This window comes from Cyprinodon tularosa, unplaced genomic scaffold, assembly GCF_016077235.1.
Source record: "Cyprinodon tularosa strain WSP-4 unplaced genomic scaffold, ASM1607723v1 ctg416, whole genome shotgun sequence".
In the NCBI taxonomy this organism is placed as follows: domain Eukaryota; kingdom Metazoa; phylum Chordata; class Actinopteri; order Cyprinodontiformes; family Cyprinodontidae; genus Cyprinodon; species Cyprinodon tularosa.
In genome coordinates this window covers 813,580-957,758 of record NW_024039137.1, presented here as the reverse complement: position 1 = coordinate 957,758, position 144,179 = coordinate 813,580, and the positions used below count along the sequence as shown (strand labels likewise).

The following is a 144,179-nucleotide window of genomic DNA, read 5'->3' as shown; positions in this document are numbered from 1 at the left end:
TTCAATGAAATGGTGTCCCAAATGGAACCGATGTTTTCCTAACATACTCGGAATTATCTCTTTGACCCTTAGGCATCTGTTGCTCCTGTCAGTCTTCGATTTATTTCTTTTAAAGTCTTATCTTTTCATTTTTGACACTACTTAAAAAAAAAAATCTTGGTAAACTATTCTGAAGACATTGAAGGCAGACAGTTTAATTTACTTTTTTATGAACTCACTTGTCAAGATAATTTGTCTCAAAGATTTTCGTGGCATAAATATTAAGTTTAAAAGGTATAAGAAAGAAAAAGAAGTGAAGAAAAAACACAAGAACAGAACTAAATGATTTTACCGAGTGGTTCTAGGTACATCGTTTTGTTAAAAAATACATTTTCCAGGTATTGCCTCAGTTTTGTTGTAAGAAACATTGCTAACATTAACTCAGAGTAAACCAACAAGAAACGTACTTAAACTTCCACATAGTTGTTAAGATGCTGTGTACATTTTCTCTGTAGAAGCAATTCAGAACTGTAAACAAAGGTAGACTTAGAGCACAAGATTGCTATGGCTGCTTGAATAATGGGACTGAGTGATGAGTTTTGGAAGGCAGAACTCCCTGTGGCCACAGTCCAAGACAATATTTGTTTTTTTCCCTCAGAATATAAGTGAGTAGAATGGAAAGTTGTATAGCTGCTTTACTAAATAAAGCCCCCAAATGCCAATAGATTATTTTCCATGGTTACAAATGATAAATAGGTTAACTACCAACCTATCATGAGTTGTTTTTTTATTCTGGGGGAGCTGCAAAGATCTGCAGTTAAGATGTGAGAATCTAAAACTGACTGGACCATATGCAAACATGCAAGCTTCAAATATCTCTCCTTTAAGTGACACGCAAGCTAAAGTATGCTTTTAGTATTTACATTCAACTTTATCAGTATTATGAAAGAGAAAACCTATTTTAAGACAGGAATTTTTTTTATGTATTATTGTTAAAATCTCAAATGTACAGAGATTGTGTAAGCTCCCCAAGTGATTTGCAATAAAGGTATGGAATATGAACGGATGCTCTTCAGACAGGGAGTTTTTTTTTTTTTGTTAGGAGAAAGCTTTGTTGTAGCCCAGTTTGATTCAGTTACACACAGATAAATAAAAGACCCAAATGCAATTAAAGTCTTACATGCTGGGACGAACAATGTTAACAAAAGAAAATGTCTGATAGAAAACTAACAGACTTTTCTAGACAAATGCCCTTTGCTGTGTCTTCTGCCAACATTTTGAGAGTTTCACTGGACCCTTTCCAACCTGGCCTCAGCTAAATCGAAGAAATTATAAAGATCCACACAATCAAAGTGTGTCTGTTCCCCATTTTAGTCTCATATCTTTACAGGAAAAGAAGACAGCAAAAGCATGAGGTAGACAAAGATGTGAGCTGAAAGGAAAAGAGGTGAGGTAAAGCTATGGGTTTCTCTTAAAGTTTCTCTTGCCATTATGATCAGGTCAACATTTTGATCCTGCTCTATCATCTATCAGAGTTAGCCACCAAGCCATTGAAAAACGTACTTTTATATATAATGGATTCAAGCTATAAGTGTTCTGCTAAAGCTATATCCATCAAAGTCAATTAATTTATAGTATCTATAAATAATTTTTGTTTCAGACTTGAGAGGGGACTATACAGGGGTATGCAGCACATTCAAATGTGTATGAATAGATTTGAAATATACTCTCTATCCAGTTTGGTAAACTCTATCATGGTCCTATGAGTGCTTGACTATGATAGAATAATCCTCCGGTCAGAAACAACTTTTAGTTTAACTTGTCAGGCTCCTGGTGTCCTGGCAGCACACCTGGGTGCAGATTCCTAATCTTGGCACTGTTTTTAAAAGGCTGTTGGACAACCCATTGTTGCCTGATTATCCTAGTTGGTAATCCAGCCCCTTATGTTCCAAGACCTTTATTTAACTTAGCTCCTAGTATTTCTTGTCCTTGTGAGGTTTTGCTCTGCTGACCTTCCTAATTTCTCTATGCCAAACCAGCTTTATTTCTCTCCTTAATTTTCTGAATGAAACTGGCAAACAAAACCCTGACAAAAAAAAAAAAAACGTTGATTCCACACTGCCAAGAAACTTTGTTTCTGGAACCAGCTGCACAAGCTGATCATTTAGATCTAGCCTGGTTGCTGACTTCAATGCATTTTTCTCTAAGAAAAGATCAAATATTTTAACATTTTCTTTTGTGTCCTGCTTGTGGTTCTGCAAATGGGTCAAATTAATACGGCACAATATTATTTCTAAGCCACTGAGAAGATCAAAGTAGCATCTCAATGTCTTTGATAAAAAAAAAGTGTTCAATAGAACCCAAGAACCATATTGAACTTATCCGTGGGCATGGATAAGTGCTTTTATTTCCAATATTAAAACAACTGGACAATTCCTTTGTTCAGGGGCTATACTGACAAAAACAATCATGTTTTCAGATGAAGATATTCAATTATTTCCAACAATGAAATATTCTTTGATGGGTTATTTATCCAAGCAGTATTGCAGGTTTACGTGAAAATTCATACTTGTCTTTCCCCTATGGGCAACCTGTTCGCACAGCCTGAAGCTAAGAACCTTCACAAGCAAGACATCTCATCAGAATGAGTGATAAGTAAGACGTTGTAGAACAAGCACCTGCCTATGAGGCAAGATTTGTTTATTTGAACTTTTTTTCCCTGTTTACCATATGCCAGTCTTGACATTTTCTGAAAGTCAAAAAGTGAACCCTCTGACATGTGCTTGACACCTTAATAGAGTTGGGGGGAAAAAAGAAAGAGTTAAAGTCAATACTCAAACATCTGCACAAGTTAACACCCCACATATTTTGATTGTTTTTTCTCAGGAAATATGATGCTGATACTTTAGACATCACTTTCAGTCCTCGATTCAAACTAACACTTGCTATGCAATGCAGTCAAATTATAACAAAGTTATATTTTGTTCCAAGGGCAGTGGGAAACATTATTTATATAGACTGAATCACGTCTCCTAACCATATTTCCAGCAATGGAGCATACCTGATTTGATAACTATGAATCTTGTCTTGTACAGAGAAAATTCCAGCATGTGTGCACCACTACTACGGAATAAATTTGCAAATTCCTGCTACCTATAGGAATTTATATGAGACACAGAAGGTGAAGAAAAACTAAGACAAGTTGGAAAATAATGTTTAGATTGGGAGCCAACAAAACTGAAAGACAAAAGTCAGCAAAGAGAAAAAGAGACTCTGAGGCTGTTGCTCATTCATCCAACCTCCCAAACAGCAGAGTTGCAGAGAAAGGCGAGGCAGATGTAAAGGAAAAAGAGAAAACAGAGAGGATCTCATTCGGCAGAGAGATCACAGCTATCTATTTACAGATTACCAGTGGCACTGGCTATGTGTGTAGCGTGTAGAACCGTAATGCAGGAAGCAGTTCTAACAATGACACAGAAATAATCATTCTCACATACTCCAACATATCCTTGCTTCGTTATATCCCCTGGACAAAAGAGCAACAAATTATCACATTACAGTGTGGGGTTGATTATTAACTGTAGGAGCTTCAGTGTTGTCTAAAGGGTTGCATTTGTGAAAAAGGTTTTAATTTCATCATAATTCAGGCTTCAGTTATCTGTAACACATAATAGGCATGAATGTCTTGCTGAAAAACACCAAGAGTTTTCTTCAAAGATTTCTCTTTTACACCTCTTATTTGCCTTTTATTTTCTTAATGACTGAACTGCAATAAAAAAAAAATCTTCTTTCTATCTTCTTTCTTGTAAACATCAATCAGACTATATGAGAAATGCTGCAAGGGAAGAATAAACCTAAAAACAATTCTAGAATGTACAGGGGGCCACCAAGAATGGCTCATTTGGGTCAAAAAACACTGTGGGCCGGATTTATCAAAGGTTTACGTGTATTAAAACGTGAGCTATTTCACTGCGCACGCTAAAAAATGTACAAACTGATCTATCAACAGCGTGCTAAAAGGATTTGGTCTTTAAAACGTGCTAAATAGCGCCTCTTATCCATTTAGTACTTTTTCTGCAATGAATATGTAATATGGGGCGTTTACACGCAAAAGTGCGTCTTGTGGGAGGAGAACATGTAAATATATTAATTAAGCACTCGCAAAGTGATTTATCAAACCTGAAAGCAATTTTGCTAACGGTATCTGACTCTATATTTAACACGTTTCAAAAGAAGGTGCAAATGGTCTGTATGCGTAATTGCGCACACATGGCAGCGGTTATTGCCGCAAGAAGGAGACATTGAAATGAAGCAAGGAGACGCAGAGAACGCATTTTTTCACTCCGTGTGAATATTTTTGGAATGAACGAGGACACGATCATCAAAACATTTCGTTTATCCAGCATTGCCATTTTAGAGCTGCAATTCCAGTGATTTGCTCCTCACAGTGCGTCAGCTGTACTTGTTCCTCAATGCTGGTCAGAGGCATCTCATCTACTGTGCCCCCTCCTGCTTTGTTCGCAGATGTTTTGTTATATGCCAGTTTTTCTTTGGTTCGCCTTCTAATATCCATGTATCTTCTTTTTACTTCATCCACTGTTCGAAAGGTTTCACCAACAGCGTTTACTTTATTACAGATTTGTTCACATATAGCGTTCCTCTGTGTGACAGGCACACTTCTTTGCTGTAGCTCACTTAAATGTTTGTTGGATTCATCCACCAACACCTCCATTTCCATGGGGTCGAATTTCCTTTTGCGCTTTCTGCTGTCCAAACTCGCCATGCCGCAAACCACCAAACGCGCAAAACCGTCATTTAAATAGGGCGTCTCCAACAGTTTTGCACCTGCCACCAGTTACTCAATCACTCTTGTTAAATCACCCGCAAACCATGGTTCAGGCCCTCGCGCAAAATTCCAGTTTGCGAGCGCAAATTACTGCACGCAAAATTGGATCTTGATAAATCCGGCCCTATGTGTACACATTGTGTACTGATTTGGAATACCCATCACTGAATTAAAAGCCTTCAGCTGATCCAAAATGCTGCAGCCAGAGTTCTGATGAAAATTAAAAAGAGAGATCATATCTCTCCTATCCTAGCTTCTCTTCATTGGCTTCCCCTTAAATCAAGAATAGAATTTGAAATCCTCCTTCTCACATATAAAGCCTTAAATGGCCAAGCTCCATCTTATATCAGAGATATGGTTGTTCTTTATGTTCCTTAAAGAGCACTTTACTCTCAATCTGCAGGTTTACTAGTGGTTCCTAAAATTTCTAAAAGTAGAATGGGAGGCAGATCTTTTAGTTTTCAGGCTCCTCTCCTGTGGAACCAACTACCACTTTTAGTGCGTGAAGCAGACACCCGGTCTACTTTTAAGGCTAGGCTTAAAACTTTCCTTTTGATAAACCTTAAAGTTAGAGTGGCTTGGGTTATCCTAGGCTATTGCTATAGTTATGCTGCTACTATAGGCTTAGACTTCTGGAGGACATAGGGACCCCTTTTTCATCATTCTGCTTCATTCTATATATATATATATTCTTCCACTCTGCAGAATCTTTTAGTTTAATCTCTAACATTATGCTCTCTCTGCTATTTACAGATTACCAGTGGCGCTATGACTATGGCGCTATGAGAAAATCATAGTAGCTTCGCCTCTTCTTTTCCTGTATGGCTGTGACTCCATCCTGAAGAGAAATATCAGCTGTGCTGCTGCCATCAACACCTTTATTTATAAATGATGGAGATTGGCCTGTTTTTCCAGTGTAGTTCTGTTTCTCTGACTGTGAGAGGCTGGATATGCTCTCTTCATCCTCTGACATGGGAGTTGGCTCAGAGCTCGTCTGCCTGGCTGTGTGTATCCTGGACCGGGCCCCCTTTTACAGTTGCTTTTTGTGTCTCTGCTTCTGTCTCCTTAAACCCTAGTCGGCCTCGGCAGATGGCCGCTCACACTGAGCCTGGTTCTGCTGGAGGTTTCTTCCTGTTAAAAGGGAGTTTTTCCTCTCCACTGCCGTTACAAGCATGCTTAGTGTGAGGGATTGCAATTGAGTCGATGCAATCAACTGGTTTTCCTTAGATAGAAAACTTTTAATCAATTTGAGCGTATGATCTGGTGAACTGTAAAGTGCCTTGAGATGACATGTGTTGAGAATTGGTGCTATATAAATAAACTGAATTGAATTGAATTTCAATATCTAACCTGCCAATGCCGACAACCACAACTTACAAACCGTTACGGTCCATTTTGGTTTTTTGTACCACCAATAAATTAAAAATTTTTAGAGGTGATTTTAGAATCATATGAATACATTCATCCATCCATCCATTTTCTGCCATGCTTATCCCAAGCGGGGTTGCGAGAGGTGCTGGTGCCTATCTCCAGATGTCTACGGGCGAGAGGAAGGGTACACCCTGGAAAGGTCGCCAGTCCATCGCAGGGCAACACAGAAACACACAAGTCAAATGACCATTCACACACACTCACACCTAAGGACAATGTAGAGAAACCTATGAATATATCCTCTTGTGTTATCTTATCTCACAGTCTTCTGCTTATCCAAGACTGGGTCACGGGGGTAGCACTCAGCAAAGACTACCAGTCTTCCCTCTCTTAAGACACCTGAGGTGTTGCCAGATCATCAAAAAGACATTGTATCTCCACCGTAACCTGGGTCGTCCCCTGGCCCTCCTACCGCTGGGCCATCTCTGGCACACCTCCTGAGGGGGGCATTCAGGGGACATCAAAAAACATGTCCCTCTTCACCACATTTGACCGTTGTCAATCTCCCTGCTTCATTCTCCTCTCACTCATGAGCAAAACCCAAGATACTTTAGGTCCTTTGCTTGAGACAGGACCAATCCTCTGTCATGAAGGGGGAAATGCACCTTCTTCCTGTTGGACCATGGCCTGGGACCATGAGGAGCTGATCCTAATCCCTGCGGCTTTACACTTGGCTGTGAAACACCCCTGTGCATGCTGTAGGTGTTAGCAGGAGGAAGACAGTCAGAGCCTAAAACCCTAAAACTATTTTTCAGGCTTACATGAAGTGGCAAAAGAAGCCCAATGGGACATACTAATGAGCCTCTGTGCATGACTCCACTATTTCCTGAACTTAAGGCAGCTTCTTTCTTCCACGTCTTTCTCTATAAACTGTTTAATCCAGGAGTGCCTGACCTCAGCAACCATGACGACAATGGCCAGACACACCTGGATTATTCAGTCCATCCAGTAATGAATGACAGGAAATAAAGGAGCTGCTTTAAGTTCAGCAGGTAGTGGAGTTGTGCATAGAGCCCATTTGAGTTTCGGGTCGGTTCTTCTCCTTCATAAACAATGTGATGTCAAACTACTTCACAATTTAAGGTTCAGACAGGAACTCAATCTTAAAGTGTTTATCCTTGTATCAAATGCTTATATTAGTTACATTTGCTTCACCATCAGGTTGACAAAGCAATGAGACAGCCTTTAGTGACAGTGGAAACAGCTACGTGTCATACGACTTAGCAAGCAGCCCAAGTTAAAATTGCCTCGGGTCTCTCATTCGCTGCTCTTAGGTGCTGTGTATTACAAACATTCTACTGTACTTGCAACACTTACTGGATTAGCACCTCCAGGTTAAAAACTGAAACTCTCATACCACCCACTCAACATAAAGCTGTTTCTGCTCTCATGTGCTTAACCATTCATACACTCACCCATGCACAAACATAGATGCTTCAAGTGTATGGAGGTCGTACTAACTGGAGAACTAAATCAATATGGATTCAAAAAAATTAGTCATGCAATTAAAAAAATTATTTCATACATACTTTTTGATGAGCAAAAATGCCTTGGCACACGTAGACAACTATTAATAACATGCTGCTGTCATTTATGCACATCTCTGATGTTGCTGCTATTTTTTCCACATATCCATTACTGTATAAAATGTTCACAGCTGTATATTATTTATTCTCCAGATGCACAGAATTTATATACTGTATAGTACAGTATTTAATTTGCTTGTTTTCTTCACTCTGTCACTAATTCTGTTATTTTTATATACTTTTTTAGGGTCCACATTTGTTTTGCTGCTGGTGTAACACCACAATTTCCCCATTGTGGGACAATAAAGGGATTTTCTATTCTATGTGCATTTGTGTAAGTTACGCCTAAAACACAATGACAGGACATGTTTAACATTTTATGGAAAAAAAACTAAATTTCTGTCAGTTATATTTCAGATTCACTCTTTTTTAATCTGGAATATGTTTTATCATCTTAGGGATAGATAGATTCTCTGACGAGCCACGAGAAATTAATGAAGTTAGTGTAATTCGAGGGAAAACCCAAAAAATAGCATTTCAATCTGAAAAACTCACACAGAGAGAAAAGATAATTAGAATAATTTATTGATAAGAAAGTATAGTCTTTGGCGCTCAGACCTCGGCAGGAACATTCATGCTGAATTATGCTTTAACATGCATGAGTAGATGAATGTGAATAGGGATGATCCCCCCGGGCCTGAAACTGGTGGTGGTTTAATCCGAGCTGGTTGACAAGGTGATCTGCTGGGCAGAATTGTGGGACTAGAAGACTGAGGGAGCTGACGCCTGGGCTTCACTCAGACTCGGGATATAGAGGTCCTGCTCGGTGATGCAGGTACCGTGAAGTGTCCATGATGAGCAAGCATGAAGCGACAGTGGAGAGGAAAAACTCCCCTTTGGGAAGAAACCTCTGGCAGAACCGGGCTCAACATGGTGGTCTTCTGCCGGACCAATGCGATGAGACGAGGGATGGTGACAACTGGGATTAATACTCTCTGATGAGGTTGAGGTGAAGTCGTGTCATGGAGGACGATTCGGCTGCGATGGCGGAGAAGGGGATGGAGGTGGGTGAATTGTCGTCTGGATCGAAATCCGACATTGTGATTGCAGGATAGCGGCTGTGGTGAGATTTGAGGGAGTTTATAAAGTGGAAGCAGGACGCTGATTGGGCTTCGTGGTGGAGTAGTTCAAAGTTGATTGGCTCGCTTCGGAGACGGATCGGCTTCTGATGATGTGAGGTAAGTCAGAGTTTCTTCAATTGAACTTTCGCTAGAGCTTCATTTCAATCTGAAAAACTCACACAGAGAGAAAAGATAATTAGAAGAATTTATTGATAAGAAAGTATAGTCTTTGGCGCTCAGACCTCGGCAGGAACATTCATGCTGAATTATGCTTTAACATGCATGAGTAGATGAATGTGAATAGGGATGATCCCCCAAAAAGCCGAGGTCGAGGCCGGAGAGTCCGTATGCTCGTAGGGCATACACTAGGGACAGAATAAAGAATGCGTAATGAAATGCTGAGAAGGTTTGCGAACAACTTACCGAGCCAGGTTGTTGATGAGGATGGCGACCACGGTTGACGCCGAGAACTTACCGATGATGATGAACCCATGATGATGATGATGAACCCATGATGATGATGATGAACCCATGATGATGATGATGATGATGATCCCATGATGATGATGATGATGATGATGATGATGAACCCATGATGATGATGATGATGATGATGATGAACCCATGATGATGATGATGATGATGAACCCATGATGATGATGATGATGATGATGAACCCATGATGATGATGATGATGATCCCATGATGATGATGATGATGATGATGATGATGAACCCATGATGATGATGATGATGATGAACCCATGATGATGATGAACCCATGATGATGATGATGATGATCCCATGATGATGATGATGATGATCCCATGATGATGAAGATGATGATGATGATGATCCCATGATGATGATGATGATCCCATGATGGTGATGATGATCCCATGATGATGATGAAGATGATGATCCCATGATGATGATGACGATGATGATCCCATGATGATGATGACGATGATGATGAATCTTGCGGATGAGTCTGATAATGAATCTTGCGGATGAGTCCATATAGAACATATAACATGACGGGATACAGACATGACGAGACGCAGACATGGTGCATATTGATGCATTGGAAATGCAAGCAAAATGGCGTAGGGATGCATGACGAGACACGACGAGACACAGATAGGGAGCATGTGATGCATGGGGAATGAATCTTGCGGATGAGTCTGATAATGAATCTTGCGGATGAGTCTGATAATGAATCTTGCGGATGAGTCCATATAGAACATATAACATGACGGGATACAGACATGACGAGACGCAGACATGGTGCATATTGATGCATTGAAAATGCAAGCAAAATGGCGTAAGGGATGCATGACGGGACACGACGAGACACAGATAGGGAGCATGTGATGCATGGGGAATGAATCTTGCGGATGAGTCTGATAATGAATCTTGCGGATGAGTCTGATAATGAATCTTGCGGATGAGTCCATATAGAACATATAACATGACGGGTAACAGACATGACGAGACGCAGACATGGTGCATATTGATGCATTGGAAATGCAAGCAAAATGGCGTAAGGGATGCATGACGAGACACGACGAGACACAGATAGGGAGCATGTGATGCATGGGGAATGAATCTTGCGGATGAGTCTGATAATGAATCTTGCGGATGAGTCTGATAATGAATCTTGCGGATGAGTCCATATAGAACATATAACATGACGGGATACAGACATGACGAGACGCAGATATGGTGCATATTGATGCATTGAAAATGCAAGCAAACATGACGAGACACAGACCAGACGTAACGTGACACAGGAGAATGCATATAAATGCCTGTCATAAAGGTGAGATTGCATGAATGCGAGCCAGAATGAAGATAGCATGAATAGCAAGGAGACAGCATGGAAGACTGCATGAAGCAGGGAATAATGAAGATAACTGATAAGGAGTGGGAGTAGAAAATGAGTTAGAGGATAATCGTGATTAGGTCAGAAAATTATGAAAATGAGTTGAACCACCACCAGTATTTGTAATAGAGTTACCTAGAGGCAGAGAGAGCACTGAGCTGAGATAATGGTGAGAGTTCTGGGCGGATGAATGAGGTATAGGCTGGTAAGCCATCAGCCCAGAGCTGAGGGAAGCCTCAGAACCCCGCGAGTAGCTGCAATGCAGCTGCTCGGTCCAGAACGAATGCCCAGATTACCTACTAGAGGGAAGGCCACGTGATTCTAAGAGTATCCTGAGGTGGTGAAGAACCATGAGTGGACGTAGGGTAACGCTTGGGCGAATAAAAGTGCTGAATGCCTGAACATAACGTGCCGAGATGATGAAACGTTCGTGACTGCTGCCAGTGATGCTTCTGATGAAGGCATGAGAGACTGGGAGGAGGAGTGACTTATTAGTGGCTTCAACTACTACGAAGTTATCGCAGTGGGCGGACGCGATTCCTTCCCAAAGCCCCACGATGCAAGCTAGCTAGGGTTAGACCTCACACAAGCATAATGGGTGTGAATAAAAGAGGCCATGAACCCGTGAACCACCTGTCCTGAAGAACCCCCCAAAACCTACGGATGCGGCATCCGTAAAATTTTGAAGCATGGCAGGAGATAGATAATGTCGACATAGAAAAGAAATTTGTTCCAATTAGAAGCAGTCAGACCAGGAGATCCGAACGGCAGCCTACGTTCAGTAATCTGACCAAGGAGAGGGACGGAAATTGCCGGATCAAGCAACTGGAAATGAAAGCGCGGCCTTGAGAAATAAGTGCATGGCAAATTAGCTGACCTAGCAAGAGCGCAATTGCATTAGAAATGACTGATGGAGAACATCAGTTTTGTGTGGGTTTTTTTTTTTTTTTGAAGAAGAAGAAGAAGACAGAACGATAATCAGAAGTAATAATAAGGGGTGGTAAGATGACGGGCTGCTAAGACTGAGGTACGATATATATGAAGCGTGCACGGCGGGGACAGACTGATCGATGGCCCTCCTGCAGAAGCTCTGAGTAATCACGATAGATGCTGAATGCGGCCAAAAAAATATTGGCCAATAGAAAGATCTCTGGTAGACGGAGATCGGATGATTTAAGAAAAACTGTGACGTCACCTGCTGATGCGACCTGCTGATCGACTTCAGGGGAGGGAAGAATAGGAGACTAAATAAAATATTCCCCTGAATAATTTAGAACGAGGCTAGTGAAAATATCAGCATGTGTGTTAATATAAGTATGCCTGATAGAGGCAGACGAAGCATGAGAGCAAACTCAAATAGATAGAAAATTATGAATGAAAACATGGTTGAATACGTCTTACCCTAAGGCTGGCCCAGGGCGGGCGTTCCCTAATGTGAATGAGGGGAGGGGGAGGTCCGTCTAAGCAGACAGCGGCAGGGATGACGTGGCAGTGCAGGGATTCCCACGTTTGGAGCGAGCGGACAGCGTCGAAGGATTGAGTGAGAGAGTCCGGTGGAGCGGAGGGAGGCTGAGAGCTGTTAAACGCCAGAAGGACTAGACGGGGGAGCTGCTATGAATCAGGAAGCTGAAGAACGTCCAAGGCTGCATCGAAACGATGAGAAGGAGCGGGCGTAGCGTGACTGCTGCTGGGACAGATCCGGGAGGCCTTCTGCGCCTGGCGAGGGGAGCGGAGGACTTGCATGACTTTTGCGGCCAGGAATCGGAGCGGTTGAAGCGGAAGGCGAGGGAGATGAATCACGAGGAGGTAGGAGGGAGGCTCGTTAAGACATCTGAGCAGAGTCTAGGTCGGAGCCTGGCAATATACCCTTGGAGTGTAACGCGGAAGAAGGAGATGAGAGCGGCTAGACGGGAGTTTCTCCGAGCGGGGAAAATTGAATTGTCGTCTGGATCGAAATCCGACATTGTGATTGCAGGATAGCGGCTGTGGTGAGATTTGAGGGAGTTTATAAAGTGGAAGCAGGACGCTGATTGGGCTTCGTGGTGGAGTAGTTCAAAGTTGATTGGCTCGCTTCGGAGACGGATCGGCTTCTGATGATGTGAGATAAGTCAGAGTTTCTTCAATTGAACTTTCGCTAGAGCTTCATTAAGACAAACATAGTCTGAGACAGTAATAAAAGCTGAAATATACAGACTGGTCAAACTTGTAATCAATCTGTTTTCACTTTCTTTCACTAAAATGTCATTAAAATAAAGTTTGCTAAATCTTACATCATAAAATTCTTATGAATGTAGTATTGTATATTCTCATAGCATATAACTAATTTACTTGTTTATAACTTTACTGCTCATGCAGTTTAATATGCTCACATTCAGCACTGAGATTTTTAGCCAATGTGGAGCAAAATATGAATTACTGTTGTGTTCTTTTAAGACAGAAGAGCTAAAGCTTTTTTTTTTCATGTAGGAATTTGAAACAAGCTGTACAAGCCATGAGCACTTTTCTAACTGAAGCATCGTGAACTTTAACATTTAACATGCTAACTGAGTTTTGTAGAGTCTGAATTGTAGCTCATGGGTATTTTGCAATTTCTTTTCGTATTGCATGCTCTGACCTCGATGTGATCGTGCTGGGACATCCAGTCCAGGGGAAGAGTGGAATCTACCTTGAATGTTTTAGGCTTCTGAAAAATCTTTCTCACTTTAAAAAAATCCAAGGGCTCATCATAATCCTTCCCAGGCTGATTGCCAGCAGCATCTTCTCTTCAAGATCACTGTTGATGTATTTTAATGCTCTTCTGTTTAGTTCTATATTACACCAGTTCACAAGAAAAGACATCTATAAAAAATAAACGTCAAACTTCAGTCAAAGCTAGCCCCAGGTGCACACATACTGCTAAATGGTGTTTTTATAAAAGTGAACACCCTGTTGAGTTGAAGTAATCTGTCTTTGCAACATTAGCTTTTAACTAAATATGTTCATTTCAACAAAAGAGGTTACTGTGAACCAAGTTTTTACACATTGCCTCTGTAAGTAGCATATAGTACTGGGGTAAAATTATGATTTATTTGGCTATGGATCCAAACAGGTCCATCTTTCGCCGGCATTCACCGCCCTTACACTCTGTCGCCTAGCAACCATAACAGCTATCAGACAAAACAGGCAAAGAATGGATGCCGAACTTCACACAACTGTCCATGGTACTAATTACATTTTCGAGGAGCTTCATCAGCAGCACAGTCATCACGTATATCATATTAATAGTCCCCCACACTGCAGAGATTCTGTCTAACATTTTAAAACACTAATCATACTCTGCAGGCATATGATTGCATTTCATCCAAAATTCTGAGAAACAATTGGCACTATTATCTGACAGCTTTAAGTGTCTTAAATCTAGAGACTTTCAAACAACTCTGTCCTTTTGACCACTCTTGGTTGCGTTCCTTAAAGTGCCCTAGCATACCTCTTAAAGTGAAGGAAGAGCTTTTGCAATGCTTTTTTGGTTTTAGCTACAGCTTTCATAGAAAGTTTACACACCCTCCCATTACAATTATAAATTCACACTATTAATTCAAATAACACAAAACTGAAAAAATTATAATAAATACCACAATATATTATATATATGTATGATAATATTGATTTTCAATTTTTGTTAAAGAAAATAATTCTAATAGACTTCCCTATCTGTACTTCTTTTAAGCTTCTTTTTGGGTTTTCAGTTACAATGTGATTTTGTGTTTCTTGGTCATTGGTTTCTTTCCTATTTTGTTTCTTTGTAGTTGTTTTCTAGCCATGTTGTGTTGTTTGTGTTGCTCTCTGATGCCTCTTTGTGCCAGTCTCCTTTCCCTTAGCTTCTAGTTCATTCTATCCACACCTGCTCCCTATCAGCTGATTAGCGCAGTCTTTGTTCTGTCTACCATATATACTCCTCCTGTGCAGTTCCTCAGTGCAGGTTTCTCCTCTTTACCTTACTCCTCATGTGTGTTTCTCCCTGACCTCTCCTGGTTTTTGGTTTTCCGTGTATTGTTTTTTTGGATTTCTGCTTCTTTTGCAATTTGTTTCTAAATTACATGTGCAAATTCATCTCTGCCTCCTCATCCCTGCATTTGGGTCCTCCACCAAACCTTAGCAGACAAACAGTTGTAGACAAATTAAAGTACCTTGCTCAGAAGTCTGAATATTTCCTTAACATCACAGAAAACACCTGATTTTAGGAATTTCCTCAAACTGTTGCTCAGCTTTATTTATTAATATATTTACATATTTTATTTTATAATTATATATATATATATATATATATATATATATATATATATATATATATATATATATTCAAATTAAATATCATGATTACATTACTTTTGTCAGTTTACATTTATTTTACTGGCAGCCAAGGGCGTAGGAATATGTTTACTATTGGGGGGGACACATGTCGGAAATCTGAGATTCGTAAATATTCAACAGAAACATATCTTAAGTACACTACTTAAAAAAAAGGCTATTTAATCTTTTACTTTATTCCTTTATAAATGCGTTTGCAAAAATAATGCATTTAAAATGTACATAATGCATTTGTTCATAAGATGTGAGCATATCACCAAACAAAATGACTGGAGTCTTTTATTAAGCAAAGGGAGATGTCTTTCAAGGGCTTCAGCCCTTGGCATATTTAGTGTCCGCATACGCACTAGAAAATCAAAACAATTCAGTAGGCCACACAAGTGCAAAGTTTGATATGTTTTATTTTGTCAAACTTGCAATAATGGTCAAAAATGAATTTATATAGGTTGACTGACAGAGGGAGCTGACAGTGTGTTGAAGAATTATGGACAGGGCGCTTTGAAGCATCTGGTTCAAAAACGCATTCTAAATCTTTGGTAGAAATCCATCCATCCTTCCATTTTCTCTACACCCTTTTCCTTAGTGGGGTCGGGAGGTGCTGGTGCGGGGTCCACCCTAGACAGGTGGCCAGTCTGTCCAGACCTTTGGTAGAAATGGCGCCTTTAATTCCAATTTGCAGTACAGAACAGAGAAAACTACAGAGTTGTCAATGTTGTGTTAATCTGTTTATAGTCTAAAAAGAGGAGCCAGCAGTTTGAGGAAATAAAGGTGCAGAAGTTAATTAGTTGGTTAATTAGTGGTTGCACAACCAATGCGACCGCCGCTGCTAAGAATTAAAATTAATTCTCCCTGTGGTTAACTAACGATCAGGAGCGCGGCAGGTATAACATCTGTCCATTTCGGCGAATCAAAACCATGCAAAAAATAAAAAATCCTCGTAAAACGCACGCCCAGACCAGGCTAATTTCAACACAAGTTGTGTTAGGTGACTGTAACTCACACTGACGTTTCTCTTTTAAAAAAAATCTGAGTAAGTCCTACTGCTGTTTCAGCCTTTTAGTTGGTGGTGGCAATGTACTGAAATGAGATATAAAAAAATATATATAAAAAAAACATTTTGGCTAGCGTGGCAAACGTCTAGAGAAGTTAGCAGTTAAATATTGGATGAGTGATCAGACCAAGACTACGGAAGAGGATTAGGGCCACTGGAAAAAAAAAAAGTTAAGTGATTTTTACATTTTATTTCAGTTTAATACGGGAAAAAAGTCAGAATTCTGACTTTTATTTTCAGAATTAAGACTTTTTTTCTCAGAATTCTGACTTTAATCTCAGAATTCTGACTTTTATTTTCAGAATTAAGACTTTTTTTCTCAGAATTTTGGATCTTAATGTAGATGGGCACCATGAAGGCAGAGATGTGGAGCACTCAGCTTCACTGACAAAGATGTGAGTTGTTTGAGAGAGCCAGTGACACATTGGTGGAAAATGACAGAATTAGGCAACTTTTGATGTGCCCGGGGGGTCCCCCTCATTAATGGAGGAGCAGAAGGTCATTAAAACAAGAGAGCTAGTCTCTAAAACAGACATGGCTATGGCTTGATGCTAACATGTTTGTTGTTAAACATACTTTTGTTATATTACATTTGTGTTGTGTTTTCCAAATAGTGTAGAAAATTAATGGTGGGTTTATAATGTTTACCTTTTATGAGCAGGACAGGAAGCAGAGAAGTGTAGCATTACCTCCAACTAGTTAAACTCATAATTATGAAGTTATTCAACAAATTCCTCAAGTAAAAAAGTGCAACTTTTTTATTTATTTATTTATTTATTTTACCAGATTTGTGGATTAATTTCAAAATTATGTATTCCTTCCAAATTTCCAAATCTGAAGAATTTTTTAAACCAATATCTACATTATTTAACATTTAGTTTATGTTTTAGCAGTACTTCCTGTTATATTTCTTTATATGTATATTTTACATTTTCTTGCACAGCAAGCTCAGCAGATTTGAAATTGTGTGCTTGTGTAAACACAAGTAGTCAATCTTTACTCTAAACATATATTCTGGTTATTGTTTAGGTAGACCTTCTTGTTTTTATATATCTGTATAGTCCCCCCTCCCCCCACCAAAAAAAACTGTAAACTGATTAGAAATATTAATCATCTGTCAGATATCTGAGAAAAAAGTCACAATTCTGAGATTAAAGTCAGAAATCTGGGGAAAAAAAGTCAGAAAAAAAAGTCAGAATTCTAAGATTAAAGTCAGAATTCTGAGAAAAGTCAGAATTCTGACTTTTCCCCCAATGTTAAACTACAAAAACATTTAAAAATCAGTTAACGTTTTTCAGTGGCCCTAATCCTCTTCCTACAAGACTAAGATGCCTAAACCAAAAAGATTCAGTTTCTATATATGAAAGTGAACTGACAACAAGACGTTATAAATAAGCAATATTCATAGCAGCATTCCCGACAGACCATTTTACCTCATTAACAAGTTTCTGACTTTCTGTATCGCTGTTTCCCTCTGAGTGCTCAAACACTCAACAGTTCACAGAGGGGAGGGGGAGTACAGTGACGTAACGCTATGCTGCGCCTTCAAAATAAAAGCACGATAGTTAAAAAATTGTCAAAATCTAATATTTTGCGGTACAATTTTTGGGGGGGACATATCCACCTGGCTTTTATATTGGGGGGGACATGTCCCCCCCGTCCCCCCCGCTTCCTACGCCGCTGCTGGCAGCTGATTTTTTTCTGTCTTTAATGGAGGGGTATATACATTTTTTTAAGCACAACTGCATATTGTTTTTTCCTCAAAAAGAAAGTACTTCCAGCTCAGTGCTTTCTGAGTACAGCAATGATTTATTCCTGGACAAATCCATACTTTGCTTTTTGTTTCCCTTTCTGTTCTCTCTCATCCCAGGTGGTTGTGGCAGATGTAGGCTCATACTAAGCCACATTCTGTTTGAGGTCCCTGTAGAAAAGGGAGTCACTTCTTTTAACTGTCACTAAATGCTTTCTATTGCTAAGGGATTACTAAAAAGCTGACAGCTTGAGCCCCCAAATTAATCTTATTTGATAGCTGAGGTTGACTTTTAATTTGAATTAAGAAGACTTTAGCAGCCAAAGGCAATGGCAGGAGCAATGGGGGAGCTGACAAGATTTACATCTTAGATGAAAAAGTATGTGTGGATGTTTTTTCAAAACTCTTGCCTGTATGGAAAAGCGATACAATCAAGGATAGTTTTCTGAACAATTGTTAAAGAAAACAATGTGTGATTAAAAACTAAATCTGTCCATCATGACTGACATGACCACCATGTTTACATATGGTGGTGGCGACAGGAGCATCGCCAGGAATTTTGGGCCCCATGGCAAACCACACCAAACCAAATCAAATTTGGCCCCTCAGTCCCTGGCTGAGCAGCTGCTGTCAACACATCTCAAGAATCTAACTGATTCATCATAAGATTTACATAACAAAGTCTGGACACAGTTTTCCTTCCTATAGCTTAATACTAGTTATAAGACAATACTACTGGTCTCATACTGTACATGTAGTATACAAATTACTATTTTATGCAAGATTAAAAACAGACATAAAAATTGTGCTGAAGCCATATTTTACAGTTTCTTATTATTATCTGTTTTCTGTAAATATTCAAATCTCTACAACTACTATAAATTATTATAAATTTGTATAACTTTTTCATTTAGAAATTAATAAAAAAATATCAAAATCATAATTTCGACGAGAAAACTGTGTTGAAACAAGATAGAAACTAAAATATTCTCTTAAATATGCTATTTAATAGTTGTTACTGGCCTTTTGCCCAGCCTGACTCATTAAGATCCTGGAACTGAGCCTTCTGGCCAGCAAATTCATTAATCAAGTAAAAACAAATAAAAACATCAAAATAGATTATTTTTATATCATCTTTAATTTTAATACAGGCCAAGTTAGTCTAATAATTGATAGAAACAGTTCAAATTTCAGTCTAGACAGTAGGCTTTCATCATTAGGCTAGACAAGTTTATTTTTATCACACAATTTAGTACAAGGGCAATTCAAAGTGCTTTAGAATAATTAAATGATACAGAAGAATATAGAAGAAAAATAAAAGAAGAATAAAAGCAAATGAATATGAAAGCATGATAAAAGCTGGAAGTAAAAAAAACAAAATAGTTGGACCACAACCTTAAACTAATAACTCAGTTAACTGTTTAACTTTAACAGTCAAAGACAGCACTAAACAAATGGGTGTTTACCTTTGACTTAGAACAATTCAGGCTTTCTGCACTTTTGCAGTCTTCTAAAGGTTTGTTCCAGATAAATAGAGCATAGAAGTTAAATGCTGCTTCTCCATGTTTGGTTATAGTTCGGGGTGCACATAGTGGGTTTGAACGGCGTTTTGGATCAGCTGCAGCTGTCTGACGGACTTTTTAGGCCAAGATACTGTTGCAGTGATCAATTCTACTAAAGATAAATGCATGAATGAGTTTTTCTATTTTCTGCTTGGGAAATTAGTCCTTTAATTCTGGAAATGTTTTTTCTGCTGAAAAAAAGGTTTACATGGTAAGTGCCTTCATGTGCCTCTGAAATTGTAGGTCTAAGTCTATCATCACACCAAGATTATTTCATAAAGGCAATTATGGAAGAGAATAGTATGGAAATTTGTGTCGTATATGCTTTTCCTTTTTTGTTTTGGCAAAAAAAATGAAACTGATGAATAAATCCACACAAATTCCCTGTAATGATTATATTAAATTTCTGGAACAGAGAGGAGGAGTGCAATAAAGCTAGAGTAGTGTGTATGTGTTGTAAAAAAATATTTTATTTATTATTATTTTGCTAATAATTTCTCTTCACTGAATAACTGTTGGTGAAATGAAGACATTTTATCCCTCACACTGCAGTCAAATAACCTGATTTGGAAAAATCAAGGTTACAAAGTGACTTACTTCCGTGTCTCTCTTTCCTTTTCAAAAAACCTGATTTTATATTTTTTCTAGACAGCATGGTTATTACTGCCTTTCTTCCCTTCTGCCACATCTACTGAGTGGTGATAAACATGTCACCAGGTGTACTGAGGCGGGGGGGGGGGGAAGAAAACATTTCATATACATACAGATGGGTGTTGAGTTATTATGGATATTTAAGTTTAGTCTGAGAATTAGGACATTTAACTTTACAAAAATAAATAAAAGAAATATATAATATTCAGTTATTCCATTTGATATGTTTACTGGATATATATTAATGAATGTTTTATTAATTTTAATCTATTTTCTTGAGCTCCTGTCAGTCAGGGGCCTTCGGCATCTTCCTGGGTGGCAACATCATGCTGCTTGTTGGCATTTACCAGAAGATGAAAGATGGATCAATCATGGCTAAACACATATAACTAATATACTTTTTTAGATTTCTATTTGTAAATAAAAAAAAAGAAAATAAAAATCCACTATAAAATTCAGGATTTCTTATTAGGGCTATCACATAAAATTAAAATAACATGCTACTGTTCTGGCTAAGGAGGAACAACAAAAAGAGGGGAGGTGATGCGATATTTAACGATAAAAAAAAAATAGATTTAAAGAAATGTGTGTAGAAAAATAAATGTTTTGAGCTGCCTGGAGCACCGTCCATCACCAGTAGAAGCAAGTTCTGGAAGAGAAGTTCTCTGGAACAGGGAGCTGAGTCTGGAGCAGAGTCTGCCTGGAACCAAGGCTGCATTTGGAACTAAAGCTCTCTGGAGCAGGAACTGAGACTGGAACCGAATTTGCCACACCTCTGCATGCCACCCAGGAGAGGGAGGAAAGAACAAGTTTGTGCAAAACCAACAAATGGGCAGAAACGTCATGGTGTGAAGCAACTCAAGGGGTAAAAATATGTGTGCAGGGCCTGCAGTTGACCATACGCTGTTTATATTTCTAATACATATAACAGATCATGATTAATAATCAGTTTGACTTAATATATCTTTCTACTCTTGATAAATTGTTTTGCTCCGACAAGTTGAAAACTGAATGATGAAAATGATGCTACAGTGAAAACTCAGAGCCTTTGGCCGATCATGGTTAATGTAATTAAATCTTTTAGGATTTTATGTACCCTATAATCATTAAAACACCATGTGCAGCTGAGCAGACGCTGCATTTGTGAGCCCATCATCCTCACAGCTGATGAAATACCATGGTTTACGCGGTACATAAAGCTGTCCTCATTTAAGCCACAGCCAGGTAGAAAATCTGATGTCAAAAATTATAGCACATGACAGGCAGCAATATAAGCAGCCTCAAATCGCGTCTGTGTTCACACAGCAAAATAAAAAGGGGTGGAAAAAAAGAAGATATTTTTTACACAAGAACAAACTCCTCCGTATTCTTTTAGTGGTCTGTGCACAATCATTCCTGCGGCAAATTAAATTGTTTTCACATTTAACTGAAAACTGGATGATTTTAGAGAAAAATACAGAATAGATGTTGCAGGGACTCAAAATTCACATGCACAGACCTTAAGGATTTGTATTTCTACTCCCAGTGTCACCAGTTTGTGTTAAAACAAAGTTCCCTTTTATGCAAGAACTATGTGAATGTAACCCGATTATGTAGGCCCCAATTTGTAAATGTAGTCTGTTTTCTGTTAAGAGAACCTGAACTACATAATGAACATGCTTGTGTGCTTTCTCTTGCCCTCTACCTCTTTGTTGTTCAATCAGCAGTTGTTTATCCACTTCTCTCAAGCTCCTCTGCCTCGCCCTGAATGATGGCAGGTGTCAGTAGCATCCTTCTCCTCGTGGCATTTAGCTTTGAGTGGCAGGATAATGAGACAGAGGCGTGAAGCATGGACAAAAATAGCTTCAGGCTGCACTTTTAAAAGATGAAAAACATGCAGGCTGTGTCTGTTTCACATGCATATTTTAGTTTAAAGCGCTTGGATCAAAGCCTGGTGGGTTGTTTAAGCACAAATGGTTATACGGATGAAGTGAGCTCGATGCTTGTGACGGCGCACACCAGACAAATCCAAGCAGCAAGGAACGGAGTCAACAGGGAAAACACTTAACATCCCTGGGGGTGAACAGAGAGATCGTTCATCATGTATGATGTCACAGCACTTGTTTTCAGAAGGGCTATGAATAATCAGCAGGGGGAGAGGATTTTTTTTTATGGTCTAACTATTTTTATTTTTTTTTATTAGGTTGTTCTATAGTACTTAACCCCTTGAACAGCTGATAAACGCAGATTTCTAAATGTACGTAAGGTGTTTCTCACTGAAAGCACAAGGATTTTGTAAAACCAGATGTTTGCTTAAAATGCAAAAAATAAACTAATAAAATATTTTTATCTAAAAAAACAGGTTTAACTCGGTAGGTGAACAAATAGACTAATGAAATATGATGCCTAATCAGGCGTAAAAAGAATATTTAATAATCAGGACCCTTCTAGGCTGACCTCATGATGTGCAGTAAAAGTCATTTAAAGCTGCAACGTGACTTTGTCGTACATTTTAGCAGTTCCACAAGCTTAATTTTGTTCTTGAAATTTAAAAGCTCAAGCATGAGGATGAGGATGAAACTAAATAGTTCAGTAGAACAAGAGTAAAACAATTGCATAAAAATGGATTTCAGCTGTTTCCGCTGATGAGCCTTTCTAACAGTGTGACTCATGGGCTTCACAGGTCAGTCTTTCGTCAAGGATAGTCGCCAGGTTTTTATAAAGGTTCACAATCTCAGCTGTTTTACCAGAGATGATCACAAATAAGGCTTTACTTTTTCTTTTTTTTTTTTTGTTAGCATTAGCCATTTATTAAAAATTTAACTTTAAAAAGGAGAACTAAAATCTAAGAGCGAAATCTGAACACTGGCTCGTGCTAACGATCCTGGCAGAATCATTAGCCGACTTTGAAATGTGACTCAGTGAATGCTGACATCGACATTCACTGGACCATAACATAAAAAAAAGGGAACACACCCCAGAGGGAACCCAAAAAAAAAAATAGAGAACATCACAGAGAACCAACTTAACTTTCGCCTACTGAGACAGTTAAAAGAAAAATCCGTCTACCAGCATATAAGAACAAGGTCAATGCCATAAGATTAGTGCAGCTTCTCTGTTGAAATATGGTGCTGGATACAGTTAAAAGCTGATGAGAAATCAATACGAAGTAATCTAACAAAAGTGCTGGAGCTCTATATGCATTTAAATCATGTAGAGTGCTCTCTTTAACTATCACTATAGTTTCTGGAAAAATTATGCCCTAACAAGAACATAGGTTAATCTCTTCTAAATCTATTCACATCTTTTTATTGTCCTAATATGTTGGACTTTGATCTTCCATTTTTTCCCCCCTAAATTTACTGATTTCTTACTGGGTTTTTTTTTTTATGTTTATCTATTTACTTTGTTAAGGTATTGCCTTACTTTAGCTCCCCATTCAACCTACATCAGGGGTCTGCAACCTTTAAAACCCAAGGAGCTCAGCTAAGTAGCTAAGATTCATTTAGAGATGCATATATTGTAAAATATTTTAATAAAACACAACTTTTTTGGGGTTAAATATCTGCTATAAAACATATTTTGCAATTTTTTAACAAAGTATATTTTATTTGGATTTTAGAATAAGGTCAATCGTAAATCCTTTTTATAAAGATGAAGCAGGGATTTTCTTCTATATGTTATTGTTTGGTGTAAAAGAAAAAAACTACGTATAATTTCCAAGATAATGACAATGAAAATTGATCTTAAAAACATATTTCTGTTACTTTTAATGTCATTTTCCCATTAGAAATAAATTTTAGATTTTTTAAAAAGCCCACTAAAGCATCCTAAGGTTGCTATTTGTTATTATACTTCTTTAGCCGGTTCATTATATCATTTCAAGACACTATTAAGAGCCAATGTGGAGGGTCCAAAGAGACACTTGCGGCCCCAGAGCCACAGGTTGCAGACCCCAGACCTACATAATACACAATTCTGCCTGCTTCATGCCTGCCTTTGAGTCCTACAAAACCCTTATTATCACACCTATGTTTAATCAGAGGAAAATGTTTTATAAAGAAAGGTAACATTTTTGGCTACCATTAGCACTGCTCCACAGCTGTGATCATTTAATGCTTAACAGCCATTTTTACAGGACATGACACATTTTTTAGGTTTCTATATTTTAAATAAAAGACCATATGGGACCCAGATACTCAGCAATAACTTATATCTGATAACGTATTCTTTTTTTTCCTCCACAGAATCTAATAAACATATAAAATTTGAGACAGTACATGATTGGTCAGTACTCCTCTTCTATCAGTCAGCAGGGTGTGAGATGGGTTGAGTATTCCAGCCAGCGAGTCTCCTCCCTCACTGCTTTTAAAGATAAGGGTGAAGCAACTGCAAATACGTTAAAAATAAAAGCAGCCTCAAGGTCCACAGCCTCGAGGAGCTATTTTCTTAAACAATGACTGACTCAAAATATTTGTAAGTACAAAACCCTTGGCTTGTAGTTTAATTTACTTTAATGAATGCAATGAATATGCAGGAATTTTAATGTTTCTCAGAGATAAGAATCTGACGGATGGTGCAGGTGGTGGTCTTGCAAAGAGCAAAAAGAAGCAAAAGAGAGAAAATGCTTGGAAACCAGAAGGACCAAAAGACCCGTTTGCTATGGTTAGTGTATTAATTTATATATATAAGTACAGCTTTTTACACTTAGTCAACTATTTCCCTTTTAAAGAAATAATTGGTTTGCTTATCTGCAATAAATGAAACAGTGTTTTATGGTCAAATAGTCATGTTTACCTGTTAAGCTTCTCTCATACTGACACATTTTGCAGCTAAACTGTATTTGCTTATTCGTGCTCTTGGCCAGCTTGACTCGCTGCCAGAGAAGAAACAGCAAGAGATCCAGAAAGCCCTTCATCTCTTCTCTCTGGGCTCCAGCCTGCCCAAGACCCTACAACAGGCCAAAAAACACACCTACCGCTTCTGGGACCCGCAGCCTGTTCCCAAACTGGGTGAGCAGAGAGTTGTCCTCCCATGATTGTTATGTAGATAAGAACTTGTAATCAGATTAAGGATTAAATTATAGGAGTCTCTGTTTGACACCTGTTAAATTGGTTCAGTCAAAGACAGAAGGTCAGGTAAAAGAAGAAATGTAATTTATATTACACAGAATAAGGCAGAATAAGAGTTTTTTTTTCTTATTTTGGATTTAAGATAAGCTGTCACTTTAATATAGTGGGGATGTAGTTTTGTATAATCGAGCACATGGGATCTTTAAATAGAGTACAACCTCAAAAAGTAATAATGGAATAGTTTTGAAAGGTATCAATATATAATTTTCATTTATAAAAACTACATTTTATGAGATTTTTAAAACAAACCTATAATGAAGACTTTAATATTTTGTAGAGCATATTATGTTTTTAATATTCTCCAATTCAACGAGTATCTGATTATTACATAACTAAATACATGCTTTGAATTACATTTTTTAGACATAGGTATTATGTGTTTACTGAACAATACTGTGCTTCTGATTGCGTAACACTGGTTTGAAGGGTAAAAAAAACAAAACATGCCAAATCCCTGGAGTCAAATAATCAACACACTAATCTCAAAGTAAGCATCATCACATTCCGCTTCCTTTACTGTTGTGCTGTGAATAGAGAACCTTACATATCTACATCTCTGCTCCACGTTGTTTGTGTTAGCACCGTAAACATGTATTCACTACGGGAATAAAAGCTCGGTTGTGTCATGATTAATGAACTTGCCATTCGTTTTGAAATAAAACGAAAATGAGGTTTAACAGACAGAATCATTTATGATTTTTTTTTTTTTATGGAAGTGTACTGTAGAGATAAAAGACAGACAGCTTCACGTTGGATCTGAAGGAGTTCAATGCTTTAGAGATTTAGCAAGAGGTGTAATGAATAACTTAAATGGTGTTGTGACTAATTAGGCACCTAACTACTATGCCACACATTGAGAGGTGGCTTTGAGTGTCACAAAACTTCACAAAACTCGTGCTGTCTAGGAAATGATCGAAACTAGACAGCTACCAAGGCCATAATACTCATTACCTTTAAAAACAGCTTCCTACCCCTGGAATCAGACATGAAAACGGGGAGGTTGTCTGCACAGAAGTCATAGCAGACAGCAAATTAAGAAACAGAGATGCTTTCAGGTCTTGTAAGCCAGTGTTTCCCAATCAGGGGTGTGTTACCCTAGTGGTCCATAAGTGTATTGCAAGGGGTTCATGAAAATATTTCATATATTCGGTAGTAAAACAGAATACGGCTGGGATCTGTTTTTCTTTATGAGGACCCAATTCAAAAATTAAACAAGATTTTTTTCAACAAGTAAGTTTTTCTTATATTTTTTAGTTCACCTTCAGCTTTGACACACATCAGATCCAAGCAGAGGAACAGACCAGCTGATCAGTTGTTTTTCACACTGAGCTGTCGGAGCTCATTAGAGCAAGGTCAGGTGTCATGATGAAAGCAAAGTAAAACTAGGAAAGTCAGTCTGACTATAATTTTGTTCTGTGTTTTGTTCCGAATTCATCTAGTTTAAATAAGATTAAAGGGGGGAATACTCAGAGGAGCTCCAGTTTTATAAATACAGGTTTATGATATGACATATATTGTATTTATTTAGATTATTTACTAACTTCGAGGAAACATATCTATGTTTTTTTTTATTTGAGATGGAAAGCATAAAATTTAGGAATGAAATAAATAAAAAGATTAAGTAAAATAGACTTTTATAATCAGTTATTGTACATTCGATTTTTGGACAATCAGTACTTTTGACTGAGGGGTACTCATGGTACGAAAAAAGGCCCAAAGGGCAGCTAGTTGTAAAAGAAAAAAAAAAAGAGGGGGGATGGTGGAATTATTATTATTTTTTTGGAACCATACATTGCTCTATTAACTTAGTTTATTAACCTAAAGCAACATGCATGGTATGGTTGTTACATGTCAGGTTGGCCGGTCATTGACCTTGACCGATGCACCTTACAGTAGAACTGCAGTCAGTCCCTGGACTGGCATGGCTATCACTGCCCCTATATAGTTAGGAACACATGCAGTTGACAAATTTCTCACTGGGATCAGCTTCATAGTCATAGTAGGCCATTTGTTCGATTTATTTATTTTGCTCTGGCTACTCGTAAGCCCACAGAACGCCGAATGTTGTAAGGGCAATATCATTGCTATTACTGTTAATATATAGTAAAAATTTTACACATTCAGTAATAAAATGTCACAGGGGATGGTATAGGGGGGTGGTCATTTAAGAAGGGGAATGATTTTTAAGATTTTTTTTTTTAAGAAGGGGGATGCTATCCCCACTCATCCCCCCTCAACTCAAGTACTGCCAAAGTTTTACTCAAGTCAAAAAAGGTTGGGAAACACCGGTGTAAACCACAGCCCACAGGGAGCTCACAGAACCAACCGTGGATCGGGTCCAGTACAGCTGAGAGGAGAACCCTCCAAAAATTTTACATTTCAGATCTTCAGTGTTGTGGCGTCATAAACTTCATATCTTCACATGTATTTATCATCCATTATCGGCAGTAGAAACTTTATACATTCTTGTCAATTTACTGTTCATTTTCTGTTCATGTTAGGTATAAAATGTAAAATAACTTAATTTGTTATCTTTTTGCTTTTACTCAGGTGACGTTATTACATCACACGGCCCAATAGAGGAGAGGGGCACCTGTATCCAAAGTGAGCCTTACTTGCTTCCTCAGGGATTCTCATGGGATACTCTGGATTTGAGCAACACTTCTGTGGTAAATCAAGCTTTCTATTTATCCATGTCAGTCATTGCAAACCTGTAGAAAAAAAAAAATTATCATGAAGAAAACGCTCAGTCTTTACTCTCATATTTTGAGCATTTGTGTGTGGTTATCTCTGTCATGCAGGTCCAGGTGCATACATGCAGGTTTTTTAATCAAAAAATAGAATAGATTTGGGCAACGGTATTTTATTTTTTAATGAGGCTTTGGGGCCTTGGGAATGCCAAACAAAAGCTGACACTCAATGTCTTTCTTTCATAAAAATCATCCAAAGAAATAGTTGTTAAAGGGCCTTGCTGAGGTATTCACACACCTTGAGCTTTCTCACATTATGTCAAATTGCTCAAATATAATTGATTTTGTTGTAATAATGTGCACCAACTCAGAGAATAAGATCATTGTTAAGTGGAAGAATAAAATCACATGGTTCTCTTCTTTAAATCAATAAGAAATTTGGATAGGGGTTTATATTCCGTTAATTTGGAATCATCTTTTACTCCAATTAGAGGGCAGACTCAGTAAAATAGCTCAAATACATTCAGACCGTACTGAATGGACGATGGGAGTGAATAGCTTTTTTTAGGTTTTTCCATAAATTCTGGGTAGAACTTAAATCTAAGCTTTGACTATGCCATTTTAACACATGGATAAGCTTTTGCTGAAACCGTTTACTTGTAGTCGTGGCTAATGAAAGAGGAACCTGTACCTAGTCCCAGGTCTTCTGCAGGGTTTTTTCCAGGATTGTTCTGTCTTTAGCCCTAAACACCTTTCGATCAACCCCTTACAGCTTCCATGTCCCTGCTGAAATTAAATAAAATATAAAGTAAAATATAAAAAAAAAAAATAATAAAAAACACAACTGGATGTTACCCCCATAATAGAAGTCAGAGATGGTGTATTCGGGATAATGTGTAATGTTTTTCAGCTAAATCTGCAAAAAATAAATGTTACATACGCAATTATTGGGTGAGTTGCAGGTTATCTACAAATACTGTTCATGTGCAATTAACGCTTTATAGGGCACTCAGTGAAATAATTTGAAAACCCAAATTTCAAGCCAGTAGTGTTATTGGAATCCAGGACAAGAAATTATTACCTTTGTAACATTCAAAAAATATGTATTTTTGATAGCAAAAATTTAATGTAGTGTAATAACAAGAACTTCCCCGAATATATTAATAAAAATAACAAAAGTGCCTCTATAAGATATTCATGAAAAACACTCTGAGAGGGAAAAAAACTAATTTTCTTTTGGTACAACATAACCTTAGATGCATTAATGCTGATACTGGCACTTACATTTATTAGTTTATAAACCTAAATATAATTGTTCACTAGGTTTATTAACTTTTTTACTTTACTTTTTAACTTTTCGATTAGCTTTTTACCTTTTTTTCCTAACTTTTTTTTTTTTCAACTTAACTTAAAAATCGAGATCTAGTGAAGACATTTTTTCTTTAAATAAGTGCATTTGTTCTTGAATGGAGGAGATAAGAGACATTTTGGCAATGGAACAAGACAATTTAGATTTAAAATAAGAAAACACAACTGGATTGTCTTATTTAGAGTGCATATTATGAAATTATCTTATCAGAAGAGTAAAAACACTAATTCTATTGGCAAACTATCTCATTTACGAATTCAAATCAAGGGTAAATACACCTAATTTTACTTGCAGTATCTTTGCTGAATGGCTGGATATAGAGCTTCTGTTTCTAGACCTCACTGAGGGACGGGGGGGGGGGGGGGGGGGGTAATGCAAATGACAAAAGGGTTAATAATAGATTTAAAAATATAATTGACCACCCTATTTAAATAAGGACATTGCATGTGCTGGTGGTCATCATTGATTGTTTGAAAGAGAAGAATGGATTTAACATTGCTGAGTAGCTTCTGGCATCCGGATCACTGAACCAGTCAAGTTTATTGCTTCAATTTCCGAAAACAGTGTCATTTAGACACAATCGCTCTAGCAGGTGGATACTGAAGTATCACCCACAGGCGTTAATAAAACATAGTTATGTTTAATTTGTGCTTTTCTTTGGTTACAGTTAAGAGAGCTGTGCCATCTGTTAAATGATAACTACATGGAAGAAGATGACAACACAATCAGATCTGACTTCTCTACAGAATATCTTCTGTGGTAAAATGATCTCTTTATTAAGATTAAGTTTTCAAATATTGACACATTTAAGGACTATGTTAATAATCCAGAGGGTATATTTGCTTTAATGAACCCCATGCTAAAAAGTTTAACCGGTTTTACTTATTATTGTCTCAGCCGATATAACTCAGCTTCTTTTTTTTTTTCTCAAATAAACCAAACTGTTAATTCTAATCTATTCTGAATTGATCATATTTAAATCTTTGGCTCCAAAGTGTAAAACCATATAATACTTACTTTGAATGCAATATTTGCCATCAGTTTTGAAGGAGCAATAGCTAATTGTTGGTCACTAAGCATAAGGAAATATGCATTTCGTATAAATATATAAAAAAAAGTTTAATACATATCACTGATTTCCTCCTAAGGACTTTACAGCCTCCAAACTGGCTGCTCCAATGGCACCTGGGCGTTAGAGTAGACTCTAACAAGAAGTTAGTGGGTTTCATTGCCGCTGTACCAGCTGATGTTAAGATTTATGAGATGTGAGTAGCTCATAAATTCTTGCTAAGATATGTGTCGTGTAAAATCTTATGACCAGCATTAGTGCATAAAGGTTCAAGCCAAGGGCCTGAAATCTGTTTTGCAGCAAGAAGCAGTTGGTGCAGGTCAAATTCCTGTGTGTCCACAAGAAACTGCGCCTCAAGCGAATGACACCGGTTCTCATTCGAGAACTTACCAGAAGGGTGAACCAGCAAGGTCTCTTTCAGGCTGTCTACGCAGCTGGAACAGTGCTGCCAACACCAATAGGCTCCTGCAGGTAGTAGCTGCTGCACATGACTGACTCACATAAAAAAGTGATGAGCTACTTATTTTTAGCAAGACATAAAACAATGATTTAAAAATCAATTTTTTTATCTTACCTTTTGAAAGATGTTTTACAAATACAAACATCAACATTTTTTTTTGGGGGGGGGGGGGGGGGGGGAATCTTATGTTATGTCATTAAAAGTATTGTATAATTGCGAAAGAGAGGGAAGAGAAACACACTCCCATGGTGTTTGCTCACAAATAAATCTGGCAGCCATTTGAATTTCGTTTAATTTATTAAGATAAACCTCAACATAATCATGCGCACGTGCTTTCAGTAGTTTCGTTTAAAAGATGTCCACTTGTTTATAATTCAAATTCAGCATAAATAGAGCTTTTGTAAAGATCTCAGATGTTTGTTAGAGAAAATCAATAAAGAAACAGCAACATTAAGACAAAGTAACACTGTAGAAGGTACAGGGACATAAGTTTAGATAAGTTCAAATGTATGACCAATGTCCCATGTTTTAAACATCTTGCAGAGCTCTTCTACTGTACACGTACATCAATCATCTGAAAGTGAAAAGATAACAACATAACTGCAATCCAAGACATGGCCTTCCTCCTAAACTGACAGACAGCAAATAGGGAATTAATCAGGGATGCAGCCAAAGGGTCGACGGTAATTCTGCAGGAGCTCCTGAGACTCAGAGCTCCAGTGAAAACTGACAGGACAACTTTGAACCGCTCAGTCCATAAATATGGATAAGCGGGAATAAAAAATAAAAAGAGTCATCTTAAAATTTGGCATGGATGAAGGATCATATGAGACAAAGTCTATGTTTAATGGTAAACTTAACACAGTAAGGTCTATCGTAGCAGCAAGTAAAACCCTATATGGGGAGAGAGTAACAATCACATTGTTTTAGTTTTTAAACAAACTTAACGTGTTAGTGTTTGACTTAAAGTCAAAAGTCAAAACTTTTGCAAGGTCATATTTGTCATTTATAATAGACTCCTGTAGACCATACATTTGATTCTTTTTTTTCCTCTAATGAAACATCTGTCTTTTTCATCCATGTTATGAAATAATGAATCCCTTTAGCCAATGGCATCGCCCTTTGAATCCTCGTAAGCTAATGGAGGTCAACTACCCCGGTCTGAAGCAGAGCATGAATCTACAGCGAGCCATTAGGTTGAACCACTTACCTGAGGTTAGTGTGTACTGCCATCTAAAGACAAAGCTACAGCACTGCTGCTGAAAGTGCAGAGATGTTAGACTGAAAAAGAAGTTTTTGAATAACATATTGAATAAAACATTAAAGTTTTGCCTTGTTTGTTTTTTTCAAGGTGACAAAGATTAAAGGTCTGCGTCCTATGACCAAAGAAGATTCCTCAGGGATCCACTTGTTACTGGAGAAAAACTTCAACAACTTCCACCTCAGCCCCCTTTTATCGCTGCAGGAAATAGAGCACTGGTTCTTACCAAAGGAGAATGTGAATGACACCTATGTGGTTGAGGTCTGACCTCCCTGTATCTCTACTTTAAATTCCTTTGAACTTAGAGAACACTTTTTGTGAAGAATTTATGCTGCTCTGCAGTGGGTAAAAAAATTTATTGACCTTCCTTTCCTTGCACACAGGCAGACGATGGTACTCTGACCGACATGGTGAGTTTCTATACCGTCTGCTCCAGGGTGTTAAACCATCCTATTCACACCAATCTCAAAGCAGCGTTTCTTTTTTACGCTGCCTGTAATGCAACAGGGATGGATGAACTCATGCAGGACATTCTGATCCTGGCTAAAAGTGTAAGTCAATTTGAAAGTAAACATCTCTGATTTAACAACCAGGCCCATTGTTGCAAAAAATAAATATACACTTATTTTGTTCCCACAAACAGAAGGGCTTTGACATATTCTGTGCCCTTGATGTGATGGATAACCTGAGTTTTTTGGAAAAACTAAAGTTCACCATCAGTGACAAGAGTCTCCATTACTACCTATACAACTGGATGTGTCCACCCATGAGCCCAAACAAGGTACTCACTGCTCTGAAAAACAGCTCTTGCAAAGAGGCTCTTTTTGTCTTTCAGTGTATGTTAAAGTTTTCTGAGCTGGGATCATCTTGGAACTTTTTTTAAATCTTTCTCTAAACAATAATCCGCCGTAGTTTTTATTTAATCTGAGTGATTTCATACTTAAACTATTGCACATGTTTTAAGTTCAGTAGTAAAGTTTTTTTTTTCTTTTTAAGTTTTATGCCATAAACTAACATAAAAAGGTCATAATTGTGAAGTGGAAAGAAAAGCTTGCTGTCTTTTATTGTATCTTTATTACACATAGAAACCTGAAAAATTAAAATTTGTCATACACAGCTTACAGAAGGTGCTGCCAAAGCATTTAATTTGGGCTTCTTTGTTTTTGTTTGCTCATTCTTGTGTAGATTTGGTTGCTGTGGGATCACTGTCCTTATGACAAATCTTTTTTTTTTCTTTGGACAGTTACCCTCAAATGTGAGTCTAGGGACATTTGGTGAACCACCATGTTAGATTTGCTATGGGCTGTTTGTTGATATAGTACTTTGTTTCCTCCAAACATTTTTCTGTACTTTGACCAGACATCTCTACTTTACACTCATCTGTCCAAATGATATTTTGCAACAGTTTTGTGACTCATTTAATTGCTCGGTCACAATCTGAACCTTTTTAAAGGAAAAATAGACAAGCTTCTAAAACATCCAATTCTTGATCAGACTTCTTCTATCTGTTTTATTTTGAACATTAACATTCTAACTCAGAGCTGTAAAATCATACAAAACTGGGGTTCTTTGCAATATTTGTGAGCATTGCGCCACTGATTTTGGGCGAATTTGCTAAAGATACTCTCTAGTAAGCTGAGCAACTTTATCAAATATGTACCACATGTGTATAACATAATTTATTATAAATTGACAAACTTAACATATTTAGAAATTTGTCCTTCATGTTTTCCTGGACTGACCACCAACCATAATTGATTGTCTATCATTAATATTTACTTATCATGATAGTGAATATTTTCCCCTTGAAATGGCGATAAAACAAACCTCTATATGTGCCAGTTTTCTATCTTGGAGTCATTCCAGTGTATTTTAGGTAAATTTTCATTGCAAAAACAAGAAGCTTCCATTTTTCTTCACTTTCCACTCTCTTTATTTGGTTTACCAGACCACCCTTTGAAGACATTGTGGCTGCAGCAATGGTAGCTTGCAGCCATCCATATTTCTAACTATCAGATTTTTCATTTTATTTTATTCTATTTTTTTTCAGGTTGGCCTGGTGTTACCCAACTAATCTGAAGCTTTAAAGATGGAAAGATCTGCACCACTGCTAGTGCTTTTAGCATTATTTACAGTGTTGAAAAATAGCAGAGAAATGGACCCATGAAAAGCTGCAGCCTTACTCCCAGCAAACAACAAAACGTAGTCAAAAATAATGTTTGGTACAATGTGTTCCTTGCTTGAATGACAGTCATGCATAGTGTTCAGAGTTTTCAGGGTATCCAAGTATAAACAGATCAGCAGCATGGATAGACCTTTTACATTGTTTGTGTGTATACATGTGTGTGCAGGTCAGCAGAAAATGCATAAACACTGCAGCGATGAGGTTACCGTGATCGATCCAAAACCTAATTTAATTTTGTCACAGACTTGCCGTGATTAATGTTTTGTGTGCCCTACTGAAGTTTTATAATGTCAAACATAAAAGCAATCTGAATAAATGCATCATTTCAACCAGACAGCATGTTAGGCCAAAGTAACATAAAATAAACTCCCTCATGCCCAAATGTCTGAATCCTTCTGTTGTTTTATTTCTGCGGAAAAGTCAAACATTTTGTGTTAGAACTTTTAACAATGATTACAACAACAATAAAGTTTGTCACTGGGTAATTTTTTGGCTGTGTAAACTGACTTTAACCCTTTATAGGGCAAGTTACTGTTTTTCATCACTTGCATACACCTTAGAAATGGACCCCGTCCGTCAGTGAGATCTAGAAGCACAAGATCTATATCCAGCCATTCAGCAAAGATACTGCTACTTGGCTGTACATCTTATTTTGCCGTTTGACCAATTAGATGAGCCCTTGAATGATTACCTACACTGGAAAAATTATCTAGAAACAAGTAAAAATTTCTTAAATTAAGTGAATTTACCCTTGAGTTGAACTGGTAAATGAGTATTTCTACTCTTGAAATAAGATAATTTGACAATATGCACTCGAAATAAGACAATCCAATTGTGTATACGTATTTTAAATCTAAACTGTCTTGTTCCATTTGAAAAAATTTCTCTTTTATCTCCTCAATATAAGAACGAATGCACTTATTTCAAAGAAAAAAGGACTTATCTACAGTAGATTTTATTTTTTTTCCAGTGTAGTGTAAATTAAGTTGAAAAAAAAGGTAAAAAGCTATTTGAAAAGTGAAGTAAAAAAGTTAATAAACCTAGTTAAGAACTATATTTAGGTTTATAAACTAAAAAATGTAGGTGCCAGTATCAGCATTAATGCCTCTAAGGTTGTACAAAAAAAATTTTTATTTTTTTTTTCACTCTCAGAGTGTTTTTCATGAATGTCTTATAGATGCACTTTTGTTATTTTATCTTAATATTTTCGGGGAAGTTATAGTTATTACACTGACATTAATTTTCCCCATCAAAATATCATTTTTTTATGTTACAACGGTAATAAGTTCTTGTATTGTATTCCAGTAACAGTATTGGCTTGAAATTTGGATTTTCAAATTATTTCACTGAGTGCCCTATGAAGGGTTAAACAAAAAGCCGCATGGTTTATTGTTTGACTTTGAGCGGTAGGGTGCGCTATAATATAAAGTTTTTGGCAGGTCCTGCATCGGACATAAGAAGCGACTTGTAAGAAAAATAAATTATAGTTTGGATTTGTTATTGACTGGCAGAATAAAAAAGTGTCTCTAGAGGTGGAAAATGCATTCCTGTTGCAGAGAAGGCATTTTTGATTGATATACTTTTAATAAATTGGATTATACCGAAATAAGCAACGGATGTTTATGGAAGTCATTCTTTTTATTTGACGTTTCTATATTTAGTAGAATATATTGTATATATTTAAGCTGTAAAATGTTTTCGCTTTTTGTACGTAAGAAAACTTGTAAATGCAGCCTAATGAAAAAAATGGGCGTTTACCAGCAGCACGTGAACGCAACGCAATGGTGAGGTTTGACCAATGAGGAAGCAGAAAGCATTTTAAGTTTGAACAGACAGCCGGACTTGGCAGCAGCTCTGTTTGCAAGCTTTGCAGAAACAGCGTGGAGCTGAAGGTCGATAACTGCCAGCAACCAGCCTTCAAAGCGGGACTGCTTTTCCTATAGATAAAAACGGCAAGTTTTGATATATTTCTGGTTTCTTTCGTTTCAATAGCGGAATCGCTTTCACTAGCGGAACATAAAGTGCCGCCTGGGGCGACTTACTCAGGTTAGTGCGCACAGGAACTTTAAAAAAAAAGAAAAAAAACACGCACACAAAAAACAGCTGATGTGCGTTTAAACTGTGCTGCGGTTTCCTTACACTGTATAGTGCTGCTTTCTTTTAAAACTCTTTATGGGTGCACCAATTATTTAGAGTAACTCAATGTTACAATGTGAGAGGTGGGACTTTTTCTTAGGTTTTCGCAACTTTTTCTGTTGTAGCTACGGACGCTTGCAAAAAATAATAAAACAGTGCTTCCTGTGTTGCGATTGCAAATCATTTAACCCTTTATAGGGCACTGAAATAGTTTGAAAATCAAAATTTCAAGCCAATAGTGTTATGGGTATCCAGGACAAGACCTTGTTTCCTTTGTAACATAAAAAAAATATGGATATTTTGATGGCAAAAAATCTATGTCAATATATATAATATCTTAAGAAAATAACAATATATAAGACTCTATTTGTAAGGGGTATGCAAGTGATGTAACTTGCCCTATAAATGGTTAAGTGGTTAGGAGGAAATTTTAAACCCCAACTGTTATCATTGTATGGCAAAGTTGCCTTAATCAGAAATTAAACAGCTGTCACTGCATTAACAACAACAAAAAAAGCCCTTCAAGCTGGTCTCGGTCTTTCCCCCTTGTTTGGTTTACTGGGTTGTTCACTTTGCTACAGTTTAATGGGGTTTACTGTTAGACTCCTGCTGTCCTCCCATCAGCTTCCCCTTTACTGTCTCTCTGCACACAGTCACAGAAAGAGGTCATCTGGGACAGGGCTGTGCAAACCCAGCTGTGAAAACAAAGTGAGTATAAAAAAAAAAGTGTTAGGAAAGTTAAAGTACCCACAGCCACTAAAACATTTTCCTTCAGTTATGTGGAACTATTCTTGTATTTCACCACAGCTTACATTTTGTCTGCTTAGATCAGCCCTATGTTTATGTGTCACTCTACCAATAGTATGACTTATTGGGGCTATCTGCAATGTAAGGTGAGGGCTAGTATGATGTTCCTACATTGCAATAACCTTTCAGAATAGAATAAAGTAGAATAGAAAATCCATTTGTTGTCCCACAGTAGGGAAATTCTGGTGTTTACAGCAGCAAGAAGATTATAGAAGAATAGTCACACAAATGTGAACCTTAGAAAAAAGGGGATAAGTGGGTAACATAATAGTAAAGAGTTAAAAAATATACAAATAACTTACTTTATTGTAAAATGTTTTAACAATATAAATACTGTGCACCTGGAGAATAAATAAGCAATGTACAGCTATGGATATTTTAACTGTAATGGATATTTGAAAATAGCAGCAACAAAAGAGATGTGCAAAATGACAGCAGCATGTTATTTAATTGATGACGATAAAAACTGCAAAATCAGCATGAATGTAACAACTTATTGAGGTTGTTGTGAACAGTGAGTCTTACAGCTGCTGGGAGGAAGGATCTGTGATGATGCTCCCTGGTGCATTTAGGGTGCAGCAGTCTGTCACTGCAGGTGCTCTCCGACTGCAACAGCTTCATGCATGGGGTAGGAAACATTGTCCAACAGATAGGTTAATTTAGTTACGGTCCTTTTGTTTCCAACCTCCTGCACCTCCTGTCCAGAGGGCATCCAATCAGAGCTGGCCTTCCTGAACAGCTTATCCAGCCACTTTCTCTCAGCTACATAGAGAAATTTATCAGCTTTTCGTCACTGAAATCACATGAAGGCATAACGAAAACATGAAGCACTACATTTCCTTTTCATAAAGGAGAACCAATAGGTAATAAAAAATCTAGAAATATATTCCATTTCCTCACAAACTGCTCATTTGTCTTTTAGCAGTCATTCATGGTGCTAGTAAACCAAGCATGAGAAGTAAATGTCAGTAAAAGCATGGAAATCAATAATAATGCAGAAATTAAGAGTTTTGCCATTTGTTGGATAATTATCTTAATTATTTCAATATTTAGTAATTTATTAAAGTTTATGGCGTTGCCTGCAGAGACCAGAATGCTCTTTATAGAATTACTCAGATATAATACACCTTTAATAACCAGTTGGTCTGGTTAAATGCAAAGGAGGCCTTCCAGTTGCTACCATTCATACCTTAATCTAATAATGGCACAGCGCCACCTTAACAAGGGTGAAGGGTGAGACCCATTTAGTTTGCAGACCAGAGATTTTTCCACACATGTTGTTTTGTCTTTGTTGTAAAGAAGACAAAACATAATTTACATATTTCAGCTGGCTGACTGGCCATTCCTTACAACAAGTGGGGGAGGGGAAACTCACATTCTTCTCACTTTAGTCAGAGAAAATTCCTGACAGTCATTTGCATTTTATGAAAAAGATAAATTACTGTATTTTCATGATGGGATTGGTTTAGTAGTTCTCAATTCATAAAACATTAAACTTTGAAGATTAATAGTGGAAATAAGGCAGGTATCAGATCTTGTTAACTAGCTGTTCTCTCCTATATGTATTTTAGTTCTCTTTGATCTCTTGAAATTCCATTTAAATGTGCACATTCATTTTTTTTTTTATGCATTCAGAAAGACTGATGACAATTCGCCTTTGACGGGTTAACTATCATTTTACCTCCCTTTACATGATTTACAGAATGAGCCTCACTGAGCCCTCGTATATAGGCCTTATGGTATTTGAGGCTTTCCAAGCTGTACTTTTCTTGCTGCGAGGCATCCCGGCTGCTTGTGTCACAACAGGCCTCCTGAAACCTTCCTGCTTCATAGTGTTGTGCAGAATGGCATGAAAAAACTGATGCATGAGCTGGTAAACCTGAGCAAGATGCTGCATGTTAAAAATGTCTTAGTATTAATGCTGTGATTTAGTTAAGAATAAAAAGTTCATTATGTGCAGCCTGTGCCTGTAAATTATGGGAAACAGCTGGAGCAGTAGGGGCTCATGCAGGGTTTAGTGACTCTTTTCCTTTCAATAATCTGGAAACGCCTAAGAAAAGGATGGTTGATGTTGTTTCTTATGAGCAGAGGTGAATGTTATCTTTTTTGGTACCTAGTATTGACTGCTTGAACTGTTTTTGTTAGTCAGGAAAATGTGGGTGTTATATTGCTCTTGCTGGAATCTTCATTTTTTTTTTATTTTTTTTTTTTACAAAGGCGAGAGTTTCTCGCAATGGTTCAGAAGTGTGTCCCAGATTCGGGCCCATGCTGCAGAGACATGTTTTGTTCTGTGCTGGAATTTTTTTCCCCTTTGGTTCAACTTATCATAACCAGGAAATGGTTGGGTTTCAAAACCTGAGCCACTGATATTATTGAAGTAAGGAAAGACAAGGTATGCAAGGCTCTTATACAGCCCTGTATCTGTGACAGCTGTGCAAAGTGAAGGAAACTGAAAACAGAAGTGTTGGTCAAAGGGTTAAGCTTAGTTTGGTAAAACCTTCAGGTATTTTGATTTTATTTTTTTACAAATTCATGCCGCTTTTCATTTTGCTTTGTTTGGTCAAACTTGAACGCATTACAGTCAATTCTTCAAAGGTCATGTCCTTCTAATTATGTCATGTCCCTCAGATTACACTTCTCAATTTCTATGAAATAAAAGAATCTCTCAGCCATTTATTTAGCAGGAAATAATTTTTAAGCATGTATTTAACAGCTTCCTGAAAGCTTTTATGTTCTGGAATCTGCTATGTGTTATATGGTGCTTTCAAATGACCTGTCATCAACGTAAAGAATAAATTAAAATGTAAAACACCCTAAAATCCACTTGTTTTGCATTTTAACAGTATAAATGGGTCTATGAGATGCCATTTTATCCTTACAGTGGAGTTTCTTTTTTCAAAATATTTTCAAGTTTGTCAATATTTGTCTCAAAAGCACCTCAGTGCTGTCAGAGATGTTTAATGGTGGCTTTTGGAGTTATATTTTCCTATTGCAGAACTACGTTACTGTCTCAGTACTCTAAAGTTTGTTATGGTAAATACAAAAAGTAGTGTTTTTTCACTGTTTAGTGTTGCATCTCCAGTAACTCTGAGTATACATCAGGTGCTGCAGCTGTCTGCTGCTTAGACTTTACATTGTTTGCAATTTATAAGTTAGCGAAACCTTTTTTGTAATTGTTTATTAAGCGCTGAAATTAGGGCTGCAACTAACAATTATATTTCAAATCGTTTAATCAGTGGATTATTTATCAATTAATCAATTAATAAGCGGTCAGAAAATGGTTCCTTCGAGAAGAATTAAACCATGTGAACCTAAAACTATTCCACTTGAGGGGTTCTAGAGAATAATGGTGGATTACATAGTTTTTTATCTTAAATGCATATCATAAACGTTTTATTTCTAAATCTTTTTACAGTTTTGGTATAATTGCTGCTCTAATTGGGTCTCTCTGTCAGCTAAAGGCATGTTTTACAGTCGCTATACTCCATTTAAGGATTAATCAATTACTAAATTAGTTAATGATCATTCCAATATTTGATTAATCGGAGTAAATTTCAGCCCTAACTGAAATATTTTAGGGAAAAAACAAATGATAAAATCATACTCTGTAGTATGATTATGTGTTTATTGAAAACTGCGGAAACAAATGACACATACAGTATCTGTTGTCAAAACATTGTGATTTTTACCCTGCAGTACACCAAGTTTCTTTTGTTGTGGTATCGTAGTGAGACACAACATAAACGGGGTCTAATCTTAACTTTTTCATTGTAGTATTGCCTTACAGGCATATTTTAGTTGCTTTAAATGTTTTACATTTGAGAAATCACTGTAAAGTCAGAAATATATCTTACTGATTTGAAATATTTGAATGATCTCTAAGGTGAACATACTACTCCACCCTCTCATTGAGGTTTACGGTGTGCTTGGCTGTTACTTAACAGTTAACTAAAATTCGTCATCTGAACTGTAAAAGTTGGCTGCTGTAATGTCGACAGTTACCACCCACACACTACCATCCCTCTCTCTTTTTGCTGGGTCTGTCTTTTCTCTCATTTGTTATAGCTGGACTCATCCAAGCAGTAAAAATATTTACTTAATGCTGTCGGGAAATGATAGAGGGACAAATCAAGATATCCACAGGCAAGAGTATGGGGTGGGAGGGTGGGGGCATTTATTGACAAAGCTAATTCTTGGCCACTGGACCCCGTCCAGCCTCTAAATCAAAATTCTAACTCTGTTTGGTAAACACCTCTACAGCCAAAGGCGTTTATGTTTTTCCTGCACTTCTGTTTAAAGTCGTAGGGAAGTCGTATTTAAATGTCAAATCATTCTGGCTTAAACATGTATGTAAATGTACTATTTATCAGACCATATTGTCCCAAAAGTAAGGAAATTTCTATAAAAAAAAAACAAAAAAACAAAATCCGGTCTTAAAATCTTTTGGGGTTTCTGTTGTTTTATGCAGGCCACTTAGTTATACTTCAGCTTGTACACCTTCATTCGGCCAATCATATATCAACGGTCATCTGTCAATCAAATTTTTTTGGTCAAAGCATCTTGATTCGTATGCCGCAGCTAATATACGCAACGGTTGAAATAAGAAATAAGAATCATTTATTTACCATTGAATTCCCTCCCAGTGTTCACGGGGATGGATGTCTTTGTCTTCAGCAGGCGTAGAGCTAACAGAGCTGGCAGCTTTGCGAGACAAGAGCTCAAACATGTACGGCTGTAAGCCTTCTACACCAAACCAAGCTTCTGCCACCCTGGAGTCGTCTTCCACAACAACTTTGTCTCAACTTTCCTCATCTAAATTTAAAAAAAGTATGAAGAAGGAGACTCTTCCATGACATCCGACACAAAACTCTCCTCCTCTTGCATGTTTCCGCTGTTCATAGCGTTCCTTGACAGTGTCGTTTCTAAGTCACCGATTTAGTGCTACTTGGTCCCAATGGAATTTCCCATTAGGAACCTACTAGCACTAAGTTGCTAACTGGTTAGCAAAATGCTTCCGAGACACCGGCCACAACCAAACATGCTTGCGAATCTTCCGCCACAGCAATCCCGCCCCCTTGATAAACAACCAATCACATTCACTTTATTCACTGGTGTAAAGTTGGGCACAACTCGGGAGAATCTGGAAATGCAGCCATAGGAATGGCAGCTTCCCTACGACTTTAATTGACACATATCGTTGAGCTTCATAAAGGTAGTTCATGCAGAAGTTGCGTTTTGTGCTACATTAGAATTTCAGTTAACAATAGTGATGACTAAAAACGAAGCATAGGAATAAAAGATGCAATTAAAACAAGTGGAATAATGGCCACCTCTTTGCTTTTATGTCTTCCATTTGTCCATTGTCTTATTGTCCATGTGAGTCACAGATGGTGCCTTTTAGGAGTCACTGAATAATACATGCATGCTGAAATGTATAACAGCTAAACCATATGTAGGAATCAACACAATGCTTTCAAAGCAAATTGCAAAGAGGGATTAATAAATTGGGTGACTAGACACCACTGAGCCAAAGTTTTAAGTTTAAAATCTGATTTTAACTTAAATTCTGCATTTTTAATCTAGTTTTTGCTTTAGAGTTTTTAAAAATAATATTCAAATTAAGTATACTTATTATTAAAGCAACAATAAACTAGTTATATCCGTTTGATTTTGGAATATGCAACAAATTTTGCTTTTTTTTCCAAGTATAATGTGTTATTATGTTGGGTTTTCAAACGGTTTAATTTTTTTCATGTGATGCAGGCAATAACATCTACTGTTAGTTCATTCTTTTAGGCTTTACGCTCAGGCTTTAGAGATTCCTCTTTTTGCTTGCTGGCTGTTGTTTTGAGGTAAACTTGAGGAAGTGTTGTAGCCTTTTTATTCAGGTAGAAAGGACAACTAGCTGTCATTAAATTGTTAGTACATCTACTGTTAATGCTCTATCTTTGTTAACCCATCCCCCTGCATTATAGCAGACTCCTTTAGCCCCCTGCTCTGCTGCATTCCAGCTGGCCAGATGGTGTCTGCTCTGCACAGTGGACACCAGAGGGGCAGGAGGGAGGAAACCCCACTAACAGGACAAGACATTCCACCCCACTGATTTTCACCCCTCTTCATCTCGCCTATTTTCTTTTTTCTAGTTTTAGTTAGTCCTGCTCTTATTTTACGGACAGACATTCTGGGAATAGAGTCCACAATGAAGTGTTTGTCGGGGCGTGGAAAAATGTCATTATGGTTTCTTTGGGATGACAGCTCTGCTTTTACTCAGCAGGGTTTTCTGAGTGGTGGTGACAGCAGAAAAGGCCTACTTTTTACTCACAGTCCATACAGCAGCCAAAAATCTGGTTCATGTGGACATAGTTAGCCAGAGTTATTGTCAGAAGTGTGGTTATTGTTGGCTGCATTGACTTTAATTGGAAAATAGGTTGTTGTCATTCATTTTCTTACCATTGAGATTTTTTTTTTTGCTTGAACTTGTCAGAAATGCTTTTGTCATCTTTTAAATCTAAACCTTTACACGGCCGCAGAGAATAAGGATATCCAAAATTAATAGTAAGGAGTGTCAGGAAGTAGGCGGAAAGGGAATACAGTAAGCACTGAACATGCAGGACCAGTGCCATTGTCCATTTGTGCTTTTTCCACTAGGAGTAAAATAAATAAATAAAAGCAAATTAAGTTTGAAGAGGATGTGGCTCTAATTTTATACAAAAATCTAGCAATGGAGAAGATTTAGGTCGTTAAACTCCCAAGAACCAATGTGGGGTTTGTTTCTGGCCTGCTTGACACATCTGACAGGCATCCTGCTTACATCTGTTGTTCATACGTGTGTGTGTGATCTCGTTTTGGCGTCAGAGTGAGGACCGTTTTTCTGATTTCACCACCAAAGGGAGGACATTTTGCTGGTCCTCACTTCCTATTTTGCAAATATTAGGTTCAGGACTACAGTGTAAATTGAGTTTATGTTAGGATGGGAGGGGGGCTGTCAGGGTTAGGGCATAGAAAGGAAGTTGGTGTAAGTTAATAGGAGTCAACTCATGGTCCTCACTACATTTAGCAAGATGGGAATATATATGTGTGTGTGTGTGTGTGTGTGTGTGTTTCCCCTCTATTTACAGTCTAACTCTTTGTCCCAGTCTTCCGGCTTTCCATTTGCTGCTTTCACAGGAACCCTTAAATGTGATGTAGGGGAAAGCAAACAACACACAGACAGAATGTGGCACAAACTGACAGATATGCAACCAAACCATGATACAAAACAGGATATGATGCAAATACTCGAACACTGCAATCATGGAAGCCTGAGGGATGAGAAGGAAGTGTGAGGTTTATGGCACTTTATCAGGCTAGGGGATCATATGCATGCAAACAAACAAATACACACAAACACAGACTTTGCATTGATTTCCATTCATGTCCCTTTTATATGTATGGCTTAACCCAGCCCCTTTACCTAGTCCTGAGAATACCAAAACATATATAACTCTAAACCTAATGTAAACGTAATTCACACATTAGTCTTCACCCTAAACCCTTAACCCAACAAGTCTCCACAATGTAGCATCTTCCTGGGAAATTGGCCTTACACTGTCCCAACAAGGTAGCAATTATTTGAACACACACACCTGCACACTGCTCTGTGTTTAATGCAGAAGGCAAGCAGCACTCTTTGTCTCCGTGGTGACTGAGACGGCTCCGACCTGAGCCGGTCAGTAGGTTTTTACAGTGTCAGTTACTCAGGCAAAGCTGAAAGCAAGCATGAGTACCCCCGGGGGGTTATTATGTCAACTGCCTTTCGGGTGACTGGCTGCAGTCAGCAGGACTTCTGGTAAAAGGGATTTAGGCGTGTTCGTGTCCTCGTGAGGCAAACAGGGGCCAGAGGGAGGTAGGGATTACTCAGGCCTTGTTTTTGTGCCATCCTCCTTCTCCTTTGCAGCACCCCCTGCTTATCCTGAGGACTCGGCTAGAGGCCTTTGACATCCTGGAAACACATGCAAAACAAAAGCCTGTACTGTTCAGCATTTCTTTTTCTCCTTCACATCTTTGCCCTCTGATCTCTTCGTCCTAATCTACATGCTTTACTATTTCCTCTGAGCTCTTTGTATCCTCTTGCTCTTTTTACATCCGTTTCTCCATCTAGGCATCCTTTCCTATTGCTGCTTTTCCTTCCTCTGCCACTTAATCCACATCACTCCCTCTTTCCTGCTTGTCATTATGGCTTAAAGGTCGAGTGGAGTCCAGTCTCGTGAATGCAGACTTGTGCTGTAGTAGATAAACATGCCCTCCTGTCAGGATCGTCCTTCAAACCTCTCTTTTAATGGAAGCTCTTTAGGTGTAAGCCTCTGAAATTTCAATTAAAACTTTTTTTTCACCATTTGTGCCTAAAGCGCCTTTAGTGCACCAAGATTAGTTTTTAATGAGAAACATGTTGGCCACTCTGCATGTGGCTGATTGCTGTATAAGGATGGCTTTAAAACCGCCTCTCTCCCCCTCCTGTGCCTAGTTTGTCAGTTTAATTCATTGAAGTCAGCGTTTAACATTCACTTATACGGAGATTTTAATGGGTCAAAATCTTTCTAACCTTTCAGTTAGAAAGGAAAAGGCTAAAATCCTAATTTTGTATGCCATTATTAATCTCTAAATACATTATCGCAAAACGTCAAAGATTATTATTATTATAGCATGGGTGCGGTTATGGTGCTGTCACACCTTGACAATTAAGCAAGTGTATTTTTGCTGGTGTATATTGGACACACGTTAATTGTAAGTTATGCATATAGTGAAGAATAGAATACAATTAAACTTTATTGTCATTCTACTGTCACAAGTACAGAGCAACCATATTAATTCTCTGCATTTAACCCATCCCCTTGGGGAGCAGTGGGCTGCCATCGTGCGGCGCCCAGGGAGCAGTGTGGGGTTAAAGGTCTTACTCAGGGACCCAGAGTGGCAGTCTGTGGGAGTGGGGGATCGAACTCAGGATTCCAAGCTCTATGCCCTAACCACTAGGCCACCACTCCCTTATGTTGTGGTGTCTACCTTATCCAACCTGTATAATCCCCTTTATAGGGTGAGGGTGAAAGTGAGTGTGATGCATCCTGCCTGCATTCATGCCCACGGCCAGGACCAACAGACTTCCTTGCAGACATGACGCTGAATATGCTGCAACTGCAAGCTTGTATGTCTGTCTGTCTTTCTTTTGGGTTAACAGTAGCTACGGTGAATTTAGAGAAATCTTCTTGTGATTTATATGAAGGCCAGGCGCCTCTGGGTGCATTGCTGCCCCCCTCAGGAAACTGGCTTGTACATTTCATGGGTTAATTACACTGCTGTGTGTGATGCATAAGTTAGGCTGTTGTTGGACATAAGTTACGGACTCATTATGAATACGTTATGTATACGCCCAAAATTGAAAAAATACATAGTAAGTTCAGCGTATGCCAGCATTTTAGGAGCTTCTGGCACGTCTGCATACGCTGGCTTAATGGTGAAAGTGTTACAGCACCCATAGCATTACCAAACGAGCTGTTTCCCTGTGTGCGTTACAGAATGTTAACCCACACGTTAGCTGTGAGATTTCTAAAAGGCTCCATGCACTAATCAAATCCAGCACCCTTCTTGTCAGAGATTTAAGGTATAAAGCAAAGCAACTTGCAATCACACTTTCTTCAGCCTCCATTTGCTGAAAGTCGTTCTGCCCTCAGAATGGAAATCCTGCAGAAATGTCTCTAATATTTATTGGGAAATTATGAAACCATGAATGTCAAATTCAAAACATGCTTTGAACTTCTTAACAATAAAGCTGGTAATAATTCTCTTTAGAAAATTTGAACTTTTTTCATGATCCTAGCAAAGAGCGGTAAATGTCTAAATCTACAATCTACTTTCTGTTTTGTTGTAGAGGCACCTGGTTTTCTCAGTGAAGCAAATTTTCCGCTCCACCTTTTTCCCTCAGGAAGAAAGTGGATCAGCCTCTGGCCTTCTTTATAGTGTTTCCTCTCATTTTGTCCATGGCTCCAACGCAGTGTTCTAATGGGTCTCTGCTGTCTGTGGTAATTTTAGGTGGATTCCTAAACGTTAACAGTGCCAGCATGTTGTACACAAAGCAATACCAAACCCTCTCCAAAAGCTATTTCAGGTGTTTATGCAGTGTTGTACATTTTAAACCAGGAATATGGAGATGGGTAGATCTCTTGAAAATAACCTTCAAGGTTTTGAGCTGAGATTATTAAACAATCATTAAACAAGATTTACTTAATGGAACCCTTTTTAGATTAATTTGATGCTTTATTTTAAGGTAAACATCCCTCTGTCTTGCTCTGGCTGTTGTCATTTAATGACATGTAGAAAGCTGGGGGCTCGATAGTTAAAGAGGAAATGTTTGCCATCCAATTGCTTTCATGCTTCCCTGTTTGAGTTGTCTCTTTGCTTCCAGGCTGCAGGTTATTCTGTCTAGAAAATAAAAAGGGTTTTATTTTTTGTTTTACGTTTGAGCCATGCAGCCTTTTTCTATGCAAATGAACTATTCCTAAGGAGGGCTGTGGCTGCATTCCTGTCCTGTCATTCTTGCATGAACATGTGGTTTCTGCAGGAATAACAGACTGTTGGGCAACAGGTCAGTGTTTGCTCTCAGGCGGGTTTCTGCCTAGTCTTTATCTTTGACCTAAAATATGCATTTTGTAAGCTCAGTTTTGCCCTTTTAGGTATTGATAAGAAGCATCCATTTTGATGTGTCAAGTTTCTATCGCTAATTACATAAATAACTTTTAGAAATAAAATATTTAGCTTGATGCATTTTCAATTTCTTTCTTTATGGATGTGAGGGAACAAGGGATCATTTCAAATTGTAAGGTAGTATACACTCACTGGCCACTTTATTAGGTACCCCATGCTAGTAACTGGTTGGACCCCCTTTTGCCTTCAGAACTGCCTCATTCTTCGTGGCATAGATTCAACAAGGTGCTGGAAGCATTCCTCAGGGAGTTTGGTCCATATTGACATGATGGCATCACACAGTTGCCGCAGATTTGTCGGCTGCACATCCATGATCTCCCGTTCCACCACATCCCAAAGATGCTCTATTGGATTGAGATCTGTTGACTGTGGAGGCCATTTGAGTACAGTGAACTCATTGTCATGTTCAAGAAACCAGTCTGAGATTATTCCAGCTTTATGACATGGCGCATTATCCTGCTGAAAGTAGCCATCAGAAGTTGGGTACATTGTGGTCATAAAGGGATGGACATGGTCAGCAACAATACTCAGGTAGGCTGTGGCGTTGCAACGATGCTCAATTGGTACCAAGGGGCCCAAAGTGTGCCAAGAAAATATTCCCCACACCATGACACCACCACCACCAGCCTGAACCGTTGATAGAAGGCAGGATGGATCCATGCTTTCATGTTGTAGACTCCAAATTCTGACCCTACCATCCGAATGTTGCAGCAGAAATCGAGACTCATCAGACCAGGCAACGTTTTTCCAATCTTCTATTGTCCAATTTCGATGAGCTTGTGCAAATTGTAGCCTCAGTTTCCTGTTCTTAGTTGAAAGGAGTGGCACCCTGTGTGGTCTTCTGCTGCTGTAGCCCATCTGCCTCAAAGTTCGACGTACTGTGCGTTCAGAGATGCTCTTCTGCCCACCTTGGTTGTAACGGGTGGTTATTTGAGTCACTGTTGCCCTCCTATCAGCTCGAACCAGTCTGGCCATTCTCCTCTGACCTCTGGCATCAACAAGGCATTTCCGCCCACAGAACTGCCGCTCCCTGGATGTTTTTTCTTTTTCTGACCATTCTCTGTAAACCCTAGAGATGGTTGTGCGTGAAAATCCCAGTAGATCAGCAGTTTCTGAAATACTCAGACCAGCCCTTCTGGCACCAACAATCATGCCACGTTAAAAGTCACTCAAATCCCCTTTCTTCCCCACACTGATGCTCGGTTTGAACTGCAGGAGATTGTCTTGACCATGTCTACATGCCTAAATGCACTGAGTTTCCGCCATGTGATTGGCTGCTTAGAAATTAAGTGTTAACGAGCAGTTGGACAGGTGTACCTAATAAAGTCGCCGGTGAGTGTATGTATGCCATTAGAACAGCACCTCCAAAAACAAAATATCCTTGAATAAAGACGATAACTGATCTCTGTAATGCAACAATCAGTGCTGGAATCGACTTTTTGCTTTAGGTTAGCTTTAAAACAGGAGGTTCTGGTTGCTCTGAGGAATTTTAAAACTTGGCTTAATGAAGTGTAATGACTTAAAAAAGCCTTTTTGCTTGTATGTCTGTATCATTTTACAAATGTTATACTTAATTCCCTTGTCGTTAAAATCAGTGCTTTCACGAGACATTTGAGGAATTGCTGCTGCCGCGTCACGCAACCTAGATAAATAAGCGATGCTTAAGTAAGAATTAAGGAGTTTATTCATTATTTATATTTACCAACGGCATCATTTTTGGCATAAAACAGTTTAAATTAATGCAGACCCTCTGGATCGATTCAAATTTTTGTTCTAGCATGCCCTATACTTTTCTAGTTAATATCAGCGAGGCTTTGCTTAAGAGTGAACAGCCATGCCCTCTACTGGTAGGCTGCAACACTAAAACATTAAAAGAAAATCCTTGTAAATGGACGTTATTAGTTGGATGGAATAATTGACAATTAATTGCAAGTTGATTGTTTACATCTCTAGTTCCTCACAATTATAGGGAAGACTACAGCATTGATAATTGTTCAGCAGGCACCAATAAGAGTCTTGTATTCAAATGTCCCAATAGAAAGTTAAGTGGAAGAAAAAAGGTTTGTTGAAAAAGGTCTACATGAAACAAGACTACAACTCCTCTAAAAGGAGGCAATGACAATTCCAAAGCTTAGGGTGGATTTAGATCAGTAGAGTCCAGTCAGAACCAGGATTTATGTGGCTTAGCCGCACTTCTTGTGTTAATCCATTCAGTAATGAGAGACAAACTGAGCAGCTCGATGGTCCGAAATCTTCTAATCACATAAAATTAATTTAGTGTTTAATTTGAAAGACTCTCTAAAGCTATAGAGAGCCACAGAATCCAAACTGCCTTAATTGGGAATTTTTTACCAATCAATAAGGGCTTGACAGTATGGCCAAATCTTGTTCTTTCAGTTTAAACATATATTTGTTTACATAGCTGTTGTGTTGCGTTGTTGTTTATGTGGATCTATATAAACAATTTAAAATCTTCAGAAAGACTAAGAGGGGTGACCCCAACAGATGCCTGTTTAAAATCGTGAAGACAATTTGCCACGTCTATGAAGCTCGTCCAATATAAAGTTTTAGAAATAACTGTTAGAACACATCTAACTATTCTTATTTTTAACGACAAGCTTGACAGATTAAATTAACGTATAACTAGGTGATAATTATCCTCTCCTCGTAATTCAGTCCTGGTGGTCTTCCCTCTTTCACAGTTTCTGTTATTGCCTCCTTTATTTTTTTGATTGGCGTTAATGTTCAAAAAGACAAATGTATCTAAGCCAATAAGCCTGTGTTCACAAATCCCTATAATGAATCAGCAAAACAATTCAACTCTAAAATCGGAGACCTTTACCAGGACGTCACCTTATCATAGCCACTAATTTTGTTGCTAAAATGTGACCTGTTGGAGATTTTACTTGTAATCATCAAAATGAACTATTTCTTAAATATTTTACTCTATAATTCACTCTTTAGGTTGATAATAAGAACAACCTATTTGTCTCCTGAATGCTGTAGTGTTTTTTTTTTTTTTTTTTTTTATAAGTAAACCACATTAATTAAGTTTTAAAGTCCTTTAGTTTTCTTTCTAAAATGGTTCAACAAAGTGTAATAAACTGATAATTAATGCTTACACTGATCCTCAAGTTGCAGTGCTTCTTTTTTTCGAAACTGCAGATTCGTGAGTATTTTTACAATTACTTCTTCCTTCTCATGAGATCTGCGGCGCTGAATTACTTTTTTTTTCTGCAGCTGGTGAAACTGTAACAAAGCTGACTGAGTTTAAAGTTATTAGTAACAACACTAATTTTGTGCACAAGTAGGATATGAAAATGCATTCAGAAAAAAACAGGAAAAAATTTGAACCCTAAATTGTTACTTTTTACTGAAAAGGTTTATTCATCTGGTTGGATCTAAACAGCTTGATTTATCATGTTTGAGCTGCATTTCAACTTCTGCATTGGGGATGAATTACGGCTGGTAAGTTTAAGACATTCATTATGTAATAGCCTCTAATTACTGCGCTCTTTCGTGTGAGGTAAAATTTATATTGTTGTACTAAAAGAGGAAATTTAAACACATTAGTGCTTCTGGCTGTTACTTTCTTCATACATTTTTTGTTATGGCCAAGTTTATGAGTAATTTCCTTTATGAAACAATCATTTGTTCTCATAGCTATTGACGAATAAGCCAGATGACTGGAAACGGAAGGTTTTTTATATGCTCAGTAGTCGCAGAAGTAAAATTTTCCACGTAAATCGATAGGTACTAGTGTGAGCCAAACGACAGGAACGCCATCAACAAATACCTTCATAAATTTCACTTTTCATTCTCAGAACCTATTAAATGTAAAGTAATCCTCCTACTTTCCTGTTAAATGCAGATGGGAGCACGATGACTGCGTTTTTTCCCCCCCACAGTGTATGATTTTTTGTAACTTTTTTTTCCCAATCAGGCTCTACACATCTGCATGTTCCTGCAGGTTCCTGCTGTATGTTTGCAGAAATAACCCTACATAAGTCAGTTCAGCACCAGAGCACCATGTAAGCGCTGCTGTTAATTTCCTAAGAAAACAAACATTTTGGATGCATCCACTTTTGCTGAAGGGAATGAGATATGACTCACCAGTATGTTTCAGTCCCCTCTTTGTTTCTTAAAATAACTGTGGCAGCTTCCAAACAAAGCACCCTAAATGTACTGGGTCTAAATGGCCCAACCTAAGTAGACTGTGTAGCACTCCTTTTATAGGTAGGCGTCTAGGTGATTATGTAAGTGTGTTCGTGGTCCTGAAATCATCATCCAAACTCGGGAGCTCTTGCCTTCATAAGGCAGTTCATACGCTTTGTTTTGGAGTAAGGTTGAACTTAGAAGATGCCTTAAGCCTGTACCAACAGCTTAGTGCAGAGACTTTATCGTGTTGTTTTATTAAGCAGTTTGTTGCAGCTTGTTTCCTGCTTTGCTCATCCAGCTTGTTGATAGGTCTTTCTTTCTTAATATGTGAATGTTACAGGTTTCTGCCATTCTTAATGTTAGTTGTACAGCTAAAATGTTTAAGAAGCATAATTTTCCACTTTTTCATAAGTTGAGTTTATTTATAATAAGGAAAAAAAGTATAATTGCATATGCTTTTATACAATATTAAGCATCCACATTGCCAGTCTTCACTTGGTGGTAATTCTCGGGGAAAAAAATTCTTTAAACTTTTGCTGCTTCCCCTTCCTTTTCTTTTCATCCATCCATATCTGTATGAACATTTTCAGATGAGCATTGACAAATCCTTTCACTTTAGGTGTTTCTTTTCCTTTTATTCTTCAATGTCACCATAGTAAGTGAGGATGTGGTCATTTCTTACTTCTGCATTTATTGCACTCTTACTTAACGTTTTCAGGTGCCAAAAGGAGACCTTTGCAGGCGATATTTTGCAGCTATCTCTGCATCAGAGATATTTTATACTGTTTGACAGCCAGTGATTTGGCCACAAAGGCTCTACAGCAATGCTTCCTAACGCTGGTCCTCAGGGGACACAGTCCTTCATGTTGAAGATGTGTCTGCTCCAGAACTGATTAAAATAATTGCATTACATCTCCAACATGCCCTCAAGTGCTGCAGAAGCCTGTTAATCATGCTTTCATTCATTTAAGTCAGCTTTTTAGCATCGGGGAGACGCCCAAAACATGCAGGACAGGGGCCCCCGAGGACTAGAGTTAAGAAACTTCCTTAACGATTCAATTCAGTTTTCTATTTAGCATTTTTTTTTATAGGGCCCAACCTTTTTGCTTATAGGTCAGTGTTTGCAGACTAGATGGGGACTATGGGGTTATAAAGGCTGAGCTCCAGATTTGCTGAAGATTGTCAGCAGTCTAGAATAGATTTTGAATCAGCTAATTTATTCCCTTATTCTATTTTTTGACGTTCCTTTTTTCACTTTGAGTCTCTCATTACTAACATTGTCCAGACGCAGCACTCTGAATTATGTTTCCTATATCCCATAAAAGTGAGAACTTATATGTGGAATCAGGTTAGGCCCTGTCATTTGAAGGAGACCTGGGGGCTCTATTAAATCAGTGCCCCTCTTTATAAGTATTTTCTCTTTCTACTCCTTGAATGTTCTAAGGCATCATAAGCATACTTGAGCTATGAGAAATGTCTGTGGAAAAGCCCCTGTGCTTGATGTGTGGAGTGGTCAGACACAGCACATAATCATTATTGCTCTTGTCAGCTGGCTTGTATTTATGTGTGTGTAGTTTTATGCCTCTACTTCCATGCAATTTGTGGTTTTCTGTCCCAGGATTACTTAATGGAACTGAGTGACTTCAAGCCAACCTGCAGATTTGTTTTCTTTCTTTACCTTTCCACTGACAGCCGTTAGTTTTTCTCAGGGCAATTGATTTAATTAACATTTTTATTGTGTTAGAACTTGTAGAAAGAGATATTTAACAAGTCTAATAAATAGATTTTGCAGAATGAGAGCCAGGTTGTCGGTGATAGTTTTGTTAAAGGTTCTTTTGAAAATGTACATACTGTTTTAATTTGATACAGCGACAAACTGTTTTGCCTCTAATTTCCATTTTATATGACCAAAGTTGCACATAACTGTGAGGTAAAGGAAAAAAACAGATGTTTTTCTCACCTTTTTTAACTAATAAAAATCTTAGAAGTGTGTTCTGCCTGTGTATTCTTACCTCTTTTTATTCAAACTCCCTTAAATAAGCCTGGTTGAAATTGCTACTAATTGCAATAAAGTGTTTGATTTAATTTGAGGCCCTCAGAGTTGAACACATGTCTAACAAATGGCATCATGTAAAAGAAACAAAACAGACAGATAAGGAATAAAGTTCTGAAGCATTTTAAAGTAATTTTAGGATAATAAATCTAACCTAAAATCCTAAAAATATGATCCAACTATGATTCACAGAAGCAAGAGGGCCATAAAACCTCCAGAAGTTCACATCTTGTGTGAGTGAATCTTTGACCGGACAACTGTTCAGGCACAGTCTGTCCTGTAATAAAGAGTGGCAAAGAGAAAGAAGATAGTTTCCATAAAGAAAGCTATATGTCCTATCCGTTTGCCTAAGAAATGTGGAGACAGAAAACATGAGGAAGATGTTTTCTTTTTGAACAGATGGGAAAGAATATGAACATTTTGGCAGGTATGCTGAATGCTTTGTGTGATTACCTTTAGGCATTATCCTTAACATGCGATGGGAGCTGTATCATAATGGATGTTTATTTTAGCAAGAGAAGGAAAGTTAATTAGCTGCAATCCAATTGAGCCAAATATTGGAAGAAAACCTGCCAGAATTTCACTTTCCAGCAGGAGAACAACCCCAAACAAGCCAGAGTTAAATGTTTTGATCAATGTTTTAGATTGGCCCAAAGACCTCACATACTCTGTGGGATGACTTGATCTCTGCCGTTATTTTCTAAGTCACTTGGCCGAGCTTGAACTGTTTTTGAAAATGTGCAGCTATATTAAATATTATGGTATGACCAATAACCGATAATTACAGATTTCATATCTCATGTATTTTCTTGCCATTTAGACACCATGAAAACCAACCACGCTGTGGACATTGTTTCTTTGCTTCATTTAAACATCCGCAACGCTGAGCTGGGGGCTGCATGGTGTTGCAGGGGGTAGCACTGTTGCCTTGCAGCAAGAATGTTCACATTACGGTTCCTATCTCAGGGTCTTTCTGCATGGTGTTTGCATGTTCTCCCTGTGCAGTTTGGGTTCTCTCCCGGTACTCCAGCTTCCTCACACAGTCCAATAACATGATTGTTAGGTTAATTAGCTTCTTTAAATTGTCCTTAGGTGTGAGTGTGCATGGTGGTCTGTCGTTGTGTGTCTCTGTGTTGCCCAGCGACAGACGAGCGACTTGTCCAGGGTGTACCCCGCCGGAGGTGGGCACCGGCCCCACTGCAACCCTGACAAGGACTAAGCGGGAATAGATGGATATATGGAACCCTGAGCTGCATCACAATCACTGACACATAACCTTACAAATACCACATTGCTTATTCCTTCCCCTTTTCCTGATCAAAAACCGAAACTAGGTGAAAATAAATATCAAATACCGTCCCACTTTTACTTATGTGACCAAAATTGATATACTTAAAAATTAACAGCTGATATTAATTTTATAATTAATATTATTGAGCATCCCTACTTTTTTTTGCAAAGTAGAATTTCCAAATATTTTGTAAATGTACAAAGATTGGCCCTTTTTCAGATTTCCATTTGTGAAAAATGTTGAAAGCAGTGAATATTTTTCTTTTTTATCACTGTTGTTTACTACTTGGCAAGTTATAAAAAAAAAGTTCAATAATTTTGAATAATTTAGAAAGGCACTGTGTTTATTTATTAAAGAATGCACATACAGTATTTCTCAGGCTCTGGTTCTGTTTTGGATGTTGAGTCATTGTGAGTTGCGTTTGTCCAATGCTATTATAAGTTCCAAATCAAGCAAGCAATAAACTTGGCTTATAAGGTTATTTTTATGTCTGCCTCTCACTCTTTTTTTCTCTTCCATTCTCACCCAGCAACATTTATTGGAATAAATGTTAAATCAGAATCTTGTGTGGTTTCATGAATTTTTGGAGTTTGCTCACTTTTTGAAAAGAGAAAATGTCAAAGTTCCACAATTGTTAAGTCAATCATCTTAAATTAAGCAGTTGAGTAAGATGACCTAATGCTGTTTTCTTTCTTTGTTTGCAGCATTGTCATGGTTTTTGGGTGACCACTTGCTGTCCAGGGAGCATCGACTGAAAGCCAAAAACCAGATTAGTTGAACAACTTGGCTTGAATCTCATCACCTAAACAGATCTGAGCTACATAATGGAGGCAATAGACACCTTGCAGAGCTCTGCCCCAGAGACGAAGGCTGAGCGGATTGCTCGCTACAAGGCAGAGAGAAGGAGGGAGTTGGCGGAGCGCTATGGCAACACAGAGGAATTCACCTCTAAATATGTCCGTAGGGACCGGAAAATTGGTGAGACATCTGAAACAGCGTCCTCTGGAATTAAGGAAAGAGACAAACACGAGGATAATGGGTCAGAGGCGACGTACTCCAGGAGGGGATTGAGAAGTAAAACTGCAGACTCCAGTGATGAGGTCACCCAGGAATTGGAGACAAAATCGGAGGCCTTGTCCTCTATAAAGGTGTCTTCTAACTTTAGGTGAGTGCAGAGCAAACACATATCTCTTTAATGTTTGTGCTGTGCAATCAGTGAAACAAAGTTTAATAGCTATGGTTAACAAAGCTACAGATGGAGCAGTCCTTTAGAAGGCAGATCCACTCCAAAATAAATTGTAGCACGTTCTTTATTTGAACTTGTGTCCTAAGTTAGAGTTGATTTCTTTTTGCATGTGGTTAAGATGTTATTGAGTTATGTATAATGGCTTCCTTTTGAGGTATCCCCCTAGCATGGTGGAGGAAGTCTTTCTATAAACCTAAAACATGTTGCTATTTTCAGGGAAGTGAAGTTCCAATCTGACCCATTAAGGGAGCACTTAGTGCTGTGTGTTGTTTGAAGTAAACACAAAAGTGAAGCTCTTCCAAAAATGGTGATGTGTGCAAACTAGAAGTTTAAGAAAATAATTCCTTTATTACTGAAATTACACACTTACTGTTTTAATTGAATTGCACAATTCACATGCTGATGGAAGCTGGGGATTAAAAAACTGTCATGTGGAAGACTGAAAGTCTGCTCATTGCTTACTTGAAATGTTCCTGTGGGGTTTGCACATACACAGAGAAAGAGCATGTCCGGTCACAGGTCTGAGGATGTTGCAACTGTAATCAAGCTGTTGACTGTGCTGTATGCACATATCCCAACTTGTCTGATCCTGAAATACTGCCTTAGGAAAAGAGAAGAAGAGATGCTTTGAGAAATACTGAGATTTTAGCTCCTAAGGTATAAAAATGTATTGAATACAGTCATGTTATTATATGGCCAAAACAAAAACTTACTTGAAGTTGTGGTCCTGGAATCTCAAGAACTATTCTTATCTCATGTGATCAGGGTTAAGTTCAGCCAATAAGGGAGCAACAAACCATATCTATTGTAGGAATGAGTTAAAGGCTTAATATGCATGTCTACATTTGTTCCCTCATGTACAAACTCTGCACCAGTATAATAGTCAAGTGTTTTATATTTTGTAACTTGCATGCAGCTGTCCTCTTGGCCAGGTGTTACTTGTAAAATAGATTTTATATCTCAGTGGGACTAACCTGATGAAAAAAAAAAAAAAAAACTAAAAATAAAACGTAAATAAAAATAATTACAACTTACAGAAGAAAATTTGAACTTTTGACTGCATTAATTAACCATTACAAGCCTATAAACACTGTTTTAACAGCTATAAGCTGAGCTTCTACAAATATGGTAAGAAAATAAAATGTTAAAAATTAAGCATTTTTTTTATGCCAAGTTTCACAACAAATATAGTAAAATCACCAATGGGACTTTTTATATCTGCTGACTATGATACTAATGAAGAGGCACATTTAGCATTTTCACTACAATCTGAACTGCATGTGGATCTTATCAAATATTCCCTTTTCCAGAAAATAAGAATTTGTTTCTCAGTAATATATACAAATGCTATAAGCAAAATAAGAGTTACGTTTGGGCTTATCAGTAATTCATTGCCAATATATGTATGTAGTGCTATCATTTTATTTAACAGTTATATGAGTTTTAAACCAATTTCCAGTATTTTTATCTACAACACAGTGCCCAGAAAATGTCTTTGATTTTGATGAATGACCCATGGACACAACTATATGGAGGCATGAGAGATAGTTACCTTTTTATTGTTCTTAGACTATTTTGTTGATTTTGTTTTGCAATTATTTCTGAAATGTTGCTAGAGTTTCAGTGACATTGCAAAACATAACAAGTTTGCAGAAGTGTCTGTTGGGGCCTGTCTTGTCTTTCTGAGGCTTTCATATTGTTTATATATATCCTTATTAAAATCATGTCTTATTGAGTGAAATTGAGATATATATGATATAAGTTTTGGTCACATTGTCTAGCCCTTGGTTGTGTTGTCTTTTTGATCTTGCATACCTGTCATGTTGGTTTCCATTATTTCAGGTTTGTGACGGTGTTAACTGTATTTAATGACTCTATTGTATTGTCTAATGCAAAAGCATTGAATGCAGAACAAAGAAAAGGCATCACCTTTAACGGTTAAAAAGAATCAGCTATTATTCTGTTTAATGTCTCTGTTTACTTCATGACAGGCTATTATCTGCCATGTTCTACGATAACTATCCCGAACTAAAGAACTATTACATTTATCATGTTTAATCTTACTATTCCAGGACCTTTCTGAAAGTTGCTGCCATAGTTTACTGTCGTCTTTGTCAACATGTTAAAATAACTGTTAAAATGTATAAAGGAAGCTGAGGCCAAGCTTTCCCAGTGACAAGAAAAAACGTCAGCTGATGCGTCATTCCAAAAGCCGTCTAGGCAGTTATTAAAATTTTGCCTCAGTTCATCCTTTTTCAGACCTCCTATATGCCTTAATTAAGACTGCTGTCATCAGGAAAATATGTGACTGCCATAATTCTACAGAAAAGTGCTTTACCTGGAAATTGCATATCATTTCCTTACTATTGCATATTGGCTTCACTGCTCGCTTTTAGTATCTCAGAAAGTCACTAGAAATACACATCAGGTGGGGGGATTTAGGGCAGTTGGAAGGCCATCAAACTGGTCAAGTATGTTACCGATACACAGAGCATGAAGGTCAAGGAGTAGTCCTTTCAAGCAGTCCTTTTCAGTCGTATTTCACACGAAGATTGGTTGTGATTCTCTATATTGTACAGCTCTAGCAAAATATTTGAAGTAAGAATTCTTAGACTGTGTTGCATGAAAGACTCTATAAACTAACACTCTTAGGTAGAAGTAGTAGTTAAAGGGTAGTAGTGTCAAATTATATACAGTTATTTACCTGTTTAATCTTTATTTTCTTCATACACTTATATATATTCTATTTTTAGTCATCCTCTAATAGACAAATATGGCACTTGTCTAAGAATAATAGATAAAATGAAACCATTAAAATGAAGTTCAGTTTTATATAGTTTCAGGAATGTGCTCCATCACCGTCAAGACCCCCAAATCAAGGAAACTAAAACTACTAGGGCTGCAAATAATGATTATTTTGCAAATCGATTAATCTGTCAGTTATTTTTTTTAATTAATAGCCTAAAAATAGCCAAAGGTTCCCTTAGAGGAGACTTTTTACGAAATTAAACTAGCTGAAACTAAAGCTTTTCCACTTGAGAAGTTCTGGATAGAGCATATTGACAGATTTATTTTTATCTTGAATGCAAAGATTTTAAATAACTTTTACAATCTTGCTAAATTTACTGCTTTAAATGGGTTGCTCTGTCAGCTAAAGGCATGTTTTACAGTCTCTATACTCTATTTAACAATCAATTACTACATTTCTTGACGATTATTTTAATAATTGATTAATCTGATTGTTTCAGCCCTAAAACTACGAATGTAGTATTGCTCAAAGGTCTTCTTGCTTTGTATATTATTAATGATAAGTCCTACATGCTTTAATTGATTGGTTAGTTGCTGTCTTTGATGTTTTTAACCTGAAACTTTCTAATGAACGTATTTTTTAATTGTTCAAAAGCATCACAATTTCATGCTATTCCTTTCATTCAGTTTAAAGTTCTATTTTATGAGATTCCAGAAAAGGTGGTGGTGTGAGAAAAGTTTTCCCGACAGTGCCATGTCGAGGATGGTGGTCAGTTAAAGGAAAAAAAATGTCTTAGCAATTTGTCAAAGCCGTTTGGAAAAAAAAAACAGAGCTACACCCATTTTGTTAACATAGAGCATTTTCTAAACCACAGCTTGCAAACCAGGAGCAGCCAAACGCAGGCTCTCCTCTGACCTATTTATTCATTTGCTTTTGTTTTATTTAACCTTCTTTAAAGGAATAGTACACCCAAAACATGATTAGCCTTCATTTTCTACTCACCCCCATGCTGAACAACACTCTGGAGTACTTTTTTGATATCTCAAATGCATCTGGAGATCTGGGAGGCTTCTTGCTGTCTGCTGACATTCAAATAATGGAGGTCTATGGTGCCCGAGGCAGAAAGGTCCATAAAAGTCCACAAAAAACGTGTCAATATTCCTCCATACTGCTCGTCCAATGTATTCCAAGTGTCCTGAGTGGGTAGCATCCAGAATTTACTCGAAACGAAGTCATTTAGAATGTTTTTAGAGCATAAACAGTAGTGTATAGGATTTCCTGAAAGCGCGCGCCGGCGTGTTCATGACGCTACGGAAGCCGGCAGACCAAACCAGATGAAAGTGCGCATTCAGCGTCTGCTCTGCTGATAATGCAAGCGTAGAAGAAGAAATGTGCTGTTTACCTGTGCAAAGAAAGAAACAACGAAAGAAAAATGTCTGAGGACTTCAGTGTTGAGGAAGAGCATGAGTTCTTTGCCGAGCTGAATGCGCACTTTCATCTGGCTTGGTCTGCCGCGGTTTCCGTAGCGTCATGAACACGCCGGCGCGCGCTTTCAGGAAGTCCTATACACTACTGTTTATGCTCTAAAAACATTCTAAATGACTTCGTTTCGAGTAAATTCTGGATGCTACCCACTCAGGACACTTGGAATACATTGGACGAGCAGTATGGAGGAATATTGACACGTTTTTTGTGGACTTTTATGGACCTTTCTGTCTCGGGCACAATAGACCTCCATTATTTGAATGTCAGCAGACAGCAAGAAGCCTCCCAGATCTCCAGATGCATTTGAGATATCAAAAAAGTACTCCAGAGTGTTGTTCAGCATGGGGGTGAGTAGAAAATGAAGGCTAATCATGTTTTGGGTGTACTATTCCTTTAACACATTCTCATTAAGATACAAATTGCCATATTAACGTGCAAGCTGTTAATTAAACAGTTGTACAGAACACAAATACTGCAAAATACTTTCGTATTAAATACTGCTAAACAACTACTAAAATACTGTGCATGTTAAAACGCTTCATAGGCACAAAAGTCTGGATAATATAATAAGCAACAAGTAACTTCATAAATGCAACTACATTTAGTGGGTATATATTTAATATTTTGAATGCAGCCTATACCCAAATATAAAAGATAGATGCTAGAAGTACCATTATAGGTGTTTTGTGGTGTAGCAATAGAGAAGGTTCACCTTATATGGAAGGTATGAACCTACAAGCAGCAATCTAGGGTTTGATTCCTGGTTTTGGGACTTTTTTGCTGCATATCCTTCGCCGTTCTCTTCCTGCCTGTTTCCTGTCTGATTACTGCCATAATGGTGCCACAATAATGATTAAAACACATTTGCTGATTAGTTAGAAAGTCTAACTCTTGTTTTGAATGTATGTTTTATTTTTTGGGCTAATTCTGTGACATGAATAAACTGTGTCCCTTTTTTTATAGTCATACGATGAGAATCTCATTCTAGGCCATGTCTTACCTGAACATATATCAAAGCTTTAAACCCCAATGCTCCTGCCATAATAAGCAAAAAATCACAAAGATTTGGATTTAAATAACTTCAATCATGAAGCCTGGTTCTGTTCCAACTATTGCAGAAGCTTACTGCTCCAAAGTGACAAGGTTTCATATAAATACAATTGACTTTTGCTAAATGCTTAAGTTGCTGTGTTGTGTTTTTAACAGTCCATAATAGCTTACATAAAATAAAGATTTTGAATTAACTGGAACTTACTGTTATAAGTAATAATAGAGCTTAGAGCCCTGATTTTGATCTTGCACTTTTACCACTTCCTGTCCTTCACCAGGCTTTCACCCCTCCCAGATGTCCTGTAGGATTCTCCTTTTGTGTCACAAGCATCCCCCTCCACTCCTCCTATTACATCATGCTTGCCCCCCCCGAAACGCATCCATTTTTAACGGCCATTACTTAGAGATGAATTGCTCCCTTCAGATGCGACACAGAGAAACATGCAAGCATGCAGCGAAACAGGCGCACGGGTTGATGCGTTGAGTGCATATCGAGTGAGACAAATTAAGTGGATAGCTCCCGTTCTTTAGCTTCCACACGAGCTGGAGCGTGTGTTTTTACATGAGTTGTTTGTAAAGCAGCTGTAAGATTTGTCTTCTTTCTTTCCTAGTTGTAGTTCTAACAGCCATGTGGTTTCATTAATTCATTATGCTTCCAAGCAACCTCATTTATGTCTGCCTTTCTCTCACTCTGCTAGGCTGCTGGAAACCGATGACCCAGAGGAGCATAAGGGTAAGATGAACCCTCTACTTTCACTGCACTCAGATCCTCTATTGTTGCACATGCTGCTTTCCCACTCAACTGTTGCCCATTAGTCAGTCTGAAAGGAACACTGATCTCACTTCTAGATCACCTTATTGAGGCTGGCATTTTAAAAACCTTCCAGTCAACGGAGTGTAACAAATGATTATCCCTCATGATGGTTGTGTTTTGCAATTACAAATAATAAAGGGTAATGTTTGACATTTAGTTTCTAACAATCTGTCCAAATACTAACCTCACTCCCGTCTCTGTAATGAACATCTACCTGTCCTATTTTTATGCACTTTGTTCTGGTGTTTTACATTCATGCATGTTTTACATTCTCATGTTTGAAGTTACTCCTGACGCAGGGTACGTTAGATGCACCACTGGCAGCTACCACTTCTAATCATCCAACATCTGAGCTCATTGTTTTGAATTGCTTTAATTTTCTCAATATGTGCGGTTTGTAGGCTTGTGATGTCAAACAATTCTGCTAAAAGACTGAAACCCTCCATCAGGAGAAACTGGCTCTTAGATGACTTGGAAGAGACATAGGAAGCAATTGTACTTTGGTCAGGATGGGTCTTTGATTCCTGTAGACTGGACAGAGATAAACAATTCATGTCCAGGAGGTAAAACCCCGTCTGGTTCTCCTTCATCCTGTCCACATAACCATGTGATTAGCAGCTCTGGAGCTGAAAATTAGATTTGTGGGAACTAATATCTGTAGAGGTTTTTACCTGGATGAACCTGAATTGATCATCTCTAAAACTGGATAAAATCTACGTCAGTGAATGTGACATTTCAGTCAACATGGGATAGGAGTTAACAATCATTTGCTACCATCAATATTTTGCTGACTGTCACATTTTCACTCTGGGTCTTTTTTCTTATTCTGTTAACAAGATATTGAATACAATATTAGTTCCCTGGTTGATTGTATCACAGTGAGGCTTGGAGCATATAGTCACTTTATGAGTTGCCTTGTTTTGATATAGAGATACAAATAAAGAGAGTGAGAAATCACAGGTAATAAATAAGCCTTGTATGATTGTAAGATTATTAGGATGAGTGCCACTTATATCAAATTATGCCAGGCTCCATGGACCGTAAGTCATGGTGCTTCACAGGAATCTGAATCATATGACTTTCTCTGTGGAGGACATTATGTCAATAAAGGTTAAAGGTTAGGTTCATATTTTGGGGAGGGTGGTGAAGTAAAATGTGGGCATTTTTTTATTTTGGGTTAAAGTGTTAGGTATCTTAAGTAAGGTTTGGAGTAGGGCTTAAACAATTAATCGGAATAATCCTGATTAATCGATTATTGAAATAATCATTAGCTAATTTAGTAATCGATTAATCGTTAACTGGAGTATAGCGACTGTAAAATATGCCTTTAGCTGACACTGCAAATCAGTTAGAGCAGAAAAAATACCAAGATTTGAAAAAATATCTAAACATTTTGCACGTCAGATAAAAAAAAAAAAAGTTTTTGTCAGTCAATATGCTCTATTCTGAGCTCCTCAAGCAGAAAGGTTTTACTTTCACCTTGTTTGAATTTGTAAAAATTATTTTTTAAGAAACTTTTGGTTATCCGATTATTAATTGATTATTTAAAGACATAATCTACAGATAATCGATTTGCGAAACAATTGTTTGTTGCAACCCTAGTTTGGAGCCTAATTGTTGTAATTAAAAGGGGATGTCTGGATCCAATATTAACATTGATCTGATATTGGCCAAAAAAAGTGATATCAGATTCTATCATCCTTCATCTACAATCAATGACACTGTTATGCTGATAGAAATACTCTTTACTATTCTTCTTTGTTTAAGTTACATAATTTGATCAAGCCTTTTCTAACATTCCACACTACAAAATAAGTACATGATTCCTGATTATATCATATCAGATCACTACTGCGATTGAAGTCTCAAAGCTGCAATCTCTCGGTGATTTTACTTTATACTTTATTTTACTTAAGGTAATGTAGGTTTTGTTCAAATTAATACCGTCCATGTCTGTTTTTGAATATGCATTTCTGTAAATAACACTAAAACAGAGACATTTAGATAACATTTCTGTATCTTGGTTAACTAATGACATATTAAAGGTATTGTGGTGAATTTTTGCAAAGACCCGTCCTCTCCACTTAAAAAATGCACAAGCACAACCCTGTACCTGCTCAGGAGAGGGGACGCCTATTAAACAGAGCGTGCACGAGCCCATTTCTCCTCGTGCATGCTCTGTTTAAAAGTTGCTGTTTGCATTGCTAATACAAGCTTACTTTCCAAAGGATTTGCAATTTTTCGACTATGTAAGACTCGCCACCGGTAAGTGAAAATGGGAAAGAGCACATCGGACGGCCTTATGTAAACATCACCAGAATGATTGACAATAGGAAGGACCACTTATTTTGATGATCCACTCAGAAAAAGAACATCCTCCCCTATACCATTAATGTTGTGCTTAGAATTGTTCTGAATCATTGCCTGATAAGAGATTATTTTTCTCGCTGTTGGTGTATTAATATTCCTTGAGAGAGCTGGTTGACATCTTGGATTAAGTTTAGGTTAAAGATGTTCACTGCTCCCGGATCTTCTAAACTTCTTATCCAGGATCAGTAACTGTAAACACAAACCCTTTCACCACACACAGTTTGAAACCATTGTCTGTTTTCACTTTTGTTGAAGTTGTGAAGACATCACCTCTGCTCCCAGTCTTATTAAACTGATTTAGAGTATCACCCAATTCTCAGAGCTTATAAGCTTTATATTTGCTTGTATTTTCAGCTCCGTGTCAAAGGTCCATCCAATAATCTCTCCACAGCTCTAAGAGGGCCTTCTTGAAAGACAAATGCACACACTTACTCAATTGTCTGTTAACCTTAGTGGGAGTTTTTTTCCATTTGTTTAGTTTTCTTTTCTCCCTTTTCCCTCCAGCACTGGCCTTGAATCACTGATGATCTAAAAGAGAAATACTGGACTGAAGTCAAAACTATGAGTGCAGTTTGAGTGGAGTCACCAGTCTGCAATGCTTAATGTTTCTTCATTTGGAGTAAATCTTGCTAAACTCTGAACAGCAGGGGAAGTTAAAAACATAAATCATTACATGGATGCTCTTTTTCTTTCATCCGAAACCCTTAGCTTTTCAAAGACAGATTATTATTTTTGGGGGAAAAAAAGATAATCAAGGAAATAAAATAAGATTTACAGAGTGAGATAGGATGAAATTATGGTGAATTAAGAAATTAATGTATTTTGAATACTGTTAAATTTAATGGATTCCTCGTGTTCGTATTAAAAGATGATAATCTCATTGCTGGTTTTCATCAAGTAGCTCACATGAGACTTAATTTTACTTTTCCCCTGGACAGATGTTTAAACACAAACTCAATGAGTTCCTTTGCATGGAAAAATCTATCTTTCTAATAATTATTATTATTATGAATACTTGTTGATCCTTCAGTAACTCTTAAAAATGAACATTAGGTAATTTTTCCAGTCACTGTCTTGAATTAAAGACATTGAGGTTTAAAAACGTTGCTGACTTTAGTGTTTACATTTTTCGAGATGTTATTCTTTGTGAAGACAACTCCCTCTTGAACCCAAAACATGTGCAGACATTTTTCTGTACAGTTCATTCTGTACAGAGTGCAGCCTGTTACAATGGGTGCATGATTATGTTTGAGTTGATCTATGCAGGTCTTAGTTTTAAATCTAGCCTCAGCTAGCCATCATTGAAAGGACTTTAAAGATTTTTTTTATTTTTGCAATATACTGTATTACACAAGCAGTTTAGAGGATTGTAATTCTCATTGTGTACTGTAAAATCTAAAATATATATTTTGTAAATTTTTTTGTTCTTTAGCTGATCAGAAGTCTGCAGAAACCACAAAGAAGACTTCTTATTTTAAGGTAAGTATTTTCCATCTGTAGTCAGAACCTGGTTACTTTTCTGCAAGACCCTTCAACTTTGGCCTCAGATAAATTAGCACCTTTGTTATTTAATACCCTTTTTTCTTTCAAACTTTTCTACTTCCTTTAAGTATCCATATAAGCTCTTTTTCTTGTGGTTCTGATCTTCATCTGTGCACACTATATCAAAACAAAGTGAATTGAATGGTTGACATGATCAAAACCAGTTTGCATGGTTTCCCCCTTGTATCTGGGGAATTACTTGATAATTGGCTGCTTTAAGTCGCTCTACTTGGTTTTCTGTGGTGCCCTTGAGGGACCTTATGGTATTAGTTGACTGCTGGAGATGAGCACCAGAACCACAGTGCAAGTATCAGCATTTGAAATGGATCTTTTTGACTTCTTTAGGTACTGGGATTATGTTAATGAACAGAACATGTGTTTTTTATTAGTTCTGGAGGAGATTATAAAGATCATTCAAAGTACCGTTCGGGGAATTTTCTCACATTGTAATGGAAAACCTTAACTTCAAGTAAGGTTAAGTACAATGTTGTATGAAGTTTCTTGCATCAGAAGTAATAAGCACAAGTCAGTTTTATTAACCGCATATGTTGGGACATTTCTTTCCTTCTCACTTGTTTATGTAAAGCATGGCAATGTGAACTCCTTTCAACATTAAGGCATTGGTTTACATCTGAATGTAGATATTCATTCATCTCTAGCATATAATCGCAGAGCAGAATGATTTCCACCTGTCCAACTTTTTTTGTCAGTATTTAACCATGGAAATCCCCAAAGCCATCAACCTAAAGACAAAAAAAAAAATCCAAGTTTTAAATGTTGAATTTAAACATCTGTAGGCGATGTCAGTCTGTTTCGGTGCTTTCTTCTCTCTATTTCACTTGCCGCTTTGCTTCCAAGCTTTTCCAAAACAGCTGTTGCACACTTCATCTCTTCTCTGGAAGTTTAGCTCCATTAATAACAAATTGAGCCATTTCTTAGCACACCGAATGCTTATGCACCTGGTTGCAAACCTGGCCAAATTCATGACTTCAGCCTGATGGTCTATGGAGACCTTAAAGCAGTTGTGGGAAGAATGTATTATGCTAAAAGATGATCTATGGAACTCAATGTGAAAATCTCCCAAATCCAGGGGGGGATCTGCACATCTGAGCTTAAAAATGAACTGTAAAGGCATATCTGTTTTTTTCCCAGGCGGCTTAGGTTTCAGAAGTGGTTTGGTTTCATAATATTTGATGTAAATAGCTCTTCTAATTTGGCATTTTCTGCAGAGCCAAACTTGGCCGAGTACACCCAGATGGTAGCAAGTTCCAGCAAAAAAAAAAAAAAAACTTTTGTGGAAAAACAGGTTCCCATCGTAGGATCGCATTAATCTACCCCATCCAAAGTTTTCTCAGATTAAGCCTCCATTGTTTTACAGTGTCTCATTTGATGGTTAACTGTGTTGAAAGTTGCCATTTGTCTGTCCTCAATTTCCTCTGGTCGTTCCGGTCAGTTTGTGCTAAAAAGCAGCCTGTGTTTAAATCAGAGGAAATGGCATCAGAGTTAGAGCTCAGCTAATCAGAAATGAAGGCGGAAAAAATGAACAGGAAAGTGAATTAACTTCTTAATAGATTTTATTCACTTTTTTGTAAAAAAAAAAAAAAAAAAAAAATGGAAATCTGTTTTGGGAAAGACAGTAAATCCCGCTTGGTGGGAAAACAACTTCCTCTCTCAGTGATCAGTGGGCAGCATTTAGTTTGTAAGAAGCTTCTCTAATTTAGGGTATTTACACAATTTTAGGTATTTTTCTCACAGCTGGAGGTCCACTTATCCTCACCAGGTCACGCCAGGGGTTTACTAAAGTGTTTACTCACACAGCTGCAGGCTTCACTCTCAGCGTGTGTGAAAAGACCCAAGAAGACAGAAACGGCTAGATGTAAATCCCTGTCTGTTCAGCGAGTAGACTGAAACAGTTTTAAAAGAATTAGGTTGATTTTCACATGTCTGAAAAGAGGTTTTCTTTAGGCTACATAACGTGACCTCAATAAAACTTGCCTAAATTATCAGGACAAACGTTTTGGTTTATTTGCAATTCATGGAAAAAAATCTTTTCCCAGACGATTCCATTTTGATTTGTAACCCAAGCTTAATGTGTCGGCTTTTAAAAGATGGAATGCCAAACACAACATGGGGGAGAAACAAAAAAACATCTTAAAATCATTTTATAAATAAAATATTGGTGTAAACAACTTCATATACAGACAGTAACATTGACTATGCAATGAAATGACAGCTTATGCTGCACTGTATCTGTATCTGTGTTTCCATCCTATTCTCATGGGATTTTTCAGGGAAAAGTAGTGGAAACAGCTGATTAACTGTCTAAGATAAAATCATTTGACTCCAACAGAATCTAAATATATCCATGCATGACTTGAAGAGACTAAATTAAAATTTCCATGTGTTTTTAGAAAGTATTAAGTGCACAAAACGTATATACAATAGAAAAGATAACGTGTTTCTAATATTTATATTTTCCCTTTAAATTAAGTGGAGCACAATAATTAGCATCAATTTGTATGTTATTTGCATGTTTGCACTTTTTGTTTAATTTGAACCACTTTTGAAAAAACTACTTTGTTTTGACAATGGTCTCAGAAATGTCACACACTTTACTTTTATGGGAACCTGGACATCAGAACACATCCTCATCCTCTTTACAAGATGATACCCAAAAGTTGAAAAATAAATTACAATGGATAACATTTTTGTTACAATTTGTGCGGGCTGGTTAGATCAACCGTTATGTTTTATGTAAAGGAAAGGAGTGCAGAATAATTTAGGAACAGATGGAACATTTTATTCGCTGAAGGAAACAATGGATTCCATGGAGAGAGAAAAAAAAAAAAAAGCAAAGGTTCCTCAAGGGACACATATCACTATATGTTTTAGAGAAAAAACAGATATCCAAACATGCCATAAACACTCCTCAGGCCCAGATTAACCAAAGAAGTTCAAGTTTAAGGGATTTGTTATAAATACTGACCTTGGATTTAATTAAAAAATCTGTAGATAGGTTTTTAGAAGTGCAGTTTCTGAAGATTTAGAATCAATTGAAGGCTGTAAATGTGGGTTACTGTTCTAATACTCTTAACTTTTATGTCCTGGAACCTAATCATGCTTGCAGTCTCACCTGTGCTGTTTGATGTCTGCATTTCTGCTGCAGTTTTTGTGCCGTTTCAGAATAACAGCCACTGTTACTGAAGGTCCTTAATAGCCTGCAAGAAAGAAATGTACCAAACGGTCCCATTGGGAAAATAAAGGGCAATTAATCTTTGGATTCTTTCATAATGGCTTATTCTATAACTCTGTGAAGGTGCCATAAACTACAGCATCCATCAGGGTTACAACTAGCTTTTTCTATAGCCATAACCTCTTTTTTTTTGTTTTGTTGCTATAATAATATTTAATCCCTGGTGTTTGTGTTTGGTTTTTATTTATACGTCAGATCCTAAATGCTGCATAAAATTCCAATACAATCAGTTTAAAACCCTAAAAGATGTTTTACTTTCCACAGACAGCCAAAGGCTGATGTCTGTAATAAAAAAAAAAAAAAAATAAAGTTTAAATTAAGGGAAAATTAATTTTAAAGGAGTTTAGCTTAGAGGGAAACCTCCTTCTTACTATAAATTCAGGACAGAGTTGAGTCCTTCCTGCTTTTGATGACTTTTTTTTTTTCTGATGTAAATTTCCACCCGGGTATAATATGTTTACCCTGATTGAATCACCAGAGGTAGAGGAAAGTAACGGCTGCAAAAAAACACATTAGTGGTTCCTGGAAAAAAGCCCTTAAAGGGAAAATACAACCTGCATCTTGCCAAAACAAGTTGCTACATGGTTATAGGCTGAGACGCACATATCAGATGTTCTTCAGGCAGGTACCTGCATCTATTGGTCTTTAAGGTCCAGTGACAGTTTTACATTTGTATTTGTTCCGTACAGTTTGTTTTTACCATAATATACAAAAAAATGTTTCAGGCCACCTTATGAGTCCTACCTACTTAATAATAATAATAACAATAATAACTGAAAGTTATTGATCTCACATTGGAGAAATATACCCCACTGCATTTTAACCCATATCCTTGGAGAGCAGTGGGCTGCCATTGTGCAGCGCCCGGGGCTGTTGGTTTCGAAATAGGTACTTGCAACCTTCTCAGAGCAGAAGCGCACTGCTCTAAACCACTACGCCAACTCCCCCCTTAAATAAAGGTTATTTAGAAAGAAAACAACTTTTGAAACCCTCAAGAAAATCAAATAATATAATAATAATATATTATATCTAAGCTTCTCGTTTACATTAATATAATTCAATTAGATATCAAAACATCCACCAAAGTAAAGATCATAGATTTATGACTTTATAGACTAAAAATCATTCAAAGTTTGGATGCACCATGTTACTGTATTTATGTACTGTACAGTACATAAATACAAAAAATAATAATACCAGAAAGGAAAAACAAAAAAAGGTAAACAAGTACATTTTAAGCAGAGATGAAGAGAAAAAAAATAACTCACTCTGGGTTAATAGCCCATGATAAAAGGTTTGTTTTCAGATTAGTTTTAAAAACATCAAGAGATGGAGCCTGTCTGACCTAACCTGACAACAGCCAGATGCATGTCTCGCTCCGCCTAGCTCCACTCACATACATCTGGGAACCCGCCATAGGAATTGCCTTTACTGAAGGCTGGGCCTTATCAAAACTCCTTGCATACGATTGGATAAGCCACTTGTCTGTCATCTTTATTGACGTGCTATTTCAACCACTCACACCGAAGCTAACCCGTGACGCTGTGAGAGGAGGAGCCATTTGGTAGATCAAGCTCTTGCCAAATCCGGTCGGGAGAAGGGCGAAAACATCGTTTCCACCAACAAAAGCCTTCAAAGCCGTTCTCGGATGTTCTTTTAATGAAACAATATCAGATAGATTGGATAACACAGAAGAAATAGCAGCATCAATGCTAACGCTTGCTTCCTCAATGCGAGCCGCCATTGTTGTTGGAATCTCACGGTCGCTTCTCCACTCCAGGAAACACCCGCCCTGCGTCCTGATTGGACAGATCATAAATTCGGTTGGGGAAATCACTTTCAATGAGCGGGTTCCCAGATGTATGTGAGTGGAGCTAGGCGGAGCGAGACATGCATCTGGCTGTTGTCAGGTTATGTCTGACCACCAGTAGCAGTTTATTCAACAACTTAGGGGCCAGAACTGCAAAGCTTACTTAAAAAGCAAATGTTTTCAGTGTTTATAGAGCAGATGAAAGGAAAGTTGGCCGATTCTGATCTCTGGTCGATCGATTGGTGCATTTTCAAAAGGAAAAAAGCGGGGAGTGGTGGCCTAGTGGTTAGGGCCTTTAGTTTATAATCCTGAGGTTTTGAGTTTAAGCCCCACTCCAGCAGACTGCCACTCTGAGTCCTACTACTCTCACACTACTCTCCTGGTGCTGCACAATGGTAGCCAACTGCTCCCAGAGCGGATGGGTTAAATGCAGAGAGTTCATTTTGTTTCTCTGTACTTGTGACAGTGTAATGACAATAAAAAAAGCTAAAAAAAAAAAAGGTCTGCGGTATGAATCCCGGCCAGGGGTCTTATTGCCTGCAGTTTGTATGCTCTCCCAGTAAGTAGTAAGGTTCTCTTTCGGTACTTTGGCTTCCCTCCAAAGTACAAGACGCAGCCGTTAACTGAGTGTTTACTCTAAATTGGCCTTGGACATAAATATGTTTGCAGGTTTATTCATAATAATCTGTCCTGTGTGTTTCTGTGCTGCCCTGGGCTGGACTGGCTACCTATCCTCAGTGTATCATGCCCCTAACCCATAGACCACCTTGCATGAACAAGAATAGATAACTGATAGATTTCACATGCAGCAGCATTCTACTGTCTTCTAACCTCAGGGCTGATCTGCTGAAGCATTGCAAGGGTTAACTGCCATTCTTAAATCAGGGGTGGAGCCTTACTTATCATTCACTTCCTTTTTCAGGATATTCGTTACAGCTGGTGCAGGACTTTGACAGGATTTCTTCTTTATTTTTGGCCTGATCTTTTTTCTCCCACCCCTCTGATTGTAGGAAGCAAAAGGAAGTGAGGAGGTTAGCAGCACCCTGTGCTGTGATGACACGACAAAGCATCAGCTAATCAGCACTGACAGAGAGGAATCTTCAACCAGGTGAGCAGTTCACAGTGAATGCAACGTAGGACTGACTTTTAGACTGATTTAACCTCTTTGATACCTAATGAAATCTGTAAGCTGTAGGACAGACATTGTTAGTACTAGACTAAAACAACTTGGAAAGAAATGCCACCCACACAGTAAAAAGGAACGGGCTAAATGGAGCACAGAGGTAATAACTGATCTGTTGAATGCCTGTCAAATGTCATAAGCAGCTGAAAGGATAAAGGAGGTAGGAAAACCTGCTGAACTAGCCCTCAGGAGTCTATAAACAAACAAATACTCTGGTTTGTACAGAATCAGAGTGAATGTAGGTTTAATAGACTGCAGAAAGTGTTTTTTTTTTTTTTTTTTTTACAATATGCAACCTTTGAGTTTTGTCAACATATTAAAGGATGAGCTCATTCTTTCTTAGCTGCATAAAGTTTGGGTGGGAAGTGAATGACGATTCAATCAGGGAACGCTTAAGTTCATGTTCCTTTCTCCGCTTTGACTTTTCTTTTTTAGCCAATTTTAGTTACACACCATTAGATTTCAACTTTAGCTAAATAAATTATTATTAGCAGTAAAAAAAACATAGTTTTCAGATAGGTTTTGGCACTAGATGGCTGTATTCCATGTTCAGAAAGTAAATGGGTATAAATGGAAGGAGGTGACTATCCTAATGTCAGGATTTAAACTGGCCTCTGTAGATGGGGCATATATTTTACCATTAAAATAGTTCTATTAGATAAATAGAAGCTATGCCAGGACTGATGTCTTAATGCAAAGTTTCCTTCAGGAAGATGCTGAAAGCCTAATTGCTACTGTTGATCAGAGCATAATGGAGAAGCAAAGATGCTGTATGAAGTGCTTGTATAAATGTGGCTCTTAGTGTAAAGCAGACTGAGTGGCCAATAAAACAGCTTTGGCTCTTCATAAATGGACTTCCTTTACCATTAACAGATTTGTCTCCTATGATTATGCTGAATCAGTTCCATGTCAGATTCAAAGCATGGAAAGGATGATGGTCTGATTATCTCTGTACAAGTTCCTGGATTGATTCACCTCTTTGTGAATAATAATCTTTTTAAAAGGACAGATGCAGACATCTAAATGAATTCAACCTTTCATTTTCGATGCTTTAAAAGAGAAAAAAATCTTCAGAATGCTTAAAGTAGAAATGCATAGATTCAGTTTTTTTTGCTTGATTTCCAGTTTTGTTAAACTCTGACCTGCTGATAGTAAGTTCAGTAGTAATGGTCTCTAGAGAGCATAGATCCATTTTTACCTCCTAGATTGTGGGGGGAAAGGCTGCTAAGATTTCCAAATCAAAGATGTTGATGTTAAAAATACAAATTAATCTAAATGAGCAACTTAGAAGTAGCCTGAATGAAAGGGCAATAGACCTCAATTAAAATAAAAATAGAAGTGCAGATTCCTTTCTAGATGCTTGCTTTTGTTTTTCGCTGACTTCATATTCAAACATCCGACTGATACTTAAAATAGCTAACGTGATTGTTGTGTCATGCTGAGGGGTGTTACGGTTAGTCGGAACCTCTGGCGCCTGGGGATGATGCGCTCAATGATAAAATACACTTAATTGTTTTGTTTTTTTCAAGACAGGATCAAACTCAAAACTATTTGCTTCCATTCACCACAGATTATCTAAAATTTCAGATTTTTTTCTCCATGTGTTACTCAAATTTTTTAATTTAATGGTTCCTGCTAAAGAATTATTTTAACTTTACATTTTTGAAACACATTATTTTTACAGATTTTAGTTAAAAAAAATAAAAAACAAAGAATGCACTGAAACCCATTTTTGTATGCTTTCTATTTGCATTTTTTTCAGCCTCTCTAATGCTGATAAAGGAAAGGCAATGGAGGAGTCCACAGAGGAATTTTCTGGGAAGGAGCAGCTGGAAAATACAGCCACTACAGAGGAGATGCAGGTAGACTTACATGTGAAATGAAGTGCATTGTGCATTGTCTCTCTCAAAAGCCACAGCATTTCCTAAAAAAATGAAAATTCTATTAATAGATATGTAAACTGAACTGCAGTATTGAATAGGACTTTTGTGTAGATGGACTGTATTTGTCTGCACTGAAAAAAGACCACATGCAAGCCAATTCCTAAACTCTTACGCACCTTGACTTTTTGGCTGGGGGTTTTTCCAGGCCTGGTTCAGTTTAAGCTTTTTTTCTTTCTTTCTCTTTTGAAGTCAACTAGCAGTTTATAGTTCATGTTCTTAATGTAGAATTGCAACATAGATACTCACTCATTCTTTTCCATAAGCTGACATAAAAATATTTTGCTTTAATCTTAAACTGATTCCCACAGGTGATGAAATTAAGTCGACACAGTTCTCTATGCACATAAATGCATCAGCCACACTCTGCACTCTGGTATTTATTAAAGAAGACCACCAGTTTAGCATTACATTGTCACACCCCGCCTGGCTCACAATCTGCCTCTCCTCCCAAGTCAGCACGCCCCCCCAACCTTTGGCCCGTCGGTACAATGTGTGGCTATTGTTCCAGCTGCTGTTGGTTCTGCTAAGTGATAACACACTGAGCTCACACGCTGTATACATTACCTGTGTATTTAAAAAAAAATGGTGTTGCAGTTTTAAGTTCCTGATCACAGCTCTGAAGTGTTAGGTGTTTTTGGATAGCTCAGCCTCTTAACTTTATGTTATGCAACATCTGTTCTCCGTTAAACTCTTTCTTCAAAGACGAAAACAATCTGAACTTATGTTTTTGAAAGCAAGCAACCACTCTCAGTTCTTTTAAAAACATTTGAATGTTGGATTTATTTCTTTTTTAATCATAATTGCTATTGTGTGATGTTTGTTTTCTGCATTTGCTTTTCTTCTTTTCAAAACATTTCTGTCTAATTTTTATCATCTTTCAGTTTTACATGGCTCTAGACTGTGGTTAATAGCTGCATGTCATTAAAAGGAGCAATGGCGGATCTTTGGTGCTAAATTTGATGTTTTAACTATTAGATGAGCAGAATTCTTCATTATTTGCAGTATTTTTGAGCAACATAAAAAGAGCCTAAACATTGTCCTTGTCCGATGAGGTGTCAGACGCAAACATATAGAGCAGCAGGTGGAGGAACTTTTTCGTTGAGTGTATTCTATCCCTTATTCGTTGTAATACACTCACTTCATGAAGATTTTTAAGTATTTTCTTCCCTACGTCAATCCGCTTCAGTCTATATATCCATTAGGACTAGCCTGTCATGAGTGAAGAGTGATGAAGAGTGATGTCACACTTCCTTTGGAGGTACCAGATCTGCTCAGGGCCCTGCCTTTTCATTTGACATCACCATATAGCAACGCCACTCAGATGAACTCCATTGCACCCGTTTCTTAAGAATCAGATCTCTCCTGGAGTGTACACATATTACCCATATTTGCCATTATTTTACATTTCAGCTGCCATCTAAAGTAGCCGAAAGTAGAAAAAAATTGTTCTCTGAGGCAGGGGACGACAAATGGAACATAAAAGTTGACTTTGGTAGTAATTTTAAACAAGAAAAACAAGGGTTATTCTAATAGTAGAAAGCGAATGGTTGTTGTTGACACGAAGTTAAAAGTTGTGTAGCTTAATATGGCTAACTGACCAAGCTAAAATAGGCTAACCTGTTAGCTACTGAGCACAGCTACCCACAGCGATACCCAGCTCTCCCCCTTTATATCATGAACCCGAAGTTACTTTTTCACCATAAACAGAGCTTTTTTTGAGCTTTGTTATCAATCGGCTAAAACGTCATTGGTCAGCAAACCCGCATTGCAGATGCTCACGACTTGGCACACAGATGCTGCATTATGTTATTATCGTTGTCTGGGCAACCACACTGTTTTATGTCATGTGGCAACGTTCAGCCAATCATATAGTGAAACGTCAATGGCATGTGCAGCATCCAAACAGATCTGACCATCCAAGCTTGGATGGGTTTGGAATGGGCAAAAAATGGGCATTTTTCCTTTAATTTTAATCATTAGTATCTTAGTATTTCACGACTAGTATTTGACAGACAGCACTTTCAATTAAGAGTTTTATCCCATCTTTAAAGCCCAGTTCCCTGTCAGTCCTGCAGTTTGCATTCAGACTGGATAGGATTGTGGAAGTTGCCACTTCTTTTGCTCTTAATTCTGTATATGTACAAACATTTGAATAAGGGAAAATCTGAAGCTAGAAATCTTCTTGTTGATTATAGCTCTACTATTAATTCTCTTTTTTCCATTAAGTCTTATTTATAACTGAAGACACTTGAATTGAATGATGACCTAAAAGGTTTAAAGTTAAAGACTGCTTCTCTGATGTACTTACAGTAAACACTGCTTTGCCACAGGGTTGTATTTTGTTGTACACTTTGCACAGTCATTGTGTTGCATCAAACCTTTCAACTACTTTATAATTAAGTACACAGATGATACAGCTGTTGTTGGTCTGATTTTTCTCATATAACGACTCTTGCTATAATACTAAGGGGGAAAATGCTTTAATTTCTCATGTATTTAAAAAAAATATATAATAATATTTGTATTTATAAATGATATGGAGGTGAATATTATAGATAATTTTAAATTTCTTGGTGTTTCTTTGTCAAATGAACTCAGCTGGAATTTGATTGTGATCGTCAAATTGTCTGAACAGCTGCTTTCTTTTGTGTAAATTGTGTAAAAATTTTCCTAGTAATTGGTAGATTTTTTTTTTTATTTTAACAGAAGGTTTTCTCTTGAACACTATTAGAGTGTAGTTTGGACAATATGAGATTAAGTATTATCGAGATAAACACCTGAGATTTCCCTTTTTTGATATCTATGAGACAGCAACAGCAGCAAACCCAGATACAGTTTAAAAATGACTATTTTGCCAAATTTAGCTCACCATATACATTAAGTAGAGCAGTTTTACTGCTAAAATCATCCAATCATTGGAATCGTTTTTATTTTAAATGAATTGATATTTATTGTATCTTCATTTATTCCCTAATAGATCCAGCAGTGGAAAAATCTTGTTGGAATACCAGTTTGTCAGTTTTCGTATTTTGCATTATCAAGTTTAAAAAATAATTTCGACCAGATGCGATACAATGCATAAATGCACACCTCCAGCACAAAATGACAGCCGAGATTTGTACTCATGGGTGCATCAATACAAAGTCTGGCCTATGAGACATTATGCAGCCACTTTGTCAGCTGATGATTCAAATGAAAGTACAGCACGCCCTCATATCCCACACTGTCATGAATCCTCTGACATGTATAGTCATCAGAACTATTATTGGCAAATGCGAGATGTTTGCTGGTTATTTCACTCTTCCCCCACTGTGTAGTTTTGGATGTTTTGTTTGAGAAATGATACAGTCGTATACATTTCATTCAACTATTGATGCCCAGAAGGATTATTTTTCTGAAATTTGTCTGAAAAGTCAAAGATTAAAAGTCATTTTCATTAATTAACCCTTCCGCAGACACCTCTCTGTGGTCACCTCTCCAAAATTGTCGGTGACCACAGACAGGAGGCCTCTGATTGGTCAAATCTACATCCACTCTACACTATGCGTTAGGGTTGTCACGATACTAAACTTTTCAACTCAATACCGATACTAAGGAAAATACTCGATACTGGATACCATTTTCGATACCATAAGGATAAAAACAAAGACTCCAAAATTCTACAGAAATATTTTCATTAATAAATAAAATACAATAAATAAATACAATAAACAATAAGAACAATATTTTGAGGTTGTTTGCTGTGCACAATATTAAGCAAGCTTGATAAAAAACTTATAAAATTAAGTGTTCCTTCCTTGGCTATGCTTTGCACACATAACAATGACACTAGCCAAACTGGTTAAGAAACAAAGCACTGTAGCACTGTATCGATACTTTTAAAAACGAGTATTGTATCTGGATACAACATTTTGGTATCGATACTTTTTTGAGTCTCGATACTTTTGACAACCCTACTATGCATATTTCCTGTTTGGTACCTTACCGGCTTTTTTTGTTTGTATGACCACCATTGTGGAAAACGGCTCGCGAAGAAGGACCAGCTAGAAGAGCGAGGCGCGCTAGAACACTTTTTTTCCACCTGGATCCCCTCTACTTTTCACCTTCATGTCCCTTTATCAGACAAGTTTTCCCCCATTTCCTCAACGCCTGGGCTGTATCTAGACCCACAGCTAGTTCATGATATTACCTTTTTCGTTGTGATCTGGAATAGCATAGCGCAGACCACACTCAATATTGGGCGTAAATCAAAAATATCTGCGACAAGCTCACTGCGACAGGAGCTACCTTACCAAAAAAAAAAAAAGGGATCAGAACCCAAACAAAGGAAAATTGATTATAATTAGAAAGTCTTCAGAAAATGATGCAATACAATGGAACAAAATTATAGACACGATTTTGCCCCTTTTATATCCAATTATCTCCATGTGTTATAAAAAGTACAAAACTGCTAATAGAAATAAACTGACTCATATGTTTCAATTTATAGGTATTAGCTGGTTTTGATTGCATGCATTACATGGATGTAGGGACTTAAACAGAAATGGCTTCGTGGGAAAGGGTTAAATTAACACAGAGGTATAGAAGATCTTCGAAAAGTGATATATACCAAATAAGAAATACATTTGAAAGTTGAACAGTTTTCACTACTTTGTTTTTCTGTATTTCCTGTGAAAAGCAAAATTGCTAAAATTACTAATTGAGTCACATTGTCCTATTTGTTCAGATAAAATTGGTTAAAGTAGCTTTTTATGGTCCTGAATGAGAAAAGAACAAAATGTTAATGTGGGTAAGAAATGAGGCAAAGAGAGGAACTGATGTGAAGCTATTAAACGAACATGGATTGCCAGTATTTTGCCATGCAATATACAAAATGACAAACTGTTGAAATGTCTCTTCTGAAATAGTTGATTTACTCACACAAAACTGATTGCAGGTTGTACTCGAGGTGAAATTATTTATTTTTTTCTTACCCTTTCCCAGACCCTGAGTTTCCTCTCAGACAGAGGGTCTTCTACCAGGAAGAACAGTGACCCCTCACCCCCACCTTCTCCTCTTGGCCAGTCGGCATCTTCACTGCAGAGACAAGATTCTGGGCCTTTAGGCATCAGGGGAATCCTAAAGAAAAGCCGCTCCACCAGTATGGACTCAGATCATAGTGACAGCATGATGCCTGGACACACGCCTACTTTGCAAACCAGTGTCACTTTGAGCCACCAAGAGAGTGAGGAGGAAGAGGAAGAGGAGAAGGAAGAGGAGGAGGAACAACATGAACTGGAAGAAGAAGAAGAAGAAGAAGAAGAAGAAGAGGAGGAGGATGAGGAGATGGAGGAAAAGGTCAGCAGGGAAAGTTATAAAGAAGAGGGCTCATCAGGTGATGACATTGTGGATGGTAGCGGCTTCAGCAGGTGCAGAGAAGAGAAGAATAGCAGCAGCAGCACAGGCAGCAGGGGGAGCTCAGAGGAGATGCGGAGTCCTTCGCCTGACGAGAGCCTGGAGACCACTTCAACAGTGTCTGAGGATGTCGACGAGCTGGAGAGCAGTTTCGATCAAAGTCAAGGATCGGAAATGAAAAAGAGGTTTGGACATCCAAAAAAAAAAAGAACAAAACAAAGCTGAAGTGTAATGCAGTTATTTACAGAGAAATGTGATCAAAGTATTTCAAAAATCAAACCTAAACTATATATTTTTTGTTTTTTTTGTTATCAAAAGGGAAGCTGATTGGAATAGGAATAGTTTGCCATATTTTTCTATCCACCTTAATAGGATATTTCTGGTAAATACGCTGGTTAAGGGATGGATAGGATGATTATATCAGAGCACTAACATCTTCTGCACAATATGTATTGAGGTTTAATGCTTTTTATTATCTTCTATTTAGCAAGCTATCTGTAACCCCTTCAGTCAGCGTGCCTTTGTATCTCGATTTCGGTTTTTCCGCTGTCGGCCATTATGGTGTATCTGAATTAAACTTTTGTCCTGAAACATACTTGATACAAATTAAATAAAAAATGTATTGATGTCTTTTAAAAACAGGGCTTATACTTGTTTTTCAGACTGGCCTTGTTGTCTGGTGCTGACAGTGAAAAGAAAGACAGACTGAGGAAACCAAAACCATCAGAACTGATCCAAACGCCGCTGGCTGATCGCTTCAGCAAGCTCCATGATGCTGAAAACGCCTGGAAAAAAAAGGTCAGTCCCACTAAGAGCTTATAAACAATATTGAGTTGTTTCACACAGAAATGCTTCATCAAGTCTTAACACTGACATAGCCTATTTTTAATAAAGTTCATGGTTCACATAAACTATAGTGAACTGCTTATCATAGGAATCCAGAAGCTAAGTCAAACATCCTGACCTGCTGGTTATAGCAAAGGTTCTCTGAATGTTGAGTCTGGATGAGTTTGGAATTTGATTCCAGTTTCAGGTCTAAGGTATGAAAAAAAGGGGGGAAATATTTGTTTTGTAAGACTTAATTTAGTAGCCATCAATTATCCTTCCTTTTTTCATGTAGTTCTTCCATTTTTCTTTCATTTTAAGCTTTTTTCCTTGTCTTTTTTGACTCCTTTTGTCTATCCCTTTATATTTCCTTCAGTCCTTCCTTATTTTATTTTTTGTGTTGGCTTGAATGTTTGTGTTCAACCTTTCTCCTTCCCTCATCCCTGTTTTTCTTCTTACTTACTTCTTTTCATCATCTCTCTTCTTCCTTTCCTTCCTGTATTATTTTCTCAAAAAAAAAAGGAAAAACCAACATATGAATAATGTTTGGATCTTTAAGGGTCACAGCAGCTTTTTAAAACAGAAATTTCTTCATTTTCCCCCTGATTTTTTCTGCTGTCTTGTTCATTTCGTGGTAGGAATATAATAATTCAATGTCACTTGGTCTTTTATGTAGTAAAGCCATAGCACATATTTATTATTGTCTAGCTTAGACTTTGATGATAAAGGCCACATTAATTGCCTTGCATTGTTTTATCATGGCAGCAAGTAAGGAATTATGTTATTTAGGAGCTCAGAGAAGTGGCAGTAATGAGCGAAGTCAGCCAGATTCTGCAGCCTCTCCTTGGCCATGTGCAGAAGTAAATAAAGACTCTGCTGCGGACACGTTTCTCCCTCTGCTGAATCAGCATAGTTCCCCTTGCTGGTGCCAGGAGAGCGTGTGGTTCAGAGCTCTGGGGTTGTAGCAGGTTTAAGAGTGGAGATCCAGGGCTCAGTTTACCTCCTGGAGAGAAGAGAAACCCACAGCTTCCATCCACTTGTAAAAACGAAATCCTGCACCATGACCAAACACCTGAAAACCCTCCAACTTAACGCCTCCTTCTTATTTGGCAGTTTTACTCCCTTTTTACTCCTGTTCTCAAGGTTATAAAAATATACTTCCCCCAAAGCTGGCTTTTGTGTTCATCATAGGATTAAATTTCTCGGCAATACTCCTATAAACATTCAGGTCAAACAGTTTAGTTCTACTAATCATAGATAAATTGCGCATATTTTTGTGTAAAACTTGCAGAGCCTTTTCAGTGAAAACAAAGCTGCCAGTACAGAAGGGTTTTTTGGTCGGAGAGCTAACCCTATGCCATGTAATCACCATTCCCACTTAGAGCTGATATATATTCAATGTGGATAAAGTGAAATTGTCGATTTGTGCCGTCTGGTGTATTTATGTGGAAAATCTCTTGGCCTGATGCCTGTGAAGAGACATCAGAGATCCTCTTTTGGGGATTTCTGGTTGGAGCTCATATTTTATCCAAAGATGAGCTAACCTTAGATCCACTCAGTCTGGAAAAAGCTGCACAACAGAATTAGAGCCTATTCCCCTATGAAATGCAGAATAATGATGTCATATTTTGTGTGTGGTTTGTCTTGAGTATCACACAGCAGCACAAAGTGTACAGAGATGTGAAATTTCCAGTAATACTGCAAAAACTGCATCTTCACATCTATAAGGGAGAGCTAAGCAGTCATCTTTATATCTAACTTTATTGCCTTTGCTTAAATCTGGTGCACAGATCTGAAATCCTAACCTTTACTGACTGATCCTACGAAAACAGCACTGGTCCTGTCTCTGCATTGGCTCATACATGGCTATTCCTGTCTCATTTTTCTCTTTCTCTTTTGACGAAAGTGCTTTGTTTTGGTAGTTCTGGTGTTTACTTTCCTTAGAGCTTTCATAGTTAGGTCAGATGTTTGTGCTCTTTGGTAAAATGTGAAAGGAAGCAGAATGAAACACGTACTGTCGAGTTCCAGATGTTTCCTGACAGACTTGCTATGCCTGGTTGTTAATTTGATTTAAAAGGGGGCCAGTTGTGTCATGAGGCATAATTGTTAGTTATATGTTGGGAAGACTGATGATGACATCTCATTTTCTTGCAAAAAAATTCACCCAACGTTAAAAAAAGCTGCTTTTTGACTAATGGAAGCTACAGTGCTGTCTTAAGATAACATCCCAAACAGATTACAATAAATCTATGTTTCAAAGCTTTTGGAAATAAATTACTTGTCTTTGTTTTTTGTACACTTGTGGTGAGTCAACAAATTCTAATGAAGTGGCTTTTTTTGTGTTGTTTTGTGTTTTCAAATTAAAAGCTCAGCAGTTTTGCAACCACTTAGTAACCATATTATAATAACTTTGTAGTTAGGTGGTCTGTTCCCTAAAATCAGAATGTTTTTGAGATTTAACAAGCTGAGTTGTGTGAATGTTTACTGCTTTTTTTTAAATATATTTAAGTACTGTATTATAAAAATAAATGATTTCGCTCCTATTATTAGCAACTAGCACAGCTTAAAAGACTAGCATTTCTGTTTTCACATTGTGTTCCTCAAGATTTACTGTTACTTCTCCTCAAATATTTAGAAAGAAGTAATGAGTTAGTGGTTTAAGAGCAGGGTGTTTGCATCCCTTACAGTATGCAAAGGTCATTGGTTCAAAGCTAATGCTATCAGTTTTGGTACCAGAGCAAAACTCCAGAAAGTGTTAAAGGTGAAACTGGGTGTTGCAACCCAAATATTTGCCCTGTCCATTTTCCCTTCCTGTTATCTACTGAAAATATTGCTCTCTCGTTCTCACAGCATCAATGATCTGGAGATTTCTGCCAGATCTGGTTGAGTTGATTGGCTGCCAGGTGGTAACTAGTCATGGCCACTAAAGCTACAAAAAATGGAAGATTATGGTCGATCATGTTTTTCCTATTACTAAATCTTGATTTTTCCAATTCTGACCAGTGTTGTTTCTGACAGCCATCTTAGATTTAGTCTTAGTCTTCAGGATGAAACTATTATTAGTCAGATTTTAGTCATTATGATATGTGTTTAGTCTATTTTTGTCAACTAAAACTTAAAAGGTTTTAGTCAGTTTTATGCTGCAAAAAAAGTTAACCTTTATAATTTCAAATAAGAACCACATTCTTTACCAGACTGAAAGCTCTAGCCCAGATACTACAATTGCTGGGTATAGAATGCTGCACTGCAGTTCATCATTGCTGTTGGGCAGAAAACTTTGATTTATAGAATTTAAATAAACTTTGCTATGAAATAATGCCCTACTTTATAAAAAAGGGTCTCACAAAAGCTGTGAAAATGGCAGATCTAGTTTAACACATATTGGTTAATATAGCAGACAGACAAGCTAACAAAATGTACATTAAAGAAATGGTTTTAGACATACGAGGTCTCCATTCAGTAGCAAACACTTCCCTGATCTACTATGAATTACCCACAGATCAATAAAATCTTAATTGCTCCAAAAAAGAAAATAACAAAAACATTCTTATTTCTGCTTTGGCAATTTGGGCCTTGTTTTGAGAATTTCTCCCTTTGTTACCGCTGTTAATGGGTCAAAATAGATTTAAATTCACAGGGGTTTGATATATAAAAAAAAAATACAGAGATAACCTACATAATTGGCTTGTAACGCCATGCCATTCCAGACCTAAATTGAACGAATATGCTAATTAAAAAGTTGACATATTCAAAGGAAACATACCAATTTTTTTTAAACGCACATACAAGGAAACATTTACATCGTATTTAAATGGGTGGAAATTAGAAAAATGAGAGAGAAATATTCAAAGATCTATGTAGCTTTTCACTTAACTCTTTATCCAAAAATGAATAGTAGGCAATTAAATATTTTATTTGGATATAATTTAAAGATTCATTTAGGTAGAAATTAAATAAGGTTTAGTTTCAGCTCTTGTAAGCTGGAACAAATAAAATATTGAAAATAAAGAGATATTTTACGCCTGGCAAAGGATGATCAGCCGCATAGTTTATTAAGTAGTGAGAGCAGGAAGATCCATACTGCTAAGAGCGAACCATCTGTGTGGACCGTGAAGCGCAGACTCGGAGCCACATGCATGCAAAGACGCATTTCTGCAAGAGCACAGATGGAAGATCAGTGCAGAATTTGTCAGAGTTGAGCGCGCAGTACCGGACGATTCCGTATTATCTTCTCAGACCCTGCCACTGCTGCGATTATCCATCTGTGGTTTTACAGAATGTGTAATGCTGCACGCCATGTGGGCGTGTGGCAAGATCAAACAAGACGCAGCACAGCTGATAATGCTTAGCTGATTACAGAACGATGATGCAGCTTAAACGTCTGTCTATTTAGTCTCATCTATCCTCTCTGACGAATACTAAAACCTATGACTAGTTAACTTTTAGTCATCAAGATGCATGTTGAGCTCGTCAGTTTTGTTATCGTCATGAAAAAAAGGAGCATCAATGAAACTATTTCGTCGTCATCATTGTTGATGAAAACACTGCTTCTGAGTTTGATCTACTGCTATTGTTTTTTCCAAGTTATTTTCACGCAAAAAAAAAAGAATAAAAAACTGTGCTACAAGTTCTTAAAACTGTCAGCATTGATCTTACAAACTACAAATTCCTTTAGTTAATATCTAAAAAATAGATTTCATTAAAAAAGAAACATTTATAAGCTAAAAAATGTTGGGCATTCTTAGTTTTGATTAATAGCATTTACCAATATCAATGATCAGAGCTGATCAAGAAAAAAAAACAATATGAGATATCTCAGAAAATATTTGAAAATCACTAAAACTAATGAGAATTAAATGTCGGATTATATGGAAATCTATTTTATTCTATTTTTTGTCTTTTTATGCCCCCCAACACACACACACACAGACATTATGCGAACCAAATGACCCTTGCTTCCTGTAGTCTTCTTTCAAATTACAATCAGCATCTCTACCAATCTCTTCTAGTAATTTTCCCCTTTTCCTTCCTTTTTTCTTTTTTCCCTACCATTGTTCTCTTAGTTCTTAAATCCTCTATGGCTCCTGTCTTTATCTGCAGATTCGTTTCCTTTCCTTGAATTGACACCTGCTTGTCCACCTTTCCTCCTTTTTCCAGGTGAGTGTGTGCAAATGTAAATGCACATGTGCCTGTTTAGCATGGACTTGCTCACTATGATCCTGTTTTCATTTGGCATGTTTCCTGCATTAGCTGACTCCCTTTTATTTTCTCAGAGTGGAGGTAAATGTATTTTGGTGCTAATAATTCTCAGTAATCCTAGAAGGCGCTTGCACTTTAGAGTACAGCTTGGTTAGAGGGGAACCCTGTGGTTGTTGAGGGGCCTCACCATCTCTGGAGTCCTGTCAGGTCAAGGTATTTTCCCTTGTTGATCGACTCCAGCGATCTGTTTTAGAAAAACATGAAATAGCTCAAGGGTAAATGTATAGGAAACTCTATATTTATGGTTACATGATTGAATGGAACTAAGACGGTGTATTGTAGTATTGTAGGGTCTACTATGGTGCTTTAAGCATTATAAATGCACCAATAGACCTCCAGGGTTCATATAAAGACACAGATGTTCAGTTTCTGTGTTTTTTTTTTTTTGTCTTCAATAAAATGCAGCACATGCCTGAAAGGGGGCTTTATTCACCCGTGTCCCCCTCAACGTCTCTTTTTACATTTGAAGTAAACAATGACCTCATTTTGATGTTCAGCTCCAGTGTTTTTGTAGAGCTCTTGCTCAGTAGGTAGGCTCAATTTATTTATGATGTAGAGTCGATTCACCCTGAGAGGCTAAACCCCCTGATAGGCGATCTAACTTGGCAGATCTGTTTTACATTTGTGTTTTTAAGGAAGCGAGAGAGGATTGTAAATAGTTGCAGTGTATCAGGTTGTCTTTGTGTCCAAGTCTTTTAGATCCTTTGGGAATCCTTGAACGTTTTCTTTTCTCATATCACTCTAATGATGACCTGGGAAACATTCTTGACTTTTACATGGTGTTCAGTCTGCTTTCGTTCAATCTGCCTCTATAGATCTGGACAGGGAGGATCCCATTTTTTAAATAGAAAGTTTAAAAGTCTCTACTGCACTCTGTTGAGAGACTCAAGAAACAATAGCTTCTTGTAAATGTCTGCTTTGATAAATGTCTCGTTACTAGACAAAACTAAAGAATAAAACTAGTGGCTGTTGTCAGTTTTTTGGGGCCTCCTTCATCTAAAAATCACCAGCTTTACATAAATGCATTGTTGCTGAATAAATATACTATGTACTTCTCTTTTCTCTTCCAATCATTCTGTCATAATGCAATCAGCCTCGTTGTGATGATTAAAAAAAAATCAGGATCAGCAATGCATTTATTTCCCATACCAGAGTGCCTCACACTGCTTCAGCCTGACATGTTCCCCTTTAAAGTTGCAGACATCTGCAAATGTTTAAAGTGACTCTGCAGAGCGTAAAGATGACGACAGTCAGGAGATCCCACAGATCAGCATTCAGCCACAAAAAAAATTGTCCGCTGGGACTCATACGCACTGTTAAGCTGCAGGAATCCTGAACTTTAGTTTGTCTTTTACTTTAAGTTCAAGTAGTATGTGTTGTGTTACATCTAGTCTGAAGTAAACAAATGCTTTATGTTTCTTATTAATGCACAAAAAATGAGGAATTAGTAAATTAATTCTTGGTGTGTCCTTTGTTCAAAGCATTTTTGTTTTGCAAAGGGCTCTGCTTCTGCTTCAACGTACTACTGTGATGAAAAACTGTGCAGCAGAAATATTTCTCGTGTAAACTTAAAATTCTTCAAATGTTTATGAGGAGGGTATTTTTATTGACTGCAAACAGCGCTGCCAAGTTCCAGGTAGTGTATGGAGCCTAAGAAATAACTTTTACTTTTGAATCATAGGCCTCAAATGAAAACAATACCCCCTGGCATGCGTGTGGAAAGTTAAGTTATTTTTGCTGATATACAGGTGCTGGTCATAAAATTAGAATATCAGGAAAAAGTAGATTGATTTCAGTAATTCCATTTAAAAAGTGAAACTTGTATATTATATTCATACATTACATACAAACTCATATATTTCAGATGTTTATTTTGTTTAATTTTGATGATTACAAATGACAACAAATGAAAATCTCAAATTCATCATATCAGAAAATTAGAATATTGTGAAAAGGTTCAAAATTGATGGCCCCTGGTGCCACACTCTAATCAGCTAATTAACTCAAACCACCTGCAAAAGCCTTTAAATGGTCTTTCAGTCTAGTTCTATAGGCTACACAATCATGGGGAAGACTGCTGACTTGACAGTTGTCCAAAAGACGACCATCGACACCTTGCACAAGGAGGGCAAGACACAAAAGGTCATCGCTAAAGAGGCTGGCTGTTCACAGAGCTCAGTGTCCAAGCACATTAATAGAGAGGCGAAGGGAAGGAAAAGATGTGGTCGAAAAAAGTGTACAAGCAAGAGAGATAACCGCACCCTGGAGAGGATTGTGAAACAAAACCCATTCAAAAATGTGGGGGAGATTCACAAAGAGTGGACTGCAGCTGGAGTGAGTGCTTCAAGAACCACCACACACAGACGTATGAAAGACATGGGTTTCTGCTGTCGCATTCCTTGTGTCAAGCCACTCTTGAACCACAGACAGCGTCAGAAGCGTCTAAAGAGAAACAGGACTGGACTGCTGGTGAGTGGTCCAAAGTCATGTTCTCTGATGAAAGTAAATTTTGCATTTCCTTTGGAAATCAAGGTCCCAGAGTCTGGAGGAAAAGAAGAGAGGCACTTCATCCACGTTGCTTGAAGTCCAGTGTAAAGTTTCCACAGTCAGTGATGGTTTGGGGTGCCATGTCATCTGCTGGTGTTGGTCCATTGTGTTTTCTGAGGTCCAGGGTCAACGCAGCCACATACCAGGAAGTTTTAGAGCACTTCATGCTTCCTGCAGCTGACCAACTTTTTGGAGATGCAGATTTCATTTTCCAACAGGACTTGGCACCTGCACACAGTGCCAAAGCTACCAGTACCTGGTTGAAGGACCATGGTATCCCTGTTCTTAATTGGCCAGCAAACTCTCCTGACCTTAACCCCATAGAAAATCTATGGGGTATTGTGAAGAAGAAGATGCAATACACCAGACCCAACAATTCAGAAGAGCTAAAAGCCACTATTAGAGCAACCTGGGCTATCATAACACCTGAGCAGTGCCACAGACTGATCGACTCCATGCCACGCCGCATTGCTGCAGTAATACAGGCCAAAGGAGGCCCAACTAAATACTGAGTGCTGTACATGCTCATACTTTTCATGTTCATACTTTTCAGTTGGCCAACATTTCTATAAATCCTTTGTTTTTATTGGTCTTCAGTAATATTCTAATTTTCTGATATGATGAATTTGAGATTTTCATTTGTTGTCATTTGTAATCATCAAAATTAAACAAAATAAACATCTGAAATATATGAGTTTGTATGTAATGTATGAATATAATATACAAGTTTCACTTTTTAAATGGAATTACTGAAATCAATCTACTTTTTCATGATATTCTAATTTTATGACCAGCACCTGTAGTTCATACATTTAAGTATTTTATATTGTATATTCTCTATAAATGCATATCTTTTCAAAAGTTTTCAACTTGAAATACATTTTTTAAATTTAATCATGTACAGTTACCAACAACGTCTACAAACAATGCCATTATAGTTTAGTTGATTTTTTTTTTTTTTTTTCTTTTTTTATTGGACCAATTTACAACACATGCTATCTGAAGGCAATCCAATCAGATAACTCAGTCCATTTAGAGTTTTCTATCTGCAGAATTAAATACTGATATTGAGAATGGGAGAAAAGAGATTGAAAGATATAAAGAGGTCCCTATGTCCTCCAGCATTCTAACCTTATAGCAGCATAACTTTAGAGATAGCTCAGGATAACCTGAGTTATTCTAACTATAAGCTCTGTCAAAATGGAAAGTTTTAAGGCTATTCTTAAAATTAGACAGGCTGTCTGCCTCACAGACTTAAACTGGTAGTTGGCTCCACAGGAGAGGAGTCTGATGAGGTCAGCATCTCATTATACTTTTTGAAATTCTAGGAACCACTATTGAACCTTTACTTTGCTTTGTGAAACAGAGCCACAAAGGACAATTCAAAATTATTCACATTATTTGACCTTTTGTTCTCTGATACACCAAAATAAAATCAAGTGCAACAAACATGCCTTTCAGAGTCCCCTACAATTAGGTCTTTTTAAATGTGTTTTGATCCTAACTAATTATACAGTTTTTTGTGAAAGTATCAGTGGTATAAAGACGTTGTATCACAGCAGACTTAAGAGTAAAGTTGTGGAAAAGTTTAAAGTACGAGATTTGGAACGCTGAAAAGCTCACCAAGCACAGTCTAATCCATCATCCAGAAATGAGTTGTGGTAATTGAAAAGACGGGCAGAGCGGGTGTAAACATTTATCACCACAGCATTCAAATAGTCATTGGAAACTCTGGAGCTGTGGGGTCCATCAGCTCAGTTTGAGAAAATCAGTTGACATGACAGCTATTTGTTGTGCATGTCACACCCCCATATGGTAGAGGAAAATAATTCAAAAGAAGCTTTTCAGTTGGCTGCCAACAACACATGCGGCACAACTAACATATGGATGAGGTTGCTAACAGATGTTAAGGCTGTTAAATGAGATGCATGCAAAGACTAACATTACATACCAACCTTAATGCATCATGGTTTTGTCATGATGCTATTGCACACTTAAAGCTGGTTAACATTGACTCAGAGATGGAGTTAAATTGGAGTTAAATCAGTTATCAGGTTTGCACAGCTGGTAGAGACATTCCCAAAAAATATATACAGCAGTAAGTTTTGCAAAAAGTAATTCGAATAATAGAATATTTGTTAGGAGGGGCTGAATACATAAACACACCAGACTTTTAGTATAATAAGCTTCTTTATGGTGATATCATTCATAAAATATAAGAAAGGTTTGTGGTTGTAAACAGACAAAATCAAGTTTAGATCACTGGTTGGCACAGCACATTTTAAATGAATGCTTCTTGTTTGTCAAACATGGTTTCTTCCTTGTTAATCTGTCAGTGTGTAAAATTCTATGAATGTTGAATGAAATTCTCTCCTTGGCATTTATCAAAACCAAAGTGTTGGCAGTCCTAACTGAATTTTATCTAAATCCAACAGCAGTCCAACGTCGATCTGGAGCCCAAGATGTCACTGGCAGAAAGGATGAAGGTCCTGAAAGACAAGGAAGAGCAGTGGAAGAGCAAAGGCAAAGGAGCAGCCAATGACTCAGTTCAGTTCACCGTGGCTGGAAGAATGGCAAAGAAAGGTAAATTTCTTCAATCATCCTATGTGCAGTTTTGCAGCAGTATCAGGTTAACTAGTTTGTTTTGCAAAACATTTCTAAATGAAAACTGCAAATCAGCGCTTCCTCCAGGAAAAGGGGGAAAAAAAAAATACAAAGAAAAACAAGATATGACCTGAGCTACTTCCTAATAGATCAGATCTTTGAAGAACCTGAATAGAAATAACAATCATGTTGTGCTGCACCAGGTCTCGTGTCTAAGGACGAGTCACCTATCATCTCTCTAAAGAAGTCCAGCGCCACACCTGTGAAACCACATGAAGGTATTGTCTGGGACTCTATTTTAACTGCAATGCTTTTGTCTCTTTGAGCCGATATTGGAGGTTTAAGGAGGCAGATTGATGTGCCCCAACCTGCAAGCTTAAATCACATAAATAATTTAAAAAATGTTATTAGAAACCCACACATTTGAAATTGTCTGGATTAGTTTATGTGTCTTGAAAACTCCTAATGAATAACTCTTTTTGTCCACTGGGCAGAAATCTCCACAAGGAGCGACGTCAAAGTGGAGGGGGATAAACGCCTCGACAAGTTGGAGTCCTTCCTTGACAAACTCCACAGTAAAGGTACAATATATTTTAATATACTTTTTATTTTTATTTTGAATCACTATGAATATGCTTAAGTGTTTTTTTTTTCACATCAGGGCTCCACATGTGTCACATTGTGCTTGAGATGAATCCCCTTTTTTCATTCTTTTTCTCATATTACCTTGGTTCCTGCTCTCTCTGTGACCGCTAGCATAATGTGTTTTAGGGAACTAATGCAAACACACTTCACCCAGCAATGCATGGATTCATGACTTTTGAAATATAACCATCAATAATTAATTCCAAGCAGTTGTTTGTAATATCAAATATGCACACACTGATATTGATTACCAATGTCATGTGCAGCAGCTAGGGCTGGGTACCGAACTTCGGTACTTTTATGGTACCGACCGAAATGCTTCGGTTCTACAGAGTATCGAAACATGCCTCGTCTTTCGGTACCAAGTTTCGGTGATTGGCTGGAACACTTAAGGTGATTGCGTCATCCAGGAAAAATACACAGGTGGTCACGCCTACAGCCAGGGTTCATGTGTATCTTTTGTGAACTGGTTGCAGCGTCGCGGAACCCCTTTAAAATGCCCCCCAGGTCAAAAGTGCGGCTTCACTTTATTAAGACTGATGCTAATAGTGCACAATGCAATACATCGTGCACGGAAATAATTTAAGAGCAGAAAGTCGCTCTGTGTTTGACTGCAAGAAGAGCGGACCGCAGCCAGCGCGACCATCCTCCTCTCAGCAGCCCGTGGGCAGAGCAAAGCCAGAGCGGAGTGAATCATGCTGCTTTCAAACTGGACGCAGCAAGAGCAGCAAAATCTCGTCTGCTGCTTCATTTTTGCTGCTTGTACCAGCTTCTGACGCGCTGCTGAAGAAGCTTTGCTGCTCTGGCTGCGCGGTCGCAAAGTGGGTCAGACGCGCGTTGGGCGGAGCTACTCTATCCTTTATTTGCCTTGCAGCTATATTTGCTGTGATCAGTGGGAATAAAGTAGTTTTATTATGTTTTTAAGTGGGAAAATCCACCTGAAAACGTAATCAGTGCAGTCAGTTCATCCTGCCTTCAATATTTCTGTCGGAGCCGCTCAGACCCCCCCCATACCAGCGGTGCGCTGTCAGTAGGATCCCATTCAACGGGCTTGTTTGTCAGACATGGTAATTTTTCTAAAGGAAAACTGCTAAGTAAAAAGGTCCTCACAATGTAACAGTGAATATTAGACACTGAATTATTTATTTTTTTATGTAAGAGGAAAAATGTAAATGGAAAAACAGAGCTTAAAATAAAACTCAAGATTTGTACTTTTTTATGTTGTGTAATTTTCTTTTTTTTCGAATTGATATTATAAAACTGGTATCGAAAAAAGTATCGTTCAGGAACCGGTATCGAAGTGAAGGTATCGGTATTGGTACCGGAACCGAAATTTTTTTAACAATACCCAGCCCTAGCAGCAGCTCTTATTTTTTATCTACTTTTGCAAAGTACAATTTACTCTTGCTTTATTTAGCAGTTGGGAATATTACAGAAACATTGTCCTAGTCTGGATGGGAATATAAACGCTGTGTTTTATGTTTTTTTTTTTTTTTTTCGCGTCCATTATTCCTGTTTGTTTCCTAAATTTCTTCCTGGGTCTTTGGGGGTAAGGTGTGAGCAAAACCAAGTCATCCACCATCGAGGTGACAGCGGAGATGGAGAAAGAAGTGATGACCCTGGATGACGAGGAGACGTTTGGAAACTTCTACAAAACTGTCTCGCCTTCCACTCTTCTGGAGTCCAGCGTGGTTTTGACAGAGGAAGACCTGAGTGAGATCCAGGCAGATACTCCAAAGTTAGTTTAAAAGAATCCCACTTGTTTCTCTCTATTAATCCAGAAGAGCTTATGCAATAACTGCAATATCTTCCTCATCATATGATGAAAGCCTGTGTGGGAAGATATTTACTGCTTTCTTTCAGATCTGAGAATCTGTTATGTTGTAAAAACTCAGTCTTTATCATCACAAATGTAAAAAAAAAACATACGTTTTTCTCTTCATAAGCACTGTAAAGTAAAACCATGTTTTCTTTAAGAATATTAGTTTCATGTAGTACTTTTTTGTTGGACTTTGCCTTTAGGCTAACCTCAGCTGTTGCAGAACACAAGCGGGCGGTGCGACCGGCCCGAAGGAACCAAGGTTCCAGAAATCCGCTACGTGCTCTCGCTGCTCGCAACGACATTCGGCAGGTTTACACTGAGCAAAGGCTTAATGTGGCGTCTGTGGAGACCAAGAGGATTCAAGTGGAGAGAAGTAAGATTCTTATATTCCTCTAAAGTAAATAAGGTGTTTACCTAAAGCAATCTGGCTGATATACTGGATTACAATCCAAACAATAGAGACAATCTCAGACTTGCTTCAGTTGAAGTTGCTACATACAACTTAGAATCAAAAACGTTAAGTAAATAAGTTAAAAGAGAATATGTACAGGGCTTTGCAGAAGTGTTCACACCCCTTAAACTTTACAACATTTTGATACCCTTAAAAGGAATTAAAAGTTGCTTAATTAGCAAATTTTTAATCTGAGTATAGAATTGGCTTTTTTATGAAGGCTTAAAAGTTTTATTAAAAAATAAAAGACAGGAAACAACATCATGAAGATCAAAGAACACAGTAGGCTGATTGGTTACAAGGTTATGGAGAGGGTTAGATGATGGTAAAAAAAAAAAAAAAGCAGTATTCTAAGTTTTTTTTCAATTCATCACCTTAGATTAATGTTTAGACATAACTGCTAACCTGCTAATAAAAATGGACACCAGTTGGGTGTATTTGATGATGTCCTGTCAGCTGCTGGCTGATTTCTGTTGTTTGCCTGTTTCTGTTTTAGTTTATCTGTAGATTTTCTTCAGACTGCACTAACCTCAGCCTCCTTTTCATAGGTTGCATTTGTGGAAGTAGGCATGATTACAACATAAGTGGTGTGAATAGTAGAGCCCTCATGAACAAATTAATTTTAAAAAGCATGACTGGTCTAATAGAGCCGTGTTAAAAACAACTTGTGTGTTAGATAGACATAGTTGTTTGAAAGAATTTTTCTTAGAAATTAAAATCACCTTTTCTCCTATTCTTTCCTTTCACACAAAGTGGCAAAGCATTCCAACTTGGCAGACGTGGCTTTGGCTGGGCTCGCCAGCAAGGAAAACTTTCGCAAGGTCAACCTGCGCAGTGTGAAGTCCATGGAGGTCGTTACTAACAACAGTGCGGTGCCTTTTCACAAGCTCATGCTCATTCGCATCAAAGGTCAGAAAACACAACAGAAGTTAAAGTTTGTGTAATCCATATATAGGAAAAGAATGATGACCCCAACTTAATGTTACGTTCAGACCGCATGCACTAGAGGCAGCAGAAGCAGCTAGTTTACATGCAAAGTCAATGGTTGATGTGCATCAAGGCGCAGCTAAAGGTCCTGCTTGATGAGGGTTTTGAGAAGCAGGAGCAGAGCGTTAATGAGCATCTGAGCAGGACGCGCTGAAAAATCAGCAATTGCTGGAGTTGGAAAACATTAACTCTTGCTGCTTGCTAAGAGAAAAGGATCTGGGAGCTGGCAGGGAGACAGACGCAGCGCTGCTGATGCAGACCGCTATGATCACTCCTCTGAAACAAAACCTGCCGGGAAAATATGCTTGATTTTATTATTCTGTTGCCTGCAGTTTGGATTACATACATTTAAAAAAGCCTTCCAGCCGCTGCAAACATTAGTGGAAAACTAATTTTAACTAATTAACTTGATAAACTGCAAAGATAAAGTTTTCAGGTGGACTTACTCACTTAAAAACATATTCAAACTACTTTTACCCCCTTAAAACAGCAAATATAACAAAGCCATTCTCTGGTATTGAACACAGGAGCAGCAGAAGCATCAGACGCATCTGGACACACTTTACTGGACGCGCTTCAGGAGCGTCAAAGCTGCTCTTGACGCTCCTCTTACCTTAATTTAAACAAGCATTAAAAACGAAGCAGCAGAAGCTTTTTTGCTGCTTGTAGCTCTTGCGGTCTGAACATAGCATAACTAGAGAAAGTGGGCGGGTTATTAATCAAGAATCAAAAGGTATTAATTTTCTGTTAAGTCGGTTTTACAGCTAGTTTCATTAAGGGCTCCTCTCGAGTTTGAATACTAAATTTAAGGAATATTTGTGTTTCCAGAAGTTTTTCTTTTGACCTTCAACTCTAATCCTTTATTCCATTCCATCTTTCCTTCCCTGCCCTTCTTTTTTTTTTCGTTCTGTGTTCCTATTCCACTTTTTAACTTGTTTCCTTTATTTCTTCTTTCCTTGTTTTCTGTCCTAATTTCCAACACCTTGCTTAAATCCCTTCTTTATTTCCTATCTTTTACCCTTACTGGTCTTCGTTCCAATGTCTAGTATCTCTCAAAAGAGCATTTAAATCCCTCCCATTTTGAAAATGAATTGCCATAGATTAATAGACATCTAAATAAACGTGGACGACTGAGAGTTCACGAATTTAGAAAAAGCTGTGGTTTCCAACGAAAAGCGTTTAGGGACCGTGATTATGTGAGTGAAAGCTTTCATTGTCCACAGGTCGGAGGCACATCCAGGTGCGCTTGGTGGAGCCGACAGCTCGCTCACTGAACAGTGGGGACTGCTTCCTCCTTATAACCCCAAAGAACTGTTTTATGTGGAGCGGAGAATTTGCCAACGTCATTGAGAAAGCAAAGGTACTAACCTTCACACAAAGAATCATAAGCTGTTTAGTTCCTGAAAAGGGGGTTTACAACTTGTATTGACAAGTTTGGACAGGTAACAGCACACCTGATGATTCATCTCTATTACAGAAAACAAAGTCCTTCTGTGGGAAACCTGCTAGACCATTAAGCAAACAAAAATACACATCTTGTTTTCTTTGTATTGCTTTTGTTACTCCTTGATTAGATTTCTGCAGGCTTTTTCTAAAATAGAATGTTATGCTAGTAGCTATTTTATCTTCCTCTTATCATTTCTACAGATGTTAGCATAAGAAAATGCAAAATATGAAAACAGTCTGACTGCAACCATTGTGTTTGATTTTTTTTTTTAGTTGGATTCTATTTTATAGTCTGCTTTTGTTGCAGACAAACTACAGAGGAGAATGAAGCAGAGCCAGTCCGATGGCCCTTGTAAATATAGTGTGACTGTCATCAGGTTTAGCATTGCACAACATAAAACCAATATGGTGCAGACTTTAGAATAAAAGTTATTAGTCATTACTAATAAGAGTGATAAGAAATTTAGTATACTTTAAACTTTGATTTCTGAATGAATTTGAAAGCTACAGATGAGGCTCTGCATATTATTTATGCCTTTTTTCAAGATGCTGCAAGTTAGCATGCATGTATTGCACAATTTGAGATGCCTCAGACTGATAGCAGACTGTCTGGCGCTAATCTAGGACAGGATTCCACTGGATCCATCCTGCTTGGAGCCCTGTCTTCTCATTTGGTAAATCGTCCACTTTTGCACATGTATAATGTGTTATTTATGCTTTATGTTGCCAGGCATCAGAGATGGCGTCTTTTGTTCAGGCCAAACGGGACCTGGGCTGTAAGGCTCCCCAGGTGTCTGTGCTGGAGGAAGGCATAAACACTGAGAGTAGATGGGCCAAAGAGTTCTGGAGCTTGCTTGGAGGAAAGACCAAATACAGAGGTATGAAACCACATGTTAGCCCCAGTGAACACAGACTCTGGTTCAAGTACTGCAATCGTGTTACCGTGGGAATTATTACAGGGGCAGGGGATCCAGAGGAGGACGAGCTGTATGAGAGTGGAGTTGTAGACTCTAATGGCGTTTACAGACTCCAGGGAGACAAACTGGTGCCTCATGAGGACGCTTGGGCTTCCATCCCCAGTGTGTCTTTGCTCGATTCTAAAGAGGTAAAATGGTTCACCTGGAGATTAATTTATGATAAATCTGATAAACGATCTGTGGGCAATGTTAGAAATACATAACAGCATCTTCACCAACCAGTTATTGTAATAATCACATTTCCTCTTGATTGGTAATACCTGCATGTCTTCATATGGAAATGATACTTTATTTGGAATGGTTTTGATAAATGTTTATTATTATTTATTATTTTTGTTTACCATTTTCTGATTTTACGAGTGAAACCAGACATTTATTCACACCCAATGCTCTTTTTTCGGGTATTCATCCTGAATAGTTTGTTGGTGTTTTTTGAGTCACTTCTGAAATTCTCATCATGATACATTTGATGATGCATATTCTTCTTTGCATCACTTTAAATAAAGAATTGGATGTGTTTAAGGTGTTTACCTTGAATTATAAAAGTCTTGACACCATACTTTTTTTTATGTAAGCTTTTGATTTCGAATTAAGTTTCGATCAGTCTTAAATATTGGGACCTCATAAATGGCACCTTTTACTTTAAGTCTTCCCCATTGCTTTCTCTTAATTTCTTGTTTATTTACTATTAATAATAGACTCAAAATTAGGAAACATGTGGCTTCACCTGTAAATGCACCAATCAAACAGCCTAATATTTACATAAAGCTCATAGTTATGTGCTTTGACACATAAACAGACAGATTTCTGAGGAGATCACAAATCAAAATCAGCGAGTAGAAGCCAGATTGGTGCACCTCTATCTGCTGAACATCTACAAATCACTGATTTACAATGTTTCCTGCATTAATGTGTTTTTGTAAGTTGTTGAATTTATTTTCCCAACATGCTTTCTCCTGCTATCACATGCTAGGTATTAGTATTTGACTTTGGCAGCGAAGTGTATGTATGGCATGGAAAAGATGTGCCCTTGGGTGACAGAAAAGTAGCAGTCAAACTGGGCAAACAACTCTACAGTGGCAGCTACGACTACAGCAGCTGCAGGGTCAACCCCCTAGATGCCTCCTGCACAAACAAGGATGTGCCTCAGTGAGTATGAGAAATGAAATATAACACAGCATTTTTTTCTTTTATATGGTACCATTAGACATCCTGGAATAATGTTTTTTTTACATTGCATAAATATAGAGAAATTGCTAAAATAGTATTTATTGGGTTTCTGCAGCCCCCTAGTGGTGTGACAGCTTCAGTACAGCTGAGCACAGAGTTGAATGTCTGTAAGTGCGCTTGTGTTTGACCTGCAGGAAGGGGGAAGGACGTCCGAGCTGGACTCTGTTTGGCCGGCTGTCCGAGCACAATGAGACGTCTCTGTTCAGGGAGAAGTTCCTCGACTGGGCTGAGAGGAAGAAAGAGGAAGCTGCTCAAACAGAGGAAATAAAGGTAGGGAAGAGTCAAACTGACTTTTCTTTATACGTTAAACCCATCACCAGTGAATGCTGTCATAAAGCAGTTCAGAGTCATTCCTGTTTTCATGGTTTGTTGTCTTTTGTGACCTGTTCACCTGTACAACTCAGCTGGTACACTAGAAAAAGGATCTACAAATAAGTAAAGATTTCTTAAATTAAGTGTATTTAGCTTTAATTTGAGTCGACAAATAAGATTATTTACAAATGGAATGACTATTTTTACTCTTAAAATATGACAATTAGATAATATGCACTTGAAATAAGACAATGCAATTGTTCTTATTTTAAATGTAAATTGTCTTGTTCCATTGGCAAAGTGTCTTACTTACCTCCTCAATTCAAGAACAAATGCACTTATCTTAAGAAAAAAATACCTTTTTAAATTTTCTTTTTTTTCAGTGTAGATTTATTCATTCAGCTAAATAAGTACAACTCAAGCATTTCAAAATGATGCTTCAGATGGCTCTGCAGGAAAAAAATCTGTGGTGGATAATCCAGGTCCAGAAAGTGCTTTGTTTTCCTTAATCCTGTTCACTTAACACCACATTTAGTCCCTTAGTTGAGGTGAGTATGTGTTGTGGGGATGGAAATGCAAATGGTTGGAATGATCTCTGTATAGCTTTTTACTCTCTGGACGTGGATTAACCAGCCGTGGAAAAAAATAAAAAATTTCCTGATACATATTTAACAAAATATAAGCTTGTTTTTTAAACTGTTCTGTTAACTCTATGAAATGACTGTTCAGATATCCTATTTGCAGTTTACTTTTAGTTTTTGTTACATCGCAACTTCAAAGTGATGAGTAGTAATAAGAAATGCCCACCAGTCTGTTCTTGGGATAACTAATATAATAACAACTAATAGAATAGTCTTATTGTCCCTCAGTGGGAATATTCTTATCAAGCAAAATTACTTCTTAATGGAAGAAAGGCAAGACAACATAAGAAAATAATTTAAAAAAAATACTAAAGTTGGGGAATAATCATTCTGAAATCCTTATCCACTCTGTGATGACGGTGGCAGCCTTATGCTGTGAGGATCAGCTTTTCTGCAGCTTGAAATGGAAACCTGATTGGAGTAGATTGAAGTGGTTGGAACAGGATTATATTATAATATTTTTAAAAATATAAGGAAAATGTTATCATAAAACATAAGGACTATCTCTCTATTTAAGGTTTTGCTACCAAAGTTCATAAATTATGGTTACAAGAGTTTAAAGGCAAAAAGATCCATTCTAGATTTAGAAACAGCAAAAAAAAGAAAAGTTTTTTTCTTGTTGTAGAACTATTTTCCAGCACTCTTTTAAATGTGTAAAGTAGCAAAAACAGAACTGACATTTGACTTTCTTTTTTTTATGTTCTCGTTTCTTCAGAGTCCAGAACACTTTGCCCCACGCTCCCCTTTCGACTTGGAACTACAACCATGTGATGCCAAAGCCCTGCTGGACAACGAAGCAGAGCCAGTGAAGACCGTTCTGGAAGGAGTGAATGTGCAGCGTGGTTACGGCCTGGTGAGGAACGAGGATGGAAGGCAGGCAGAGCTGGCCACTGTTGCAGTGGAAGCTTGGCACATTAAGGAGCATGGAGAGGAGGAAGTGCCTGAGGAGAGCGTCGGCCAGCTTCATGAAGGCGACGCCTACATCATCCGCTGGAAATACTCCGTCACAACACTTGGTGAGTCATGTTAAAAGAAGTGCATTTAGCAGATGATGAACCTGGAAACGGGAGCAGGGCCACTGATTCATTCGATGTCTCTCACCGTGGATTTGCTCGATCACATCAGTGGGGAAACGACAGAAACCCGGAGAGCTAAGTGCAGCCGCTCCTGGCAGAGAGAGGATTGCTTGTTTTTTTTGGCAAGGTCGTCACTCCAGCGCCAGTGAAAAAGGAACGTCAGCTCTGATGACCGTGGAGCTGGGCAGCCACCGGGGGTCACAGGTGGGCTTAGTTCCTCACAAAGTCACTATCAATTAAACATTTTCTACATTTCAATTTCAACTGGCAAGGATCCAAATCCTGAAAAATTCAGTGAAATATTTACTTCACTGAAAGTTGCATCCTTCCTTCTCTTTGTTTCTCCTTTGCAGGTGTTGGTGACTCAAGGTAAAGAGCCTCCATGCTTCCTGCAGCTCTTCCAGGGAGGTTTGGTTATCCATAAAGGCAGCAGAGACCACAACTCCAACAGCGCAGGTATTAAGATGGATGGAGGGAGAGATGGGTTCTAGGATATTAGCTCTGTGTATTGGCTCAAAAATAAGTGACAGAAATTAAACAACTTTTATTTTTAGACTTTGTTTACTGCAAAAACAGTGTAGAAATAAGTAAAAATGTCTTAAGTGGATTTACTCTTAATTTAAGTAAATAAGACGATTTGCCAATAGATTGAGATTTTTGCTCTTAAAATAAGATAATTGGATAATATGCAGTCGAAATAAGACGATGCAATTGTTTTTTTTTTTTCTTATTTTAAATGCACATTTTCTTGCTCCATTGGCACTTACCTCCTAAGTTTAAGAAAAACTGTACTTATTTTAAGAAGAAAATTACTTTTTGAGATTCACATTTTTTGCAGTTTTCCCATTGTTTAAATATTGTGAGTCTTTTATTTTCATATATTTGCTTCCTTACAATTTGTTATTGCTTCTATCTTTGTCTTTCAGTTTTATTACTAATGTCCTTTTCTAGTGCCCTTACTTTCCTCAATCTCTGCTGTCAGCATTTTCACTATTTTTTCTTTCCTTCTTTCTTTCTTTCCTCATCTTGTTTATTGATCTTTTTTTGTGCAAATTCTTCCTTTCCTTCATCTTTCCTTTCCTCCTCCCTCATCTCCATCCCTCCTTCTTGTGCCCACACTTTCTTGCCACTTTCTTTCCATTCCTTGTTTACTTTCCTTTTTTATTTTTTATTCCAATCTGTTTTTCTGCATAGTCCATGTTTTCAGCCCTCCTTTTATAGCTTTTTTGGGACCTTTGTCTTTTATGTATCATAATTTAACATAGAGACTGTTGGATAGCAATACAAGTTTTTTTTTTTTTTATATAACACATTTCAGTAACAAGACTGCAACACTTACAAACAAACATGGAACACCCACAGACAAAGGTTGTGGTCTGCATGACATCGCTGCTCTGTTTCCAGACAGTTGGAGGTTGTTTTGTGTCCGCGGTGAAGCAGAGGTGGAGGCCTCCCTGTTGGAGGTGACATGTGAGCGAGCCAGTCTGCGTTCTCGTGCCAGCCTGGTGCTGCTTAACGCTCAGAAAGGTTTTCTCTTCTTGTGGCATGGTTGCAAGTCACATGCAGATGCCAGGAAGGTGGCCAACAGAGCAGTAGACAAACTCAAGCTAAGGTAAGATTCAGGGTTAAAATACAGCTAATTTAAAGGGTTTCAAATCCCTTTACATTTATTTGCGTTTTAACTAAAAATCTTAACTAATTCTACAATATAGAACTATTGTTTATTCTGTAGGGTACTCACAGATTCTTTGTTTCTGAAGGTGTCCCTCAGAGTTGGGACTAAACAGCAGCAGTAATTTGAAGGTGGAGGAGGTGGAGGAAGGTTCTGAACCTGCAGAGTTTTTGAAGGCGTTAGGGCCGCAGGACAAGAAAGCTTACGACTGTATGCTGCAAGGTAGGATCTGTTGGGCAACTGAACGGCTTTAGGAAATGTACTAAGTGGAAGGAAGTGATCATCAGTGAGGGTGTGTTTGTTGTCAAGATCCTGGAAAGTACAACTACACGCCCCGCCTCTTCCGACTGAGTGCCAGCTCGGGGTTCTTTGAAGGGGAGGAGCAGCTGTATCCTGCCAGGGTGACAGAGGGAGTCATGGCCATGCCTTTCCTGCAGGAGAACCTCTACTCTGCACAGCAGCCAGGTAACAGTCAACCAGCTGCACTAACAGATGAGTTTCCACATTTTACAATAATATAAACAAGTCTAAGAAAATAAATAGGTCCATCTTCAAGGCTAAAGCATATTTTTCCACTTTGATGAATCTGGTCTAACAGATTCTGGTGGTTCTTTTCCCTCATTAGTGTTGGTAGAAACGTTCAGGAACAAACCGGTTTGGTCACAGGCCTTCACTATGGAGGAAAATTATAAGAAAACCCGAACAATTCACAGATGGAAAAATTACAGAACATAATTTTATATATTTGATTCCTAGTCAGTCCCAGTCTGAGTTAAACCTTTGCAGCAGCCTATCTGCTCCCTCTGGTTTGTATCTCATCCGTCTCCTCACTCCTTCATCAGCCTTGTTCCTTCTGGACAACCGGATGGAGGTGTATCTGTGGCAGGGCTGGCAGCCTGACGACACGCAGTGCACTGGATCCGCAAAGATGCGCTGGGACAGTGAGAGGAAGTGCGCTATGGAGACCGTGCTGCAATACTGCAAAGGTTAAAGACCACACAATTACACTGCATATGCAAAAGTCCAGTTCCTTTAATAAAAGGATAGAAAATAGGAGGAATATAAACTTTGAGCTTAATAATAGAATAAGAATGGAATAACATAATTTTTTTTTTTTTTTTTAACAGAGAAGAATCCTCGGCGCCCCCCTCTGGCCTACCTGGTCCTCGCAGGCTTAGAGCCTCTGACATTCACAAACATCTTCCCATACTGGGAGAAGAACACCAGCATCACATCTAAGGTGACTTAAACTACTTCTTTATTATTGCTTGTTGTATCTGAATGTTTTATATCAATGTTTGTGTTTCCAAAATTCAATTCAGGCTGGAAGCTCCAAGACCAAAGTGATCCTGGTGAAGGAGGCGCTCTCCAAACTAAATAAGGAGCAGTACTCCATCGAGGAGCTGACCAGGAAGCCTCTTCCAGAGGGAGTGGATCCTTTACGGCTGGAGGACTACCTATCAGACCAGGACTTCAAGGTGACACCCTCTCACTCCAGGTAATGATTGACTAAAAAACAGAACTGTATGCTTACATCTGTGTGTCCTTTTTGTTTTCCTACAGACGCTTTTTGAGATGAGTCGGGTTGAGTTTAATGCCCTGCCAAACTGGAAGCAGAAGAACCTGAAGAAGAGCAAAGGTTTATTTTAAAAACATGCTGTACACAGATCCTATGTTTTATTTTTTAATACTCTGCAGCTCTTATTACTTTTTTTTTTCACTTTAAGAAAAAAAAAATCCTCATTTGTAAAGACTAAAAAAATGTAAATGTACATTTATGTTATGTTTTAAGTTTTATCGGGTTTAAGTAACTGCCATTTTTTTTATGGTATTCAATCTCTGAGACATTTTAATCAAACATTATGTGCAATTAATCTTTCCTTTCACACTATATGTGAGATACTGTTGATGTTTATGTTTACTTGGACTTGTCTGTTATTTTTATTTCAAACCATTTTTCCATTTAAACAAGAAAAGCAGCCTCAGTCAATGGGAGACAAGACTGTTCTTTAACAACCTAACATTTTTGCTTAAATATTTCTGTACTCCATATCTGCAGGAAACCAATTATATTCCATCACAAGTATTATTTGGTACTGTATACAAACCCTTTAACTGGGCCCTTCTCTGCCTCCTCCTGGTTGTATGGGACCAAATCTTAAGCCGCCTGTCTTTATATACCGATTGTCTTTTGTGCGAGTGTGTGTTTACGTTTGGGTAAATGCTAAACCTGAAAAGCATTACATGTGTCTGTGTGTGTATGAGAACTGCTGCATAAAGGGCCTGTGTAAGAAAACTATTGTTTAGTTAAAATGCCACTTTTAAATATGTCTAGATTTGGACATTTTCCATAATCATGTTTTCAGTCTTGGTAACCTGCATCTTGTTTGTGATAAAATGGAACCATATTATCGGTGAAGTCAGGTTTGGGAATGAGATGATCAGTATTCCTTTTAAAATAAAATGAAAATATAAATGTGTGGTTTTGACTTTTTTTATGTGATTAAGAATAAGTAACATTAGCTAGAACAAGTTATCACAATTATCAACTCATTTTACTTGCAAAAGGAAGTTTGTTATTCGTATTCATCAAAACAATGCATCAACAACTTTACCCCAGTTGCTTGTTTGTTGCATGATTTTGCTGAATAACTACAAAACGTAGATTATTTTTGGTAAAGTATCAAGCTGGCCTTGCTATTTTACATCCTTGTGAAGAGTTTCTGCTAACTCAGAAGTTTAAAGACCTTCAGAGGTGGAATTGCTGTTTTTTTTTCTGCAGAATCCGAGTGAAGATGAGTTTAAGTTCACAATCTGATGGCTGGATTTGCTTCCACTGGATTTTCTCTCATAGACAATAAGTCATGGTTCCATCACTAGTAGGTCATCCTGATTCTAAAACAATACAGTCCATGACCATCACACTGCCCTTATCTGCTTGCTTGTTGGCATTTATTTTGTCATTTATGAAAATGTATAAAATTACATAATATTACACTACCTGATCTAGAAGATATTTTATAGGACTTTCTCTGTCTTCTTATTAGTCAGACCAAAACAACAACAAAAACAGCTACAGACTCTTGTTACAGTGTTTAAACCAGTTGTAGTGACCTGGGGGTAGAGATTAACTGAATATATATGACCAATTTTAATTTTAATTATAGAAATAATTTAGAGCAATGTTGATTTATTATAGATTATAGGTTATGTTATCGTAATATGATTTACAGCAGTTGACTTGTCTTTGGAGGCTGCATGGTGGAGCAGTGGATAGCGCTGTTTCCTAGCAGCAAGAAGGTCCTGGGTTTGATTCATGGCCATTCCATTTTCTCTTTTAATTGGCTGCTCTAAATTGTCCTTAGGTGTGTCTGTGTGTGTGCATGGTTGTGTGTCTTTGTGATTCCCTGCGACAGACCGTCAATCCGTCCAGGGTGGACCCCAACTTTTCCCTGTTGGCTGTGGTAGCCGCCGGCCCCAGCATGATCCTAACATCGACTAAGCGGGAGAAAATGAACGGGTGGACTTTTCCACTAAGAAAAGTTTGGAAACCCCTAGTTTCAACCATCAGCATTAAAAGTAGCATAATATACACAACATATATATAAAAACAGCATGAACTAAGCATCGATTAAATGGGTAATGCATGGTTGGTTTATCATACATGTAGGTGGTGTGGACCAATCGGTGGTTTGCCCAATTGGAATTTAATTACACTTAATCATGTCTCCAATTACTTTTAGTCTGTTTTAGGAAAAGGTGGTAATCTCCTTTAAAAGTTTTTTTTTTTTAGAATTTAACATGTTTAGAAATGTGTTTTTTTTTATGGCTGTATTTTTATTAATAGAAATAATCTACTTCCAGATATTTCCAAAGGCAATGCAAGGATTCATCTTGCAGGAGGTGTCGTTGTTTGGAGCTGCTCAGTTTTGAAGTAATTTTTTAAACGCTGTAAACCGTAACATGAAAGCTTTTGGCAGGAAAACAATCTAAGCTGAGGTTTAATCATGTCGAATGTACAGAAACCTTTTTCAAAAAAGTTAATACATAGTGCTATCTGTCTGTTAGCCACCAGAGAGTGCTGTTTGTTTAACTTTTAAAACTGAAACTTTCACTTTTTAAATCTTTGTAATCCACCACCCCCTCCCCTCCAAAAATAAGTATCTCTCTACCATATTTAGTATAATAAAATAAAAGGCTAGAGTTTACATTTTAATAACAACTGCTGATTAAATAACCAAGGTCCTGCTGGCCTCATGCATTGCAATAGCTGTTTTAAATAACACCTGGTTTAGTTAGGAATTCATGTGTTCATGCAGCTCCTCTGTTTTTTTTTACACTGCTTATGTACTCATGATTTGAAATATGCTTATTTAAAAATCAAAAATCTCTTTTTTCTCTGTGTCCTCATGTCCTATTGATGAAGACAAGCGTGCAGAGGCAAAGATATTACCACAACAGATGGCATGAGCCAGTCTCTGCTTCCTCAGTACAGCAACTGGGACGCCTGTTTGTTTGTTTATCATGTATCAACTCTGCCCTGCCAGGATTAATCACAAGCATCTCTCTGCCTTCTGGCTCAGGTGCCGCAACATCCCCGCGGTGTGGCCTACATGCAGGGAGACAACGAAGATGTTAATATAAGGCACATTAGCTGGAGTGGTTTAGTGTTGGGCAAACAGCAACCAGGGAATTGTTCCATTAGGATCTAAATCCTGACTGAACACAAGCCAGAAGAGTTCCTGGATAAAGACTGTACCAAACCACTTTTTAAGAATTAATACAGCCATCTGTCATCTTTTTTCAAAAACATTCTTAAGGGAATCTTTAATTCAAAACTTTACAACTATGTGTTGGAGAGCACATTTTTTGGTGCCCTAAGTAACTTTCGACTGAAAACAATGCAAAAATGTCACACACATGAAAGTTTTTCAGTGAATGTTTGAGATTCATGGTGGATTTAATGCATTTTAAAACAAAAATTAAAATATCAGTGCTTTACTTCTTTTTTTTAACCTCAGATAGAACCTTGCTTTGTCCATTTTCACTCATTTTGCTAGTATGTTACATCTAATTCCAGTTTTTAAAGTCTTAAGGTCTTTCAAATTGTGAGGACTATTGTCATGAAAATATATCTAAAGGCAAGGAGAGTAGTTTTTTATTTTTTTTTATTTAAACTTTTTAAGCAATGGTTACAGTATGTCTCCTGAGTGACTACCAGTGGAACAATCTGTTACAAAGGAAATGTGGAACTGATGGATCATAACCTAATGAATACTGGCAGCTGGAATGAACATCATCTTTTCAAGGTTTCACCTGTGAGTGGGTAGGATGCATTAGACAGCAAATAAACATTTTGTCTCTAAAACTTTTGTGTTTGAAAGTAGGACAATTTGCGAAGAGTAAAGATTGGAGTAAAACAGACAAAGGTATATACCCTTGGGTAGCTGGCTGGTTTACCTTGGTTAAAGGTTCCATTTTGTCTTGTTCTGTTCAAAGGATATTCTTCTAGAAGCATTGTGGCATTTTAACATATTGTTTTGTAAATTCCAGTCTGGCCTTTTTTCCATGTTATGTTTTCAATAATGGTGTACCTCTTGGTTGTCTCCCATTAAGTCCACTTTGGCTCAAAAAATAATGGATGATGTGATCCAACTCTGATGTCCCTTGAACTTTAAACTCTTTGGAAGTTTTTCAGGGGTGTTTTGTGACCTTTCTGAATAATATGTGCAAATCTAATCACTGCTTGGAGGTGGTCTTTACATTTAACATGCTTGTCTATAACTTTGTTTCTAATCTTCTAAGACCTAGATTCAGGTGTGTTGAACTTGGGACACTTCAAAAACCAGTAGGGAACAAGTCTTCAGAACTGGGACTTTTCCCCCTTCCGAAGAGTTTAAATTTATTTTCCAATATTCAGATTTTGAGGTCAGAGCTTGGCTTAAACAGCATGCCATCATCTACCTATAATTCTTTTATCAAGACTTTAGCCTTATGGTGGTGGTATACAAGGGGTGTTGGATATTTTCCTGCCCTCAATTGTACAAATTACATTATCTTCGTTTGGTATTCTTCTTGAATCCCAAAGACTCAGTACTTTTAGAGGGCCAGTTCTTCTGGAACTCACACTGTGGATGTATTAATTAGTATTAGTAAGTATTAATCTTCATATAGTAATCTACTGGTGATAATTATAGAAATTAATCTATGTTTGGTAACCATTAAACCTAGACCATTTGTATAATGCTATCATGAATACTAGTTTGGTGCAAGAGTTTTAGACTCAGGCTAAATGGGACCTTTTTAATTACACTCTTTGTAAAACGTTTATATATAAAGCCACAACCAGCCAAACACTAACATTATGAACTGGGCAAATAAAGGTTTGTATTTGCAACTTTTACATAAGTCCCCACTAATAGCTTGGCCAAATGGACTCATTTTGTTTTCCATGCTTGAATAGCTCATTTTCTACTGTGTACAGTGTGAATTTAGACTTCTGTCACAGTGTGACTGCCAGAAATCCAAAAGGACCTGGGTCTCATCCCAGAAAGAAACAACAGCACTGAACATTTGTAAGGTTTAAAGGCTGGTTCCACCATGCTGATTTTTGATTTCCGGTTCAGCAGTTTTCTCACTATGTGAAACCAGTCTATGCAGTTCCAAGGTTTTTAAATTTTCCTTTTTGTGTGCCTGGTAATTATCCAAATAAGTAAAAAAAAAATCCATTATTAATCAGCAGAATCTAGTATCAGCTTATAAAAAAATAATCACTTTATTCCCACACACTGCAATGCAAACTGCTTTTTCTTTAAAATATATATAATATACTGTACAGCACTGCATTATTGTTGGTTTGATAGAAAGGTAAAAAGAAATGGTTGAGGGGCATTTAAGGTCTTGAAAAAAGCAATTTCACAACCTGAAAGAAGCAGTTGGTATTGAGCCAAAGGAATCTTGCAACAACCTTCGCTGCTTACACGTCTTTTAGTGTGTTTGCACTGAAGATAGTGGGTAAGGGATAGTGTTTCTCATTGATGTTTCCCCTCTGGCATACCTCCCAGTAGTGGTCTGACCTTTTATCCCTGCTGGCAACATGAATTTTCAGCTAGTTCTCACAGACCTTTGAACAATTACAGCAGGAAAAAGTCACTATGCTCTTCCACACATATTCACCTGAAGATCCACTAATATTAGAGGTAACTACCATTCAGGGATGGGCAGTATTTCTAATACAAGTATTTCAAATATGTATTTCAAATACAAAATACTATTTTGTCATTTGTATTTTACTGAGATGATGAAAATACCTTCATATTTTATATCAAAGAACTTCAGGGTTGTGTATTTTTGTATTTTCAAAATCGTGTAAAATACTCTCTTTCATACACAGTCTGTGATGACATCTAACTATCTATAAAGTATGAAATAGTGTCTGTGGCACATTTGCAGTCAAGTCCCTGTGATACCACTCTCAGCCACCAGGGAATTTGGGAACTATTTCTGCACAGTGCCAAAATTTCTTCACAGTGCTGCATATTAGATTGAGTCAGGTATCTTCTACTTGCTGCTTTATCTGAACCCATCAAGGAAGTTGTTTCAAAGCAAGGTGAACAACCAAATTTACCAAGTTTATATCAGTAACTCATTTATTCTGAACCATGAATCACTATTTTTATCGCATGTTCCTGTTCGACATAACGTTCAGTGTTTGTAAGGCTAGGCTATTTAACTTAGAATGTTAGGTGCTAACTAACTCCCTGTGTTATTTTCTGTGTCGTTGATTTCACCCGAGAGCATTCAAAGAATCTCGTTTTTAAAGTTATGTTACACGGTTTCCTTTTGTTTCATCTAATTAGCCTATAGCCTACACAGGAATTTTGTGCTGCTGCAGCACCACAGGTAACCTTATCAGCCACTTGAAGTAGGCTAGTTTTGGCTCATACTAGTGTTGGCTGTTTTAAATTACTTTTTCTTAGAAATGTACCTAAATAATATTCTACTGTTGGCTGTATGTAGCCTACACCATATCAATGTAGGAAGCAATGCAGTAAAAAAGTTATTTAATTACAGTGATGCATTGCTTTTTGCAGTAATGCAGCAATGTAAAGCATTAAGAAAAATTTCAGTAATATTTTACTCAGTACAATTCTCAGTAACTGAAGTTACTTTGCTTTTTGATCCAAAATTGAGAAATGCTTAATTGGCACCAGAGAAGATTATCAAAAAATAAATAAAAAAGTCATCTATGCTGGTCCTGGAATTTGATTGCCCTGTTTAGATGACAGTAGAAAGGGAATTTGAGTTATCTCTGCGATTCATGCAACAGATCTAACATGGTTAGGCTATAGTTCTCATTTCAAGCAGTGAGAATAACTAAAATGTTGCTTTTACAGACAAAGATCTTAGCCAAACTATTTGCATTTAGTCTAAACAACTGTAAGTGGAAGAAAAGGCAATCGAAAAGGATAAGAACCATTTAAAGTCAATAATTTCACTATGGCTATATTTTACTAGATTAAGTTGTGAGTGACCTTTGGGGCCTACATTGTCCCATGAGCCATAAATGCAACCATTTTAATGGTTGTGTTATGTCAAGGTTGTGCACTGTGGTAGTGATGCTGTTAAATCACTTAAAATGTTAAAATGCTTACCAGTTTAAATGCATTCCAATCTATTCCACCAATAGAGTAAATAAGTATACTTTATATACCTTTATATTGGGGTGACTAACATGAGATGTTGGCATATCTGTTGACTCATTATGGAAGGAGTCTCTTGCTTTCAGATGTTTTTCGAGATAGTGTACAAAGTGAAGGGATAGAAGAAAAAGCCTATTAGAATTAAGTATTTTGTAGTGTTTTGAAAAGTATTTTGATACATGGTTTGGCTGCTGTATATGGTATTTTATTTGGAAATATATTTTGATGTACTTGTTCCCTGCTACCAATAAAAAATAACTCCAGATAGATTAAAACCATCCGCATCAGAAAGGAACAAATCCTGCAAAGTTAATGACTCAATGCAATCAGCTGGATTTCCTTAGATTGAAAGCTTTTTACCAGTCTGACTTTATAATGTGATTAAATTGTCTCTGCAAAGTGCATTGAGATGAGATGAGGTGTGTTGTGAATTGGCGCTACATAATGTACTGAATTGAATTTCTACAGGCTGTTTTATTCTGGCTTGAACCATTACATGTGATACGAGGCTCTTAACAAATGTAATTCTTTTGTAATATAGCATTGTCATGAGAGTTGTGTTCAGTTGCAGTGTTTTTTTGTTTTTGTTTTTTTTTTGGGGGGGGGGGGTCAGTTCTAAATAAATCATACGTGCACGACAATCAGATTGTGTTCCATCAAATTATGAGAACCCCAAATCTGTCCACATTAGTACGGGGAGAATTGAGTGTAAGCCTGAAAGACAGATTTATCGGTTGGTGTACCTTCCTACTTTTAACTTTGTTCATGAAACCCTAATCATGACAGAGAGAAGGAGATCCTAGATACAACCAACTGAAATGAGATTTCTCTGCAGGGTGGCTTGGTAGTCGCTTAGAGGGAGAGTGAGGAGATCAGTCACCCAGCACAGACTCAGAGTAGAGATGCTTCTCCTCTACATCTAGAGGAGTCAGCTGAGGTTGCTAGGACATCTTTTCCACAGGAGATGTTCCACGCACGTCCCACCAGGAGGATGCCCAGGGGACGACCCAGGACGCAGAGTAGGGACTATGTCTCTCATCTGGCCTTCCCACAGCAGAGCTGGAGGAGGTGTCTAAGTAGAGAAAAGCCCGGGAGCCTCTGCTAATACTGCTGACATGGACAAAGCAGATAAAGCAGAAGACTACGATACAAGTGCAAATCAGTCCACATGATGCAATGCAGCCAAATCACAGAGTCAATTTTATATTCAGGTTTTTACATTGCAAACATTAAAATCAAATGTACAATTTAGTTTATTTGCAAAACTATACAAAAAAAAAAAAATGTGATAACTAATCAAATCCAGACACCTGCATGGAGTAAGACACTTTGCACCAATATCCCCAAGAAAGAGTACTGTAACCCCCCCACCCCGGCCAAAAAAGGAAGATACAGTATTTCCAGCATAACAAGCACAGTATGTGGTACAACCTCATCTACCAGAAGAGCTCCTGTTAGTAGCAGCTCAGTTAATGACTTCAATTATTAAAAAGAATACTCAATAATAGCTGCAAATGGTAGCTCCATCAATGACTCAGACTTGGAAAGAAAAACAGTTAAGCGTAGAAGAACCACGTCAGGTTTGTGTTTCTGTAGGGAAAACAGACAGTAATCAAGGTTAATTGTGGCCATAGCAGTGTCCGTGACTGAAGCTGACAACAAAACAGAGGTACTGTGTATATAATTCAAAGTAGGTAAACTGTTAAAGGACATCTATAATTCTTCCCTTTAAAACATAGCTCCAAAGACTATACAACACATGTTCATTATATACTTTGCATAATATCATTTTTAGATAAAGAGGTGTCAACACCTCAGTTCTTCCTATTTTCTGAAAATCAGAGAAGCACAGGGAAGTTTGAAGAACATGGGAACAGATTTATTAACTACAAAATTATAAACTCTAAACATAAATCTGGGCCCAAAAAGGAAAATGAGGAGAACAAAACCCAAACTTAAAACAAGCAACTGAAGAATTAATTAATTTAATTAATTAATTAGTAACATTTAGATACATTTTTCTAAACAAAACTAAAACAAAAAGAGCAAACTAATCTATACAAGACAAAATAAGCAAACTAGGAGAAATTGTTTAAGTAATAAAACTCTATTTTTAATAACAACAAAACCTAACAAAATGGAAAAACTTAGACTTCTAAAAAATTAGTCCAATCAAGCCTCAGTGCCACTGAGATTATTTGCAGCTGGGACTCCTGCTTCACTGGCTCAGCCAAGCCCACATGGCAGCCTCACGGGAACTGGCAACTCAAAAGAAAATAATTAGTTCAAAATAAGTCACACAAGAAAAATGTGGCAAAATGAGGCAACCAAATGTTTGCACTCAAATAGCCAACCAACACCAAATCATAAGTAAAAAGAATAAAAAACAATATGGTAAGTATATCAAATGATAAAATAAAAAAAAAATTACCAAACCATTTATTGTGGGTCTGCACATGCTGCCACCACACTGCACCTTTCTGAATTAGCTTTTTACATCACATTTATGGAAATACTGTAAGTTATAGCCGGCTGCACCAGCCTGTCACAAAGTGGTTCAGTTTGTCCTTTATTCTTATTTTTGATTTATAATACTTACATTTTAATTTTATATTGTGAATTTTGCTTCGCTTACTATATTGGGTTTGTTTGTGTTAGCATTATGTTGCAGTTTCCATCTATTTATATATTTAAGCTACTTCTTCTGCCCTCAGTTAGTGTATTAAGTATACTTCACTTATAATGAGGGACAGAATACTACTACTTCTGGAATATGGGTTGAACTTGTTCATTTTGTTTCAAAGTATATTCATGGTATTTGTTTTCCTTTTTACTCACCATTTGTGAGTAAAATGGCTACATGATGTCATTGATTACCTTCCTGGGTTCGACCAACTTGGAGTAATGCTTTTTTTGTTTTTTCTTCAAAGTAACTTTTTAAGTTATCTTGTATCACATTGTTTATTTTGCAGACTATATCATTATGCAGATGAGATTGTATATTAGGTTAATTATTTCATTGTTTTTTTTGTTAAGACTTTGTTTATTTTTCCTACCTGTTTAACTGTGGCTTGGTCCACTCAGATGCAGGTGTGTTGCTAAATAGGGGTACAAACAGTGAGTTTTGGGAAGCTCAGGACAAATGTTCTTTTTTTTTTTTTTTATTAGAGCAAAAAAAAAAAGACTAAATAAAAAACATAAGAGGAATCTGGAACCGGTGGCCGATGCTGTTTTTCTTCACCTTGCTGATCCTTGACCATACTACCTCAAACAGCCAACACTTATACAGGTGAGTATACACCCTAATAACCTACTAAAATCATTAGACAAAGACATTAAGCACATAATCAGAAAAACATAGTGATGTTACAGCAAAATATGTCTTCAATTTTATTGTATACAGTACAATCATTTGCAAGTTATACACTCTTCATCCCAATATACATGCAGCACATATAACAGGGGTGCATCTTAAGTGACACACATCATTAATATGTGTGATAGAACCTAGTACTTAACAAAATACCTTTCATTTCTTTAGGTTTAGACCAGGCATCCCCAAAGTCGGTCCTCGAGAGCTGCTGTCCTGCAGGTTTTAGAGGTTTCTCTGCTTTAGCACAGCTGATTCTGATGATTGCAGTTCAGCAAAAGCCTGTTAATCAACTATCAATGTAAATCAGCTGTGCTGGAGCAGGGAAACCTCTAAAACCCTGCAGGACAGCTGCCCTCGAGGACCGACTTTGGGGATGCCTGGTTTAGACCTACCAAAAATGTGTTAAACTAACATATGTGTGATGGTTTAAAACTTGCATTTTGGTTAAATAATCACATGCATAACAATAATTTTGATTGCCAGACAATATTTATACAATCAGCCAGTAATCTACACAATCAGGCCGTCTTTGTTGTATTTTAATTTAAACTACAGAGAGCAACTCTCTTTTTTTTATTTATTTACTTTTTTAATCGTTGGATTACACAGAAGGAATAAGAAAACTTGAACAGTGCATAGAGCAGATATTCAACCACCTAGTATTACATATTTCACTCAAAGATGCTGATTTTAAACTTTGGCTGTACAACATTTCTGTGTACGTGCTGCAGTTGCATCAGTTGCAGATAGCCTGACTTTTTGTGTAAAAAAGAGTAAAGAATATCCCTGAATATCTTCAAAGATTACAAGAAGCTTTTGCAGACAGGCCTTGGTGAGAAAATGATTTATGAGCTGCTTCTGTAAGCTATCAACATTGACAGACAGATGATTCACCGCTTCTTTTGACCGCACAGATTTTAAGCCTTCATGCTTTTCCCCAAACTGTTTCAAAGCCTGACCTCACAGATTGGTTTTGTGGTGCAAACCAACTGGAACACCATGCTACTCACATTGAGCCCCTCTATTACAATGTCTAATTATTATAAATGGATTTCTTTAGTATTTGTTTGCTTAATGTTGGATGCACACTATTTCTCAACACAAACTGACAGCTCAGCAGATTCGCCAAAAGGTAATGAGGCATAAAAGGGTGTCTTCTCCTTTTTGGATGAGCTTCGATGACTTGTTAGCAAGTGTTAGGCCTATAAATACTTTCAAACACAAATTCTACGAGAACAGCTTCTCTGCTACAAAATATTCACATCAATTCAACTGTTTTGCGTTTTATTACAACCACAAACTGAATTGTACATAGCTGGGGTTACATTTGAAAGGCCAGCTAAAAAACAGACAAAACTCAAAGCAAAGATATCTTAGGCACCACTGGTCTAAAAACTGAAAGTGTGTGGCACAATAGGAAATCAGAAACCTCCAATGGCAGGCTGGGCAAGTAGAGGTTTAGTCAGAGAAATAACTTAAAGAACTGTTGCAACTCTGGAGGACTTTCAGAAAACTCAAGATCATTTGGAAATTAAGCAAACTAAGCATTCCACCAATCTGACCTTTATGGAAAAGTACAAGAAAGGCAAGTAGAAGAACCATTGTTGATAGATGGCACGTTGAGACACAGTTTGCATATTGCAAAGAAGCATGGGCAGTTGTAGACAGAGGTCAACTAGCCCCTATCATAACCCTTTACTGAGGATGTAATACTAAATCAATTAAATATGATAATATTCTTTTGTAATGAAACCAACTCATTGGTCCCTTGGACAAATGTTTTTTTAATATTACAGGTTTACTCTAACAATGGTTTGAAAAAATGAGTGTGTTGCACTTTTAGCTTCATTTTACTGAAGTAGAATCACAATTTTAATCTGCTGGATAAGGTCTTCAGAGCCATCAGTAGCTTTTTGCATGTCTTGATATATCGAAGTTATTAATTATTGACCTGTTTTTGTTCAACTGATTTTTCTCTGTGCTTTCATGACAAAAGATGAAATAAAAACATTGGCCTCACCCCGGCCTCATTGGAAATTTGGTGAAAAAACCTTAATCATACAGCCAGATGAAAGAATTCAGTTTTACCTTGATATATGTTCTGTATAAAAGTAATTTAATTAATTTCTGAGCATGGCTGAACATCTCACTCTTAAACTTTGTAAATTGTATTATTCCAGTTTGTATTTTCTCCCACCTCCGGTGCTGACAACTGTGCCACCTTACAGACCATTTTAATATATTTACAGTTATTTTGAAAACTAAAGTTTTTAATTTTGCCTTAGATAGAGTATCTGTTTGCATACATTAAGCCCAAATTGATAAAGGGCTGCTTCTCTCTGAGACATTTGTTCAAAATGTTTTTTTTATTTTTAGGGGGGTTTTAATAGGAGAGACAAGACAGATGTTTAGTACCAGCAGAGCTGACCTCTGTGAGCTGACTGCCTGACCATTTCTATCATTTGTTTTGTATCGTCAGCAGGTTTTTCCAGATGTTCATGGTTCAATCGTTTCAGTTTTGTGCAATGTGCTTACATGCTGAAGCTATAAATAGCTTCATAAAACTAGAAAAAAAATGGTATCTTTTTAATTATTTACTACATATTTGGATCAACCAGAGTCTGTATGCCACTCAGATGCACACACGTGATCAAACTGTGAAACATACATACCCTGTGACAGAAGCCCGCCATTATTGACCGAGACATCCGTCCTGTTTCCCCACAGATGAAACAGGAACTGTGGATGACAGATTGATTGAAAGATCCCTCTATTGCTCATATCCATCATGCTGGGCCGTTTATCATCCTGTTGCTGCTTGAACCATAAGCTGGTAGAAGGGAGAAAAACATTTAGATCAGCCATTGACCACTGAGGAAACCCAGAAAAGGCTTAATCCACCCAGCTGGGACTCTAACGTAGCTATCCTTGCAGCGATTTCTTTGGGCTGCATTAATGCAGTGTAATTTACCTGACCTTGTCTTTCTAAGTATAAATGTGTCAGGTTTGCTCTAGGTAACTGAATCTTCAAGGCACTGTGGTGCTTTGAGCCACTCTGTAATCTAATGCCAAAAGTTGTGTGAATGATTTCTTTGCCTCTAAGGGAGGCTGGAGGCCGGCCAAAATTTAATCTTGAGACATGATGAAGATTTTCTATGAAATTTTTTGAACTAATGGTCCAAAAAGTTTAGGTTTCATTTTTCATGATGTGCTTTTCCATCTCAAGCTTGTAATAAATGGGAAAAAACCTTACCTAAGGCTGTATGTTATACCTGCACCAAAACTGGATCATCATTTTTCTAAGGCGTCTTTGCTTTATGACAAAAACAACATACATGTGATCTATACAGCTTACTGTTGTGTGAATGACGCCCTGGGGAAGCCTCTGTAGAAAATGCAGGAATTCATCTTAATTCTGAGGAAAGATGAAACGCATTACAAAGCACACAAAACGGTGTCTCTATTTTCAGCAGTAAGCAGACTAAACTTCCCCTTCCCTAAACATGCAAAAGATGCAAAGATTAAATGTTCAAAGCTGTTAGATAAGCCATATTTTAATTGAATAATAGTTTGGTTTGAAATAGTTAATTCCAATTCCAACTAGACCATACTTTGCTAAGCTGTATGGTACGTGATAAGAAGAATAAGGTTGAAGGCTGTGTGCTGTACATATCAAGAATAATCATGAGAAACGTCATAAAGATTAAATAAAAACACTTTTACACAAAATACCGCTACCGTTTCAAGGTTATTTTCTTCTTTTTAAGACTTTTTTTTTTTTTTTTAGCACTCTTGATTTAAGCCTAGAATATATAGGATCTGTATTCCTTTATTTGTTGCAACAATGGGAAGAGAGAGAGGCTGCCTGATGGTTCGGTTTATAGAAGTGGGTGGGGTTGGGGGATACTTGATTTAACGACGGTGTGGGGACTTTAGTCTGTTTACACAGTCAAGTCACGCGGATCTATGTCCTTATAGGGATGACATTCCTGGTCCCCATAAGGCACAGGTGTCAAACTGGTTCCAGAAAGCTGTGTGGCTGCAGGTTGTCTTTGCAACCAAACAATAGCACACCAGACTCCATTCATATCATCAAGTCATCATGTTGGGATTGGACTCCATTGATGAGATGACTCGAGTCTGGTGTGCTATTGCTTGGTTGGAAAGAAAACCTGCAGCTACACCGTCCTTTCTGGAACCAGTTTGACACCCCTGCCATAAGGGAAAGTAGCCTACTGTTAAGTTAGGATTAGGGTTAGGGTTAAGTATATGTTGGTAATAGTTAGGGTAAAGGTTTGGGTTAGCCCATAAAAAATAAATGAAAGTCAAGGAAATGTCCTCATAAGTCATGAAAACGTGACTGTGGGTCTATACGTGTATACGGCTGTGTTTCCATGTGTGACCTTCCTTTTGCCCCTAGACTGTTGGAGATAAACACCAGCCCCACCGTGACCCTAACCAATAAAGCAGCAGCAGACGATATATGGGTTAAAAAGAAGAGTGATGGTCAGGAATCCAAACCTATAATAGATTGATTATAGATAAGTCACCGTTACATAAAATGCTGCCCCCACATTCCTTTTGTTGTTGTTTTTTTCTTAAACGTGCAGTTGTATCAGAATTATGTCACGATAAAGATAACAGATCCTTATGTCTTTTTTTTTTTTTTTTTTTGCTTGTTAGCAGCCAATAGTTAATAATTTCACATTTTGGTTGAAAGGTGAAATAGATTTAGTATAACATGAAAAACACATGAAACAAATTCCAACCCCAAACAAAGCTGACACAAAGTTCTATTGAAAAATACAGTCTAATCAGTACAAACCCATCATTATTAGCCCTATTGTTTCTTTTCTTACTTTGACTAGAAAAAGCAACAGCACAATTGAAGCATACTGTAGTGTGCCATTAAAAGCTCCCCTTCAGAGATACTGAATACCGACACCAGGGGGGCTTTTAGTGTCGTCTGCTGTCGTCCATGTGCCTCAGGTTTCAGATGTTGCTCTGAGTAGAATTCCTCATCCTTTAGTTCAAACAATTTTATTTAACTTAATGTTGACTTTCTATCATCCTGAACTGACTGGAAAATTTTCCTCATACCTCTTATAACTAGAATACTTTTTTGTGCCACATAAGTCTGTTTAAGGATTCTTTCTCCTTTTTTTTTTTTTTTTTTTTTTACAAATTCTCTGTGTAGAAAGATGTGTTGAAATCCTATTAGATCAACAGTTTCTGAAACGATGAGACCAACCTGTCTGACACCAACAATTGTTGCACATTAGAAATCGGCTAAATCAATTCTGATGCTCAGAAAGCCATTTTCATCATGTCTCTTAGAGTAATTTGGTGCAAGCTGATTGGCTCTTTGTGCCCACAATTGAACCTAATAAATTGGCTGCTTATTTAAATGTGTGTTTTGTAACAAAAATATCAAGTTTTCTTAGTGAAATGGCTTAACTGAATAACAAAGCATAGAGAAGCAGCTTTGAATAGAAAGGTCCAGGTTGAGTGGATCCCCAAGAATATATTTGTCTTCATTAATATCTGCAGATGTCTGACTTGCAACTTCAGAAATATTGCAAGCATACTCCTTGCCTTCAAATGTTCCTTTTTTACAATATTAGATCTGATCTGAATTGACAACTCAGCGTAACTAATGATGCAACAAAGGAGCTTTTATAATAGAGGAAATTAATTACCATTTTTTAAACCTGAAATCTAAAAAGTCAATTTATATTTAACAAGTTAATGAATGGCTTGAACCAATTGACTGATTCTTTTTTTCTAAACAAAAAGCTTTATTTTCTAAAAAGTTTGTATTTTTGTCTTCAGTTATTATGCTGACCAAAATAACAAGCTCAATACAGGCGATATAGTTTCTCTCATATCATCTGGGACCCCATATAGGGTTTAATAATCTGCAACAGGAGACTGAAACATTGTGAAAATGTGCTCAAAGGCCAAAACATGTGCTTTGTAACTGACCTATAATTTCCTTATGCTGATGAGACGCGGTGTCACAGCTCTGCTTGTTCTTATTAAAGGGAGATGGATTTCTTGTGCTTGCTTTCTAATCCTTGTTAAGCCTGCTGGCGTTTTTGATACGACTAAATGGAGTTGCCCACTTTTTCCAAAGGAGTGTCCTTGTGTGGCAGAAGAAGCCAAATTAGCTCTGCAAGGCTGCAGGTTCTCATCAGCCATTATTTTCCTCTGACTATTTCACTTCCAATCTGTGCAGGGACCCTCACAGTTATACCACCCACACAGAGAGACGCACACAGTAATACATTATCTCTTACTTCTTGTAAGAGCTACAGTATATCAAAAATGACATTGTCAGGACTGTGTCACTAAGACTTTGATGTCACTGTGTGACATTCTAAAGAAGCTAAGAGAGAGACAGAAAATGAGACTGATTTACAAAAGAACATTTTCATAGCTAAGATTTTCAATTTTATAACATTGTTTTATCTGCAGCCTTCCCTAATGTTTCAATCTTTCCTTTTTCTCCTATCTTAGTTTCATCCTTCATTCTATCATTTTCTCTCTTTCATGAAAGACACAAAGACTTTAGTTTTTGAAATACTAAATTTACAAAAATATTTATAAAACAAAAAAAAATTCAAATATATTTAAAAAAAATCATACTTTGTAGAGAAGCTTTTTCTGTAGTGGTAAGTAATGGAAAAAATCAGGTGGCCACAAGCTAATATGGAGCAGGATGACCTTATTTTACCTAAGTTAGAAGAGTTACATTAGAAAAAAGTTGAAATATTTTTTTCTGTGAGTAAAACGGGGACAATTTGGGTTGTTTCTCTCTAATTAGATATATTTTAAAGATATTTAATTGACATTTTTAATTTCACATCCCTGCAAAATCAGTTTTATTAAACTCTCCACAAGCATTTTAATACAGAAAATCCCTGAGGATGGAACTTATTACACTGCACAATTAAAGTACATTAGATTAATTGGAATTGCTAATGGAATGAATTTATATACCACTCAAAGCACTTTAAACTACAGCCAACTCACTCAATCGCTCTCTTAATTGCGCACACACTCACTACACCAATGCGCATATCGTTAGGCAGTTTGGGGTTAAGTGCCTTGCCCAGGGGCACATTGGTATGCAACAGGAGGAAGCTGCATTTAAATCTACAATGTATGAATGCAACCCTCTTTGGTTGCATTTGCAAACAGAGAAACAAGGGTCCCTTTCTGTTATCTCTGCTAAATTACACTTTATTTTTTCGTATTATTAAATCTGAAATTCAGAATGAAGGGTTCCTTATGAAGACTAAATTAACTTCATAGATAATATTTTAATCATATTTAAATACAACAGCTAATAAAATCATGGCCAGTGCTTCTGGGGTTTTTTTTGTATTAACAAATGACCAAAATTCTCTCCCTGCCTGCAGCTGGATCTCACACTGGATATAGAGCGCAAGCATGTTGAACAATTCAACCAATGGCTTTTGATAAGTAATATAGAAGTCTTTACTTCGTGCTGTTAGGTTAGCAGTTATAGGAAAGGCATATCGTTTTCAATCATGAGTCCCTGCTAAGGTGTAAGGTACGAGCTGAAGATTAACTATGCAGCAGTCACTAACTTTGCCTTTAAGGATAAATGCCATTGGCTGCACAGGGTGGTTGGTAGCACAGTTGCCTTACAGCAGTGATTCCCAACCGGGAGTGCATTGCAAGGGGTACATGAAAATATTTTATTTCTTACATAGTAAATTAAAATAGGGCTGGGATCTGTTTTGCTTTGTGAGGACCTAATTAAAAAATTAAACAAGCTTTTATTAACCAAAAAGTACGTTTTTCTTATATATTTCAGTTCACCAAGAGGAACTGTTTTCCACACTAAGCTATAGGAGCTCATCAAATGCAGCTCAGGTGTCTTGGTGAAAACAAAGTAAAACTAATTAAGTAAGTCTGAGTATAATTTTGGTTCAGTATTTTGTTTCCAATTCATCAAGATTAAATTTGATTATAGAGGAGTTGCATAGAGGAGCTCCAGTTTCATGAATAGAGGTTTATAATATGATTTTGTTGTGGGGTTTTTTCTTTTTTGATTCCTAACTAATGTCCAGGCAACATACTTACCTGTATGTGTTTTGTTTTTTTTAGATGAAAAGAATAAAATATCTGAGAATTAAATTCTCAGGTTAAAATATTTATTAAAATAATTTTCATTTTATAATCAGTTAATGTACGTTCCACTTTTGGACGATCATCGATACTTTGATTGGGGTGGGTAGACATGGTAAGACAAAATGCCCAAAGGAATAAAAAAGGGAAACACTGCCTTACAGATGTCTAAAAATGATTAATATTTGGCCTCTCTGAATTTCCTAATGGTATATGAGTGTTGTTATGCATAGTTGGTCTCAGGTTTGCACAACTTTCATTAAGTCTAACAAAAAATGTAATCCTTTCATGTTGAATAAGGATCTTCTTGTCCATTTTGGGCTGACAGTTGGATGGTTTCTGCACAGTCTTTTAGCATCCCCAAGTGGTCAAATTATTATTTGTTTAATTAAAAGACTCCCCCAGCCATGTCAGCCATTGCAAGAGCTTGGAAAACTTAGTAGTGTTTGAGCATTCAAACCCAAATTGATGCAATCTGCAGAGTTTCATAAAAAAAAAAGTATTCTTAAAAATGGTAATACAATCAAATAAACTTTTCGAACATGTAGATGCTATTTATCTTTAAATGAAAGCTTGTGAGAAAAAACAGCCTTCAACAGTTTAGCCAGTGATTATCATGCTCCTTTTTATTAGAAAGCAGTTGAGTATTGCAAGTACAGGTCATGTTTAAACAGAGTGGAGGGTTGTGTGTGTTTGTGTGTAAATGTAAGGTGTGTGTGCTCTGAGCCTCTCCTCATCTGTTTTGTTCTTCAGAGCTTTGATGTTTTTCCTAGATTAGAGATTCCCCAATGAGCCTTTTTCATGGTACTATTTTTCATCGATGTACAGCAGTCTTTAAAATTCTATAATTTCACAGCGTCCTTTACATATGTGCCTCCTGCAGTTTTACCAAAACTCACTCTCCTACGCAGATGCTGTGAAATTGCTTTTACAGTTGTTTACCTTTGCCTGCAATGCTTTCTGCACACACACACACACACACACAAATGCATGCATCTGCACACAAACATGAACGTGGGGCTGCCAATTCTAAAAATGACCTGAACATATTCAGAACTGTAAATCAATCAAAGCAATTCTGGCTGCGCTTTCAGTGTCCCTGCAGGTGCTTGCAGAGCAACGGCATGTCTGCTCACTCTCAAAAAATTTTCTCTCTTCTCTTCCCCTTTCATTCCCCCCTCCCTGCAGTTACTCTTACTCTGTCTTTCTTTTCTTCTTTTAAACCAACCATCACCCTTCCTTTCCCCTGCCCTCTTACCCATGTCATCAACAATCAGCTGCAGTGGAAAGGCCATTTTCCAGCTCAGTCACACTACCTGTAACTCAGTCATAGGTGCTGCTAGGCAGACATTGAAGCACTGAAGGGGTAAATGGAATGGACTGAACACGGAATTGGGATCTTTAACACCTTATGATCAGAACATTTTAGAAACCTGACCTTGCTTGCATACTGTATTTTTCTGTACTTTATCTGACTGATCAAACAAAAAGTGGTGTACAAATTTAGAATTTTTCACCTAGAAAACTCAGGGAAAAAGCTGCATGGTTTGAAATTGTCAAGCTAATTAGCCCCCTTTCATTTGTAAATGGAGCCGTTACCTGCCAGATTACCTATTCAAGCATACCCCTTCTTACATAAAACTGCCACTGACTTTGAAGTGTAAGTTTTTATTTGATAGTATTTTTATCCATTTTCACATGGCTTGTTTTTATTTACTCTGAAGTGTTTTATTGCCATATTTTTATATGCTACTTGATATAACTTTTTTTAATGTACATACATGTTTTTGTGTATATTATATATATGTGTATACAATGTTTTCTTTTAACCATGAAACTCTTTGTGTGACTATAAATGCAAATTTTATCAATATAGAGTTGATTTTGCAACTATTTGTTCACATATCGAAGGGGCACACATTATTTGTTAATGAAAACCTGAATTTATAGATTTACACTGACATCACCACATTTCAGTTCTTTTTCTCTTACTCTCGTACAAAGCTTGACTGATTAAAAGTCTCATTGCTAGAGTCTTGCGCAGTGCATCTCCAGTGTGTGAGCTGACATGGTGGGCCTAAATAAAATGTGCTTTATCTACAACTGCTCCTCCGGAAGACCTGTCTGTTTGCTACAGTCAACATATATAGTCATTACCCAAACAAACTTTGTACAAATTCAGTATTCAGATACGTTGAAAATATTTAGTTTTAAGTGGTGCTACAATTTGTTATTCTTGTTTTGCATAATTGGGTTGAGTGTTATTTTGTTAAAAACCATAATACAATTTTTTCTTTTTCATCTTCTGTTTTAACCACTGTTGCAGCAAAGGAAGTTTGAGCCCATATGGAGTAAGACCGTCTGCATTCTCAGCAGCATGTACAGAGTGGCTGAGAGTGGGGATACCCAGAAGCCAAACTGCAGTCAGTGAATACAACAGAACTGAGTGTGGTGTGGATATGATGGACCATATGGTGCAAGAATGGAACACAGTAATAGCCAGTTGATGATTTTTACAGCATAATTGAAATGGCAGCACTGAATGCTCATGTGTTTTATCAGGCTTTTAATGGTGTCCAGGAGACATTGGTGGATTTCCTGATGGAGCTCGCCAGTGAGATTACTCAGTCCAACCTGGAAGCCAAGAATGCAAGTGGACAAACTTATTTGGGCAGCAACCTCCCACACTAGACCAAGACCAGAATGGCAGCCCCACAGCTTGACAGTGTCAATAGGCAATAGTGCATTTTCCAGCGAAAGGCTTGTCCTTGACTATCCCCAGTTCCTGCTTATTCCAACTAAGATAAGCACTTATTGGCGCAATAAATAAATAACTTTTTATTGTCACATCTTTTAACTGAAAATAAAAAGCCTTTTTTTGCTAACCAGAAAAAAAAAAAAAATCAGGTATAGTTCCTTTACAGAAAATCAGCACCAAATGGTGCTGTGATGATCTTCCCGAGACAGATTACTGGACGTGAGCCACTGACACCTCTATTAGAAATGTTGACACACTGCATACAACAGGGTTGAAAAATGTGTCTGAGGTCATATTTTCTACAATAGGCTTTGGTCTCATCTGACAAAATAACTTTCTCTACCACTAACTCTAATTCTACCACTTTCTACCATATTCTTTCCTGTTCTGCTAGTTAAGTTGAATGGTCATTCTTGGGTAGGTTTACAGAAGATAAGATGAAAGCTGGATTATTTCTCTAATGAAACGTCGACATGACTTTCTTCCGGATTTGTCTGCTGTGTTCACTGATGCTCTCTAACAAACCTCTCAGGCCTTCAAAGAACAGTTGGATTTACAGTATAATGAGACAAAATTACACACATGTGGTTTCTACTTACAAATCAAGTGATGTCTGAAAGAAATGACCCATGCTGGGTTTATTACTAGTCTGCCCAGCTTTGAAAACTAAATTGTGCTTTGCCATTTTCTTTTCTTTTCCCAAGTTTGGACAACTTTAAAAATACAATGGAGCTTGTAGATGAAATATAAATTATGTTAAAATGAATTGTGATAATGTTTCAGGTTTTATTGTTCTCACATTTCTGCTCTAAATTTTGTCCAAGATTTTTAATAACCAACCATTTTTTCGGACACATAGGGGTGTCACTTTAGTGGAGCTAAAAGCTGTAAAATTTGACTTTGAAACAACATTTTACACTCTTTCAATAGAACTGCTGTGGGCCTTAGAAGAATAGTACATCACTAAATTGGATGAAGAGGGTGTGAAACAGTAAAACGGAATTGCCTGTGTTGGTGAACACATATTATGTCAGCTCACTGAGGAACAGGATATATTCTTTGAGCCCATAGGAAGCACTACACAGTTATCCCACTTTGTATGTAACCATGCACAGATACTGTTAGAATGTTTTTATATAAAAGTCAGATATTCCTCTTTCACCTAAAAAGCTGGGAACACAATAAAGGGGTTTTCAAGAGGAAAACAAAAGATTTTGTGTTTAATTTCCCTCACTTTGCCCTGAAACTCTTGTTACCTCTTCTAATAAACTTCAATTTCTTTGTACCAGTAGTGGAACTATCTCTTATGTCTTTCTACTGTTGTTTGTAGTGCCAATAAGAGCTTAAATGGAAACAGTAAAAAGGTGAAAACTCCAGAATCTGATGGAGAGCTTTCATTATCTCATTTCTCCCTGATACCTACAAATTTCCTGTTACGGTAGAATTGCTTTGGTGGAATTCTCTCTGGTTTAATATTCTTTTGCAGTGCAATAAATGGAATATAATAACAGAAATATTCAATGAAAACTCATTTTCAGGAGCAGCAGAAGGGAAGGTCTACGGTGCTCATTGCTCCTGCTTCCTTTTTTATGATCTCTCATCTCATCGCAGTCCATCAGGAGGTTTTTATTACAAGGAGGGACAAAAATCACAGTGAAACCAGCACCGCTTCAAACCGGGGGGGTATTCCCGATAGTGGTGCTCATCTGTGTTGACATCTTTCTAGAATAATCTGTGGGCATGTCAGTTGGTTATAAAAGAACATCCCTGTTGTTTTACAGCCTCCCTGATGATTTCTCCTCATGCAGCCTGGGTGCTTTTACTTTGCCCTGATCTGTCTCAGCATGACCCCCGATGTCACCCTGTAATCTTCATGTACATTGAAGTAGACTCCTCTGTGGCTTGGTGGAGCTCACTTGATGACTAGACGTAGGGTTTAAAGTAAATTGCCTGTACTAAAAATGTCTTAATTTATCTTTTATAGTGAGCTTTTGTACATAAACTTTCTAACATTTGTGTTAAATGAGACAAACATTTTCAATTTCTTGCCATTTGACATAGATGAGACTATTCATATTATTTTTATATATATATATATATATATATATATATATATATATATATATATATATATATATATATATATATATATATATATATATATATATATATTGCAAATTAGTAACCTGAAATTGTTCCTGTGGCAGGCTTTGGAGTGAAGCGGATTAGTCTCACACCCTGTTACCCTGCCATGCTGGAGTTTGCTGTTAACAGAATAAGGGACTGTCTTAAGCTGAATCTCTAGAGTACGCGCTCTTGTTAAAATTACAGGGCTTTGTCATATAAAAAGAGTCAGACCATGATCATTTTCTAAGCCTTTTCTCAGTTTCATCCACATTCAGTGTGATGTACACCTCATAGTATTGAACAGATGTGAGTAAAAAAGCTACTGTAACATAATGCAGAGCCCTAAACTACAAGCTCAAAATCAGGAGAAAGTTCTAGAACATATGGGTAAATAATTTTAACCAATATATGTTTTCAACGTTTCCTTGTTGTATATTATACTCTAATAGACTTGTCATATTCTGTTATTTTTGCCATTTTCACTTTTGGCCCTTTGACTTAATTTCTCTTTGATTTATTTTTTTTTTGTTACACATGTGCATAGTGCATTTGGGTGCTTTTTGAATTCTAGTTTATTCTTGTGTTCTTTATAATTTGAGTTAAATTTAGTTATCCATTTTCTCCTGCTTTGTCCTTGTCAGGGTCGCAGGGCAACACAGAGAGGGACAAAGACACACAACCATGCACACACACAGTCACACCTTAGGACAATTTAGAGAAGCCAAAAAACCCAACAGTCATGTTTTTGGACTGTGGAAGGAAGCTGGCGTACCCGGAGACAACCCACAAATGCACAGGGAGAGCATGCAAACCCCATGCAGAAAGACCCAGACCAGGAATCAAACCCAGAACAGTCTGCTACAAGGCAAAAATTCTACCCAATGCTCCATGGTGCAGCTCTTCTGTTAAATCTATCAGGTCATTCCTTTGGATTTCTTGTACCTGTGATTCCTCCTCTACTCTAGTAAACAAGTTTTCAGCTATTCTCTCATTTACAGTTACTCCTCATTTTATTTGATTAGCTTTTCTTAATTGCTTGCTATTTCTCCTGCTCTGTTCTCATTTGTAAGCTGCTGTTGTAGAAGACCAAATGTCAATGATGTAAGCAAGAGCGAATCCCATGCATCATCACATTCCTGCCAGACAGATTACTTAAGCAGCCGACTTCCATTCCACTTCCTCTTGCTTTGGGACCGGTGGGCCTGACAGGGGAGACACACTGTTTCTCAGCTGAAATTATGTCATGTTGCTAAAACCAACCCCGGAGAAGAGTCTGTACCAGCTAGACCAAGCCAGACTACATCATAATTACGATTGAGAAAGAGCTAAACGTTGTGACTTTTTTTTTTTTTCTGCAGTTCAAACCAAGTTGAATGCAGTGTCTTCTGAATCCGCCTGCGGAAGCAGATGAGAAACTACCCTGTTCGCCTGGTTCATCCAGAGAACCAAGGTCCCGCTGGACCGTGATCCATTGGTTCGGCCATTTTAAACTGTGCAGCTGCCGCTGCTACAAAGTCCTCCATCGCTGCTCTGAGTAGACATCTCCAAGCTGCAGTAAGTGATCAAATTAAACCCTGCAGATCTGGATGACTGGACTTTGTTCCAGAGGGGAATAGAGCCAGGTTTCGTACTCCCCTTTCCGAGTTGGACTGAATCAAACCAAACCTAACTGAGCCACCCAGGTCCACCTCCATTCCACCGAGTCAACAGATAAACCCTCCTTGCCCTCTATATCCATCTGATGCTTAATAAGTACTCTGCTGATGACATCATCAGCTTTGGGTCATGTTTGACCCTAAGCATTTCAGGGTCTTCTCTGTCGCTACAGATGAAATATAATTTAATTTTTCTGAATTAGAATTCTGTAGATCTGAACAAAGGAAAACTACAGTTTTGGAAAGGCCAAAAAAACTGAACATCTGTGAGGGGTTTGATCATGAGTATTTGAACAATGTTTCTGATCACATGCCGATCTTGGCTTTAAATGATGAGCAGTACATTTTATACATTTCTTATTGCAAAGCCAAATGAAAGATTTCCACACATTTGTATCTGTACAAAATTTCATTTTTAAAAAGTATCGTGCACAGATACAAATGTGCAGAAATCATGAGCAGTAGAGCCGCTGCAAAAAAAAATCTTTCCAATTACAAGCAAACTAAGGCAAGTGAGCAAATGCAAAGGCTAACATATTAAAGTTTGATGAATTCAGCATCTCTCAAAAAGCATCACTTTGCACACATTTACATGAAAGAAAACATCAACTGTCAGATATATCAAACTATCAGTTGATCAGAACAATGTGTTTCTGCCTGTTGCTGGGCAACATTAATATGGCAGTGAGATTTCAAGATTTCATTTTCCACACATAACAACCCTATGAAATGGCGAATAGACAGTGACATTGCCATTCCTGCCCTTGGAATAGAAGAATAAAATTGAGCATGTTAAATTGTGAACCTGAAAAGGCTTTTTTTTTTTTTTACCCTTGAACAGTACAAATCCTTTTTTCCTCCTGTTTATTCTGCTTTGAAACATTTTTTTTCCAGAGTTGCTGAGTTGTATCATCTTTTTGTAATCGGTGTAAATTCTTTTAATGACATTCTATATAAATCTTGCAGAAAACCATCTTACTTCAGCTGATATGTTAAAAAAGTTTTTAAGTTAACTTTTACTCTAGATTAAAATAAACTGAACTAAAATCTTTTAGACCCATTTTCATATTTTTGTTCTTTTATGTCATACATGTCTTCAGGGATATTACAAAAACATGTTTACTTTCCCTGAGCTCATGTAGCTTCTAAAGCTCTTTGACATAAAAGTGCTTGAGAAGCTACATGTGCTTTATTTGTGTTCATGATGGGTTCAACCAGTAATGCAATATAGCAGGCTTCCTCAATTACAGTCCTCAAGGGCCGATATCCTGCACCATTTAAATGTGTCTCTGCTTCAACACACCTGAGTCAATTAATCAGTTAATTTACAGTACTCTAGAGAACTTGCTGAATTGAATTTCCTGTAATTCAGGTGTGTAAGCACACACAGGGACATCTACCGGGTGTGTTTAATTTCAGTGGCTGCATCCTCTGAAGGACCCAGCCTACCTGGACTGGGTCCTCCTGAGGATTCAAAAGAATAAGGAGGCCGGAAGGGTTTGCCTATAGAATCGAACAGGTCTGCTCTTCACTGTAAGCTCTGTCACCTGGAAACTGTGACAGTTGATGTACAAAGTAAGCAAAGATTGGATGCCAAACTACTTAAAGAACTGCTTTGGTAAAAACTGGTTCACTTAATTTATGACTTGCAGCTGGAACATACAGTAGGTAACGTAAGTTGGGAACAACATCATTTCCAAGACTTTTTATGTAGGTGGAAGGTAGGTGGGAAGAAAATTGATGTTGATTAAACTAGCTGGATGTCACATGTGTCCACTAATATGTGGAACAAAAGCCCCAACAGGAGCCAAACTGAAAAAAAAAAACTCCCCTTTGTTCTGACAGAAACCTAAAAGATGCCGGTATTTATATTTGTTATTTTGATCTGGAAATGGAGGCTTTGATGTATATAGAATGTAAGAGATAGTATTAATGATGTTTTTTGATATAAAAGCACAAAACTTCAAAAATGATTTGAAAGAACTGAACATATTTTGGTCATTCTGGGAAATGGGTAGCATCTTTTATCTGGTGAAATGGAGCACAACTATGAAAGGTCACCAGCTAATGTGTAAGATGTGCTCATACCTGTTTCTACTGGATTCACCTCCTCTCCTGTGTTAAGCCACTGATTCATCTATGGGAGTCACACTCTAGCCAGAGTAAACATAACACACTCCCTCACAAATAGATGACACACACTTCCATCTTTACAACATCTTTTATTTACCTTAGATAATATTTGCCTGAAAGCTTGGAGGGAAACTATTGCAAACATTCACAACACATTTTCTGCAGGTAAGCCAGTGAAGTCATCCACAGCTAAGTGAGACTAAATTGTATACTATTTAACAATCCATGCACGTTTGTGAACGGATCTTGGGGCTAGGTGCACTTGATACTTCAGTAACTCAGTGGGATGATCATACATCATTCTGAAACTTCTTTAAACTTGGTGAGCATAAAAGATGGAGCAATATATTTTCTCCTTTAAATGAGTTTCCTTCCCATAGGCTTATGAAAATCATTAGCTATAAAAATCTGAATGTAAACAAACATTTTACTTTTATTTAAAGCATGCTTCAAACCTTGTCACTGTTCACTTTTTAATTTTCACACTGTTTGTAAGACTGGTTCAAATGGAGCAGGGGTTGTTTTCTATAAGAATTAATAAGATTCTGCAGAAAGATCTATGATTTATAAAGTTATCAAGCACCTTTAAACCTTAGGTGTAAAAAAAAAAAAGTTAAAGATGTGCCAGCTTTTATTAGATGGATGGGACAGTTACTTTGGTTTTCTCAGTAGATTTAGCTGCTCACGGTTGACTCCTAGAAAGGCATGTTGTGCTCTCACATTTGGGTCATTAATAAAAAGAGTTTGCTGTTCCACTATCATGTGTGCTAAAAGGATTTTCATAGAAAAAAGTATCATCAGCCAATTTTAACATTATAAATATATAAAATGTTTTAAAACTCAAGTTGAAGGTGATTCAATGCTAATTTTATTGATTAAAGAAAATAATTTAAATCAAATCAGTTAGCAGGTTATTTTACAGCTATTACCATAACCACACCAGATCCTCTCATGCATTTAATAAAGGCCTTGTTAGGGAATGATAAGTGTTGCACTATCTCAGTATTCTAATTGAGGCTGCAGGTGGCTAATGTACACAGGTGACAAATAACTTCTGAGTGTAAAAACATCTGCTATTAAACAGCATCAGTTTTTCTTCCATTTTTATTCAGCTTTTGGTGTCACATAGTTTCAGCGATTTAGACAAGGTTGGCATGTATGTGGAAATATATTTGGTTTTTATTATTGTGACTAAATGAAAAAAAAATAAGATAAAAGAATGCTTTACAGTATGAAGATAAAGTGTATGCATAACTACTGTGGCTCGAAAATGTTAAGTCTAAGTTTTCTAGAAGACATTTTGCCATCCGAGAGGCTTCCTCAGTTCTAACTGGTGGTGGGGAGCACTGAAATTAATGTACAGTAGGTCTAAGAAAGAGTTAGGTGGAACAATAGGTGGCACTGATCCCTCAGCCATCCCTCCCACTGAGGATGGGGGTGTTAAGGGTCGTTAACTCCCTCGTAAGAGTGGTTTTGGTCAGATTCCTCATTAAACTGTAAGTCAGGTGGGGACATGAGGGAGGTGAATCTTAGGCCCCGTCCACACGAAGCCGAACCCTGGCCTAAACGCACAAATTTTTCACCAAACCAGCCTCTCGTCCACACGAAGCGGCGTTTCGGGGGTCTGTAAACGATCTTTTTTTTATTCAGCCTTCAGAGTGGGAAGATTTTGAAACGCCGTTTTCGCGTTTCCATCTTTAAGCTCTAACCGCATTTTTTTTTTACACGCATGCGTCATAGCGTCGCCTCTAAACACGCATGCGCGACACAGTATCACAACAACAATGGCGCCGTACTGTGTTGAATGGTTGCTGCTAATGCTACTCACCCTGCTGTCGGGCTTACAACAGAATCTTCTTCTTCTGGAATATCTCCAGGAAGAACAGAGCAATATCGACGACATAGTTCAGCACCTGAATTTGACTTAACCACGAAAATGGACCCGCAGGGCAACCATGTATAAATATTAGTGCGCATGCCCAACATTTCGTCGCTTATTTTTGCTTTGGCACCACAGCGCCACTTACAGGCCTGGCATACATTTTGCAGCGTTTTCATGCATTCGTGTGGACGATCACATTTATTTTACGTCTCCGTCTTTACGGCAAATATTTTGGAAAATATCAGCGTTTCGTGTTCGTTTTGACTTCGTGTGGACGGGGCCTTAATGGGTAATGTTCCTAAAAGTGCTTTGTATGTGGGTGAAAGGTTATGTCTAAGACCATCTCCTCTATGAAGGAAGGGAGATCGAGCTCCAGTCTAACAGACTGCCACTCTGGGTCTCTGAGCAAGACCCTTAGCCCCACACTGCTCCTTGGGCACCCTACAATGGCAGCCCACTGCTCCCCAAGGGGATGGGTTAAATGCAGACGTAAATTTCCCCAATATGAGATCAGTAAAGTTCAATTACTATTATTATTGAATGCAGATAGGGAATTTCCTCATTGTGGGACAATAAATGGATTTACATGTTACATGCATGTTCTCCCTGAGCATGCGTGGGTTCTAAATTCTCCTTAGGTGTGAGTGTGTACGTGAATGGCTGTTAGTCTCTGTGTTGCCCTGCGATGGACTGGCGACTTGTCCAGGGTGTACCCCGCCTCTCGCCCGTAGACAGCTAGAGATAGTCACCAGCACCCCTCATGACCCCACTTGGGATAGCATTACAGAAGATAGATGGATGGATGTTGAGAGATGATTTTTCCAGGTTAACAAAAATGGTGTCCTTAACACCTTGTTCAAACCATCTTTCTTCGTTTGCAGGAAACTGGACATTGTTGTCCTCAAACGTATGTCGTTTAGCATTCAGGTATAGGTGAAAAGCCAAGTCCTGTCCTGAGGAGTTGGCCCTCCTGTGTTGAAACATGCACCTGTGCAGGAGTTGCTTGGTCTCTTCATTGTAAAGGTCTGTGCACTCTACACGACACTTCACAGCGTAAACCATATTGTCGACCTTGTTTCTGGGTGTCTTGTCTTTGGGGTGAACCATTTTTTGTCTCAGGGTGTTGCCAGGTTTAAGTGCTGGTTGAAGGGATCCAGTGCTGGTTGAAAATCCTCTTGAGAATTTCAGAGACCCCAGCAACATAGAGAATGATGATGATCCTTCTTCCCTTTTCTTCCATATCAACAGACCTCTTCTTGTTGGTTTTCAGAAAAGCCCATCTCGGATAACCACATTTATTCAGGGCTGTCCTGATATGTCCCTGTTCCCTCATCCTCCCTCTGTTGGTGGTGGAAATGGTTTCTGCTTGTGTTTGGACAGTTCTGATGAAGCCTAGTTTGTGTTTCAGTGGGTGGTGTGAGTCAAAACGGGGGTACTGGTCAGTTACCTGTAAACTTCCATGTTGAGTTGTCTGTCTTACATGATGTGAACCGTGGAGTTCAGGAAGGCAAGGTTGTCATCTTTCACATCTTCCTGGGTGAACTTGATGTTTCTGTCCGCTGCATTGATGTGGTCTGTGAACATCTTGATATCCTTGGTCTTTATTTTGACACGTTTCATCCATGTATCTGAACCAGTGGCTGGGTTTTGTTCCCATTAAAGAGTGTAGAGCTCTGCTCTCCAATTCTTCCGTGCATCAGTTCTCCACTACGGGAGAGAAGTATGTGGTGGTGGGGCACAAGTCCAAGAGGGAACAGATGTGGTCAGTTCCACAGATGTGGTTATAATACCAACTGTATTATAACCAAGTGCAAAGCAGAAGAAAGTGTAACATGTTGCAAACACAAGGCTATCATACATACAGTAGTAATTGTGTAAATGCAGAATAGGTACTGTAGCAATTGGCCGCTTCTACAGAGAAAGATTAAATAGGGTATCAGGAGTTTGGAGAAAAAAGGGATGCAGATTAATTATTAGAACTAGGAACAGGCATGGACACCATACAGAATAGAGAATTAAACAAACACAGCCGCATATCAATGAATCCCTACTGCAGGCATCGTTTATTTTATTTTCTAAATGATATTCAGACCAAATAATTGTTTTGTTTTGTTCTTTTTAATCAATTTGGTTTACAGAGCTGTTGAGAAACCACAATTTGTCTTCAGAAAATTAGAACCGAACTTGAGGTCATTCAAGACATTATGTTATTACCAGTGAAGGTTCTAGGGAAAATTATATCCATGCCTTTTACAGAATAAACGCAGACCTTGCTGTGGGCTCTTGTTATATCTATTCCAGTGGAATTTAAAGATGTATTGATACCTTAGGAAGGTGGGAAGGAACAAACCTCTGGTGAGAAATGAAATCAGTATTTTCATAAAGCCTGTGAGCGGAAGAAAGCAGTAGATGTTTCAACACAGTGAGCCAACATCACAGATCATCACTGACTCTTGAAACTTAACCCTTGACCTTAAAGGTATAGAGGGGGATTTTTGCGATTTTTTTTTTGAGAAGAGCAAAAAAAAGCACATGCACAACCCTGTCAGCACATGCAAAATAGGTGTTCTCCCGAAAGAGAACACCTATTAAACGCGTGCAAGAGCATGCATGAGCCAATTTCTCCTTGTGCATGCTCTGTTTAAAAGTTTCTGTTTGCATCGCTCATACAAGCTTACCTTCCAAAAGAAGATTTGCAATTTTTCCACTATGTCAGACTCTCCACCGATAAGTGAAAATGGGGACGAGCAGGTAGGGCGGCCTCACTTAAACATATCACCAGAATGATTCACAATTAAGGACCTCTTATATTAATGAGCTACCTGTTAAAAGAACATCCACCACTATATATTTAAGCTACCTTATCACCCTTCTGTCAGAAACTGAATCTTGATTTCAAAATAAAATTTTTCCTTTTTTCAATTTTCTGTAAATATTAATAGAAATCATCATTTCAGAGACCACAAGAAAAATTATTTCTTTCTTCTTTAAACCAGACATTATTTTTCACTAACAAAAGGGTTGCTGGACATTGTTGGAATCATTAAAAAAAAAACAAATTATAACATTTGACAGTGTTCTTTTTATCCAGTTTTTCTTAGACGTATAATATGCTTTCTCCTCCAGCTGTTAAAGATATTTTATGGGCTTCAACTACACCAAAGCAAAAGTCAATCATTAGCAAATGAGTAGGTTGCAGATCATTTTTCCCTTTTTGGGTATTACAGGGAAATTAAACTTCCATTCCCGGTGTTATTTTAATGAAGAAATCATTAAAGTGAATGGCATTTAGGGAAATTAGATTTTTAATATTAGCGTGGAATGATCTGAAGGTGATTTTGTTATGAGAGAGTGATGATTCACTCTCCCTATAGTGCTTGTATGAAACAAAATTAATCACGACTTCAAGTTTTTGCCCAGGCCTTTTCAGTGTTTTACAATTTCCATAAGGTACTAAAACAACATGTTTTCTTAATAACTTCATAAATGAAAATGCTGGGTTTTTTTTTAGATCATTTTTAAATACTGCATCGTAAATCATAGGTAAATGTAAATAAACACAATGTCATTTGAAAACTTTCTGCAGATGTTATCCACTGCAACAACATGAGAACTCTGCCTGCTTTTGTGAAATCCAGTCTGAATAATCAGAAACTGAGGCATCACATTTTACAGTATCTATTACACTGGTGTTTCACAGAGCTGAGAGGTTGGGGGGAGTCCTTGCATGAGCTCTGACACTGGCAGAATGTAGGAGACATATGGTGGCATTGAAGCAGCCGATTTACATCACAAATGAGTGAAGAGGAAAAGCATTTTTTCTTGTTTTTGTTTTTTTCTATCTGAACTGTTGACTCTGAACTTGGGTGTTTGTATGTCCGTGTCGATCAGAGTGTGGACGTGAATGCAAGCATGTCATGTGTCTACCAGATGGAGCTCTTGACAGTGAACATTTCTGGGTGTGGGGCGGGGGGTTGAGAGGCGACATTGAAATGATGTCACCAAGTCCTCTTCCTGTCTCTTTTTAATTAAATAAATTCTCTCCCTGTCTCACTCTAATTCTATCAGATCCGGATGCCCTCACATGCATCGCTGGGGCAGGTGGTGTGTGTGTGGAGCTCAGAGGGTTAAACATGCAGAGAAAGACAGTGGGTGAAGTAAATTCATGGCCTTCCTCGTCTGACAAATGACTCTGTCAGCCTCTTGAAGGGATGCGGCCCTCCATCGACCCTCAAGGTGCCCTTCCGCACATTCAGCTGTGACTGTTAGAATCGAAACCGCAAGTGCAATTTTCATGCACAAAACCTCTGCATAGAAACATAGTTAACTGTTTAAGTTCTGCAGCATGTTTGCCTGCAGAAGAAAAACATAGAAAAGGTTTTCTGACCGGATCTGACTGAGATTTAGGCAGAGAGTTTAGCTGGATTAATTATTAAGGGAGTAAACCCACCATACACAAAGATAAAAATAACTTGTAAAAATCATTAGCTCTAAAGTAAGATGTTTCCATTTACCAAGAAATTGTATCAGATGAATCTTTAAAAATATTAGTTTTGATACACCATGTGACTCTGTCTACAAGCTTTCTACGAAGGGTATACCTGGATCAGCAGGTCTTTTTTACCTAGAAAAAGCCTTTGAGCTTTTGCTATTCTTTTTGTACTTTGTTTTCATTTTCAAAGAAAGTACACTTGGTTCCCATGTGTTTTTTTGTGTCTCTTTCTTGGACAATGCCACTGAATTAGATCTTACTTATGTTTACTTCCCGGTCTATGGAATGCCTTCAAAAGAAAATAATCCTGGCTCTGCGATTCTTTGCTAAGCTGTTATTTTTTCCAGTATGGAGCCACTGTCAGAGTTGTTTTTGCCATTTATGTTTTAATACTCTGTTATTATTTCTATAGAAGTATTCCTACCATACATCCAAACTCTATTTAGTTGTACCTCATTAATGACCAAAACTAAAGATCAATATAAGCGTCATACATTTTTTTATGCTTCCCATATTTTTGTTGGCATAAAAAGAAGTCCTGGTCCAGTGAATGTGTTCAGCTGTACTGCCACCTTAGAATAAGCCGTCGTATGTTTTGGTTGTTGCCAATTACATTCTCACTTTCTCTTCTTTAACGTAGAAGTTACTCCTTGCTGATAAAATGTATTTCACCTTTATTCAGTTGATTAAATGCAATTTGTTACAGATCACAAATACAATTTTCAGTTCAGATTGCGGATGTGTTTTGACGCAGCCTCTGACATCACATCCTGAACCTTTCACCTGCAGCAGCTTTAAAACCACCAGAACCGTTTTCTTTGGCTGTGTCCGAACGTCCGCCCTAACCCCTAAATCTCTTAATCCCTATATAGAGTGAGGGGCTATGTAGTGAACTTTTTTGTGAACTCAGTTAACTTACCATTTGGACAAATGATCACTGCTTTTCGCTTTCTGTTGGTCACGTAGCATCTTTGTTATTAGTCATCGCTATTGGGTAGCGACAGCCTATGGCGGTGCGACAGCAAATCCCTCAATGCTTTCGAAGGGAGCTTTCTGTGCAAAGCATTTTGGGAAGTATCTGCTCGTCAAGTGACCACGGATGATCACTACTTTTCAAGGTGCATTGTGGGAAATTTGATGACCACAACTTTTTCATCCAGTAGACATTCGGACACGCATTTAAAATTGTGTTGGTGGTTAGGGTAGACTTTTGGACACAGTCTTTATCTTTCTCTTCATTGGTGACCACCGGTTCCGGTGGAGAGACACAACATTGCAGATGGAAATCACATTACACGTGGTACAATCTCTGGAGCTGTGGTCTATTTTTGCTAGCGAAAAGGACTACATTCCTCTACGAAGATACGTTGAGCTGAAAACCCAGAACCACCTCGCTGGTACCGCATGTTTGTACAAACAATGGCAGTTTTCAAATCTCCGCCGGTCAATTGACTAAAATTGCACCTGGTTTCCATCTTGGCCCAATGTCCTGTGTCCGGTGTGCCTTCAGAACCCTGCTGAGCTGAGCTTAAATGCTCTGTAGGCGTTTAGAAGTTAAAGATTCTACAATGTAACCTATGCTGTATTGGACTGACTCAGAGTTTCCGGATTGGCCAAGGCAGACATAGGATCCAGACCTGTTGGAGTAAAGCCGTCGTCAACCAGCTGCTTACAATGGAACTGGACCAAAGTCCATCCCCTACCGTGTAAAAAGTTAAGAATCTATTCCTTATAAATGGAACCTGGCCTGGGCAAGTAGAATTAGTTGCCAGATGCTCTTTTGTTTATTAAAAAGGAGCTCCTGAACAATTTTATCACAGGTTTATGACAGGTGTTTTTTATGTTACAGCCATCTTCGTAACTTTTTGTTTTTCCCATCTTTTGTGTGTTTCTCTCTTATTCCATCGTATTTGTCCCCATGGATTCTGCCTTGCTGTTCAGCAAAATAAAATTTATGCAGTAAATAACATTGAGTGTAAATTATTTTGGTTGCAAATTTATAAAAAGGATGTTTTTTTTTTTTTGTTTTTTTTTTTCCACAAAAATATTCTTGTTAGATGAACAATATCCATTAAAGTCATTCTCCCATAGAAGCTACACCTACAGTCCATTTTTCAGTTCAACAAGCTGAAAAAGCAGCATAATTTGTATGAAGTGTCATCCAAACATGCCTGAGGGTAAAGCCATTTATAGCAGTTATAAAAGGTCACAGTTAGAGTGAAAAAACCTGCTATGATAGAGCAGTGAGAGAAGATGAATCATATCAGTACAAACATGGACATTAGCAAAGTTGCAGGCACTTTGTCCTAAAAGGCCTCCATAGTGTTGCATTGTTTCAAACCAATGCAGGCAGACAAATGTGAGCTTGTCAGATCTAATTTGGACATTAAAATAAATGAAAACTGATAGATTTATCCCAAAAACATCACAGGTTAATGTTGCAGGCACTAGTTATAATTTTTCTACCTTTGCTGCAGAAAGATCCTTAAGATCCGCATCCTTAAGGCCTTAAGGATGCGGATCTTGTAAAGGTAAAAAAAAAAAAGCTGATGTTCTGATAGGAAAAATCCATGCTAATGTTAAAAACAGAGTCAACAAACATTAATGGAACGTTGAGGCGCAGAGCTCTCTGTCTGATCATTATCCGTTTCTGTTTTTTTCAACCTGACTGTGTTGTTTGCTCCTTGTTCAATGTGCTTGGAATCGACCACATAAGTGAAACATGTTCCTCGGAAAACAGCACCTAAAAATAAATAAATACTTTCACATTAATGCCAACAACTGATGAATTACTCCTATGCAAAAACATGTTGGGCAACAATGGTGCGCAGCGGCATCACGCTGATGGAAGAAATGTGTCCAAATTTGAATAGTTTGTAGCTATAATGTGGCAAAATCTAAAAGCAAATACTTTTGCAAGGCATGTTATATACTGTTATGTAGGCATCCCCAAAATTGGTCCCAGAGGGCCACTGTCCTTAAGGTTTTAGAGGTTTCCCTGCTTTAGCACAGCTGATTATGATGATTGCAGTTGAATAAAAAGCCTGTTAATCAGATTTCATTTAAAATCAGCTGTGCTGGAGCAAGGACACCTCTAAAACCTACAGGACAGCAGCCCTCTGGGACCGACTTTGGGGATGCCTGCTGTAATGATACAAAAAGTAAGCATTGCAAATATTTCTAAGGTAAGCAAATTTTGAAGTCGGCTAACCTTGGATTATGCTTCCAGTCATGATTTGTCATTTTTTAATGTGCGTTTTGTCACATGTTGTTGTTTGCATCACTAAGGCCATGGTGGATAATCCTGATCCATATAGAAGCACATGGAACAGAACTGAAGCCAAGCAATTTAAAGCTTGATTGATGCGTGACGTGTCCGAAGGTCCGCATCCCCAAATTACATTATTCTAGCTTCCTTGCCCTTCAGTGCGCAATCCGCACACCTAGGAAAATTTTATGCTACGAGGACAACCCTGCATAGCGAGACATAACTACCATTGTTTAAGTCCTATCACTGACAGGTATTGATTTAAAGCACTTTTGCAAAGGTAGAAACTACATCTCCTGGCCACATGTTTGGGCTGATGTTAGCAGGGCTTTGGGACTTATATCAGCATAAGCCGATACATGGGGGAGTGTTGGCCTAGTGGTTAGAGCAGTGCGCTTGTGCACCGAGAAGGTTGCAAGTACCCGGTTGGATCTAGCCTGACGTAGTCCTACTCAATTCTAGTCAGAATATGAGTCTGATACTGCTCCATAGAGCTGTGATTATGGGGCGTGTTTCGAACGAACCAGGAAAAAAATTCCTCTGCGATCAATTGGATAGACCTACAACCAATAAGAGCAACTGAGTGCGTGAAGTATGTTAAGCCAGGCACAGTTGTTGTCAACAAAAATCAAAGCGTGCAGTTGCACGCCTAGAATAAGAAGATGAGCCTTGATCGCGTTTCTCTGTTCCTCTTTTAAAATTAATTTGCTGTCGATATCTTCTAGAACAGACCTAATAGCAGAATCTACACACCTCAGCTCTCCAGCGGCAGCCATTGTTGTTGTCACCCATGCGTGCTTTGGTCACGTGGTTAATTACGTTACTGTTGATCATCTGTCCATCATCGTATAAAGCCCGCCCTGACAATTTGATTGGATCGCCAGATATTGCGCGAGCATACTCGCGCTACTATGGAGCAATGCCAGACCGAACTTCCCGACCTCAAATGTTGTGGGCGGGACTAAGTTCGGAATCGCACCCAGGCTAGGTTGGAAACCCCCACAACCTGCACAATGGCAGCCCACCCAATTCACAACACGTCATCTCAAGGCACTGCACAAAGAGAATTCAACTGGGTTATACAGTCAGATTAGTTTAAAGTTTTCTATCTAAGGAAAACTCGAAAGCAATCCCTCACACCAAGCATGCTTGTAGCGACAGTGGGGTGTAAAAAAAACTTTTAACAGAAAGAAACTTTCAGCAAAACCAGGCTCAGTGTGAGCGGCCATTTGCCAAATCTGACTGGAGTTTAAAAAGACAGAAGCCTATATAAAGAAAGAAGCTGAGATACAAAAGGTAACTCTCAACCAGCTCCACTGGTGGCCCCCTCCTGGGAACAACTGGTACTACTTGGTTTGATTTGCCTTTTAATGTTTCTCTCTTCTTTAAACTGAGACTTGTTTAACATTAGTTATCATTGTGAAATTTTTATCATGGGGTGGGGGGGGGGGGGTATTTGGAGTGGGATGAAAGGAAATGACTCTCTGTGTTGTAAAAAGAATGGAGGGGGGGTTGCATTTGACAGTGGGTTTGTAGAATTGACTTTCGGAGTTATGAAAGCCGCTCTGAAATGGAAGCATGTGGGTGTCAAGTGGCTCATTGAGTACTCGCTTATCTAATTGCATGTTGAGAAGTATGGGGACTGAGGAGAAAGTAAGTTGGTGGGCGTCCGTAAATGAGTGTGATGGTGCGTTAAGTCTTCCCCTGGTTATGTTAATACCATAAAATGAAATTCATATTATTGCCTGTGTGTTTTGTGGTTTCCAGACTTTGTTGTCATTTGCTTGGAGGATGCAATTATATGACTTATGCATTTGTGTTTGCTGTGGCTCACACTGTACTTTTTGTGGTGTTACTTCCTGTTATTATAACTCCTTCATAATAGTTACAGAGATGCATAGTTACAGTAAGTAATATTACGTTTTGTAGAGGTGAAATCAAAAGGATCCGCGTACACAAGGCGTCGTTGATAATTTAAATTGAATATGCGATAAAGAGACACATTTCTCCTTGAGGTCACAGCATTTTTTGCCATTGCTGTTCCAAGTAGAACCTTTCAGTAGACACAATGATTTTACAGCTTCAATAAAATTCAAATATGCAAAAAAAAAAAATGGTTGTTGGATTTCTGGTGTCCTTGCTCTTGTCCAGCTCTAGTTAATTCTGTCCAGTGTTAGCCACAGTTTTTTATGCTATTGTTCACAGTATCATGTAATCACACACACACACACACACACACACACACACACACACACACACACACACACACACACACACACACACACACACACACATACATAAAAAAGGTCCTGACCTCACGTGTTGTCTGGACCAAATGAGTAGACCAAAGTACTTTCATGGTGTAATAACTTTGCACGATGCATGATTCCTGGAATCATTTGCCAAAAATCACAACTTCATCTTACCTGAATGGTTTTAAAGTACCAGAGGGAGCAAAAAACAGTACATGTATTTTAAGGAATTACTTGTGTGATTGTTGTGTAAACACAATTAACTTAAAGCATGCGATAAAATAATGAATAAAGTCTTTCTTTTTTTCAGGTAGTTTGAGTTTCTGCAACAAAGCATGTTCTTAGGTCTTTTTTTGAATCAGCTGATCTAAGCGATTACAGATCAATTTTTTATGTTGTTCATTCCTTTTGGGACTCACAATGTCTGTCACTGACATTGGATAGAATCAAGTACCTGGAATGGGATTTAATCATCTGTGTGAATACAAGCTTTTAATGTCCCTAGCAAACAAAATTAATCTCTTGTGCTCATACTTTATTCATTACTGCTCCTCTCCTGACAGGAAACAAGA

General features: G+C 37.7%; 2 protein-coding genes across 3 annotated transcripts; both read left to right on the top strand.

Moving 5' to 3' along the window:
- Positions 1 to 24,471: 24,471 nt before the first annotated feature.
- LOC119792245 (glycylpeptide N-tetradecanoyltransferase 1-like) lies at positions 24,472 to 34,416 on the top strand. Its single transcript, XM_038298811.1, has 12 exons — positions 24,472 to 24,603; positions 24,684 to 24,792; positions 24,995 to 25,139; positions 27,810 to 27,928; positions 29,986 to 30,077; positions 30,467 to 30,583; positions 30,688 to 30,858; positions 31,954 to 32,062; positions 32,199 to 32,369; positions 32,492 to 32,659; positions 32,752 to 32,889; positions 34,159 to 34,416. The coding sequence occupies exons 1-12, from the start codon at positions 24,584 to 24,586 to the stop codon at positions 34,180 to 34,182; spliced, it is 1,383 nt and encodes a 460-aa protein (XP_038154739.1). The 5' UTR covers positions 24,472 to 24,583; the 3' UTR covers positions 34,183 to 34,416.
- A 1,694-nt stretch (positions 34,417 to 36,110) lies between these two features.
- On the top strand, positions 36,111 to 105,281 carry svild (supervillin d). 2 transcript variants are annotated; one of them, XM_038298814.1, is made up of 29 exons: positions 36,111 to 36,245; positions 56,177 to 56,637; positions 62,701 to 62,735; positions 66,619 to 66,665; positions 72,802 to 72,899; positions 74,737 to 74,836; positions 79,901 to 80,496; positions 80,974 to 81,109; positions 91,378 to 91,525; positions 91,750 to 91,824; positions 92,041 to 92,127; positions 93,746 to 93,929; positions 94,214 to 94,386; positions 95,218 to 95,373; positions 96,675 to 96,811; positions 97,628 to 97,775; positions 97,857 to 98,002; positions 98,848 to 99,023; positions 99,239 to 99,374; positions 100,773 to 101,073; positions 101,183 to 101,337; positions 101,487 to 101,589; positions 102,538 to 102,745; positions 102,894 to 103,027; positions 103,115 to 103,270; positions 103,648 to 103,791; positions 103,933 to 104,045; positions 104,128 to 104,283; positions 104,369 to 105,281. In XM_038298814.1, exons 2-29 carry the CDS (start codon positions 56,297 to 56,299, stop codon positions 104,453 to 104,455), a joined length of 4,476 nt encoding a protein of 1,491 aa, XP_038154742.1. In that variant the 5' UTR covers positions 36,111 to 36,245; positions 56,177 to 56,296; the 3' UTR covers positions 104,456 to 105,281. The 2 variants fall into 2 exon arrangements, with proteins under 2 accessions (XP_038154742.1, XP_038154743.1); XM_038298815.1 differs by having other exon boundaries at positions 36,140 to 36,339.
- Positions 105,282 to 144,179: the final 38,898 nt, after the last annotated feature.

Bases quoted from the DNA above. Each gene is read 5' to 3' on its own strand.
- LOC119792245 (XM_038298811.1), top strand. From the start codon at position 24,584: ATGACTGACTCAAAATATTT. The intron at 24,793-24,994 runs GTTAGTGTATTA...GCTCTTGGCCAG, and splicing joins CAAAAGACCCGTTTGCTATG to CTTGACTCGCTGCCAGAGAA. The intron at 30,584-30,687 runs GTGAGTAGCTCA...TCTGTTTTGCAG, and splicing joins GATGTTAAGATTTATGAGAT to CAAGAAGCAGTTGGTGCAGG.
- svild (XM_038298814.1), top strand. From the start codon at position 56,297: ATGGAGGCAATAGACACCTTGCAGAGCTCTGCCCCAGAGACGAAGGCT. The intron at 101,590-102,537 runs GTATTAAGATGG...CTCTGTTTCCAG, and splicing joins CCACAACTCCAACAGCGCAG to ACAGTTGGAGGTTGTTTTGT. The intron at 103,792-103,932 runs GTTAAAGACCAC...TTTTTTTAACAG, and splicing joins CGTGCTGCAATACTGCAAAG to AGAAGAATCCTCGGCGCCCC.